Below are 144,179 nucleotides of genomic sequence, written 5' to 3' on the forward strand. Positions count from 1 at the left end.
ATTGGCACCCGAGCCTGCAACCCTTGTGTTGGTGGGCAGGGAATCTACTGCTACACTAAACCCCAGATGAACGCCTTATATATAGCAGTGTATTGAGTGTGCACTTGGCCTATACTGTATGTCCATGTGAGCCTTTTTACGAAATAATTCTGGTGGCATTAATTATTATTTAACGTGCATTTCTGCTTTGTGTGTGTGTGTGTGTGTGTGTGTGTGTGTGTGTGTGTGTGTGTGTGTGTGTGTGTGTGTCTCTTTGAACTGGATCATAACCGTAGAATCAGATCAGACTATCGCAGTTTAAACGCGTTTTGTTTTGAAGTGACAATCATAATAATAAGTTCAGTGTTTCTGCCTGTTTTGCTGTCTGTTGTAGTGTAAAACGACCTAAAGGGAGAGCAGGTGGTGACATGAAAGTGAGTGAGAAAAGGAGAAAATACTGAATAATGACAATACAACAGTATAATCCTAATGTTAATTTAAAATGAGATATTCCTTTATTATATGACAAAAAAACATGCAAACGTCCAAAAAACGTCCAATTCCTGCTTCTACCCCCCATTTCAAAACTCCTTCCGGTGCCACTGGTGTGGGCGGCTCCTCTCATCTGATCTTTCCCAGCATGCACCTGGGCAACTGCGTCGTCAGGCTGATGATCAAAGCAAATAGACCAGACCAGCACATCGGGGTAATTTGCAAAACATGAAGGCCGGGCCCATTTTAGGCAACAACACAAGCCACTCGCGTTGACTTCAATGTAAAATAGCAGTACCAAAAAAATCTATAGAAAAATAACAGAATTAATTTCATTTATAAATGACCCAAAAGACACCATGACACGGCATTGGCGCTGGACGTTTGAAGACGCAGCGCAGTTCTGGTCTAAATGCTGTTTGTGAGTTTGCTCGTTTAATTCATTGAAATGTGTGAACGATTAAATAATATTATGTGAACGTTAATACCAGGCACTTATCACCCAATAATAGCCCTAATGCGCATCCTTGTTAAATTTTCAAACCGGCAGATGGATGAAAAGAAATGATTAAACTTTTAGGCTACTTGTTTACTCACCAATTTGGCTCTCTTCCAAATAATCCAGCCACGTACCTACATCCGTTAATGAAATTATTAAATAGCACGGGGACATTTACTGGTTTGTATGTGCTCACTTAGCACGTCATCAACGCCCCCTCCCGCCTGCCCCCTCCACGGTGCTGCCGGACTAAACTGCGACCTGCTAAACAAGAGCCGCAGGTACAGCGATGCAGAGCTTAGACTATATAGGGCCTATCGGTGCTATATGGTCCACAGTGCACACAAGATGGAGACTTGGTTCTAAACATGCAGCCAATTTGACGAAGGTGCGGTTATGAGTAGGAGTTCACTGCATGTTTAGAAACAGCTCATGTAACAAGTGTGTTACGACAACTGGGGTGAAATCCTGATTACACGCTCCCCTGTCAGCCATTCTAAGCTCTCCTCTGAACTCCACAGTGGGTTAGGGTTAGAGGGGGGCAGACGCAGAACGGAGCTGCAACACGTGGATAGAATGAATCCAGGGCAGGGTGAGCAGGGGAGGGGAGGATCTGTATTGATCGTGGCGGGGTGTGTTAAAGGGCTCTCGTCGTGCCCTTACCAAAGGAGACTAATTTGCTGGCTGCAGTCTGTGGGGGTGTTGTTGGGAGGAGGCTGCCTTTGTGTCGTGTTGAGCAGGGAGCTGGTCTGTGAAACAGGATTACCAGGGGTCAGGCTCTCCATCACTCTCTGTGGGCTCATACAAAGGGGCGGGGCCAGAGACGTGATGGAGATGTTGAAGACTGGAGGCGGGGACCTGCAACCCCCCACCCTCACCCCGCACGCACATGCAGATTTCCAGCCTCTTCATCTACATACATACAGACACCTTATTTTTCTATGTGTGTTTCATGAGTACAGACACCGCATTTTATGTGTGTCATGGGTACAGACACTGCATCTTAATCTGTGTGTTTCATGAGTACAGACACTGCATCTTAATCTGTGTGTTTCATGAGTACAGACACTGCATTTTATGTGTTTCATGAGTACAGACACTGCATCTTAATCTGTGTGTTTCATGAGTACAGACACTGCATCTTAATCTGTGTGTTTCATGAGTACAGACACTGCATCTTAATCTGTGTGTTTCAGACACTGCATCTTAATCTGTGTTTCATGAGTACAGACACTGCATCTTAATCTGTGTTTCATGAGTACAGACACTGCATCTTAATCTGTGTGTTTCATGAGTACAGACACTGCATCTTAATCTGTGTTTCATGAGTACAGACACTGCATCTAGCTGTGTATGTTTTTATTTTGTTTTTTTTGTTTTACCCTGAGTTAAAAACAGCGTGAACGCAATGATGTCGGAGTTGGAGAATTCCAAGTTGAAACTTCTGAGTTGCGAGATGTCTTGAACACTGTATCATATAGTTGACCTTCCACCTACGCCCTTCAGGTGGTTCCATGTGGTCCCAACATGGCAGCAGCCTGTCTGTCTGTCTGTCTCCTGCTTGTCAAACCACTGTACAAACATCCCCTTTGTGAGGCAGCTTTGGGGCTGTGAGAGCCTCCATAACCACATGAAACCCAAGCCTGGCATCTGAACCAACCACAGCCCATCATGGACATGAGCCTCTGTCCAAACAAGCCTTTCTCTCCATTCAGCAAACAGCCAATTATCTCTTCTGGCGAGCAGAGCATGCGTATCTGTATACTCTGGTTTTATCTGTAGACTCTGTTTTTGTGAGGAGGTTGCGGCCTCTTACCTCTATAGGTGGGACATCTGCTGAAGGTTTAGAAGGCCGTGCACGAGCCGCGGGCCTTTTCAATCTGATCACAGACACATAGGTATTTAGCTGTGCTCCTCTGGGCTCTCTGTTTGTTTGATTTGCAGAGCAGGTGTTTTATAATCATTAGCGACTCCATTACGACCCCGGGCCTATAAGTAGAAGGCAAACAGCGGCCTCCCCCCTGTCCTCAATGGAACCATCTGGTGACAAGGAGGCAAGAGTGGCCATGTTTGGCGCCGCTGTTTGCCAACGCTCACATAATTGTGTTTGAGGGGAGACGGACTGGGCTGAAGTGCTGCGCCTTTTACAGAATCTATGTTTCCAATGTCTTTGTCCGCTCAGCCAACAGCTCGCTGTTTGTATTCGTCAGTTTACAGTAGGTCTTCCTTCAATACATGGACTTTTATTTTCCAATGTTTTTTTCTGGACTCAGTCAAAGGCAGTGGTGTAGTCTACCTTCTTTCAGAGGGTATACTGTGACTCTGACCCCCCCCCCCCCCCCCCCCCCCCCCCCCGACCGGGAAGGGGGGGGGGGGGGGGGCGTGGCTTCGGCCAGAAGTGGGCGGAGATTCGACCCATTTTTTGTTGTTGTTCCTCCCCAAATTTACAGAATAGCTTCAGCTATCAGCTTCATCTTGCTTCTTCGGTCGCTATTCTGTCTCCTGAAGATTTGTTTGCCGACGGGGAGAAAGCCCCACGTGATAGCCACCCGTCAATCTCTCTCTCTCTCTCTCTCTCTCTCTCTGCTCAACGCCATTTTATTTTGAAATTCAGTTGACTTTGCCATTTCCCACGGATATTGTCGCGTTTTTCTTTCCTGGCTTGACAGAAAAAGTCTGCCTTCACGCGCCTAGTCGGCTTGAAAATAGAACTCACGTAAAAATCAGCGCAGCTCAGGCGAGGCGTGGGTACACGGAAGGTTCACGTTGAGGCGCCCTGTGTACACAGCCTCATTGACTAAAAAGGACGCCTATTTAAAAGCGTGGGTAAAGGCAAGGCTTGGGTGCTGTGTGTGAACGTAGGGTAACACACAGAGCGCACAGGGTGAATTTTATGAATGGAAATTGAAAACGATACGTATCATAGCGCATTTCCCAGTGCGCATACGCAAATATGAGTCATTTCGCAGTGTGTATACTGCGTATACCTGCGTAGCACGTAGACAACACCACTGGTCAAAGGGGTGTCACTCCTCTTCTGAGTCAAAGGGGTGTCACTCCTCTTCTGAGTCAAAGGGGTGTCACTCCTCTTCTGAGTCAAAGGGGTGTCACTCCTCTTCTGTTGTAAACAATGCTATCATATCCGTGGTTCTTGGCTTACACACCTTACAGGATTAAACTAATCATTTTGGCATGTTCCTGCGTCTCACATACTGTATACTTCACCTATAATTCAAATTTACCTAATAATGTTATATGCCTGCTTAGATGTATGCTAATGTGATAATGGCTGGCCATTTCTGCATTTCTTTTACTCTGATTAGTTTACTTTATGTCCATTTGAAAATATATAACTGGCAAATAATGAAAAGCATTTTGTTGTAGCTATTGCATTTTAGGTGCAGCCTGTGCTCCTTTAACATCAACATTGATCAACCATACAGAATGTTTGTTTCTTTATTTTGATATTGTCTAATTAACAGGAAGCTTAAATCCTTGTTGAGTCAAGTATATTATTTCTGTTACCACCAGCATTTTATGTATACCCTCCCTCTCAGGGTTTTGCTTGTTTGTGGAAAAGGCTTGTCAATGGCGGTAATTATTCCAAACAAAATGCTTCAGCCACTACACATAATTATGCCACTGATGCTAATTACTGTGTTAGTTATTAACGACTCATTAAACCATTATGGTCACCGTCAACGATATGCTAATGAATTTCACATGGAACATGTGTAAAAGTAACTCTCCAGCAAGGTGACGGCTGGAGGACACACACACACACACACACACACACACACACACACACACACACACACACACACACACACACACACACATACACACACACACACACACACACACACACACACACACACACACACACACACACACACACACACAGAGAGAGAGAGAGGACCAGACACAGAGTTCAGTACTATTAGTCTTACCAGGCACTCCCACTATCTAACAGCATTAGCAGCTGCTTTCATTACAGTTATTCATAAACTAGCATTTTGTATCATTGCAAATATTATATATATATATATATATATATATATATATATATATATATATATATATATATATATATATATATACACATACACACACACAGAGTTAGATCCATATATATTTGGACATTATATATCTTCATCATTTTGGCTCTGTACACCACCACAATGGACTTGAAACAATCAAGATGTGCTTTAACTGCAGACTTCCATGACACGTGCTCCACACCGCCCTCTCCCACCTGGAGGGGAGGGACACCTATGTGAGAATGCTGTTTGTGGACTACAGCTCAGCGTTCAACAGCATAGTGCCCTCCAGGTTGGTCAGCAACCTCAAGGATCTGGGCCTGTACACAGCACTGTGACTGGATCCAGGACTTTCTGACAGACCGCCACCAGATGGTGAAAGTGGACAACCACACCTCCTCCCCACTGACCATCAGCTATAGGAGAGGCCGCAGGGCTGTGTCTCCAGCCCCTTCTGGTATGACCTTTACACCCACGACTGCGTGGCGACACAGACCTCAAAAGTTTGCAGACGACACAGCAGTTGTGGGTCTGATCACGAATGGCGATGGGACGGCCTACAGGAAGGAGGTGGAGGCCCTGGAACAGTGGTGCCAGGACAACTACAGTACCTCTCTCTGAACATCTCTAAGACCAAGGAGGTTATTATGGGAGACTCACCCCCAAGTCACCATCAATGGCACAGTGGTGGAAAGGGTGGACAGCTTCAAGTACCTGGGAGTCAACATCCACCAGGACCTGACGTGGGCCAGCCACACCACCACTGTGGTCAAAAAGGCCCAAGAGCGACTGCTCGGACTAAAGAAGATTAAAGAAATTTGGCCTGAGGCCTGAGGTCCTCAGGGACTTCTACAGAGGCATCATTGAGAGCCTGCTGACCGGCTGCTTCACTACCTGGTACAGGAACTGTACCACCATGGACCGCAAGGCGCTGAGAAGGGTGAGGTGCGCGGCCCAGCATGTGACAGCATGTGATCTGCCAAAAACTGCAGGATCTGTACACTCAGCGGTGCCTCAGGAAGTCCCGGAAGATCATCAAGGACATGACCCACCCGCACAACAGCATGTTCTCCCTGCTGCCCTCAGGGAGGAGATACAGGGTCCAGAAGGCACGTACAAACCGTCGGCGGAATAGTTTCTTCCCGCAGGCCACGAGACTCCTCAACAGATAACACGCACACACACACACACCACACACACACGCACGCACGCACGCACGCACACACACACACACACACACACACACACACACACACACACACACCAGTGCAATAAACCTGTGTTATTGTCATTTGCACACTCTTGGATACTCTTGGACACTCATGGACACTGATCTTATTCTATTTAATACCTTATCACTTCTACTTTATTACCTCTCCTATTTAACTGTTGCCTTAATTGCCCTTCACATACAACATTATACATTGTTGCCCTATTTAACTATTGCCTTATTGTCTATTTGTTGCTTGCTGTGTTTTTGTGCCCTATTTGTCGTTTGCTGTGATTTTGCACAATTTTTTCTTTAATTTCAGATTTAGAATGTAAATTGTCTATCGATTGTAATACATTTTAATCTAATGTAATTTCACGCAACAACATTTATTTTTGGCCCACGGCCCTCCATCCAGATTAATTTTTGGCCCTTCATACGAAAGAAGTTGGGCACCTCTGATTTACCTCTGATTTAATAAAATAATAAAGAGGATATTAACGTGATGTGTGTTCTTCATAGATCTAGCCTCTTCATTTTGTTCTCAAAGTGCACCAGATTGATGCCTTTTACTTTAAAATGTACAACATTTTCTGTGGACCTCCGGCCAAATGTCCCCACCACTTTCCAAATCAAACCTGCACCCTTGACTAGAGGAACAGCATGCTCCACGCCACACTCCAGGCCTGATCCCATCAAATCTGCCTCTGCTTCTTAAGCAAGCTGGAGGTAGATTTGTGTGTGTGTGTGTGTGTGTGTGTGTGTGTGTGTGTGTGTGGGTGTGAGAGAGAGGGGGGGGGGGGACTTGGTTTATATGCTCCGGAGACGCAATGAAGTATTTCCTCTCTAATGGCAAATTACCCCCCTATTTCAAGTTCCTGGAGTGAGGACCTTGGGCAAATTGATGTATCTCTGCTCCTGCAGTCAGGCAGGCAGCATTACGGGCACTGGTTTTAAAATATTAATATGAGAGTGCATTTAGCTCGACTGGGTATTCTCCTGTGACTCCCCATTCAGCTCACCAGGGACCTGTCTCTCTCTGCCTCTCTGCAGCTCATTTACTCTCAATGCAACAAAAACATTCACCTCTTTTCTGGAGGCTGCATGGAATGATGCCATTTTCTTCATCCCCCCTCTCCGATTGTCCTTTTTTACCACACACACACACACACACACACACACACACACACACACACACACACACACACACACACACACACACATTCACATGGAGCAAATATACTGGCCGTGTTGTTGCAGTCATCTGCTCAGACCTCAGTGATTGGAATAGACTGGGTGTCATATCAAGTTATAACATGAGACAGACAGCACTGCCCTCAGAGACACACACACACACAATCACCAGAATAAAATGTCGGCAATGTAAATTTCTGCAATTTTTACAAAACATTGCAAACCTACAATAGCCCTAACCCAATGTAAATTTGAAATAAAACAGCGGTTAATTTGAAAACCTTGCTGCCTTTCCAACATTAAACAGAAACATATGCATCGTTTTGGTATGACAATTGATGGCACTCTCCATACCTTGGCTTGTAGCAGGGGTGGACTGGCCATCGGGAGCACCGGGAGTTTTCCCGGTGGGCCGCTGGACAATTGGGCCGGCTGGCCGCCCAGTGTCTCTGACTCTTTAAAGCGTTTGGTTGGTTGTGTGCAAACATGGAAAACGGCGGGCCAGGCAGGAGGCCGCCCAGTCTGTCTGGCTCTTTAAAGCGTTTGTGTGCTTGTGTTGGGCTTATGGAGCTATGTGATTTTACAGTATTTAGAAAGTCGAAAAAACAAAAATGAAACGGTTTGCGGCAGCCACTTCGGCCAACGAGAGATGTTCGCGAGAGCAGAAAGTAGCGGGGGCAGCAGGAGGGGAAAGCCGTCCCTCTTGTTTTGGGTCTGTTGCTAGGCAGAGCAAAACGGTTTACGGCAGCTGTAAACAGTTGCTAGACAGAGCGAAACGGTTTACGGCCGTAGCAACAGACCCAAAACAGCTGCCCTTGCTGCTTTCTGCTCTCACGAACATCTCTCGTTATATTCTAACAGTTTGTTTGAAAGTAATTTAGTAATTTTGTGGTTATGGCCGAAGTGGCTGCCGCAAACCGTTTCCACTTCCTGATGACACCGGCCCGCAGACAGACCTTTACAGTCTATGAGACAGACTAATCATCAAGACCACACTCGCCGATTCACTCTGCTTTCAAGCGAGACTACGCGTTGGTCTCGGCTAATATTAGAGGTAAGATGTGAGGCATCGATATTAAATTTAGACAACACCTACAAAATAAAAAATAATAAAAGATGCACTATTTAGCATTGGTTGTTAATAATTACATGATTGTTGGGATTTAAGCCATGATTTTAGTTGTTTTTTAAAGTAGTAAAGTTAGGGCTTTGTCTGATGCTACTGGGAGTAGAGTTCCAGATGTTTGTAGCTCTGATGGAAAAGGCTGATCGGCCAAATTCAGTGCGTCTCAGTTGAACTGCACAGTGGCCTCTGGTGGCGTCTCAGTTGAACTGCACAGTGCCCTCTGGTGGCGTCTCAGTTGAACTGCACAGTGGCCTCTGGTGGCGTCTCAGTTGAACTGCACAGTGGCCTCTGGTGGCGGCTCTTGTTTGTTTGATGTTGTCTGAGCACAGTGGAACAAACTCTTTTAGAGGAGGAGGAGCAAGATCATCGATAATTCTGTACATCAAACACATATTTGTTATCAAAGGACAATAGATTGTACTTGGAAATGATATGACAGTGGTGATACCTAGCTGGCTTTTTGTCCAGGACTTTCGGGGTGTATTTGTATAGACTGTGCATTGGCTTGATGGTGGTTTTTCCCACCTGAGATGAAGTGGTAATACAGTATGACAAGTGTGAAAAAATCATATAGAGTGCATGTACAACTTGGCAGCATCTGTTGATATTTGGTTCCTGATGAATTTAAAATTTCTGATGTTCAATTTTGCTGTACGGATTGCCTTTTTCACTTGTTTTTCAAAGGTCAGGTGTGAGTCAATGATAATCCCAAGATATTTCATGTCTGGGACAAGTTGGAGCTTTTGCCCCCCTAACAAGGATATCAGGATTATGGACCTCCTTCTTGCAGATTGAAAAATACATACATGCAGTCTTACCAATGTTTAAAGTGAGACAGGAGTGAGCCAGTCAGAGATCTGAGACATGGCTGGTTGCCTGGTTTTGGCATGTACAAAAATAACAGTATCGTCCATACATCTGGGTCATTACCTCAGGACAGACATTAGGTAGGTCATTAATATATAGGCCAAAAAACACAGGACCCAGGACAGATCCCTGTGGAACCCCAGTAAAGCAGTCAAGAAATGTTGACCGCCATCAATTTGGGTTTTGAATGAGGTTGTTAACCTGGTAGGGCCATTTATTAATTGGGTCATATCAAATTGATTTGCAAGACCAAGCACAATACACTCTTTACTAGTATCCAATTCCTTAACTCATTGAGTGCCATGGACGAGTATGTTCGTCAATTGGTTTAGTAACGTAGAGTGCCAAGGACGAGTATGTTCGTCAATTGCGTTTTTTGACGGTGGGACGTGCATCAAAGCCAGATCCATCTCCTGTGAAAGTATGGTGGCTGTTGAATGTGTAAAAGCTATTTTAGGGACCCATTAGGTGGCGACAGTGCTCTCCAGATTACAGAAAGGCTAGGAAAAAACAGAGAAGAAGTCATTGGGGAAACGGAAATCGCATCGCATCCGTATGCATCGATATGCATGAAGCATAACGTTAGCTGTGCCTGCAGCAGCCAATCTGCTGCCACAATTGAGCCCCTCCGTGTCCGTTGCGACAGCCCATCCGCATGATTTTGTTATTAGTTGTTATTATTCTCAACTGGAAGCATGGGAGCCGGTGACAAATACACGCGGAACGCTGTAAAAAAGCTCGATGTAGCGGACTTTTCAGTGCAGAGCAAACGCAGCAGAAAGCCCCAGAGACACTCCCACACGGAGGAGGAGTGTGCAGTTGAGGGGGGGGGGGGGGGGGCACGCAGAGCAGCATACAACACTGACCCAGACAGCAGGACAGGATTGGCAAACGCAAGCTAGAATATCTGATGCCCACCAGCAGTAAATCAAGACCAGCAAGAAGCTGCAACCAGCAGCGCACGCAGGGGCCAGCGCTGCTGGTTGCAGCTAAAAAATATTGTTTTGCCAAACAAAATTCCTTGGTTTTCGCTGTTCTATTGAAGGAAATTATTTTTGAGGTGTGACTACATCAGAAAATATTAGCTTCAGTCAGTGATGTGCATGAAATGTTTAATTTCACAAAAGGCTCATTATCTCAGCTTCTAGAAAAAAACGGCTGTTTTTGGTTAAATCAAGCTATCTTCTCCGGCTGATAACTAAAGAACGGAAAATGATATCAATAAACCTGTTTTTGCTGATGATAGAAGAGAGTCTCATCGTTCTTTTTGCATGTTCGGTGTTTACATAGTAATATCACACAATATTCTGTGGGCCTCGAGAAATCACTGAAAACGCTCTGAAACTCTGGCACTGGGAGCGTCCGTTCTCCAAAAGTGGCTGGCACTCAATGAGTTAAGCATGTTTCTAAAATTATCATAAAATGTGGCTTCAGTGCAGGTTGCGTATCGGAAAAACCCGTATCGATAAAAGCTGCTGGACCAGCATTTGAGCCGTGCCATGGAGCTGTGCTATGGACCTTTTCTGATGGGAGATTGAAGCTTTTTCTGCTTCCTGGTTTTGTTAGACAATTGTGGTCGTTCCTGTACAGCTTTAGATGTGCTGTACTATTTCACAAGGTGAGTAAGAGAGCCATCTATCACGTGACGGTGAAAACACTTAGGGCCCTATCGTTGTACGGCGATATCGTTTGCGCTGCCTTTGCGCTGCGTTTGCGCGCCTCTTATTGCTATCTTCCCAGTGTCTAAGCTATCGTCTGCCTCCACCGTCCAGTTTTGCGCTGTGATGACACAGGTGTAGGCGTGGCCCAGGCGTGTCGGTGGGCCTCTAGCCTATCATGTGTCTCGCGCAAGTGTCATTTAGCGCTGTGGGGAAGATACCGTCGGTATGTGCCAAGCGCAAAGAGAGGTTTGGGAGTTGCCTGTTCCGAAATAGGCGTTACAGCGCAATGTGTTAGAAAAAAATCGCCTTGGGTGCTCTCAATTTTAACGCCAGGAAATAGCTGGTCTTAGGGCAAACGCAGACTTACGCCTGAGCGCAGACAGTCTCCACATCTCCGTGCAGTGCAGGAAATCCTTGCTTGGATCCATTTAGGCACGGCATGGATGTCACTCTCCTCACGCCTGCACACACTCTTCTCTCCTCGGAATGCCACGTTGATTTTCAACTATAGCCTGCATTCCAGAAAAAACACACCTTGATTTAAAAATGAGAATTTGTTTCTCATGGTTTTATTAGGCTACATAATTCCCGACCATACAGGTCTGTGGTGTAACATTAGATTACTTTAGGTAGGAGAGGGTAGGAGAAAATAAAAAGCAAATGAACTTTTCCAACCATTATACATTTAATAGCACCGCAATAGCCCTCTCCACATCCCTCGTTGGGGGGAGAGAGAGAGACATGGGGCATACTGCCTCACCTCGTAATAGCCAGTAACCTATAGGCCTAGCTGCAAAAGTTAACGGTTAAAAATTCGATGTCTGGTTTTGTCACGAGTAGCCTACAGTGAAGTCCCTCTCGCCAGACAGTGACGGAAGCATGTGTCTTTATGTGCGCCAAGGGGAAAATGACGGGCTAAATTGGTGGGATTCGATGTATATATATTAATAGAAACGAATAGAAAATAGCTGATTAATAAAAGTGCTGGTGGAACGAAATTCAACTTCAAATAGAGCAGCATCACTCATCGCGGCGCAATTACGCATGCATAGGCCCGCAGCGGAGATGCAGGAGGAGAGAGCCCGAAAAGGAATATAGTCCATACAGTCAGACGTTTGGGCAGCAGCCTCTCCCTCTTTCTCTCTCTCACTCTAGTCTCTCTCAGTGAGGAGGAAGCTGCTGACGTGACGCTGTGGTTTTATGGGCATGACCACACCTCCACAATGCTTTTGGGCATAAACACGCCTATACGGAGATGTGCGCCGAGATGACGTGAAGCGCAGCGGGCCGACGCCAGAGTCCTGCGCGGGTCTGATTTTCAAGACCCGGTTCCGCCCAGCCCCGTGACGTGCAGTACCGACCCCGCTCCACGAACCCGCACATATGATCAATCAGTACCGCAACCCACCCCGCCCCGCAGACATGAGACCCGCGCTCCGATCCGGAACCGCATATATATAATAACCGTTAATCTGCAGTGCAAACATTTTGTAGTGAACCTAACGAAACTGCCACCGTTTCACACGGGAGGCGAACAGCAGTCTTTCTGGCCAAGACTCGTCAGCTTTTAGCAGCTGCTGCTAGCTCACTAACCAGCTGGATAGCTCTGCTATCAGACACAGACAGTTACAGCAAGCAAAGTGACTTACCAGCTATTTCCAATATGTCCGGTATAATCCATACTGGCCTTTATGATTGCTGTTGGAGGAACGTAAATCCACGTTGGGATGAGACCTCTCCACTTTCACGCTATCCATCCATGACATGTTGTTGTTGCCTGTTGCTATGAAAACAGCTAGTGTGTATGTTTGACTGTAGTGGAAGCTAACGTTAGCCTACTATATTATCTGTCCGACTCGTATTGTCTCCAATCAATCACCTTGACCGCAGCTGAGTTTTGAATGTTTTGTGCAGTCCATATAGCGTCACACAAAACAAAGCGAAAACGTGCATCAGAAACTTTTCTCCTCTTCGAGCCAGACCAGCTGCCAGACACCCCCCCTGCCAGACACCCCCCCTGCCACCATCTGAGTGCAACAGAAAAACATACATGGCTCATACGTTGTCGTTGTTCCACCCGCCGCCCGTCCGCATTTAGTTAATTTTTACCCGCCGCCCGACCCACCAATTTACAGAAGTGTATTTTTTACCCGCCCCCCGCGTTTTTTTGCGGGTACCCGGCGGGGCCCCGCGGAACCCCGACCCGGTGCAGGACTCTGGCCGACGCCCACAATTAGGGCTTTGCACGGTGCTATTCCAGCGCAAAACGGGCGCTAACGCAAAATTACCGCCGTCGGGAAGATAGAGCCCTTATTGCCGTCCTATGACGTCAATGGCGGGGAAGCATTCTTTTTTTTAAATAACGTTTAGAGACGCCAATGGCGGAGAATGAGTTAATATCTTACCTGAATAAGCTCAAATGATGTTACAGGATTATTAGTTTGAAGCACTTTCTCGCGGGCGAGCAGCCGCATGTGGCCACCTTGCATGAGCAGCGGAGCTCTCGCTCTCCCAGGCCGAGAGGGGCTCTGTCATGGGGATGAGCAGCCTCGCAGTAACATAATTATTCTCGTTAGAAACCACCTTGATTTGCATACTTTAAATGAGTTTGCAGCCCAGGGACAACCCGAAAACACCTTATTGATCTATTTACGTCAGATGATGCCAGAAACACACAAAACCAAGCCAGAAACACAGCGGCGTTCAATTCAGCAGCGTGCCTCTGCTTTTTCTGGGTAAGTCCTCATGAGGTAGGCGGGGAGCATGGAGGTTCAGCTGTCACATAGGTGGTGTGATGGGCAGGTCTAGCATCCAATGGTGATACATGTTGAATAGATGACCCAATAAAACATGTTTTCATTGGTCATTTAGACGTCAAAACCTACCAGTAGATAGAAGAGAATGGATGTATTCCATTTATAGTCAAAAGTAAAAATCATAAATAATTGAGTTAAGTGGTTTTCATCAGACAGTGTGATGTTATGATGCTATGATGTTAAAATGTGTTGGGAGATGGTGTTGGGATGAGCATGTGCTATGTTAAAATGTGTTGGGAGATGGTGTTGGGATGAACATGTGCTATGTTAAAATGTGTTGAGAGATGTTGGGATGAACATGTGCTATGTTAAAATGTGTTGAGAGATGGTGTTGGGATGAGCATGTGCTATGTTAAAATGTGTTGAGAGATGGTGTTGGGATGAGCATGTGCTATGTTAAAATGTGTTGGGAGATGGTGTTCGGATGAACATGTGCTATGTTAAAATGTGTTGGGAGATGGTGTTGGGATGAGCATGTGCTATGTTAAAATGTGTTGAGAGATGGTGTTGGGATGAACATGTGCTATGTTAAAATGTGTTGAGAGATGGTGTTGGGATGAACATGTGCTATGTTAAAATGTGTTGAGAGATGGTGTTGGGATGAACATGTGCTATGTTAAAATGTGTTGGGAGATGGTGTTGGGATGAGCATGTGCTATGTTAAAATGTGTTGAGAGATGGTGTTGGGATGAACATGTGCTATGTTAAAATGTGTTGAGAGATGGTGTTGGGATGAGCATGTGCTATGTTAAAATGTGTTGGGAGATGGTGTTGGGATGAACATGTGCTATGTTAAAATGTGTTGGGAGATGGTGTTGGGATGAACATGTGCTATGTTAAAATGTGTTGAGAGATGTTGGGATGAGCGTGTGTGTGTGTGTGTGTGTGTGTGTGTGTGTGTGTGTGTGTGTGTGTGTGTGTGTGTGTGTGTGTGTGTGTGTGTGTGTGTGTGTGTGTGTGTGTGCTATTGGAAGACGCCGGCAGGCCCGAGAGCTGAGGCTGGTCTCAGATGCTGAATAATTGAGTGTGTGCTGCTCAGAGTGCTGCTCAGAGTGCGGTGTGGTTGGCCGGGGAAGTCGGGCAGAAGCAGGAACAGGGTGTGAGGGAGGGGGGCTATTGAAGACACCAGTCTTGTCATCTGGCCTAGTTGTTGCGACATCTGAAAATTAGTCCCCAGCGCTCATTACCAATGTCCCTTTTCACCTGTTCCTACATCCCGATCAGGGATCGGGGGAAACCACGGGAAAATGTATACAATGAATGTGGTACAGTTTTGAAAACCTGGGATCTTCAGCTTTCAGAATCTGTAAACCAGTTGTATGTTGTCCAAACTGTCTTATTTACAAAGCAGTTTAACAAGAAATTAAAAAATACAAACTTCGTAAATATACAAACCTGCAAGCAGCCTCGGTAGGTATTCACACTGCAGTGATGTCTATGATAAGATAACTGCCAGCAAAAAGCACATGACAAATCATTACATTTAAAAACACTAAAAACTATACAAGTACACTCTAGCAGCCTATACAACACAATAAAGGAAAAAAATACGTAAAAAAAAATCAAATTGGGTAGAGCCCGGCACAACACATCTCCTCAGCAGCATATAATTGTTTTTACTCTGATCTGTTTCTACACCATTTTTAACAGCTATTTTAAAACTCCATTAATGGTGGGATAGTGATATCACAATTGCCTAAAATGGCCTGTGAAGGCCTAAAAAGTAAAAACAATAGGTTTCCCAGCATTTGCTGTGAATACCTAATAAAAACTAGTACAGCGATCGATTTTGAAAATCACTCAGGACCACGGTCTACATGTATAACCAGCAAACATCATAGAGTCCCCATTGTGATTATGTCACAATGTCTATGACATCACTGAGGATGTCACAATGTTTATGATGTGATAGGATAGTGGATGTTGAATCTGTTCATTTCGGTCGGAATCGATCCTATTAAAGATTTATGAAATCACTGATTATGTCGCAATGTATGACATCACTGATGATGTCATTGATGATGCCACGATGTTAGTGGGAGGCAGGGAAGGGATGTTGATGATGTCACAATGGCCTAAAATGGCCTGCGAAGGCCTAAAAATGTATAATGTCGCTGTGATTTTTCTCCCATTTTCTCCTTAATTGTACTTGGGCCAATTCCCCCTGCTGTCCCGGGTGCTGCTCCACCCCCTCTGCCGATCTGGGGAGAGTTGGAGATTAACACACGGTTTCACCAGCAGGACATAGCATGTGGGAGGATCGCGCTATTGCCCCCAGTTCCCCTCCCCCCGAACAGGCACCCCGACTGTCCAGAGGAGGCGCTAGTGCAGTGACCAGGCCTCATACCACCGGCTTCCCACCTGCAGACATGGCCAATTGTGTCTGTTGGAACGTCTGACCAAGCCGGAAGTACCGCTGCCTGGTGTTGAACCCGGGTCTCCTCGGTGTCTGTCTGTCTGCCTGCCTGTCTGTCTGTCTGTCTGTCTGTCTGTCTGTCTGTCTGTCTGTCTGCCTGTCTGTCTGTCTGTCTGTCTGCCTGCCTGCCTGCCTGTCTGTCTGTCTGTCTGTCTGTCTTGCCTGCCTGCCTGCCTGTCTCTCTGCCTGTCTGTCTGTCTGTCTGTCTCTACACTACCCAGATGGCCCCTGCTTTGAGAACCACTGGCTTAGGGAAGAGTGAGTTGGGTGGTGGGATGATGGGACTCCCTCCCTGCTCGTGGTTGTCATGGCTCCGAGTCTTGCTGATTGCTATCACTGATGTTACGTGAGCTATTCCCTCAGCACATCTGGGGGAGGGGGGAAGGGGGCGTGTGGCCATTAAAGTTTCAGGCGGCCTGGGCCTGTTTGACATGACTGCTTCTCCCCGAGCTGGAAGGCAGCCATGGGCAACAGCATGTCAGACGTGGCAAACAAGTGTCGCATTAGAGCCACAGGGACCTGGAGCTAACATACGCTAACATCGCTAACATCGCTAAAATCACCCCACTGCTGTTCAAATGACTGTTGCACACCATACAGCAGGCAGCGCCACTGGGTGAATGAATGAATTAATTAATGCATTTATTTGATCAATCAAAAAAGACAGTACACCACAAGCATACAGTACAAAATAATTAATCAGGATGACACCAAAAAGTCGCCAAACTTATTTCTATTGTGGTCCCTCCCGACACAACAAACATCAAGATAGCTAAGAATAAAGAGAAGGGATACAAACCAACGCGCTATATTACTGAATCTTACTCGGCAGGAATTTTTTCAGGATGTTTTTTAAACTAGCTAATTTAGCAGCTTCAATTTCATTAGGGGATTTTGTTCCACTCCTCCGCCCTCGTGTAGAAGAATGTACTTCTCCCAACTTTGCTTTTTAGTTTGGGTAGTTTCAAGTTTGCTACACTAGGCCTTGTGTTCAGGCTATGAGTGTCCCGAACAAACTGAAAGTACTTAGTAAAGTACTTTGGACAAAGGTCATGCAATATAGACCATGATAAGATTTAACTGTTGAACTCTACCTTCAACGGGGAGCCAATTCATCTCTATAAAATGGATTGGGCTAATGTGCGTTCTTGGACTGAGGTTAAGGATGACCGTCATTAGTTTGTTTTGAGCTATTAGTTAAACCACTGCACCATCGAATTCAAGAGATAGCTAATGTCCTCATGGTCTTCTAATCCAGGAACTTGGATATTCTTGCCAAATATTTTGTTTTTGAGTGGATCTTCCCAATGGCAGAGAGGGCTATAGTTTCACTCGTCGTACACTGATACAATTGACTTCCCAGATACGTTACACAACACTTTTCCTGGAACTTAACACATTGAGTGCCAGCCATGTTTTCAATCCTGTGGGTAAGTTGTGCCAGGGGTGTTTTTGACGATTCTGGCTCATTTTAAAACAGCCGAGGATTCTTTTCTGTTACGACTTCGTGAACATCAATCATCTAAAAAGAACTAATAGAATGTGTGCTTTCTCTGTCTAAAAGAGTTAGTTTGTAGAGTTAGTAGTTATGTAGATATTAGCCGTTGAATACAGCATGGTTTTGGCCTCTGGGAAGGAAAGCTGAGATAATCGCAGTTTTGTGAAATTCAATCAAATAGCCAGAACAGTCACTTTAACCATTTATTTTTGGCATCAGTGAGACATCAGACATCTGAACAATAGTTGTTTTCAATAATGGAGGAATAATACCATAATAAAATAAATAAATGTCAAAATAAATACAAAACAACAGCAGACCACAGGTCACTCAGCTTCTTTTTTTTTTTTACATGTTTTTTTTTTTTATAGGTTTTTTCAGTTCGTGATCAAACCGGTTTGGGCTCGTACACCGAATCCAGAACTGCTCCAAAATGTAATGGGTACTTCCTTGGCCCATGTTACACCCATCCACAAAGTTACATGAAAATCAGCAGGTACTTTTTATGTATTCCTGCTAGCTAGCAAACAATCAAACAAAGAGCAAAAACAATCCCTGGCAGGTTTTGTTTTTTTACGACCCATGCCTACTCAGCGCCTGCGCCGCTGAGCAAGGTTCTTGTTTGAGTGGTACTCCTCATAGCAGCTACCCCTGTGTAATGAGACCCCACATTTGACACACATGTAGCGTGACTCTCTTCTAACATTTTTCTTTGCACACATGCTACACCTCCTCGTTGGGGTATCTTTTTTGGGTGTGGGTGGTATGAGGACCATTACATGGCCTGCTAGATTGACCTCCAGCCTGCATTGAGGGTCCAGGTATGGTCGCCGGGGTGGTTGGTCACTGCCCCCCGCCCCCACCTCCTCCCCGCCACCCCCCACCTCCTCCCCGCCAGCCCCCACCTCCTCCCCGCCAGCCCCCACCTCCTCCCCGCCAGCCCCCACCTCCTCCCCGCCAGCCCCCACCTCCTCCCCGCCACCCCCCACCACAGGTCTGGTCCATGCACCGACAACACTCAGAATGAAATCCAGCAATGTTTCACACTTTCTCTGGCGTTTAGCTGGGTGTTTAGCTTTGTACAGAACAAAGGCGTTATAAAAAGAGATCTGAAACATGTACATGACAAATTTGAAGGGCCACCTGGCTGTCTTCCTGGCAAACGGATAGTATGCAATGTTCTGATCCAATCTGTCGACCCCATTCATGTACTTGTTGTAGTCTGCCACACACTTGGGTTTTGTGTGTGCGACCCTCTCTCTGCTGCCTTTCTGCCTGACCTGCACCGTCTCCATCGTGTCGTCGTGCAGCGTGGAAACCATTTTCACGATTCTTTTATCTCGCCAGGCCAGAACCATGGTGCCACCATTGTGGCGCATGACCGTTTCCCCCAGCTTCACGGTGTGGTTGGTGACCTTGGTAGCAGGTGGCTCGCCTCTGTTCTTCCTCAGAGTGCCACAGACATGTGTCTGACACTCCAGCAGCTGTGCACACATTCCAACAGAGTTGTAATAGTTGTCCATGTACAAATGGTACCCCTGCCCTGCCAAGTCCCCGAGGAGGAACTCCACCGTCTCGCGGACCGCTCACCACAGTACGGCTTCATGTTGTAACAGTAACCTGTCTGGGAGTCACAGAGGATGTAGGACTTTATCCCATACTTTGTGGGTTTTTGTGGGTTGTAGACTTTGAAGGCCAACCGCCCACGCCACAGGAGCATCCCCTCATCAATACTAATGTTTTGACTCGGTGTGAACATGTCTCTGAACTTTTCTAACAGGTCGTTCAAAACTGGCCGGACCTTGAACAACTTGTCTGCACCATCAACATCAAAATTGTCACTGAAATGGAGGAATCGTGTCAGGAGCTGAAAGCGGTTGCGAGACATGGTTCTGGGGAAGTGGGGGGTAGCAGTCAGTTCATTTGTGGTCCAGTACATGGCCAGTCTAGGCTTCTGGACGATCCCAGTGAGGAAGTACAGTCCCAAGAAGCTCTTGAGTTCTGCCACTGTAGTGTCCTTCCACCTCCCAAGCCTCGAATGTGGCAGAGCCTCGCTCACCTGACTGATGCACTGGTGTGCATACAAGTTAGTTTGGACAACAATAGCCTGGAGCAGCTCATCGTCCAGGAAGAGCTGGAAAAAGTCAACTGGTTCAGCAGCACCACCACTATGATGACCCGGTTCAGCTGTGAAGGGGATGTGGGTTGGCTCCCAGTCAACTCCACTCCAGCCTGGACCTGCAGGCCGTTTCCCTCTTCCAGCTCCACTGCCACAATCTGCAAATTATAGAAATACATAATTACCATAAAATAGTGTTTTTTATATGTGTGGTACTGAATGCTGGCTGGAACCTGTGATGTGAAAATAAACCTGATTCTGAGGTGTGCTCTTACCCATTTTCCTGGCACCAGAGGCTGCAGCACCAGTACCGCTACAGCTGGCTGCCTCAGGCTCATCTTCAGACTGTTCAGAGTCTGAAATAAAAGTAAAATGAATTGACTGACTGCTGGCTTTTGTATAGTCATAGTAATTACATTTCCACAAGTTACACAAGTCATCTCAAACATCGTCTTACCACTGCTCTCTGGAGCTTCGCTCCTCGACGGGGCCCACTCCTCCTCAGAATCCTCCGCGTCTGGAGAAGACTGGAGGTCACTCGACTCGGACTCAGTCAGCCCTGCAGCCGCAGCCGCGACATGCAGAGGCTCACCCCGTTCATCATCCGAGACCTCGGAATCGGTCTCCGGCACAAGCTCGTTTCGGACGGAAAAGAAATCAAGCAGTGATCTCTGATCGGCCGATCGCTTGCGTGCAGCCGCCGAAGACCGCTTGCGTTTGGCCGGCATGGCACAAACACGCCACCCGCTCCCAACTAAACTGAAATAAAACTACTGCTACGACTAGCTGAAACTGAACTGAAATAAAACTACTGCTACGACTAGCTGAAACTGAACTGAAATAAGGCTAATCTACCGGCTACCAACTCGATCAAACTGAACTAGAATAAACTGAACTAGAATAAAGGCTAAATACTAAAATGAACTGACGCTAACGCTAAATGTGCTAAGCTAACTACAATGAACACTAACTGTAACTACCGCTAACTATCTATCTAAACAAAGTCTTTATAAAGACTATACTAAACACTACTACTGTACTAACAACTAAATCAACTACGCTAACCAACTCGCTCTAAATCTGACTCTAAATTGCTAAATTGCTGAAATTCTCTATATATAAATCGCTATGTAATTCTGTCTCTGTCTTAACTCGCTCAAACTTACCTACACAACCCGCTGATCAAAGAGCCCGCCTTCCCTATATAGAAATCTTTGTTAGAGTACTTCCGGGGCAGCGGGAGAGGTCGGATCCACATTCACATATTGCCCAAGGGCGCCAGCTAGTGGAAACCACTGAAAAAGATGTAAGACGAGTAAACTCGGCTCTGGCACTTAAGCGTTGGATTATGTAAGACGAATTATTTCGGCTATGGCACTTAAGGTGTTAATACCAGTACATTCAACAGAAAAACTGGGTTGGTCCCTTAATCTATGCTTTGTTCCAACCACCGATGGCACAGTGGTGGAAAGGGTGGACATGCAGCTTTAAGTACCTGGGAGTCAACATCCGCCAGGACCTGACATGGGCCAGCCACACCACCACTGTCGTCAAAAAGGCCCAACAGTGACTACACGGACTCAGACGACTAAAGTAATTTGGCCTGAGGCACAAAATCCTCAGGGACTTCTACAGAGGCACCATTGAAAGCCTGCTCACCGGCTGCTTCACTACCTGGTACGGGAACTGTACCACCATGGACCGCAAGGCGCTGAGAAAGGTGAGGTGCGTGGCCCAGCATGTGACAGCATGTGACAGGATGTGAGGTGCCAAAACTGCAGGATCTGTACACTCAGCGGTGCCTCAGGAAGTCCCGGAAGATCATCAAGGACATGACCCACCCGCACAACAGCATGTTCTCCCTGCTGCCCTCAGGGAGGAGATACAGGGTCCAGAAGGCACGTACAAACCGTCTGCGGAATAGTTTCTTCCCGCAGGCCACAAGACTCCTTAACAGATAACACACACGTGCACGCACGCACACACACACACACACACACACACACACAGACACGCACGCACGCACACACACACACACACACAAAAGAGTGCAATAAACCTGTGTTATTGTATATAATCAAAGCAGTCTAAAACCAGGCCAGCTCCGTGCTGAAAGGGCGCACTGCGCTGTATGCGGTGATATTCCCATTAAAGAAATTATGAATTAAGTAGCCTACTATGACTTTAGATCAGAACATAACAGGCGCTTTACAGGAAGAATCCTTGCCCCTAATCAACATTATCCGCAGAGCGCCATGATGCTGAAAGAGCACACAGGCTACTTCCCAAGCATAATGAAAAAATAAAAAAAACAGACTTTGTTATATCGAGATAACGAAATAATAAGTCGTTATCATGACAAAACGGTAATAAAAATAATAAATAATCACCGTTCTCGGCTTCCATAACCAGCACCTGGCTGGCTGAATCCAAATGTCTTTTATTCCAAACCCATTAGCAACCTCCCGACATGACACACGCTAGCATAAAAATACACGTGGAAACAGCACTTCAAAGCTCTCGGACATTGAAGTAGCAATTTGGAGGTTTCATTTTCCCCCTCTTTCATTGCAATGTTGTAGTTTTGGTCATGAGGAGACCTGTTCACATGCACAGCTGACTATTGTCCACTCACAACCACAACTCTTTCATGAACAGATAGGACTTTTTTCCTCATAATGCACAGAGGTGTTCTTGTGTGTGTGTGTGTGTGTGTGTGTGTGTGTGTGTGTGTGTGTGTGTGTGTGTGTGTGTGTGTGTGTGTGTGTGTGTGTGTGTGTGTGTGTGTGTGTGTGCGTGCGTGCGTGCGTGCGCGTGCGTGCGTGCGTGTGTGTGTGTGCGTGTGTGCGCCAAAGGAGCATGTGAAAATAGACTAATGGAAGGTTATCTCATTATGAAAGTATAAATTATATATATACATACATATGTAAGGGGGGTTAATGCACGACGAGGTGTCCATTATCACTTTTTAAGGGACGACGCGAGAGGTGTGAACCGGTCCGAGGCGCCAGCTAGCCGAGGACCGGTTGCTTCCACGAAGTCCCTTAAAAAGTGATAATGGACACCTCGAAGTGCATTAACCCACTTATACCATCGTCACTTGGCAACAAAACAGACCATTCATTTATATTTTCATGTGTTTTGCAATCAAAATTTAGTTTTTATAACCTTGGAGATGATTTTAAGAACCGCAGAGAAAATAGGCCCCTCGCTCAGACATGGGACATGATGCTACACGTGTTCAGAGGGCAGTTTTGTTACAGTCGGGATTCTGCCTTGCCTGATTCTGCGCAGCTCGCCCCCGCTCAGCTTGCAGAGGCGCGCGCGTCACTTAATGGCTCAGAGCCGGCTTCTGTCAGAGGAGGGAAATCTCCGAAACGAAAATCAAAATTGTAAATAAGAGTTATTTTTGATAAACTGAGCACACGGGTGATTTAAATACTTACTTTGACCGACTAATTTTTTTTCTCAACTTCCAAAAGTGCCATATTAACCCTTAACGGGGTATAGAGCTCAAACTGCTCTCTTGATACCACTGTTGAAACTATGGCGCATTGATATGAATGGTGAACAGACCATTTGGCTGAACGACTTTACCAACTGTACATTATCACTTTTTAATGGACACTCTGCAGCCAATCAGAATCGAGTATTCACCCAGACCATGGTATAAATATACACACACACACACACACACACACACACACACACACACACACACACACACACACACACACACACACACACACACACACAAATTGATGAGTTGTTAAACTTTGTTAAACATTATTTCAATTACCAGAAGTGAACACAAATACAGAATGATGTGAACAATTTAACTATCAGACCTTTACATTTCTCACATCAGAGAATCCGGGTAGTGCAGGAGTAGATTCCCTGCCTACCAACACGAGGGTTGCAGGTTTGAGCCCCCGTGTTACCTCGGGCTTGGTGGAGCATCCATACAGGCACAATTGGCTGTGTTTGCGAGTGGGAAGTTGGTCAGGTATGAGTCCTGGTCGCTGCACTACTAGCGCCTCCTCCGGTCGGTCGGGGAGGGTAACTGGGGGGACTAGGGTGATCCTCCCACGTGCTACGTCCTGCCGATGAACTCCTCGCTGTCAGGTGAAAAGAGGGGGCTGGGACATGTATCGGAGGAGGAAGCATGTGCTAGTCTACAACTACAATTGGGGAGAAAACAGGGGTGGGAGTGGGGGGTAAGAATGTAGAAGAATGATTATTTTAATCATAGCTTCACTTTATCAACTCACAATATTGTCAGATGGTCCCAGAGACATCTGACATATTCAAAGGGAGCAAGTGGGCAAACAGCTATGAAACTTTCAGGAGGTGTAAAGAGCACACCCGTGTGTGTGACCTGACCAGCTGGATTTTTTTATTTGGTGATTGCCCTAATTACCTAATGATGCAATGTCATCAGTGTTGTCATCCTTCCTGGCTGAGGCTTATATTATAAGTTCAGTGATGATGTCATCAGTGGTGATGTGTCATCCCCCCCCCCCCCCCCCCAGTGTTTAGTTTTTGTGTACTGTAAAGCGTCTTTGAGCTATGGAAAAGCGCTATATAAGCCCCATCTATTATTATTATTATTATTTATTAGTGATGAGGTTGTCAGTGGCGTCATCCGTGATGATGTCATCAGTGATGTCATAGAGCATGCGAGCTGCCCTATGTGCAAGCAGCAGGGGGCAGCGAGCCTAGGAATTTAGCGAAATTCCTATCTCAAATGGGCATTTGTGGTCCTGGAGACTCAGCTAGAGGTCCTTGATATGAAAAAAGTTGAGAATCACTGCTCTACCTCATAACGCTGTATTCTTGATATGTGATAATATATCACGTTTTCTTAATACCGCTATATTCTCCGCAGTGTTGCCAACTTGGCGACTTTGTTGCTATATTTAGCTACTTTTCAGACGCCCTGGCGACTTTATTTCTCAAAAGCGACTAGCGACAAATCTGGTGACTTTTTCTGACCATGCGAAGCAACGTTAATGTGTTGAATCCCAACAGATTCTGCCTATAAATTGGTGCAGCTGCTGCTGGGTTTTCTCTCTCTTTCTCCTCTCCGCCTGTCTGACACACAGAAATTACAAGCAAACCCTATCCTGGAAATATAATGTTCCCATGTCTCCCATTAGCAGTTTAACAGTGCTTAATCCACAATGATATATCGGCACGTCTTCAGTATCGGCCGATAAAGGTTTTTAAATGAAATATCAGCATCGACCTCAAACAAACATCTGCATCTGCCAGTGGGCATAATAATGTGTTCATTCCACTACAGGAGAGACTTAAAATGGCCCATAATCATATTGGTAATCGGTCAAAAGAGTTGGAGATATAGCAAAAAAAATCTCATATCGTACATCATTATTACCCAGGATGTATTTTTTTTTTTTTTTTTTTTTTTTTTAGTTGCTATGTCCGTCCAAATCCTATTGTTTACACTGTGTCTGGTTGAAGGCAAAGAAATAAGGAAATTATTTCTGGCTTTTGATAAACAGTCTGCTGAGGGGCCAATATCTCACTAGTACTACAATCACTAGTAATATCTCACTACAATCACTAGTAATATCCCACTAGTACTACAATCAGGTGGACGCACACAATTGCTCCCAACACAGTTGAGCGGGTGACACAGTGTGCAAGGCGGGGCGAGCACATGTAGCATGCGAGCTGCGTCTGCAAGTGGGTGAGACCTTGAGGCCAAACCAACAAGGCACGGTAGAAAAAATTAGCGCTGCCAGTTGAGCGGGCGACCTCAGGCAGGATGTGAGACAGTGAGCGGGCGACCTCAGGCAGGGTGAGACAGTGAGCGGGTGACCTCAGGCAGGGTGTGAGACAGTGTGCGGGTGACCTCAGGCAGGGTGAGAGACAGTGTGCGGGTGACCTCAGGCAGGGTGTGAGACAGTGTGCGGGTGACCTCAGGCAGGGTGAGAGACAGTGTGCGGGTGACCTCAGGCAGGGTGTGAGACAGTGTGCGGGTGACCTCAGGCAGGGTGTGAGACAGTGTGCGGGTGACCTCAGGCAGGGTGTGAGACAGTGAGGGACGAAGCGCACGATATGTCTAGTTGGATATAATGGGAGGTAAATGGTAAATGGCCTGCATTTATATAGCGCTTTTATCCAAAGCGCTTTACAATCAGTAGGTAGTCTACATTCACCCATTCATACACCGATGGCGGCAGGCTGCCACGCAGGGTGCCTACACACCATCGGGCAGGGTGCCTACACACCATCGGGAGCAAGGAGGGTTAAGTGTCTTGCCCAAGGACACAACGACAGCAGCTGGGAGGGAGCGGGGATCGAACCGCCAACCCTTGCGTCATTGGCCGACCCGCTCTACCTCCTTAGCTAAAGCCGCTCCTGAGCTAAAGCCGAGGTTTTGGGCTTATGAGAGTTTTCCCTCCCAGACTATCTGTTGACATTGTAGAAAAGCACGTGATGCAGATGGATGATGAACACTCTGGACTTGTGTAAACAATGTTCACTTCTTCCACACTAAACAATACTTGGCCTTTCTGCAGGCAGGGACCCTCTGATAGTGAGAAGTATTTACACTGTGCTCAAAACTTCCTATTTTATCTGAAGAGCTCTTGAGCTCTCGCAGTGTTTTGTTGAGATGAGAAATGGGCGAGGAGTGCCATGCCAGTGCCGTGCCAGGTTTTAGGCCTTCCCCAAGGTCTCTCTCTCGCTAGCTGTTGTCTCAATTAGTCACTCTTGGCATCTTTAAACACCATCCAAGGCCAAAATGACAAAAGTTGCCTGAAAAGTTACTTCCCTTGTTGGAACATCATTCATTGAGTAGCTTTTAGAGGGGAAACAGGGCGATCAGAAAGGGCACCGTCTGTTACCCCGTAGCTACTTGTCCCAGGGATTTAATAGAGCCAAATGTCACGCCCTCTTCCGGGTTAGGCATAGGAACCAAGGGATTTCATCGGCCATTCTCTTTTCCATAGACATAATTATCTAAAAATAGTTTTACTTGGTCCAAACAAGTTATTTAGCTATATTTAGAATCAGGAGAGACCATAGAACATTTAACTCTGACCAACCCAAATGAAATGTTCTATGGTCTCTCCTGATTCTAAATAGAGCTGAATCGCTTGGTTTGACTTTGGCAATTAAAACTATTTGTATAAGCATTTTACAAAATGTCTGGGAAAAAGAATGGCGGATGAAATCCCTCGGTTCGTATGCCTAAACCGGAAGTGGGCGTGACTTTGGCTCTCTATGCTGGTTACCATGGTAACTATCTCCTTGGCTGCTGAAACAGTCACCTGACAGTGGTCCATTAATAACTGTATGTTGTGCTTGTTAAGGGAATGTGTGCGTATCTGTGCAGACAAGGCTGATAGTCTAAACACAGCATCTGTCAGCTTGAAGTGATGGCTTCAATAGCTTAGTGCTATTGAAAGAAATGGCTTCTCTTTAGCCCGGGGGAAATGAGTGATGAGTGAGTCTGTTTAGTGTAAGAATTAGCATTAGCCTGAAAGCTAATGTAACATCCCATGACTAAGTCTGCGCTCAGCCAGACAATCATACAAAACAGATGAATGGGATCACTTGTAACAAAATGGAGCTTTCAGCAGACACTTTTGAACTGGAACAGCTGTGTTGGCAGTGATGCTGTTTCCATCTCAGATTCTTCTGAAATTGTTCTCAAAACACCCAAATCAAATGTCTATAAAATACAATACATTTTAATAATGTAATTTCACATAACATTAACATTTATCCATCCAGATAATTGTTTTGCCCCTCCACAGGAAAGAATTTGGGCACCTGTGATCTAGGCCACGATTCTCAATCTTTTTCATATCAAGGGCCCCTATTTACATATTAGGGCCCCTATTTACACATTAGGGCCACCGACTCTCCACTTAATATCTTTAGGAGACAAATCTGAGAGCATTTGTATTGTTTGTGTTGTATTGTTTGTGTTTATTGTTTGACATGATTTTGTCCAGAAATCCATGACTATCTGTAATAGATATATAACAGTGGAACTATGATCAATACAATCATTCTTCTACATTCTCTAATTGTGTTAACTTCTTGTAAATTAAGGCTAATGCCTAAAGTTGAACAATTCATTAATTTGCCACCTGGAACCCTCTCAAGGACTTTGTTTAGCTTCCAGCACTTTAGCATCACTCCACTGGATATGTAGAAGATGATGATGTTAAAGAAGACTGATGTGTGGCAGTATCAGAACTTCTCGTCACAGGGACAGCTTCTTCCCAACTGCTTCAACGAGACCCGAAAGCTCCCACCAATAAGGACTTTATCACTCTCCCCCACCCCACCCCCACCCTGTCCCCCATCATATGTCACTTTAAAATAATTCATATTTCACATGTTATAATTTGTGATCGTTTTTCTATATTGCTGTCTTCTGCTGTTGATGTGACCGCTGCGTTGCATACTTGCATTAAGTCAAAACTGCTTGTTTGTAATCTGATTACTTACTGTGGCTATTAAAGTGAATCTTGATATTGATGTTGACATAATTGAGCAGATCCTCTTTGTCATAAATGGACCGCACTGTCCTTTAACACCGTCATGCTGCAAGTCACACAAAGAGGAACAAGCACTCGTGTGCCCACTGCTGCAAACAAACAGCCATACAACATCAATTAGTGCACTCTGAAGATGAGTTAACGAGCTGCTATGAGTGAGAGAGCACAGCCACACTCCAGAGTAATGGCTGCTGCAACAAACACCATACAGCCCTGTGGTTACCTTGTTGCTATTAGCAAAGCAAAAGCAACTGGAGCGATAGCAACATCACATCATGGAAAATAGCACAATTTATGAGGGTAGAATCACATTTAGGAATGACATAGATATAGGTAATATATAGACTTTAGTTAACCTTTCCCCCCTTCAAAATGTGTAAGTATAGAATGAAGAAAAAGAGTAGAGTCCGCATACTGCTGAACAAGATGTCTCCCAGACGGATAGATTTATCTCTTGACGTTTCGGTCTCACACGACGGTCTTCTGAAGGTTCTGAAGAAGGTCGTGTGAGACCGAAACGTCAAGAAATAAATCTATCCGTCTGGGAGACATCTTGTTCAGCAGTGTGCGGACTCTACTCTTTTTCTACATTGTTTGACCCCTTGTCCTGCACCTGCAATTTTGACTGGATGTGCGCGCTCTACTCTCTTTTGTACTAAGTATAGAATGAAGCCCTGGTAATGTGTGGTGTCCTTATGTGTGCCACTCTGTTTGCTGGAGTGGTTCTCAATGTCGGGTCCCGGGGACCACCAGGAGTCCTTGAGTGGGTTCCACATGGTCCAGAGCAAATTGATGAATTGTTAAAGGAACACTCGGCGGAGTGTTCCTTTAAACTTCACTGTTATTTCATTTATAAGTGAACACAATTAGCCCTATATGATGTCGATTTTGATCTTAGCTTCACTGTTATCTGTCGATGGGATTCTAGACAAAATCACATCTAACAATAACAATAATCTGCAGGTCTGTGGCTCTAATGTGGCTCTAATGTGGCTCTAATGTGGACTCAATGAGTCATTCATAACCACAAGCCGGCTTGCCAGAATAAAACGTAGGGTATTATGTTTCTGCAATCCACAATATACATAGAATATCACATTTCTGAACCAAAAATACCATACATATCAGGTTTCTAGATACGTGTGTATCAACATTAAACTCTCTACTATTGAAATAGCATGGCGGTCAGTAAGGGTGTTGTGGATGGTGCTTTCACACCGGAGAGTCGTGTTCGATCTCCAGGTTTCCAAAGTCAACTGTGAGTCACATTTAACGTTTTTGTTATTTAAGCCTATTTAATAACCAAGTTGTTTTACTTGCCAAAACATAACCAAAGTAGTTAAAGTTGTTTTATTTGGGTTTCCGGTTTTTCTCAGGGGCATGTGTATCTGGTTTTTCTCAGGGTCATGTGTATCTGTTTTTTTTCAGGGTCATGTGTATCTGGTTTTTCTCAGGGTCATGTGTATCTGGTTTTTCTCAGGGTCATGTGTATCTGGTTTTTCTCAGGGGCATGTGTATCTGGTTTTTCTCAGGGGCATGTGTATCTGGTTTTTCTCAGGGGCATGTGTATCTGGTTTTTCTCAGGGTCATGTGTATCTGGTTTTTCTCAGGGTCATGTGTATCTGGTTTTTCTCAGGGTCATGTGTATCTGGTTTTTCTCAGGGTCATGTGTATCTGGTTTTTCTCAGGGGCATGTGTATCTGGTTTTTCTCAGGGGCATGTGTATCTGGTTTTTCTCAGGGGCATGTGTATCTGGTTTTTCTCAGGGTCATGTGTATCTGGGGGGGAGTGACAATGTCCTGATTTGTGGGGACTAATTTTTAGCTCTTACAAACTGATCTTCCGGTGCAGGGCCGGCGCCAGGATGAAATGACTTAGGGGGCGGTTATAACTGGGGAGGGGGCTGATTTTTTTTTTTTTTTTTAATGATATTTTTATATCGTAAAACATAGGTTATATACCCGCTATGCCTATTTCTGGACTGTTTAACCATAATAACCTCTGAAAAGCGCAATAACAACACAAGAAAGACTACTATTCAAAAGCAAATAAAACATTTATTTCACAACAGGAACGGAGGTTCGGTCCTTCACGTGGCCGACATGGGTTTGAATCCGACCCGAGGTCCTTTGCCGCATGTCATCCTCTCTCTACCCACCTTTCCTAGGGGTGGGCAACTATTTTTCATGGGGGGCCACATGAGAAACCCAGATTGTTGCCGGGGGCCGAACAAATATTGTCATGCCGTAACCCATGGATGGGCAACTTTGATGATAGAGAGGGCCACAAAAAATGTCCTCGCTAACAGGTTTTGCTGAGGGCCCAACGGCGCCAGCGCGAAAGATTTGGGGCATTTGAAGCGGGGTTTAGAGGAATAACTCATTTTAAATTAACAGTTGTGATGTCATTATTCAGTCTTAACCACCAATATTTGATCATTTTCTCACTCACTCCTATGTCACCACCTGGTCTTAAGCTGCGTTCATACCGACCTATTAAAGTTTTTCGCTGGCATCGAGTTTACATACAAAGTCAATGCAAACGAGTGATTGGGCGTATATTCGCCCGGGAGAAAAATCGCTGGGTGTCCGAGCGACAGAGACCGAGCGATAGGGAGAAAATACGCTCGTCGCCCCAGATTAAATATCCCAACTCGAGCGAAAATACGCTGGCATCAGTTGCTCGCTGTTCAACGCTGATTGGCTGCCGTGTGAGAGCGAGTCAAGGATCACACTGGCTTGGAACAAACCGCTGGTTTATTGTGTGGCAACAAACCGCATTGACAGGCTGACAGCTGGCATGAAGTGAAGTCTGTACTACCGGTATGGAGCTCGCGTTAGAAGCACGCTGATAGGCTTAGCTTGTAAACAACGACGGTGGCTCGTAGTGGACAAACATCATGACATTGTGTAACGTTATAGCCCCCACAAGTCCGTCAATTCGTGTGCCTGTTGATGAGCGATTTAAACAGAGCGACAGAGCGATTCCAAAGGGTTGAAGCAAGCGACAGAGCGAAAAATAAATATCTCGGTGTGAACAGAGCTTTAGGGCTTGAAATTAACTTTTTTGACCACCTGCCAATATAGCTGCTAGATTTTAAGTTACCAGCCAATTAGAATTTCCACTAGCCGAAATGTTTTTCTTGAAATAAACCAGAATATGAGTGGGTTAATTTAAGCATAAGTATCAGTAAGTGGCCTGGGATTCTCAAAGCCTGTGTTGAGGGTCACACAAGAACAAAAATGCACTCTTGAAGCTAAATAAATCTAAAACCAATGAGTTAATTATTTAAATTTCTACTTCAATGTAGCCTTTTAGTCATAAAGATTAATGAAAGATATTCCATATTCCAGACTGAAATGCTATAACAGAAGTGGAGTATTGGCCAGAATGACATGAACATTTGGACACTTATTCAGCGGGTATCTTGCATGTTGCGTTCAGGTGCACTGTAATTTTATTTTTTTAATTTTTTACAATTCCATCGCGGGCCACACAGGTGGCGCCCGAGGGCCGCATGCGGCCCGCAGGCGTATTTTGCCCATGTACTGTCCTATCTAAATAAAGGCCAAACAAAAGCCCCTCCGCCCCCAAAAAGACAAACTAATATTCCTTGTATCAAGAGCTCTGTCAGAGATCAAATATAGTAAAAAAAATAAAAGTTTACGTTTGAAGGGCCCTAAATCCCCTAATACCTTGAAATTTGCTCTGAAAATGCCATGGCTTCAGAAGAGCCTCCATCAAACAGAATGGGCAAACAACCAGTCAGACTGAAGCCATGTTAGGCAGATTTTGTTTTTAGAATTAGGAACAAGAAACAAAGCTAACAAAATCTAAAATAAATAAATAAATAACATTGGAGTTTCCTCTAAGCTATGTGTCTAATAAATTATCACATTGAAGAAATAATATCTTGCCTACAGAAATTTAATAATAACTATTGGTTGGTTTGGAGGTAAATGATATAGAGGCAACTTTTCCATAGATTGGGTTTTGGGAATTTAATCAAATTATATATATATATATATATATATATATATATATATATATATATATATATATATATATAAATAAAAAATATCGAAAACATCTTTAAACCTGCCAAACTTGGGCTGTTGAAAGATGTAGTTTCCTTGAATGGGCTTGAGTTGCATGAGGTCGCCTGGTTGCTACATGCTTGAGTTGCATGAGGTCGCCTGGTTGCTACATGCTTGAGTTGCATGAGGTCGCCTGGTTGCTACATGCTTGAGTTGCATGAGGTCGTCTGGTTGCTACATGCTTGAGTTGCATGAGGTCGTCTGGTTGCTACATGCTTGAGTTGCATGAGGTCGCCTAGTTGCTACATGCTTGAGTTGCATGAGGTCGCCTGGTTGCTACATGCTTGAGTTGCATGAGGTCGTCTGGTTGCTACATGCTTGAGTTGCATGAGGTCGCCTGGTTGCTACATGCTTGAGTTGCATGAGGTCGTCTGGTTGCTACATGCTTGAGTTGCATGAGGTCGCCTGGTTGCTACATGCTTGAGTTGCATGAGGTCGCCTGGTTGCTACATGCTTGAGTTGCATGAGGTCGCCTAGTTGCTACATGCTTGAGTTGCATGAGGTCGCCTGGTTGCTACATGCTTGAGTTGCATGAGGTCGTCTGGTTGCTACATGCTTGAGTTGCATGAGGTCGCCTGGTTGCTACATGCTTGAGTTGCATGAGGTCGCCTGGTTGCTACATGCTTGAGTTGCATGAGGTCGCCTGGTTGCTACATGCTTGAGTTGCATGAGGTCGCCTGGTTGCTACATGCTTGAGTTGCATGAGGTCGCCTGGTTGCTACATGCTTGAGTTGCATGAGGTCGTCTGGTTGCTACATGCTTGAGTTGCATGAGGTCGCCTGGTTGCTACATGCTTGAGTTGCATGAGGTCGCCTGGTTGCTACATGCTTGAGTTGCATGAGGTCGCCTGGTTGCTACATGCTTGAGTTGCATGAGGTCGCCTGGTTGCTACATGATGCACGAGGTCCTGGGCTGAAGTTGCCCTTGTTTCTTTTCCCATGACGTGTCATGATGCTGCTGTGATGTTTTAAATTGACATCTACTGGGAAAATGTCGTTTAGGCCTCGAGATCACTTTTATAATGCATAATCATCTTATAGGCTAAATGCATTTCTATTCATTTATTCTTATCAAATGGTGGTAGGCTATACTTTATCCCAGTCTTTAAAACAACATTGCTATACAAATACAATAGAAATGTCAATGAGTAGGCTCAACTATGAGCATAATCCAATTTTTTATTTGAAAAAAAAAAGGCAAAAAAAAAGAGGCCAAAGTCAATTAAAGTTCAGCATTTATTTTCTATAAATATATTATTACAAATTATTATGCAATGCATGCCATGAAAGAAAATACATTAGGCCCAGATGTAGGATTTGTTGGTTATTTTTTATGATTAAAATGTCATTGAGTCTGATTTTTATTTTATTATACTAAACATTATCATCAAATGCATCTAAAGCAAATAAAGACCATGACGGCTTTTATAATAAAGACAAGGTAAACAGCATGACAGGAGAGGAGAGGAGGGGAGATGAGAAGATGGGTGAGGGGAGGAGAGGGGTGAGGAGGGGAGAGGATAGGAGGAGAGGAGAGACAAGGAGAGGAGAGGTGGAGAGGAGAGGTAAGAGGAGAGGAGAGGAGAGGAGAGAGGAGAGGTGAGAGGGGGAGAGACAAGGAGAGCTGAGGAGATGAGGAGAGGTGAGGATGGGAGAGGAGAGGAGAGGAGGGGGAGGAGAGGAGAGGAGAGGAGGAGAGGCACCTCTGAGGCAAGTCTCTCCTTCAGTTTAGCTTAAATTAGATGTCAGCCTGTCCTCTGTCAGGTCCGCAGGATACATGCTGTGATCCACACCAGCCCACATCACACACTCTGTGTGTGTGTGTGTGTGTGTGTGTGTGTGTGTGTGTGTGTGTGTGTGTGTGTGTGTGTGTGTGTGTGTGTGTGTGTGTGTGTGTGTGTGTGTGTGTGTGTGTGTCTATTTGTCTGTCTGTCTGTCTGTCTGTCTGTCTGATTGGACTGTTCATGAGTCCATATGGTCACATGGACTGCAGCGTCACCCAGTGGAAGAAAGTAAGTAGGCTAGTACATTTACTCAAGCACTGTATATAGACTACAATTCTGAGGTAATGTACTGTACTTGGCTTTACTTGAGTATTTCCATTCAATTTGTATGCTACTTTGTAGGCTACTTATAGCCTACTCCACTATATTTTAGAGGAAAATATTGCCCATTTATTTCACAGCTAGGCTCGATAGTGTAGATACTTTTCAGATCATAAAAAAATATAAGCCTACCTAAAGAAAATGCATTAGACTACCGAGAATATATCTAAATTGTTAAGATTAACTTCACGTTGATAACTTTCAAATGCTGCCTACATGCTATAGCCTATATGCATGTCATTTATTCAATAGGCCTATTCCAATGTATGAAACTCTAAATTACACTTTGCATAATGAGTAGCCTACATTTACTTTGATACTCTTAACTGCATTTTGCTGCCAATAGTAGCCTACTTTTACTTAAGTAGCCTAATATTTACATTGTTGCATTGCTACTTTTACTGTAGTAAAAACGGTTTTTACTACAGTAAAAGTAGCAATGCAACAATGTAATGTAATATGTAGTAAATAGTAAAAGATCACCTACTATCAGTGTTGGGGGTAACTCATTACAAAAGTAACATATTACATATAATATATTACTTTTAGCAGTAACTCAGTAATATAACTTATTACTTATAGGATGTCAGTAATATTATACCAGTTACTTTGTCAAGTAACTCAAGTTACAAATTTAGTATTTTTTTTTAATCAAAGCACATATTTGAATAAAGATACAATCATTTCCTAATCAAACTAATCAAAAAAACAAAAGACGGCATGGTGCCTCAGTGGTTAACACTGTTGCCTCACAGCAAGAAGGTCCCGGGTTCGAACCCGGTCCGTCCCAGGTCCTTTCTGTGTGGAGTTTGCATGTTCTCCCCGTGTCCGTGTGGGTTTTCTCCGGGTGCTCCGGTTTCCTCCCACCATCAAGAAAGACATGTATGTTAGGGTTAATACTCCTGTCAGTGCCCCTGACCAAGGTACTGGCAAAAGAACTGGAGTTGGTCCCCGGGCGCTACACAGTGGCTGCCCACTGCTCCTAGTTCTAGGAAGGTTCCTAGTAGAGGATGGGTCAAATGCAGAGGATGAATTTCTCCAAGGGGATAAATAAAGGATAACTTAACTTAACTTAACTTAACAAACTGTGTTAACCACTATAGATGACAATAACAAAGGAAAGAATAACATTTATAATTTTGCATTGGCATATTTACATTGTTGTATTGCTACTTTTACTGTAGTAAATAGTAAAAGATCAGCTACTATTCCACCATTGGCGTCACCCCCCAGACAATCAGTGAGCGTTGCTCCACTGACCTCTGGTGGCCGGAGGCGGGTACTGCTGGCGCATGGAGCACTGATGCCTTCAGGTGCTCCTCGTAAATCCCCCCGAGTGGAATAAGCCATGAATGCAATTTGCGGGCGAGATGGGCAAGGATGTAGGCTAAACTCTACGAACCAGTAATCCCTTAAATTAAATAACCTTAAATGTTCATGAACCCACTGTTAGGCTGTGAGATTGGTGAGTTTACGACACGTGAGGAGGACCTATACTCAAACGATCACAGTGGAACTTTCCTTTAATCAGGGCTGCCGTTAAAAAGAAAATTCCGACAGCGCATGAAGGCAGCAGCCGCAGTATAGACAAGTTGAAAGTAACCTCCGAAAGTGAAACTGTGCTCTGTTGTTAGCCTCGTGTTAGCTTAGCTTGCCAGCAGCAGCTCCGCACTGCTCTCTAACCATTGAAGCAGACATTATCTGAGACACCGGAGCGTCGGTCTGTCACTATGGAGGTAAGTTAGGCCGAGTTATTCGTAAGGTTATTCTGGAGTTACTTCCGGTCTAATGTCAAGCAATGAGTCAGACAGTGAAAGGCATGATACAGGCCAGCAGCAGTAATCAGCCTAGAACAATGACACCTGCTGCTCTAAAGAGCAGGGAGGAACCAGCAAAGAGCCACAAGGTGGCGCTCACACATACACGAGAACGTATGGAAAAGTCAGAGAGAAACCACAAGCAGAACCTGATGGAATGTGGCCATTTGGTGAGAAGGAAAACGAGTTAACTCTTAGGCTAAAACTAAGTTAATTGGGGGTGGGTATACGAGGGATCAGCCGAGCAGCATTTTGGTAAACAAACCGCTTCACTGAGTGGCAACGGCAATGGAACCCTATGGAGCCCAAGTGGTGCGTGCGAGGCGTGAGTGTCTGCTCTAGCCGGCTTGACTCTGTTTACATTTTTAAAACTGCGACAGTTCACACAACTTTAACACGACATGCATATATTATACATCAAACTCTTGTGCTAATCCTACTCAGAATGTCAAAATATAAGCGATGTGATGTATAGTTTTTGAGATATTAACGTTTGTTTGACACAACTATTAACTACCGCGGGGTTCCGCATTTCTGGGTGGCAAGTGACGTCACGGTCACGCTGATTCGTCATATATATATGTAAGGGATAATGTATATTGAGGCGGTGATTACGGGGGAAATAATGACCGACAGGTGAATGATTGAGCCCGCAGTGGAGGGCTTAATCATTAACCTGAAGGTCATTATTTCCCAGTAATCACCGCCTCAATATACATTATCCCGCTTAGAACACGGCCTACAACTAAATCATTCAATAATCTGACAAAAATAATTATTCAAATAGATTTTTTAATAGCGTTTTCAACGACAAAGCGGTTTCATTCGTAATTGGCACACAAGACACCACAGCTGCAACTGGTTGGCCTAATTAGTAGTGTCTGCTGACAAAAAGCTCTTATCAACTGATTAATCCAGGTGTGGCAGAGCAGCGGTTGGTTGTTGAGAAATAATGACCGGTGAATCTTGTTGATTGACCAATCAGAATCGAGTATTCAAGAGAGCCGTGTTCTAAATATATATATATATATATATATATATATATATATATATATATATATATATATATATATATATGTGTGTGTGTGTGTGTGTGTGTGTGTATATATATAATATATACATACATGAATCATATCGAATTGTGAGTTGAGTGTATTGTTACTACTTGAAACACTCTGCACTAGGGATGCACCGATTGCCATTTTCTTGGCCGATTCCGATTTCCGATTTTTGAATAGTCTGACTTGCCGATACCGATTTTTGCCGATTCCGATTTTTTTTCTAAAAACAACAATTGACAGCCTACACAAACGTTTTTGTAACTTTGTTTGAAAATTAAGATTCATAGAACAATTCTTACATCTAATGGGGATCCAAATAATCTTATCTTATCTTATCATTTGCATGAAGTAGGACCATCTCACTCAAACACATCTCAAAATAAAAGTGTTCCAGGTTAGGCTACTGGACAGAGCTTTTTTGTGCAAATACAATGAATACAAAAATTAAATTAAATCCAATAGCCTATATCCCACAGCTATCATGCATTTACTTTTCCAAAAGAAAACAGGTGCAACAGAACAAAATGATCCATGGACAAGGAGTTTATAGACTGGCTCCAGACCAGTCCTCTTGAGTAGAGGGGAAATGAGTTTATGAGTTACAGTAACGATCTTCAGTATGAATATCAGGCGGAGTTTACACACAGTCCGAAGTTTGGTATGCATATTTTTATCTGCCATCTGAAAAAATATCGTTACGCACAGAAATCCTTGCACACTTGTGAGTCCGATGCATTTTTATTATTATGTCCGTCATTCTATTTGCAATACGAAACAAATAGTCTCTCCTGTATCAACGTTACAACATGACTGACAGGCTGAGGCACCAGCGCTGATGTGGAATGGAGAAGGCAGGTCGGACTGGACACAATGCTCGCGTTCACCTCGCCAAGTCGGCTGTGCACTGTGGCCGGGTGCAGCAGCACTGCTTCCCGGGTAGAGAGAGCAGAGAGAGGGGGGCCAGTGAGGTGAAGCGAGCCGCTCAGATTGGACTCCAGCCGAGCGGGACTCGGCCGCATCTCTGTCTCCACGGCTTATTTTCGATTTGCATGTGTGACAAACTGCGAGATTTGTCTACTTCACTGACGGTGAAAAAAATCCACAACGAGGAAGGTATGCTGGCGTGTGTGGTGTGGTGGCTGGGTGCCTGTCTCGATGCTTTGAGTTGCGCGCACGTCATGTGAAAATCGGCTCACAGAATCGGCTATTTAGAGTGACCGGAACAGATCACCGATCGAGGCCGATCACGTGAAAATCGGCCATTTCCGGTCACGTGCCGATCGATCGGTGCATCCCTACTCTGCACACTTTTCTTTGTATCCATCCTATGCACTTTGAATTTCCTCTGTGTATGAAATGTGCTATACGTAACTTGGTTCAAACTTGCCTTGCCTTGGAATGGTAAAAGGTATATGCAACATACTCTATAGAATACATCACGCAGCTAACTCAAACCTTTTGTTGTTGTCTTGTTGTAGTTCATCACAGAGGTCAGCGTCACTGTCGATGGAGCAGATTACAAAGATACAAGACAGCTCAGGGAGATTCTCAAAGATTACAACACCAAGAAGAAAGGATCCTGTTACCAAGTCACAGGCTCCTATGAGGAAATGGATGGCGTCTTCACCAAGCTGTCTACTCTAAGGCGAGCTTCCACTAGTGACAAGAATGGCAAAACAAATCACCAGGATGACCACATCTCCACTCCTGGAAAACCAGTTGAGGTAGCTGCAGTTGTTCTGGCCTACATTGAGCAAAAACACTCAAAGGAACTTAACAGAATTCAGGGAAACCGTTTCTCAATTGAGACACAGCATAGCCTTAGGTCACCACACAATAACCCTACTGGCAAAACAACTGTCACCTTCAAACCACGTTGCCATAGCAACATGCACTCAGTTCACGCTGATCTTGTCAGAGAGAGATTTATTACATTCTACCAAAGAATTGCCTCAGACCTGCAGGTGAAATCTGTCACTGTAGATCCGCATGACCTCAAAGACTTGCAGAGAAGATTTCCCAAGCTCCTTATCCAACCAAAACATGGTCAATCTGAAGCAACAGCGATGGGAGCTTTTGTGCAAATTGTTGCCTTGGAGGAGTTCCTTAGTCCAACACATCCTCTAAGCAGCAGACTCTCTTCCAGCAAACAGCCGGAGCAAGAGGCATGCGCAATTTGTATGGATGCCATGAAAAGAACAGAGAAGGAGACGTTGCGATGCAGCCACTCGTTTTGCAGGGACTGCTTGAAACAGGCGTTTGAGTACAAGCCGGTTTGTCCGACATGCGGCGCGCTCTACGGCACTTTGACAGGAAGTCAACCCGAAGGAGGGATCATGGACGTCACCAAAGACAAGTCGTCTTTGCCTGGATATGAGAAATGTGGCACAATAATCATTCATTACTACATTCCAAGTGGTATCCAAAAGGTAAGTAGCAGTACACAATCACAATGTTATCTTTGTCACAGAACACGTCCTCATACTGGAACCAGAGAATAAGTCGATTTCCATTGACTCCCAAAATGACGCCTTGCGTCGGTTAATTTGAAAATGTTGCGGTTATGTTTAAACATTGGTTATGTTTTGGCTCAACATCAAGCAAAACAACTTGGTTAAAAGAACACTGGCGCTTTTCAACCAGCTTTGTATCATTACAGCATTAGTAGTTTATCAAAACTACTAACTTCTCGTCCTTCGGATGAGACGTTAAACCGAGGTCTTGACTCTCTGTGGTCATCCCTGGTCATCCCATCGGCACTCTTCACAAGAGTAGGGGTGTAGCCCCAGTGCCCTGAGGGGTGTAGCCCCGGTGCCCTGAGGGGTGTAACCCCGGTGCCCTGAGGGGTGTAACCCCGGTGCCCTGGCTGAATTCCCAAACAGGCCTTCCTTCAATCTTGGCCACCTAATCATCCCTCATTACTTAATTGACACATTCAGTCCTCAACTCTCCACCATGATAGCTGATGTGTGGTGAGCGTTCTGGAGAAAACTGGCTGCCGTGCATCACCCAAGTGGGTGCTACACATCAGTGGTGGATGAGTTGAGTTCCCTCCCCCTCCCTCCCCTGATATGTGAAGCGCTTTGAGTGTCTAGAAAGGCGCTATATAAATCCAATCAATTATTATTATTATTATAAAAAACTGTAAATAGCTTTGCAGTCATTCATTTAGTTTGACAGTTATTGAGAGTTGATTTGACTTGTTCTACCTCAGTAGACTCAACACACCCTGTTGTGTACTTGTGGTGTATGGTTTTGCTCTGCTTGTTCTGTCTTGTCCTCAGGGTTGGGGAGTAAGGGAATACATGTATTTCAAATACAAAATATGACTAACTTATTACAGTTTTTAGATTGGTGGTATTCTGAATAGGGTTACTGTCAGCGCCCGAAATTAACTTTTTGACCCACCGGCCAGTGGCGGGTAGATGGAAAAAATCTACCCGCCAAGCATATTTCTTACCGGCCCCCGAAAAAAAACGCATTTCGGTGTCACATACAGTATATCCATATATACATTTTTTTCAGTACATTTCGAGTAGATAAGGTATTACGTTGACGAATAGACCTTATTCGCTAACCCCGGACAGCGCCATATTGTTGACATACCGTCCTGCAGCTGACAACTATAGTAACGGCCTTATTGTTGTTTCTGTTGTATGCTGCCGTTAATGCCTGTAATAATAAACAAAAGAAAAAACGAGGTGAACAGACTTTGCTGTGAGGAGCTGTCAGAAAATTTCACCTGTCTCTCCTAACTATCCACACATCTCATGTGCTGCTGACGTATCCTCCGTCTCCCTCCCTTCACGTCTGTGGACGGTAGAGATAGAAACAAACCACGGGGACTTTATTGCTGTCATTACTACAGCCATGCCTAACGCAGGTCACCATCCGAACACAACAGGAACGATACAGGTAACGCTAACGGCGGCTAGCTTCCTATAAACGCTGCTCTCACATAGGCTGTCACTTAAAACTGCTGCGCTATGTCAACAACATGGCGGCAGTGGGTGTGCCCCGTACGTGAGTGACGTCAATCGAATAAGGTCTATACACACTTAAATAAGAGGCCAGAGTCAAATTTGAAGCAAATTATTTTAATATATTGATTGATGATTGATTAATCTATACATGTCAAGTCAATCTTATCAATACATGTCAAGTCAATCTTGAGCTTAAATTGTTGTAAAAAAAAAAAAAAAAACGCAGCTAAAAGTAATAACTGTGTCAGTGTGCAGACAGCGCACAACTTGGGCTACGCACCTTTCTCTCCCACTCACACCTGGCACCTGCGTTAGCTCTCCTGCACTCGTTCTCGGCTCCCCTTCGGCTTTATTGGTGGTAAGCATTTTGATTCATCTCCTCATCATACGAGCTCGGCAACAAGCGCGAGCGATTGATTCATTGATTGATTCGCCCGATGTAGGCTGTCAATTTAGCAGAGGTTAAAAGACGCTTTTTACCTCCGCTAAATTGACGACTGCTTTCCATTCCAGAGTCATGTTTGGTAGCCTATACGGGAGAGCCAGAATGAAACAGTCTCACAAAGCACTCGTGTTAGCCAGCTGCGCACCAAAACACACATGATAACTATTATCTCCTCATATATACTGTATCATACGAGTGTTGGCAACAAGTGCGAGCGACTGATTCATTGATTGATTCGCCCGACGTAGGCTGTCAATTTACCTCCGCTAAATTGACGACTGCATTTCATTCCAGAGTCACGTTTGGTAGCCTACACGGGAGAGCCAGAATGAAACAGCCTCAGGAAGCACTCATGTTAGCCGGCTACACACAGTTTTAATATTACATGACGACTATTTTGGGACGCGCCACGTGGCGGACAGACCTCTGATGTCACTCGCCAAACCTAAAATCTGCTGAAGAAGCTCACAACATCAGTGTGCGTCGCGACCACATTCAGAGTGACCCAGACAAATGGGCTCACCGAGACGATTTGGAAGTATTCCAAAAGTAATCCAGAGTATTTAGAATACATTACTTAACTTGAGTATTCTAGCCGTGGTTCTCAAACGTTTTCACGTTAAGGACCCCTATACTGACAAAAATTAGACCACGGACCCCCATTTCACAAGATTTTGTACTAGGGTCCCCCATCTGATCAGATTTACCGGTAAGCTTTTATTACAGAAAGTGCAGTCATGCATTCTGTCATTGTGTTACTTATGGATGGAATTATAGTGAAAATAAATTATTCCGCTCTTTCCTGGGACACCCCCAAGGATGAACCGCCATTAATTGTGTCATGAGGTACACATACCTCATGTGTCATGAGGTATACATCCCTTTGTCATGAGGTACACATACCTCATGTATACCTCATGTGTCATGAGGTATACATCCCTTTGTCATGAGGTACACATACCTCATGTATACCTCATGTGTCATGAGGTATACATCCCTTTGTCATGAGGTACACATACCTCATGTATACCTCATGTGTCATGAGGTATACATACCGCTATGTTTGTCAATTTAAAAGATAACTTTGCAAGTCAAGAAAGTGGCAGTTTGTGGTAAAACTGTTATAAATCAGAGAGACTACACACAACCAGTCGCATAAGTGATGTCTCTCCCACCAAGCCGTGTTGGTGTTTTGGTGTATATTGTGTGAGACGAGAGATGTAGTTGATTGAGCGGTTACAAAACTAAATGTTGAACTGAAACGTATGTTTCAGTAACTGTAATTGAGTTACTACATTTGAAAAAGTAATTAGATTACTAGTTACTGCAAAAAGTAGTTAAGTTACTTAGTAACGAGTTACTCCCAACACTGACTTAATGGCACAATTCAAACAGGATAAAAAAAAATGGTCTCGGCCATGCTCCACCACTCATATCTTTTAGATGCTGAAGCAGGAAGTAGGCGGTCACTTTGGCTTTCTATAACTCCCAGTTCAGGACATGACATCACCAAGACAGGACATGACATCACCAAGCAGACTAGTGTATTGATTGAGACCTTGTGCACCACCTTTAACTGTAGGAGGAGCATCCTAATCCAGGCCAGCGGTATGAAGGAGCATCACGTACAGCTTATCTCCCAGACTGCTCAGAGGGTAAGAAGGTTCTGCAGCTGCTGAGGAAAGCCTTCAACCAGCGCCTGGTCTTCACCGTGGGCCAATCTTCTACCACTGGACGGAGCAACCTGGTCACATGGAACGATATTCACCACAAAACCTCCACACATGGAGGCCCAACATGGTAAGATATTTTTTTCTGCATTGGTCCCATTACATTGTATAGATGTTGACTACAAATTATGTACAATATGATTAAATATAATATTTATATATGTTGACTACACATTACTTACATGTACAATATGATTAAATATCATATTTATATTGATTTCCATCATTATCATGACATTGTAGTAGCCCCATGCATTTTCTGTTTGTTTGCAGCTATGGGTACCCAGATCCAGATTACCTGCAACGTGTTGGAGATGAACTGAAAGTCAAAGGAATAGAGTAACTCATCTGAAAGATCAGAAGGTATGGAAGACATTTTTCAGAAGTGGTGCAGCTGGAGCGTCTGGGTAGTGCACAAGGTCCACAGGTTCGAGCCCCCGTCTTACCTCCGGCCTGGTCAGCCGTCCATACAGGCACAATTGGCCATGTCTGCGGGTGGCAAGCTGGATTAAGGGTATGAGTCCTGTTCGCTGCACTAGTGCCTCCTCTGGTCATTCGGGGCGCCTGTTCGGGGGGAGGGGAACTGGGTGGAATAGCATATCCTGCTGGAGAAACTCCTCACTGTCAGGTGAAAAGAAATGGCTGGTGACTGCACGTGTCAGAGGAAGCATGTAGTCTTACTAGTCTACAACTCTCCCCGGATCAGCAGGGGGGGGTGGAGCAATGACCGGGACAGCAGGGGGGGTGGAGCAATGACCGGGACAGCAGGGGGGGTGGAGCAATGACTGGGACAGCAGGGGGGGTGCGCTCAGAAACGACTCACTCCTCTCTCTTTCCTACCAGCAGCAGGTGAACAGGTGTATCACTCCTCTCTCTTTCCTACCAGCAGCAGGTGAACAGGTGTATCAATTAACTTAATGTGTGTCACCACCCCATTCATGTGACCTGGCTAATTCTATCAATCACTGCAAAACTGAATTAACAAACGAAACTTATAACCAAAAAAGTATCACAATATAAACCAGCATACAACAATCGATTTTAACAATTCATTATAATTCACAGTAAATTAATTCATGGCTCTTACGTGCCTGTTAAATTACAGGATTTTCAATATCAGAGTGCCTGGGATGCTCATTTTGACTGCGCCACTGTGCCACTGACTTCCTTTGGTAATTGAGCTGGACAGTTACTTTATTCTTATGTTTGACCCATTCATTCTTTTTTTACTCACTGCTTTTTTGACCCAATGCAGCACTCCCCATAGCTACAATAGACCCTTTTCACAGCAGACATCTGTGTCTCAAAGGCAGGGTAAACACAGGTGTAACCAAAACATTAATGATGATTTCCAACTTGCAGTCCATTTAGGTGTTCCTCTGCCGGGGCCCTGATTAATGTTGTAGTTGCACCTGTGTTTACCCTGCCTTTGAGACACAAAATGGCTGCTGTGAAAAGGGTCTCTACGGCGAGGCTATTATTCACTGTGACTGGTATGAATGGGAATCAGCTATACTGTATAGCACTCGCACTGATCAGCATTACAGAAGTACCCATCGTCTCCATAAAGAATACTTTCTACTGTACTGCAGTTTTCATCATAAAAGTGCATCTACATAGGAATAAAATACACAAGACATTAGCAAGTATCATAATCACATTAAATAATATATTTATACAACACATATGTTTGCAAAGTATTGTTCATACACAAAACAGAGGAGAAAACTAGACATGTCACCATCTAGCGCCCTGATTATCACAAGAGTAAGCATATCAGTTTTGTAATGGTCTGATCAATCTTTGATACACGCATGTAGGCTATGCCTGGTTTGGCTGTAATTAACTCACTGCTACTTGTTTGCTTAGCAGACTAATACAATTCTTCATCAAACATGGTTGAAATGTGGTGGATGAAGTACCTGAAAGTCACACTTGAGTAAAAGTACAGCTGTCCAGAAAATGATTTTGGTAGAAGTTAGTCACATATTAGGAAATTACTTGAGTAAAAGTTTTAAAGTATCTTATCTGATATTTACTGTTCATAAGTAATTTTCTGATATTAAATGTAGGCTACTTGAGTATTGAAAGTAAAAGTACAAGTACATGTTAATAAAAAAGCAAGCAAAAGAAATGGCTTGAGTGGAAATTGAGTTTTATAGTGGTTGGCAAATGACGTTGCGTGTGTGACACTCACCAACTGGAATGGAGTGTGGATCGTGATTAACGCAACCTGCAAACTGGGAGCGCTGATTCAAACAAACCTGTTTGCTTGTAGGCTACCAACATTCTCCTGATTTTATTTTGCGACTACGACGCTTATGGGAAATGTAATGGAGTAGGAAGTGTATTGGAGTACAAGTGAAAGTTGACAGAAATATAATTACTCAAGTAAAGCACAGACAATCCCCCCAAAAAATACTTGAGTAGTGTAACAAAGTATTGACTGTTACATTAGACCACTGCAGTTGGCCCAAACACCTTGGCACAGGTCTAAGAAACAGGTCTTTGCACTAAGAAACAACAATAAAGAAGCAGTGATTTCTCAGGAAGTTTGAATTTAATGAACATAAACAAGTACATAAGCTACTATTTTCATAACTTGTAAAAAGCCAAAAACCCAATTCATTTGCAAAATAAGGAAATCGCTGTAAAAACTTAATACGGAAAATATTTGGCCTCCTTGTGGCAATATTTACATTATGTACAATATTGTCATATATTTACCATTTTGCAATTTATATAAGGCACCAAAATGCTAAATAGCATACTTCTCACTAGATTTGTGCAGAATACAAAGTAAAACATCCAGATTAAAACAACACTTAATCACAACTGAATGAAATAAACTATACTGCTGACCACACCCTATGGTGGGGGCGGTTGGGGACGGTGGTCATGGGGGCGGTAGGGGACGGTGGTCATGGGGGCGGTAGGGGACGGTGGTAGCGCATTTGAACAGGGCTAATTCTCCACTTTGTGCTGCCTTGTGCCGAGTGCACGGCACTAATGCCCTGGGTTAAGTCGCTGAATTATTCAGAGGTGTGGTCTGGGCATAACATCAATTCAACCAATCAGTGTCCTCTCACATCCCCTTTAAAAGCCAGATATGCCTGTATGTTGGTAGTGTTATTCAAATGGCGGAGGCTGCACGTTTGCGCCAGCAAAGATTCAGGAAAGATCAGCTGAGGAGCCTGATCTGCTTGATATCCTTTCATCTTTTTAAATTGTCAGATATACAGTACCGCAGGGATGAGGTCTTGTAGGCCAACTGAGCTAATCATGCACTTCCTGGTTTCCTCGTCTCTGAGAGGCCACACTACCATGTGCGTCAGGTGCGTAGGAGGAAAAGCACAAGTCATAGAAGTAGTAGACTCCCGCACACTGAATTCACTTAAGCAAGACTTTTAATCAATGACAGAAATACAACATTTCAGTCAAGAGACCTTTTCAATGGGATTTGAGTGGGGATTTGGGTTAAAAGCCTGAAAATAAGGTCTGTGGTTAATACAAGTTTATGAAACAGCGAACTTCATGTTCAGCAAGATAATCGACACAAACCACTTTTATGACTTTTAAAGCGTTTCTTGAAAATCGCCATTTTAAAAAGTCCCATTTAGTTTGAAAATCATAAAAATAGGCCTCATTTGTAAAGATGATCTTGCTGAACACAACGTTCACCGTTTAATAGACTTTTGTTAACCACATACCTTATTTCAGGCATTTAATCAAAATCCCCATACAAAAATCCCATTGACTTTGAGACGAGGGGACTCATTCCTTTTTAAGCGTTTTCTGAAAAGCGCCTTTAAAAAACACATTTACGCTTCAAAAGTCATAAAAGTGCTGCTTGTTTGTGAAGATGATCTTGCTGAACACTTTGCTGTTTCATAAGCTTTTGTTATTTCATGCATTTCAACGAAATCCCCCGACACAAATCCCATTGCTTTTTACACGTATGAACCGGAAGTGCTTTTTACACGTATGAACCGGAAGTGCTTTTTACACGTATGAACCGTAAGTGCTTTTTACACGTATGAACCGTAAGTGCCACTTCCAGACTCATTCCTGTGGTACTCTATAAGGCGCTATGTTATTCCTGTGGTACTCTATAAGGCGCTATGTTGACAAATGGTGTTGGGTTAAGTTGCCTAAAGCTTTTGATGTAGGCTGTAGCCTACAGATCGGCATGTCCACAGGCACCGCTGTCACAGCAGCACTCTGAGAGGTTGCTGCCTTGGACAGTTCAAATGTCAACATGTATTGGAAGAACAGAGTTTGAAACATTTCCTAAATTCCTAAAGATCTTTTTAGCAACATGATTTGCCGATGGACCTGTACTGTAAGTTAGACCTCTCCTCTGTCCATTTCTCATTTTCAGGACAGCACCTGCTGCAAAATCAATAAATGAGTTGTATTTTTCATGGTGTGTGTGTGTGAGTGAGAGGTTTCTAATACAGGGTTCCCACGTGTCCTTGAAAGTTTGTGAAGTTGAAAAATAAAAATCAAGTCATTAGAAGTTTTAACTTTGGGGTTTTCCTGCATCGATAATTACGAGGGGGCCGCCTCCATCAAATGTCGCTCTGCCTCCACTCAGCTCTCCACAAGTGATATTTTCTAACAAGCGTTGCAGTCGGTGGATTTCTGTCATTTGCAATTGCAACTAACAGCAGAGTCGAGAAGTGTTCACACATTCAACCCTCTCTTTTTAATTGCATGTGAGCTTCTGCTAGTGCTCATACAAATTCTCAGTGTTGTAACAGTAATTCGCCTTGATTCATGTCTCAAAACTAGGCCGTGTTGGGTCCTTGAATTTGGGGAATTGGGCCTTGAAAGTCCTTGGAATTTGATGGTGAAGAAGATGTGGGAACCCTGATATTTTGTGACGTACACATGATTTTTCACATTGTAATGTTTTGAGTTGGACTCTTTGGCACGTTTCTGTGCTGCTGTGCATCCGTCATGTGTAACAGGTCCTTTAAGAAGCAGGGAAATACTGCACAGACAAGACCAGCTTTTACTTCATCTTAAGATGGCACTATGCCAGGACTTTTCCTGACCACACCTCCTTTTCAGACCGGCCCAACCCATGGTGCACAGATGGACCCAATGCAATCGCTATTTCCACGGTGGCGGCGCGCGGCATTGCATTGGCAGTAGGGGTGTCAAAAATAATCGATTATAAGATGCATCGCGATGCGGACCTGCACGATTCTGCATCGATTCACAAATGTCAAAAATCGATTATAAAAAAATAAAAAATTATATAATAAAATAAAATATAATGGAAGTACATGCAGTTGTTTATTTTAATTATGGATCATAATACAATGCAATTCTAAATGCACTTTTATTTTAAAAGTAGCCACACAGTGAGAAAAAAGAAAGTGAGAAAAAAAATCATGTATTCGGGAAAAAGTGATGCATCGATTTAAGATGCATCGAGATGCATCGATAATAGTTATCGAATCGAATCGTAGCCCTCTGAATCGTAATCGAATCGTGAGGCCAGTGAAGATTCACAGCCCTAATTGGCAGCTGTAAGATAGCAATATTAGCAATGACACTTGCATTTCCGCTTGCGCCGTGTTGAGTGTAAGATAGAGGCCTCAGTCTTAAACTCCACTCAGTTGGTTTCTTCTTTCCTCCCCTGTATGTATATATATATATATATATATATATATATATATATATCCTGTTATTTATTGTCCTCATAATCCACAGCAGCATAGATGTTTCACTCTCTTTAAGATGACTCAATGAAGACATTACATACTGTATGTTGCAATGAAATACTGACATTTGTTTGCTTGAATACTCTCTGGTCTCAAATAAAAATAAATGTATATACTGTATAATACAATGAGTACAAGGGGCATACTCACTTTTCTGACTGGTCTTAAAAGCACAGCAAGATATAAACAACAAGCAGAAAACACACATGAATATAGAAAAACCATACCCAGAATCAAAAGAGCCATTTAAAAAAGCCTGTTGTGTTAATAAGAGAGCGAACCTTACAGCCGCCCAATATTCAAAGTTCAATGTGAAATGTAAGGCTGCCTTTTGATTGATTTGAGATCTTTATTGGAATGCTGACCTGGCCAACTGTCCTGTATACATCACACCTGTAGGGGGCAGTGCTGGGGCCGTGCTGACCTGGCAGACTGTAGAAGGAATCTTAAATCCAGATGCAGATGCCTCCCATTTCCAATCTGCCATAATATATTTCACAATATGACTTACACCTTGTAATATGTTCTGCTACCTTTTCTCTTTTGTTTTATATAGTCAGTTACAGTAGATATCCGGTTACTGATATCGAACTGGGTACTTAAATCAAAATTGCAGTCCAACTCAAATTTCTGTGTCCCTCAATATTATTTACTCCTGTTGAAAATACATAAAATTGTTTTGTATTTTGTTTTTTATCAGTGGAAAAAGCTTTTTTCCCCAGATTATGACCAGTTGACCACAAATATATTACATTCAAAAAATAAAGTGCATATCAACACTTCCATTATACAGAAAGTACATTGTACTTTAAAAAGGTACAACTCTTAGGTAAACAAGATCAAGTGGTACCTTTTCGAAATGCAAACATCTTATAGTTCCTGAAAAGGCCTCATACTACCAGCAAAAGTCTCAAAATATTCACCAGAGTTCTACCATTTTAAATGTTCTCTAAAAAAGTAAAGTCAGCCAGCAGTTACACTGAGGCATGTCATCTTCAGAGAATTTTTCATTTGACATATAAACCTAGAAAAATGTTTTCTTTCTACAGAGCTTCCCACTTTATTTCCAGATCTGGTTTCAACATTGTAGCTATTGAAGATTTGGACCCTTGACTGAAACGAGAGTCTAAGTGACTGAAACGTTTGAGTGTCGAGACTATCTCTCCCCACTACATTTTCAATGTAGATATCGGTTTATTCCTGATGAGCGGCAGCTGACATGGATTATACTCTCTAAAACGTGATTAGCCTGAGGCTATATCAGTAGCTGAGGCTATATCAGTAGCTGAGGCTATATCAGTAGCTGAGGCTATATCAGTAGCACGCAGGCGTGGCCTCTTCGGTTAACCTTGATTGGCACCATTTCGGAGCGGCTCTTACTGTAGCTGCAGAACCTGGGTTACAGTGTAACCAACTGTTCTCTTTCGTGTCGAGACTATCTCTCCCCATGGGACTCTATAAGACACACGCGAGAAAACCAAGCAGACCCAGCTGCTCGTGAATTGGCAGTTGAGTTTGAATGAGACGTACCACCACCAGAGTTACCCCTGTGCTCAATAAATGAAGCAGATATGAAATGCAGTATGTACACACCCAGGCTTAGCAGGCCCCCACCAGACACTAAGACCAGCTGTAAATGGGTGGAGAGCCACCTGACCTCCAGGAGTTCGGGAAATAGTCTCAATGAGAGAACCCCTTGCAGACTGGTTGCCCAAGGCAGCTACGTCTGACACCTGACGGGACTACCAACTCAGTCCTGAGTGGCAGGGCGCAGTTCAGTAGACTGACTGACATGGGCTTTGGACCAGACCTTAGGGTGGAGCATAGGCAATGAGCAGCAACAGTCCCCATGCACAGAAGGGCATGGGTGGATGTTCAGAAGACCCTGTTCCCCAACAGAGCAGGCAGGACTAAGCCAGAAGTTAGGGGACACAGAAAAGAGTGTGCTGTGCTTCGTCTGGCCGTGCTCCGCCTGAGTAGTAATAATAATAATGATACATGGCATTTATATAGCGCTTTTTAGAACTCAAAAGTCACTTAAAGGATTTTTTTTTTACAACCTGGACCTTATTTCCAGCCTTATTTATGCTTTAGCCTCACCCTGAAAATGAATTTTTGAAATCAATCCACTACAAATATAAGGCGCCGACCATCGGCCTGGGACAGGAAACAGTGGCATGTGTAATGCGTGCATTATACGTCCTGTAAATCACTTATTTTCTGACACGCAGCGGCAGGTCTCTGTCCTCTGCCCTGTAGCTGCAGGGGAGGGTCTTGCCAACCCTCACTTGACAGCTACTTTCAGGAATATGCCACTGGTGACCGAAACATTAATTTGTTGGCAAGTAGGAGGAGCTTAATGTAGCCTACGTGGGGGGAGGGGGGGGGCACTGCGTGTTTTACTTCCGGCGAGGTCAAAGAAAAGGTAGGAAAAGGAGTTGGGAGGAGGAGTGCCTATTCAGATGGAGCCCAAGTCGGATCAAGTCGCCAAAGAAGAGTCCGAGTTGAGTCCCCATTACCTGAGTCAGAGCCTGGAGTGAGCCTACTGAACATGAGCCTACTGAACATGAGTGAGTCAGAGCCTGGAGTGAGCCTACTGAACATGAGCCTACTGAACATGAGTGAGTCAGAGCCTGGAGTGAGCCTACTGAACATGAGTGTGAATCTGCATGTAGGTGGAACACTCGTGCCAGCCCTTGCGCAAAATTGATTGTCACTGTATTAATATACGGTAGCTATTAATATATTATGCCGAATTATTAGGGCCTATTGCAAAACAGTCTATCAAAATAAGTCCTCGTTTCCAACTTCCGAGTCTGAATGCATGAATGCTCGAGTCCAAGTCGAGTCACGAGTCCTGAAAATGTGTCCAGGACTCGGACTCGGACTGGACTACAACACGAGAGATAGTCTTGACATGAAAGAGAACTCTTGTTATCCCAGGTGGGTTGGAGGGCTCCCTCTGGTGGTGGGCATGAGGTGGAGGAGGCTGTGGATCTGCTCATCCTGTGGCCGTCTGGTTGCCGATAACTCGCAGGATTTCCCCATGGATGCTGTGCTCTTGTGTATTGATGCTTGCATCTCCTACCTGCCCGTCTTCATAACTAACCAAGGAAAAGCAAAAAGCAAATTCAGATCTGACACACTGGTACTGTTATACATGATACACTATGTTATACATGATACACTGGTACATGTTATACACTCACACTGGTACTGTTACACATTACTAAGGCAGAGATACTGGACTCAATACTATTGACAAATAATCTATAAATAAGAGACACACATTTGTTCTACTATCCACAAACAAATACCTCTCAACTTGTGTTTTGTAAATTGCCATTTTAAATGTGCAATGATGTGAACTTACGGAAGCCGAGAACGGCCACGTGTTTATTATTTTATTACCATTTCATTGTGATAATGACTTATTTCGTTATCTCGATATAACAATGTTTGTTTTCTCGTGTTTTCCCCCCATGCTTGGGAAGTAGCCTGTGTGCTCTTTCAGCACCATGGAGCTGTCCGGATAGTGTTGATTCGTGGCAATCACCAACTAACTAGTGTTAATATGAGTGTTCTTCCTGTAAACAGCCTAATATATGTTATGTTTTGATTTAAACCCTAATAGGCTACTTAATACATAATTAATTTAATTTCAAACACACGGGAATATCACAGCATACAGTGCAGTGCGCCCTTTCAGCACTGCTTTGATTATGCAGCATTATCAGATGCTGTTACACTCATCCCACTGTCATATATAGGTTATGTTCAATCATCGTTAATTTACTGCATGGAATTCTTGGAATGCACTTTTACGCACACATTCATTCATCATTTATAGCCTCTTGTATTCACCTTATTCACCACGCCCACTTTTTCTCTCTTCCGTGTTCGACGCAACGTATTTGTTCTTCCGGTTCAGCGCAAGTTGGCGGCCATTTTCAAAATAAAACGTCTGTATGAATGAAGTTTGGCAACATTCAGAATTAAGCTACACTGCGGCCAACCTCAGTTACATGTTCATAACGTTACTGCTGCGAGGAGCCGATGGCTGTACCCGGTCGACATTTAACGTTAGTTACAAAAGCACGTCAACAGTGTTTTCTCACTGCCAGTAGCCTAACTACAGTAGGGTCTGACAGATACTGTAGCTAGTCCGACCGGTGTCAGCACAGTCAGCGCTCCCAGTACTCGCTGCTCGTTAAAGATTTCCAATAGGTGTTATTCTGATAAACTGGTCACATATATGTTACGTTCTCACCCGACAAATATTAAAACTTTAACACTGTTTGGGTTTTTTTTTTTAGCTTGAAAACAGCTTTTTGGCAAGTCTAAATGACTGCGGTAGGCGTACTCTACTTCCGTGTTTAAAACCGGAAAGACGATTACGAAATGACGTCATGCAGAAGCGTCCCTGTATGGGCAAAGAATAAGGTGAATAGATGATGTGTTTATATGTCCATTTTGCACTCATTTGCATAATGAACAACATGCATCAGCATGGGCCAGAAAAGCAGTCACTTTACGCACATATAGCAGCACCGATATCTTATGAACCTTATAGCTTATTGATTGATCACACATGATTAGGTCTAATTTTATGAAATGATATTAGGCTACTGTTCGTCGCAGGCTCGCAGCCATATGTATAGTCTATCTCTATTACAATTACAAAATGGCACGCACAATCCAGGCTCTAACCTATTGGGAAACCTGTTGGAAGAAAGGAGACAACGCATGCACGTTCTTATCTAAAGCCATAATAGCCTAACTAATTCATAATTTCTTTCATCTCAAGCACGCACACAGAGAGAGAGATCAAGCGATTTCTTCATGTGAATTCAGCCATTTGGTGCCAATTACATTAAAATAGAAAGGCAAATAGCATAGGGGTGTTGATGCTCATCAGTCCATGACACAAAACGTGACGCAAATCATGACTCACACTGTCCGTGTGGATGGACCACCCGCCCTCCGTGTAGACGGACCACCCGCCCGCCCGCCTAGGCACTTTTATTATAGGATTGAGAAATACTTACACAAAGAAAAATCTTGTGCAGACATGGTCTGTGTTGGGAACAACCCAGATATCTCCATGTTTGTGCAGGTCAGGGGAAGTGATCACTGGAAGAGAATGGAAAATTCAGACATTTTCAAACTAACCACCAGTGTCACCAACTAGGGGTGATGCAGAAAGCCTTGTAAATTAATTGTAAATGATTTACACATAATTTACGACAGGTGAGGAATACTTCACTAAACGTTTATAGGTGACTTACAACACATTTGTGATGTAAACATAGCACTTATTCATAATATACAAATGTATATTAATGTTTGGTAAATGATTAGTTCATCATTAACTAAAGGCTTATAAATGACTTACGACTAAATGCTATTATAAAGTGTTACCGACGTATCTCTCTGCCCCTAAAATAAAGATCTTTTTGGTTTCTTCTTCTTCATTATGTGTTCTGTTCAGCAAATCATTCCACTGACGTTTTGGCTCGCAAAGAAAGATTGTAATGGCTTAGGGATGTCAGTTTTCGGTTCATTTTACTTTCATTTAACTGACACCCCTAACCCCCTCGAGTGCCCACCGCCCCGGTGGGGTCGTCAAAAGGGCCTTTCTGTGTGGAGTTTGCATGTTCTCCCCGTGCCCCCTGGGGGTTTCCTTCATATAGGAACCCCACACCAAAACATGCAATATCCTGGTCGCTGAAGGGGTGCCTCCTCTGGTCGTTAGGGGCACCTGTTCGGAGGGAGGGGAACTGGTTGGAATAGCGTGATCCTCCCACGTGCTATGTCCTACTGGTGACGCTTCCCCTGTCAGGTGAAAAGAAGTGGCTGGCTACTGCCCATGTCTCGGAGGAAGCATGGAACCAGTTTTGGCTCTCCCCAGATCGTCAGAGGGTGGAGCAGCAACCAGGATAAATAAATTAAATTAGCACTAATGGGGGATACAAATGGGATAAAATTTTATTTTATTATTATATTATTTATTATTTATTTTATTTTTTGGATTACAAAATAACGGTATTCCAGATGTGGGGCTAATAACACCAGTGTCAACTCAAAGACCGTGTGCCTCTGGGAAACCGCCCAGCGCCACAACCCTACATTACAGCTGAAGCATGCCATTTACCTTTACTATTGGTGATGAAGTCAAGTAAAGGGGCTCTTGCAACTAAGGTGCAAAAAAATGCTCAAATTGTCCTTGTAATGCAGTGAATCTGGACCACAGTGCCTGGCTCAAGGGCACTGCTGCGGTTGAAGGCAGGTGGGCCTTCTCTTTAGGCTGGAGTGGTGATGTCATCTCTTACCTTCACATAAGGCTATGCACTTCAGATTTCGACTCTGCAAGAACTGAGGATGTTGGCCTTTCTTTTGCGACTGTAAAGAGAAAACAGAGAAAACATGAGAAACACTTTCTTTTATTCTTTTTTGCTCCTTAGTAAAGTGACCATTAGTATTATACTGCTCACCTGTAAATGTAGATTTGTCTTGCTGCTTGCTGCCGTTTCATCTTTTGAAGTAACTTTCTGTTGCTTTTTGTTCATCCCTGATCCGCAAATAAATCAGTAAACCAATAAATAAATAGACAAAACAATAACAATTGGTTGATCCCTATATATATATTATATATATATATATATATACATATATATACACACACACACACACACATACACAATTACCTACACAATTGCTGTCCCCTCAGAACAAAGTTTGCAAATTTGTGTTTGACTGACTGTTCAATAACTAAAGTGTAAAATTGCTGATATGTCTTGTTTGTTCCTTACTGATAGAGTTCAATCATCCAATCCCCCAAACAACTCAAAGCAACAGTCAATACCAACAAGAGGATAGTACTGTTTGACATTGGCAGGAACATTTCCCACATTTCACTTGGGCCCCACCCATATAATCAGCTGTGCTGCTCATCCCACAAATGCATGATCCATACAAATGGGGCGTCTTTGCAAAGGCAAATGAACAGGCAATGCTGAGGATACAGTATCAACAGAGATATGCTTGACCAAACACATTTCCAAACTTTTTTTCAGGCGTTTATTTGGTGCCTTGGTTGCACATGAAATCTTGTGCTGTGTCAGTATTTACCTGAGTAGCCAAAGGATATGCTCGACATTGGGCTGAGATAGATCCCATTCCCGTAGATGGCACCATGGAGCTTTACAACATAAAGCAGACAGAATAATAATATAACAATAAGACAGAATTACAGATGAAATCATGATTTTCTTGGGCCGTTTTGGCCGTTTTACTATACTCATCATTTTGCCTATATCAGTGCTGACCAATTTGGGCAATGTGACCAGTTTGGCCCGCGCTCGGTTTGTTTTGGCCCGTCATGGATTTGGGATCCCCCCCCCCCCCCCCGGTTTTTATCCAGAATACAACTCAGGCAAGTTATCAGATATCTGCACTGATTGCAAAGGGTGGACGAGCTTTTTCATGTGGTGACTTTGTGAAAGTGTCTGAATGTGGCTGCGGATACTGTGTTCACTCCTGAGATTGCATCCCTGCAAATTGTCATGGCGAATTGTTTACAAAAGATGGACAATAACGCTGATTTTCAAAGTACCTTGAGGATTTTTCAAGTTGTGAATTACCGGTAAGTCAAATTTCTCTCTTGATTGAAAATACAACTGTTTTTAACTGGGTGTTTACTGATTAAATGTTTAAAGGAACACTCCGCCCATTTTCAACCAGCATTGTATCATTAGAACATCAGTAGTATATCAGAAAACTGTAAACGGTTTTGAAGTCTGTCATTTAATTTGACAGTTATTGAGTGTTAAAGTGTGGACCAGTGACATCACTGGTCCACACTAACTCAAATGAATAACTCATTAACTCAAATCAACTCTCAATAACTGTCAAACTAGATGAATGATGAATAGTTTGACAGTTATTGAGAGTTGATTTGAGTTAGTGTGGACCAGTGATGTGTTAGTGTGTTCCTTTAAGCTCCCCACAAATGCAGATGTTTTTTTAAATATATATAACCAATTGCAAATTATTACAATTACCAAACAGATAAAAAGTAGAGTATTATATTGAAATGTTATTTTAGATTTAGAATGTTAATTTTCCATAAAACACAATACATTATAATGTAATTCCACAACGTTTATTTTTGGCCCTCGGCCCTCCACCCAAATTGAGTTTTGGCCCTTCATGGGAAAGAATTTGGGCACCAATGGCCTATATACTGTAAGATTTTAAAAAGTGTTGCCTGGCAAAAAAAAAAATTCAAGCACAATCACCTCTATGAGACCAGCCCATTTACGTAGGTCACATGGAGATCGCTATGAACCCACAGAACTGTAAATCCATACACGCAATAGAAAATCAATTTTTAGAAAATGGTGGTTTCTTTATCATGAGGAACCCAAAAATGCTGAATAAAGTGTTTTTTTATTTTAGTTTTTTTCTGACCCCCTTCTCCACAATTGTACTTGGCCAATTTCCCCCCCTGCTACCCCTGTCACTGCCCCACCCTCTGCCGATCTGGGGAGAGCTAAGACTAGCACCATGCTTCATCCGACACATGCGCTTCTTTACACCTGACAGGGGGAGCTTCACCGGCAGGATGTCGCACGTGGGAGGATCACGCTATTCCCACCAGTTCCATTCCACCCTGACCAGGCGCCCTGACCGTCCAGAGGAGGCGCTAGCGCAGTGACCATGGCACATACCCCCAACCCGGCTTCCCTCCCCCAGACAGAGGCAATCATGCCTGTGTGGACGCCCAACCAAGCCAGAGGTAACACGTGGGTACGAAACTGCGACCCTCGTGTTGGTAGGCAGGGAATGGACCTGAATCAAGTGGTTTTCAAAGCAGAAAAACTCATTTTGAAGGTGTAGCAATGCATGTGTCATGTTTTACTATGGATTGAATCACTATGTTGAAAGCGAAAGTAACTAGAAGAGCAGCAGCAGAGAGCAGAGTCAGATTTCTTCTATCTGTGGATACTGTATTTCTATTGGTTGTCCAAAACCAAATGACCCAAACAAATGCATGTTATTGGCTGCCCTGGCTCCTGCACACTCTATATGCAAGGAAAATAGGTCAAATGATTGAGAGGCAGGAGAACAGGGGGACGTAACGTTAAAAAATTAATAAAAACTATTTTTAGAATGTGCTCTCCACCTTACAGCCCACCTGCAGTACCTCCACGGCCCACCAGTGGGCCGCGGCCCACACTTTGGGAATCACTGAAGGTTATTACCTGGAGTCTTGTGTTGGAGGCCACAACCAGTCCATTCCTCAAAATGGAGTGCCAGTTCTCTATGTGGGAACCACTGAGGAGATATACTCATACTTAATCATTGTTAACCAACATTTTCCCACAAATTCACACTTCTAAACAAAGTTGGCTCAAAGATCGACTTCATGTGGGTTCACAATGTGATCAACATAGCCTGTAGCATCCTGTAAAGATACACAATGTGATCAACATAGCCTGTAGCATCCTGTAAAGCAGTGGTGGGGAACGTCCGGCCTCCGGGCCGTATACGGCCCCCGAGGCCATTTGAACCGGCCCGCAACACAATAAAATTGTTACATTTTAGACTAGTAGGAATAAAAAAAAAACAGGGAAACGAAACAATGACCGACAGCCATTAGTTTTCTGAAATAAAACAGACTGTTGTAAATGTCCGAGTCAACGTCAGGGTCAGTGAACGCAGCATGTGACCGGTACGTGACTTTGTGTGTTGACACCTGGTTGACACTAGACGAGCACACAGTGTTAACAAGTGATGAAATGGCGACTGTCAAGAAAAGTTAGGTAGATGCAGAATGCCGTGCATTCCAGGAAAAATGGACAAACGAATTTTTCTTTGTTGAAGTGAAAGGCAAGCCAGTGTGCCTAGTTTGTGGCGAGGCGCTGGCAGTGATGAAAAAGGCAAATCTCGAGCGCCACTACAGCTCGAAACATGCTAAACTCGTCGAGTTGAAAGGACAAATGCGTGTGGATAAAATCAACTCTCTTCGTCGGAGTTTGGGTGCCCAGCAAGCAACTTTCACAAGACCACAGGCTGACGGAGAGAATGTTACGCGTGCAAGTTTTGTCGTGAGTGAATTAATAGCCAAGAAGCTGAAACCTCATGCTGAAGGAGAGTTTGTGAAAGAGTGTCTCGTCGCTGCGGCGGAGCTGCTCGCGCCCGACAAAGTGAAATTATTTCAAAGCGTCAGTTTGTCTCGAAGAACGGTTTCAGACAGGATTACAGATATGGCACAAGACATTGAAAAAACACTGAAGGCCACTGCAAGAGACTTTGAGTATTTTTCTCTGGCCTGTGATGAGACAACAGACATCACAAACACAGCGCAGCTTGCCATTTTTGTGCGTGGGATTACGGCCGAGTTTGAGACGAAGGAGGAGCTGCTGTCTTTGCAAGCCATGCACGGCACTACCAAAGGTGAGGATTTGTTCAGTCAAGTTGTTGTGGCCATGAACAATTTTGAACTGCCATTTGAGAAGTTGAGCGGCATCGCTACTGATGGCGCACCCGCGATGGTTGGTGCGCAAAAAGGATTAACTGCATTAGTCAAAAAAGAAATGAGCCGTCTGAGTCTGGATCCAAGTGATTTAGTTGCATGTCACTGTATCATACATCAGGAGAATCTGTGTGCACAATCCCTGAAGCTTAACAACGTGATGAAAACCGTCGTGTCCACCATAAACTTCATCAAAAGCAGAGGGCTGAACAGCCGCCAGTTCAAGGAGCTACTCAGCGAGCTCGAGTCAGAGTACGGTGATCTGGTTTATCATTGTGAAGTGCGATGGCTGAGTCGTGCAAATATGCTCGCACGGTTTTATACACTGCGGGAAGAAGTCAAACAGTTCATGGAGATGAAGGGGAAACCTGTCTTGGAGCTCAGTGATGGCAAGTGGCTCAGTGATTTGGCCTTCATGGTGGACATCACCCAGCACCTGTCAGAGTTAAACGTCAAACTGCAAGGTCCCAACCAGCTCATCAGCTCCCTGCTTTCAAATGTGAAATCATTTGAAGCGAAGTTAAGGCTGTGGCAAGGACAACTGGAAAGGGGAAACACTGTGCACTTTCCCACTCTGCAAGAACAAAAGCCTGATGTTACAACAGAATATGCTGGTGAGTGTGGCATGCACAACTCATTCAGGCATTTGATGAGAGGTTTCATGATGTGAAAAATATACAAAAAGAACTGGACATGTTTGCTACGCCGTTTAATGTGCAACCAGCAGATGTGCCAGACAACGTCCAAATGGAAATAATTGAGCTGCAAAGCAACAACGAGCTCAAAGCTAAGTACAACAACCTGTCTCTGCTGGACTTCTACAAACTGTACGTTCGTGCTGAGGATTTTCTCATCCTGAGGAGACACGCCCTGAAGTTTGCATCTCTGTTTGGGACAACGTACCGCTGTGAACAGTTCTTTTCAAAACTGACTCTTGCAAAGACTCGCTACCGCTCAAGACTGACTGACCCAAACTTGGAGAACCAGCTTCGAGTAGCATCATCATCACTGCCAGCTGACATCAGACGCCTCGCCAAAGAGAAACAGTTCCAGCCATCGCATTAGGTGAGTCTGACATGTAGAAATACAGCAATCTTGAGGCTCAGTAACACAGTGGTTATATAGACATTTTTTTCTGTCTTTTTTTTGCATCTCTGGTCACGTGTTCATAATAGTATGGCCCTTGGAGGACTTTATAAAATTTATATGGCCCTTGATATGAAAAAGGTTCCCCACCCCTGCTGTAAAGAGACACAATGTGATCAACATAGCCTGTAGCATCCTGTAAAGAGACACAATGTGATCAACATAGCCTGTAGCATCCTGTAAAGAGACACAATGTGATCAACATAGCCTGTAGCATCCTGCAAATAGACACAATGTGATCAACATAGCCTGTAGCATCCTGCAAATAGACACAATGTGATCAACATAGCCTGTAGCATCCTGTAAAGAGACACAATGTGATCAACATAGCCTGTAGCATCCTGTAAAGAGACACAATGTGATCAACATAGCCTGTAGCATCCTGCAAATAGACACAATGTGATCAACATAGCCTGTAGCATCCTGCAAATAGACACAATGTGATCAACATAACCTGTAGCATCCTGTAAAGAGACACAATGTGATCAACATAGCCTGTAGCATCCTGTAAAGAGACACAATGTGATCAACATAGCCTGTAGCATCCTGTAAAGAGACACAATGTGATCAACATAGCCTGTAGCATCCTGCAAATAGACACAATGTGATCAACATAGCCTGTAGCATCCTGCAAATAGACACAATGGCCCCTATCGTTGCATCGGCGCAGTTTCTAGGCCGAGCGGCAGGCGCAGATCAAAGCAGTGGGCGTGGAAAGGCGCACTTGATATCGTCGTGCTGGCGCTAGATGCAGCCCAAAGCATTACAACCACGCCTTTTAGGCGTAAAATTATGCACCGTCATGCTCATTGGATAAGTGCAATAAACGAATCGCACGCTTGCCTTTTTAGCTCCAATTCCAGTGATCCCGCAAAACCAGACGAAAGCCAAACGCTCTGCCCCCCCCCCCCTCCCTTCATCCAGCCTGTCTGTCTGCATTATAGGCTATTATTCCATATTATTATGCTTCTCAAACCAATCTAACTGCAGTTTCAATACTGCAAGCATGTAAATACGCTACACTATAGCAAGATCAAAGTGAAAATAATGTACTAAACGCATCAGCTAGAAAAATATAGCCTATTAGATTGGTGAAAGTTTGTCCAGAAATATATCGTTTTCTCTCCCCTGCTGCAGGTAGAATGATGCACATAAATATACCCTACATTATGTAAAGTCATTGCATAAATGTGTTTTTATTGTAAAACTAAATGTGGAGTAGGGCGAAGTTATTGGAGCGCACATCACAGTATAGCAGATGACAGTAGAAGCTTCCGAAGCGCGTTCCGCTGTCACTTACCTAAATCACGTTAAATCCACACAGGGTATATATAGGCTCAAGAGGACATATATGTTTCACATAGGGTGGTGTTTCATTTCATGTTTTATTTGGTCCAATATTGAAATGTTCGACAATTGCAGGTTGTCTTACCATTACACATTATTTTAGATCTACCTTTTATATCTATTTCGGCTCATTTAGTTGCTATTTAGTAGCGAAATGGAGGACCCAATTGCATGCTGGGAGTGGACATTCACAGGCAGTAAACTTACAACTGCTATTTCCTATGGGAAGCTGGGTGCTGCTATGTGTTGTGTCTGTTTGAGCGAGGGAGTCAGAGAGAGAGAGAGAAGGGTGACTCAGAGGCAGAAGAGCACTGGCGCACTGAATAGGCCTGGTTTCAGAGAGAGACAGAGAAGGGTGACAGGGGAGAGGCACAAGTGCACTGGCGCAGTGAATAGGCCTGGTTTTCAAAGGCGCAAAGCGCTAAATTTAAGGCAGGTGCCAAGATATCAGTACGCCGAGATTTAAGGCCGACACGCCCACTTTGGCCCATTCTGGGACTGCGCCACGCCCATTCGGCCTAAAGCGCATTTGGCAGCGTAAAGCCATATTGATATCGTCCCAAAACAGGCGCAAGGCACGTTTTTTTGCGGTTAAGGCCCGTTTTAGTGCCGAAGGCCTGTGGGAGAATAGGGCCCATAGTGATCAACATAGCCTGTAGCATCCTGCAAATAGACACAATAGCCCCTTCTAAACATGCAGTGAAATCTGGATTATAACCAGCTGCTAGCCGGTCGGCCTGCATGTTTAGAAACAATTATCCGCCTTATGCGCACTCCTGTGAGTGCGGATCATGACCATCTGAGCCCCTAGTACAGGATCCACATTGTTGGCAAACGGCTGTTGTTTAACACCGGCAGCTCATGTTCCGGATCATGTATGTCTGAGTGGGTGGGTGGTTTAAATGGCACTTTACAAACCATTAATGTCCCGGTGCTATTGAATAATTTCATGAATGGACGTAGTTACGTGGCTGGATTATTTGGAAGAGAGCCAAATTAGGTGAGTAAACAAGTAAAAGTTGAATTGTTTCTTCCTCCCTCTGCCAGTTTAAAAATGCAACAAGGAGATGATAGCCTACTACTTGGCCTACTGCATAGGCTAAAGTACCCGCTAACGTTCACCTAGCCTATTAATTAATTAATCGTTCGGGCAATCGCTTATATCAAGAATTAAATGAGCAAACTCACGGTTTCCTCAAGTGCTGCAAACGGCTTGAATGGTTTATTTTCCTCCCGACCTGTTTGTCTTGTAGGCTATGTAAAAATGCAAGAGTTGCATCAGCCTATATCAAGACATATAGCCTAACTTTTGTGGAGAGAAATACATTGAAAACTAGTCCGATATGACTTGAATGCCACTTGTAAAATCATCCACAGTGTAATGTTAGTGCGACCACTATTTTGACTGGCAGCTTTTGGGCAGAGGCAAGCGCTCACTCTCTCTCTGATTTAAGATTCAGATTCAGATGAACTTTAATAGCCACAGTAAGTAATCAGATTACAAACAAGGAATTGTACTTAGTGCATTATGCAGCATAGCAGTCACATCAATAGTAGAAGACAAACTTACTGGAAAGCAAAGGTGCTCCCAAAGAGGTTTTTGGCAGCACGGAAGTTGGACTCTTTGGCAGGTGGACTGCTCAGCAGGAGGAACTGGTGCGGTGTGTGCATAAACTTCAACTGCTGTTAATGTGGGAAAGAGGACACAGAGCTGGGTTTATTTCCTTTCATTAACCACTGAGAGAGAGCCATATTTAAGGACATTCTCCAAGGATGAAGCAAGGTAGAGTAGAATACCCTAAGAGAAAAACACAACCCTAGAGGAGATTAATTAAAGACCCTAATCCACAAAAACCTTCTCAGGGGCCATGTCCACTAGGGATGACGGCGACTAGTCGGTTAAACATTTAAACGCCCACTCCCTCACTAGTCGGCACGAGAAATACTAGTCTGTTAGTAATTATTCAATTAAGAATGCTGGTTAACTGTTACATCAATGTTACACGGCTTACACAGTCTGTGTCTATGCAGCCTAACCTCGCGTCTGCGTTTACAAGGGATTTTGTCACTCGCCCTGTTTCCGGCCTAGACCCCGCCCTAGACAGGAAACAAGCAGCGGAAACAGAATAAGAAAATCAAAGACCAAAACAAAAGATGGACGTACCGAACAAAGTTTTTGAACAAGTTCTTGTAGAAACATCGCAGATTCACAATATCACATATTTTAAGCCAATATAGAAGCTTTTTTTATCAGGCTCTAGCTAACGTAATCTCACCACGTCAAGCTAACGGCAACACACTGTGGTGTGACAAACTCAAAACACATTTTATGCTTGGTTGCCAGCCAGGGACATCTATCATTACAATAGTTGTCGACCAATCACCCCATCAGGAACAACAAAAGCAGTTGCTGCCTGAAACTGTGAAAGAATAGACTCTAGCCTCATTCACACACGTTCTGAAAGCAGAATATGTAATCCACGTCTTTGGTGTGAAAGTGGTGAAAGAGGAGTCGTGGATAATTGTGTTACGCTTTCATTCCTCCAGTGATCATAGTCATAGCGCCGTATCAGCCTCCACCTGAAAGGGTAGGAGCGGCAACATGGAACAGAGGTGCGATTGGGTGTGACGTCCTGATCTCCTGATGAGTAAGTAGGTTAGGCTATTTATGCTCAAACGATGTTGACATTAATTAACGGATATAATAATAAGCTTCAGAGGACGTCTGCGTGCATCTGTCTGTGGCGAGTCGGTCTGAGAATATTCCCTCTATTCTTCAGTCTCTCCTCAAAACAATTCCAATGTTTGGGGAAACCAGCTCCAGAACTGCAATCTGTCTAGCCTGTTGTGTGTTCCCTTATGAAAAACAACTAACGTTATAGTGTTCATGTGCATTTATAGCCTACTATTCCCCCGACGAGGAGTAACGTTAAGCAGACTGACTTGACTTGTTTATATATCCAAATATGGATATATAATATAATAATATTATTATAATATAATACTAATAATAATAATATAATATAATTATAATATAATATAATATAATATAATATAATATATAGCCTAAATATATTTTCACCGGACTTGGTGACCAGCATCATTTTAATTTGTCGGACTTTGATTAATTATAATCAAACTCCATGGTCCACCCTCATTTCAATCCAGGAAGGGTGGATGCTATCTGAAAACGCACTCTGGGGCGTAAATATGGCGGGCTATATATATATATATGCTTGGTCTCGTGAAAGCAATTTCTGTGGCAAGGCTGCCAGCGTTGCGGGCCTTCTGAATGTCAATATTGTGCAATTTCTGTGTGAAAGTGGCTTATGAAACCAACATGCTAATCACCCCCTATCCACCTTATTTAGAGAATCCATGATGCCTTATGGGTGCTTCTTCCGGTGTAATCCTCCCCCTCCCCCCTCGTTACGTTGCTGACACAACATACTGTAGCCCGTAGATCTTCGTGAAGTGAGCAACAATCTCCCACAGTTTGACTTCCGGTTTAGCGATTTTAACCCTAAATCCCCGTAGCGTATCCAGCTTGGCAAAAATCTCGTCAATAAATATCCAGAGTTGTTCAAAGAGCAACAGAAATAGTGGATGTGATAGATACAATTATTACCTTCCCTCAAATAAGTCGTCAAACGAGCGTATTTATTGTGACAAGCAACTTTTCCCCCCCAGTTTTAACGAGGAAATGCGCAAGCTGCAACAATCAGTCACATTCTGAACCGGACCTTGCACCCATATCTATTGTTTTTTACAAGTTCTCACCGACACCTACCTCTTTGTGTGTTTTTGATTTAAGTTATGTTGTTGTTGCTGTCATTGATGTTACTGCTGCTGTAATGCCAGAATTTCCCTCCGGGGATAAATAAAGTACCGTACTCTGTCCATCCATCATCATCCATCTATCTACCGTATATATCTATCTAATTCCACTTATCTCCACCCATCTCAGTTTTGAAAACATATTCACAAAGTATTATAGTGTGCACAAATGCACAACTTATATGCCTTAATTTTGCTACTGTTTTGCCATAAATTCTAAACTGTTCAGAAAACCACCAATAGAGTACCACAGGGATGACATATTTTTGTAGGCCAACTTCCTGGTTCTCTTTTTGGGAAGTCAATGGGATTTTTGCATGGGGATTTTGGTTAGATGTCTGAAGTAAGGTCTGTGGTTAACAAAAGTTTATGAAATGGCAAACCTTTGGGTTTTTAAAATTTGCATTTATGCTTCAAAAATCATAATTAAGTGGTCATTTGTGAAGATTATCTTGCTGGCACAAAGGCCACAGTTTCATAAACTTTGTTTTCACCACAAACTTTATTTCATACATTTAACCGAAATCCAGATACAAAAATCCCATTGACTTTTAGACAAGGGAACCGGAAGTGCTAACATCCGGATCTTAGGCAGTTATTCTATACAGCTAGAGAAAGCAATGCGGTTGGATCAGTTTCAAGTCATTGAATCTCTCTTTTCTGATTGTATTTCGTATTGTAACTAGTAAAGAATAGCACTTACTCTCATGACGGGGAGTTTGACAATGTGTGACCTGTTACTGGATATCACCCTAGGAAGACAAGAACAAGTGGTGACTTTCAACCTGTATAATGAAAGGTGCAGTCATATTCCATGTGGTCTGTTGTGGCAGTGTGGTGCCACAAACTCAAAAGATATACTGGCCTTGACCCTGGGCTATGCATAGCAATAATACCAATAAACAGAGTCAACATTTCAGTAACTCACTCATTTGCGGATTAGAATTTTTTCTTTTTTTAAAGGCACTATTTGTAAGATTCAGCACTACTAGATGTCTACAAAACACTATTATATATCTATCTCCATGACAAGCTGCTGCTATCTGCTAACTTGCACCATGTATGATCTATGTTCTCTATGTTTTATGGTGTGCTGATTGTGCACAATACGTAACATACTGTACTGTATGTGCTGTGAAGAGAAGCCCAAGACACATTTTCACTAAGGTGGACAATAAAGTAAATCAAATCGAATAGAGAGGCATGCGAGATATTGTGTTGAAAGCAGTGAAATAAGCCATGCCCCATCTCTGTGTTGTGGAAACAGGCTTTGTTTATATCAGCCTGCTGCTTCGTCGGGCTGAAGGCTCCTGCTTCTTTTCTGTGGATTTAGCTCTTTTCCGCGTTTATAAATGGACAGAGTGGCCCAGCGAGGATTGACAGCTATACTGGATCAAGCTGTGACTGAGGAAATAAAGCAGCCATGGCTGTGAAAATAAGGTTAATCTCTGGTTGTATCGTGGCTTGGGACCGTGTATTTCCTGGTCAAGCTGCGAATACATACGAATACCTTCCATGTGGTGTGTAAGGCAGAATGGGGCCAGTTCATGAAAAGGATCCAGAATGAGGGGCCGTAGAAATATTGCTTGAAATATGAGTAATCACATTAACAGCTACAGATATATTAAAGTACAAAAACATACATTACTGTAGAGTGCATAATGTATTTTGTAACTGTATAACAACATCAGTGCATTCACGGCATTGTATGGTTTTAAGACACATACAATAGGCCCAAGGCATTTCTACATTCAAATGGCAATAATATACACCAGGGATACTCAATTAAAATTCAAAGAGGTCCAGAAGATTTCCTCAAGCAAAGGTCAGGAACATCGTAATGTAGCTTACTTTATGATTCCGTACCATTGAACTTAGGCTACATCAATGATTGAAGTAGACTAATAGTACAATGTCTGTATGTAGTCAACGACTGACTGTTAAATCAAAATAAACATCTACAAAATGGTTGATGTAGGTGGAACACTCTTTGTTTTTCTTACTTTATGTGAATTAGCTTAAATCTGCTTGTGCCATAAATTTATTTTTGTATGCCGATGCCTCAGCACTCCTTGTGTCCCATAAAGATAAGGTAGTTGAGAGAAAGAGATTTTGAGCAAGGAGGTGGGCAGAGTGAGCATCTGGTTATCAGATAATAAATTATCCCTCCACCTAGGGAAAACCGAATCAATCCTCTTCGGCTCCAAGATCAAGCTAAGTAGACTTTCAGCTCTGGAAGTGAAGGTAGGAGATTCTGCCATTACTTCTAATGAGTCTGTGAATTACCTGGGCTGTATCATGGACAAGTGCTTGTCAGGGGAGAACATGGCATTAAAGGTCCTGACCAAAGTAAACAAAAAAATGCAAGAAAATCACAGTTTCTTAATTCAAACACACTGAAAACATTAGCAGAGGCCTTAGAGCAGTGCCACTATGATTATGCATGCACTTCCTGGTACAGTGGCTCTCCTAAACATATAAAGTACAGACTACAGATATCACAAAATAAGTTGGTCAGGACTGTGCTCAAACTTCCCCCACGTACTCATCTCAACTCGTCACATGTTGAGGGGCTGAACTGGCTCCTGTGCGTAAGAGAGTGGCTGACCTTTAAAATAAGGAAAGCTACAGTCCCTTCTTATCTGGTCAATTACTTTAGCTTGGGTGTGTGAGACTGATAATTACTCCACTAGAGGGAGCCAGACAGATGTAATTCCACACAGGTTTAGAAGCTCTATGGGGCAAAATTAATTTTTGTATGCGGCAGGAGCTCTATGGAACCAGTTACCTACCGCTTGCAAGGAACTGCCCACGGAAAGAAGTTTTAATGCCGCATTGAAAAAGGTGTCTGCCTCTATTTGATCTACATAGACGTTAGGATTGAGTTGATTACAGTAGTGTATTCAGATTGTTTTCAGATTCATCTTTATTTTTATAGTGCTTTTTAGTGTTAATTTAATCGACTGAAGGGATTTTGCAACATTAATTGAATTTGAGTGTGGATGCGCTGACATGTTTGTTGTACTGTTAATTGTGTGATTTGTCTTGTTTTTGTGCTTCAAAGTAGCTCACTGTCCATTATGTTGCTTACTGTTCCCCTGCCCACTCCCTTCTCCCGACCCCACTACCTATTCCCAGAGGTCCACAATGGAAATAAGCCTTTTGGCTTTATTGTGTTTTTAACCTCAATGATTTGTAATTGTGTGTATTCCTGCTGGGCAGATATATACATATCTTTTTATAATTGTCAAATAAATCCAATCCAATGTTTATTTTTGGATTTCATATTTAACTGGATTAATTATAAATAACTATAACTACGTTATTTTCTCATTTCAAGTAAAATAATGGCTGTGTTTAAAGATAACATACATACAACAAAGTGTTTTGGAAAAATGTGCATCTTAAAATAAAGTGCACTTTATTTTAAAAATCCAACGGTTCACTGCCAATGACGTATTAACACATTCACTGCCAGACGTTTTTTTTTTTACTGTAGGTAGGTTTTGCCAGAGGGTTTTTTTGAGGATTCTGGCTCATCTTTCAAGACCCGAGGATTCTTTTCTGCTAAGATTTTGTGAACACACAATATCTCAAAAGAACTAATAGAATGTGTGCTTTCTCTGTCTAAAAGAGTTAGTTTGTAGAGTTAGTAGTTATGTAAGCATTAGCAGTTGAATACAGCATGGTTTCAGCGTCAGAAAAATTATTCAGAGATAAACGGCTTTTTGTGAAATTCGATAGAACAGTCACTTTAACCATTCATTTTTGGCATCAGTAAGACGTCAGACATCTAAACAATAGTTTTGAACAGTAATTTCCTCCATAACAGCAGGAAACCCCCCTCTGCTTCCAACTCCTCCCTCCGTGTGTGTTCTCCTCCTGCCTCCCTGGCTCTGCAGCGGGCGTGTCACAACGAAGTTGCTGCTGCTGCTGTGCCTGTTTGCGCGGCCGCTCTTTGAGGAAGTCTGGGTGGACTCGCTCGTTTCGTGGAGTTTTGGTTGAGAGCTTTGATGAAGCTTTTGCGATTCTGGTCATATTTATGCTGCGTGTTTCAAAGTGTGCATCCAATCTATTCTTGGAACCCCCCACCGTTGCCACCGCTGTGCATCAGCGCGAAAGTGAAAGCGTTTTCGCCATCAATTTTACAGTATGAGGACGGCTTCCTCGCGCTTTTCCCTCCAGTTTTGGGTCGCCTCTTTCTACTGTGGAGAGACATGTCGCCACTCAGTGGGTCGGTAAAATAGATTATACACATTCAATACCTCCAATTCTGGTGTAGGAGACGTAAAAGGGTTAGATCAACGTCCCACCGTCAAAAAAAAAAAAAAAAAAAAATTTAAGCCGAGATAACTCGTCTTTGGCAGTGAACGGTTGGATTCTGTAAGCCGAGATAACTCGTCAATGGCAGTGAACGTGTTAATACGTCAAAAAAATTGATTTTTTTTTTGACGGTGGGACGTTGATCTAACCCTTTTACGTCTCCTACACCAGAATTGGAGGTATTGAATGTGTATAATCTATTTTACCGACCCACTGAGTGGCGACATGTCTCTCCACAGTAGAAAGAGGCGACCCAAAACTGGAGGGAAAAGCGCGAGGAAGCCGTTCTCATACTGTAAAATTGATGGCGAAAACGCTTTCACTTTCGCGCTGATGCACAGCGGTGGCAACGGTGGGGGGTTCCAAGAATAGATTGGATGCACACTTTGAAACACGCAGCATAAATATGACCAGAATCGCAAAAGCTTCATCAAAGCTCTCAACCAAAACTCCACGAAACGAGCGAGTCCACCCAGACTTCCTCAAAGAGCGGCCGCGCAAAACAGGCACAGCAGCAGCAGCAACTTCGTTGTGACACGCCCGCTGCAGAGCCAGGGAGGCAGGAGGAGAACACACACGGAGGGAGGAGTTGGAAGCAGAGGGGGGTTTCCTGCTGTTATGGAGGAAATTACTGTTCAAAACTATTGTTTAGATGTCTGACGTCTTACTGATGCCAAAAATGAATGGTTAAAGTGACTGTTCTATCGAATTTCACAAAAAGCCGTTTATCTCAGAATAATTTTTCTGACGCTGAAACCATGCTGTATTCAACTGCTAATGCTTACATAACTACTAACTCTACAAACTAACTCTTTTAGACAGAGAAAGCACACATTCTATTAGTTCTTTTGAGATATTGTGTGTTCACAAAATCTTAGCAGAAAAGAATCCTCGGGTCTTGAAAGATGAGCCAGAATCCTCAAAAAAACCCTCTGGCAGAACCTACCTACAGTAAAAAAAAAAAACGTCTGGCAGTGAATGTGTTAAGATACACATTTTTCCAGAACACTGTTGTAGAAAATAAGGTTCCCTGTTTTCTCCTTTTGTTAACTCCATTTCACATTTTATCAGTCTCTCAGCCAATAAACAACCTCCTTTTCTCTTGAGAGAAGTGAGCTCTCTATCTATCTGTCTGTCTATCATTCGCATGTCATTGGGCAGTGAATGTGTGAGTGTGCCCTTAGTCTAGATTTGAGTGTGTTTGCTCATGTGTGTTGCTTCCATAGACAATTCAGGATCGCATCGCACTTCACATCGTGGTGGCGGGTGGCGCAGCAGGCGGCACACTGCACCATCACACCAGTTATTTCACTATTTCTCTATAAAACTAGTCCATTGACAAGAACAGGAGGACCACACAGCGGAAGCTCGTCAACGTATCTGAACTACGGCAACTCTTGAGGGACACACTTGCATTCAGTGAGACAGACACCACACACCACTGACTGGCTAATTCTAGATTCGCCGGTCACCCAACCGACTAGGAAGGACAAGTGCTGCCGAGGAAGGATCCTTGACATTGAGGGTGTTTTCTCACTGGGAACGATTGCTTTCGTTCCGTTCCGTGTCCGAGTACGATTGCCCCCCTCCCCTGTCCCCCGCTGGTCAGCTTTGACATTACAAAATGTATTCCGTGCTCGGGAACGGAACACTTGCAGAGTACAGTTGCGTCATCAACTACGCCTGGAGTGTATCCTCGCCCGTGTGTTGTCTGTTGTCGTGTGTTGTAGCATTCCCCCAGACCACCTTTTCAAGTGGACCCTGTCACGGTTCGCTGTTCTGCGCCCGGGCACGGAACGCAACGTTCACACTCATGAAACGAACCGCACCTGGGGTCAATTTGGGGACAAGTGTGCTCGGGAACGGTACTGGGGCGCCAGTGTGAAACCACCCTGAGAAACGGCTACAGATTGCACTCACAAAGCCATTTCAGTGACCTTTGACCTGAAGCTTCTTACCATTGCAGTAAGGGATGAGCTAATGGGTCATGTCTGTCCATCTGCTTCTTTATCTCCAAGTAAGGTGCCTGTCAAATGAAAAGAGGGTTAAGGTTAGGGTGTAGAAGCCACTTCAGGACCAATGCATTCATTTGAAGATAGGAATAAAAAAAAAGTGAGGCCTGAAGCTGTTTGCTGCTTTTTAATTCACACGTGTACCTGAGTACTCTATTACGGTAGTTTAATTAGATTCAAGATTCAAGATTTTTATTGTCCCTCTGTAGTACAAGTACGCACTTGTGAAATTCTTATGCTGTGTGGGCTCCATTACAGACAAGGTGTAGTAGGTAAATAGGTGCAAAATCACAGCAAACAACAAATAATAATAAATAAGACATTTGCATTTAATTAAAAGAATATGCATATATCAAAGCATACACACTCATTTACTGAGGTTTCCATCCAGGTTGTGAATGGTGATTTAAGTGCACTAGATGCGCTTCAAAGTTCAATCCAGTCACAAAGTACACTCCAGTCTCAAGAGTTCACAGCAAAGTTTCAGCAATATAACAGAAATACAGCTCAAAAGTCCACTCCAGATGTATTGATGACACTGCAAAATCCAGGTTCAGGAATACCACTACTGATGAGAATCTTAAAACTCATCAGCTCCAGGTCCCAAAGGAATTCCATACAGACTCTACAAGAATGCACCAGGTGTCCTCCGATTCCTCTGGAAGCTCATGAAGGTGGTATGGCGCAAGCAGGAGATACCACCATCCTGGCAGAGAGCAAGAGGAATCCTGATACCCAAAGGAAAAGGACTCCTCAGAAATCAGCCAATTCCGCCAGATCAGCCTCTTAAACGTCGCAATATGCTTTAACAATCCACCAGATCAGCCTCTTAAACGTCGCAGTATGCTTTAACAATCCACCCTCATAAGCTAGCAGAGGTATAGGCTAAGAGGCGTTGGAGGAGCCAGAATCAGCTCTTTTTTGTCTCGTTCTTCATCACGAGGCTTACCAGCTAATCGTCAAAGGGCGATTACCGACAAACTGACACGGGTTATCTGTAAATACATGAGGCCGATTAACATCATGCAGGGGCCTGGGTTTAAAGGGGTGGAGCCTAGATACGACAGAGTTGTGAAACTATGATAGCTGTAAAGACAACATCAGAAAAATGATCGCCCCTGACCACAGATGGATGGACATCACTAGCGGAGTGACAGTCACCGCACATTTTATGAAAAAGTTTAATAGTAAGTTTAATATCCTGTTTATTGTTCAATGGTTGTGTAACAACAGAACATTTGAGTAGTTGGACTGCCCTCTAGTGGACAGAATAGTACATAACAACATGCTGATACTGAAAATCAAATTGGATTGTAGAGGAAGATTGACAGCCCTAATGCCCATGAAGTGGCCAATATTGTGGAGCAGCGTGTTCCCTTGTCTCCATTAGGAAAGCTACTGAATAGCAAACTGAATACCTGGGTCATCTCTCGGATGGATGTAAGGCTGTCGAGGGCTCTCATCACTCGGTCGTAGTCCTTTTTCTAAAGTGAATCAGAAAAAAGGACTTTTAAAGGAATTTCAATCAGATAATAATAGAGTACTCCACAAATAGTGTGCAAAGAAGACTGTGTAATGACAGAATTTTCATTTTTGTGTGAACTATTCCTTCCTAGGTAAGGTTTTTGTTAACAACCGCTGTCCCCAATAACTGCCAATACCACAACACTGAGGCTTTGTAGATAGACTGAAATGACTCCCAGTTGATGGTAAACCAAGTCAGCATTTTCAAACCCTAAAAGATCCCTTAGCTCAGGAGGTAGACCTGTCACCTGGGAATCGGAAAGTTCCCGGTTCGAGGCTGGCTCCTCCCGGTAGTGTGCTGAAGTGTCCTTGAGCAAGACACTGAAGCCCTAACTGCTCCTGATGAGCAGTTGGCGCCTTGCATGGCTGCAGACACCGTCAGTGTGTGAATGGGTGAATGTGAGGTATTCATATAAAAGCACTTTGGGTAGTCGTTGATAGACTATATAAAATGCGCTCTATAAATACAGTCCATTTACCATTTCCTGAGACACAATTCTGGTAATCTTGGTTGAATCAAGTCAGATACTGTATTTGGTACATACCCTTGGGTTGAAGGCCAGGGTCTGAGGGTCATTCGGGTCCACCACAGAGGGATATGGCTCAAAAATGATGACTTTCCTGGGTGACTCCAGTGCAGAGCGACACATAGACACTAACAAATCGACCACCTAAACACAGAAGAGATTTGAAGGAATTGTCAGATATGTTGATAATGATGTACCCTTAGCCCTGTATTATAACATGGGGAAATGTGCTGTGTATAGGGCAGCTGTTTTGGAGGTGGCTGTACAGTAAGTGGACAGATGTTTTGGAGGTGGCTGTACAGTAAGTGAGCAGATGTTTTGGAGGTGGCTGTACAGTAAGTGAGCAGATGTTTTGGAGGTGGCTGTACAGTAAGTGGACAGATGTTTTGGAGGTGGCTGTACAGTAAGTGGACAGATGTTTTGGAGGTGGCTGTACAGTAAGTGAGCAGATGTTTTGGAGGTGGCTGTACAGTAAGTGAGCAGATGTTTTGGAGGTGGCTGTACAGTAAGTGAGCAGATGTTTTGGAGGTGGCTGTACAGTAAGTGAGCAGATGTTTTGGAGGTGGCTGTACAGTAAGTGGACAGATGTTTTGGAGGTGGCTGTACAGTAAGTGGACAGATGTTTTGGAGGTGGCTGTACAGTAAGTGGACAGATGTTTTGGAGGTGGCTGTACAGTAAGTGAGCAGATGTTTTGGAGGTGGCTGTACAGTAAGTGAGCAGATGTTTTGGAGGTGGCTGTACAGTAAGTGGGCAGATGTTTTGGAGGTGGCTGTACAGTAAGTGGACAGATGTTTTGGAGGTGGCTGTACAGTAAGTGGGCAGATGTTTTGGAGGTGGCTGTACAGTAAGTGGGCAGATGTTTTGGAGGTGGCTGTACAGTAAGTGGGCAGATGTTTTGGAGGTGGCTGTACAGTAAGTGGGCAGATGTTTTGGAGGTGGCTGTACAGTAAGTGGACAGATGTTTTGGAGGTGGCTGTACAGTAAGTGGACAGATGTTTTGGAGGTGGCTGTACAGTAAGTGAGCAGATGTTTTGGAGGTGGCTGTACAGTAAGTGGGCAGATGTTTACTTGACTCAAAATTGACTTTCCTAATGGGGATTATGGAGCCTCAAAGCTAATGCTATTTTCTGCCGGTTGTCAGCTGTCCTTTTGCTCAAATACACTACTTTCCTCCTAGTAACCAACTAACATAGCAACCATTAACCAATCATAGCCTCAGAACTGACTGTGCACAGAGCTTGGTGCAGATTAGGGGTGTGACCGTGTACACTGTCATGAAACCATAGACATCCTTATATAATAAATTGCCTAGGCAGATGGGCGGACGGTGTCAGTCACGATTTGTTTCCCGATGTCACTTTCGTGACATTGGCGACCAATACCACACCCCCCTCCCCACACACAGACATCCCTCCCCCCCCCCCCCCCCACACACACACAGACAGACTCAGCATAGCCATGGCGGTATGCAGGGTTTGAGAAATACCGAGGTCATTTTGGCGCAGTGGCGTGGGAGGTCCGGGGGGGGGCTGTGATTCCCCTCTAGAAAATTGTGTACATTTTAAAGTAAAATGCTTCAATCTGGTGCACTTTGAGAGCACTGCCCAGAATTCCATGATATTTCAGAAATTGCATGACATAGGATCTTATAGCAAAGCTAACTCTATAGCGTCAGGGTTCATGTGTTGTTGGCTGATGTACCTGAGGTCCTGTGGCGATCTCGTCAGCAGCTTCGTTCATCACTCCAAGCGTCTGGAAGGCAAACACACACAGCTCCCGTTCACACACTGTGGGCTGTGGAGAGAGAGAGAAAAAGGTAGGAAGAAAGTAAGATACAGTAAGATGAGTTGTGTTCAGACCAGTGTAACTATATCTCAAGTCCAAGGTGAGTCTCGAGTACCTTTTTGAGGCACTCAAAAAGTTCCCACCAGTTCCCTTCTGCCCTGAACAGGCGCCCCGACTGACCAGAGGAGGCGCTAGTGCAGTGACAAGGATACATAACCTCATTCTGGCTTCCCACCCGCAGACACAGCCAATCGTGCCTGTATGGATGCCCGACCAAGCTGGAGGTAACACAGGGCGCGAACCTGCGACCCTCGTGTTGGTAGGCAGGGAATCTCCTGCTACACTACCTGCAGGTGACCTGACGGAGCCAGATTTTTTAATTAGGTAATTAGGGCCGATTAACTGGTGACATCATCAATTCGATACATAAGTGATATCGGTGATTTATGATGAATTTGCGTGTTTCCCGGAGGCTTTGAAGACCACTGTGTTCCAGACCGGGGGTATCTAACTCCCAGGAGGGGGTCTAACTCCCAGGAGGGGGTCTAACTCCCAGGGGTCCACTAGTGCAACAAAAACATTTAGTTTGGACCTTGGTCCGGACTTTTAGGTGTGAAAACGCCCTAAAATTGAAATCGAGATCATGTCACCTAACTCATCGCAGGCCACCAGAAACGTTCCCGCGGCCTGCACTTTGAGGAACCCCTGATCTAAATCATTACAGAGCAAAGGCACTGACAGCAGACTGATCCTGGGTCAGTTCAGTTGTTACTCACCCTGAGCATGGGCCCATTCTGGAACACATGAGGCTCGTCACACACAACACAAAACTCGTTGAGAACAGGAATCCTTTGCTCTGCATACTCCATGATCTGCAATGAAATGCCATCAAGAGTCTCATAGCATATCATCACATCACTTCGAGGATGTTCAGACCTGAAACTAACCTGGCCCAGCTCCCATCTCAGCAATGTACAGGTCTGAATGCACCGCAATGCGCATTGAAATCCGACCAAGCCAGGCCACCTTCAGAGGTGGTCTGGCTCACGTGAGCTCCGATTCATGTCTGTGTCTGAAGAGCTATGTGACCTCTAGTCTCGCTGGCCAGCCTCCCCTCCCTTCCGTGAGAGGAGTCTGGCGCTGCAGGTCTCCATAGTGGGATTGCGATGGGCGGCGCTTAGCGGCAGTGCCCTTGGAAAATAGTTTTCAACAATCTAACTTGCCGTTTTCAGCGTGTAGCAACGAGCTAGCGTGTAGGTTTCTGCCGTTAGCTTGCTAGCTAGTTAGCGTTGTTGTTTTCACTGAGGCGGCAGGGCACTATTTACAGCGACACACAGGGAGGAGGGAGCGGAAGCCGCTCTGACATGGTCGGAGCCAATGACAGAGTTTGTAATAAGCCGGAAGTGGACATCCGGCTGCCACCGAAACAGTCGCTCCAATAGAGAGCCCCAGGGATGACGTATTTTTGTAGTCAGAAGTCTTCACTGTTTCTGCCTATGGGATTTTTGAATGGGTTTTTGGTGCGATGCTTCAAATAAGGTCTGTGGGCAACGCAAGCTTAATCAAACGCGAACCAGTGTTCAGCGGGATAATCTTCACACATGAGGACCACTTTCATGAGTTTTGAAGCGTAAATGCGAGCCCTAGAAGTAAAAAGCTTGTGCTAAGCTAATCCAGAACTACACACAGTGTCGCATAGGCTTCCCCGTCACGTCACCACTCAACCTGGAGTGTTGTTGATGTGTGCGTTGCTGTGCACTGATTACCCCGGGCTGAACCAGGTGAGGGAAAGAGAATTTCCGTGTTCGTCCTTTGAAGTGGTGACGTTATTGAGGTATATATCCCCGTCGACTCAACAGTGTAGTCTTATTTAGCCGTTTGCTAGCTAGCCGCCCTTTTTAACGGCACGTAAAAGCTTAACAACTCATGAAAGTGGTCCTCATGTGTGAAGATTATCCTGCTGAACACTGGTTCACGTTGATTAAGCTTGCATTGCCCAGAGACCTTATTTGAAGCATCGCGCCAAAAAACCCATTCAAAAATCCCATAGGCGAAAACAGTGAAGAACCCGGAAGTGTTAGCATCGATGTTTTCCGGACTCATTCCTGGGGCTCTCTATGGCAGAGCAGCTGTAGAGCAGGGGAGGGTTTATCCCTGTTGCCTGTTTCCATGGTGCCAGACTCCTCGGACGGGAGGGAGAGGAGGCTGGCCATTATGACCCGCCTTCTCTACTGACGCCCTTAGAGTTCCAATATCAGACAATCAGTTATCCTCGATTTTGGGTGAGATGCAGAGACGGACAGTGACAACTGGGACCCCTGCTGGCCACAGTAAAAAAAAAAAAGAACCTCAATTACTTTCCATGCAAGGCAACAACTTATTTGAGTATCGTTTTAGCACCGGTATCTGAAAAATACAAAACGATACCCATCCCTGATCAGCAGCATTTTTAAATTGATCCTGAATATAATAGGTAACCAGGGCTCCAACAGGCTCTCATAAGACATAATATAGGCAGTAAAGTCAAGAGAAGACTTGTTAAAGCGTGTAAAAGGCCATTACAATAACCCAGATGAGAATAAATGCATACTCTGTGAATAATAATTTCAAGTTGGGACCAAGGCACAACAAGCCTTAATTTAGCAGTTCCTAACACTTCTTTAATTGCAACATGTCTTACAAAGCATATTGTAGTTGTTATTACAGACATTAGAAAGAAATGTAAGAGGAAGTTAAATATTTACCTGGACAAGAAAGCCTTTATCTCTGATTGGAACGGATTTGGCACCATTGTTTGGCTACAGGAAGAAAGGAAGATCAAATGACGTTAGCCAATCTCTCATGGAGATAAGGTTAAAACAAGTGTGAGGGAGAGGGAGGGAAAAAAGGGGGGTGGCAGGTTGGAGGAGGTAGTTAACACATTAAGTGCCATAGACGACCTAACTCGTCTTACATAATCCAGCGCTTAAGTGCCAAGGACGGACTAACTCGTCTTACATAAAGATTTTTTTTTTTTGACGGTGGGACATCAATCAACCCCTTTTACATCTTTGAGATAACTATTTGGAGCAAGAGCATGTGTGTAATCTATTTTACCGACCACTAAGTGGCGACAGAGACCGAGAGAAGCCACAGCCATGGGACCCAAAAGCCACAGGACCAAAAGCAGCCGCCTCTTCGATGGCGATTTTACAGTCAGAAGCCCGAGACACACACACAGAACGGACAGAGATCCCTTCCCCCCAGAGCCGCGCAGCAACGCGCGAACACACACACACACACACACACACACACACACACACACACACACCGCGGTAGCAAGCCATTCAAGGAAATGGCGACGCGATTTTACAGTAATCCATTCAAGACTTGTCTTGCCTGAGAGCGGCCGCGCACCGGCAGCAGCACACAGAGAGCGGAGAGCGATTTGCAAAATAGATCATAGGTGAAACACACTTTGAAACACCTCAGAAAGGCCAGAATCAACATCTGCCCATCGCCCACGCATTCCCCGGCCCATCTTGACTCGCACAAGGAGCGTCCGCACGCAGGCAAGCAGGCAGGCAGGCACACAGGCAGGCAGCAGCAAAAGCGCTTCTGACACGCCCGCTGTACAGCCAGGAGGAAGGAGGAGAAGACACACGGAGGGAGGAGTTTGAATGAGAGGGGTGTTTCCTGTTGTTATGGAGGAAATTACTGTTCAAAACTATTGTTTAGAATGTCTGACGGTCTTACTGATGCCAAAAATGAATGGTTAAAGTGACTGTTTCACAAAAAGCCATTTATCTCTGAATAAATTTCCAGACGCTGAAACCATGCTGTACTCAACGGCTAATATCTACATAACTACTAACTCTGCAAACTAACTCTTTTAGACAGAGAAAGCACACATTCTATTAGTTATTTTTAGATAATTGCTGTTCATGAATTCTTAACAGAAAAGAATCCTCGGCTGTTCTAAAATGAGCCAGAATCGTCAAAAACACCCCTGGCACAACTTACCTACAGGAATGAAAACATGGCTGGCATTCAATGTGTTAAGGGTAGGGGAGGTTGGAGGAGGTAGTTAAGGGTAGGGGAGGTTGGAGGAGGTAGTTAAGGGTAGGGGAGGTTGGAAGAGGTAGTTAAGGGTAGGGGAGGTTGGAAGAGGTAGTTAAGGGTAGGGGAGGTTGGAAGAGGTAGTTAAGGGTAGGGGAGGTTGGAGGAGGTGGTTAAGGATAGGGGAGGTTGTAAGCTTGGGAGAACAGGTACGTTTTGAGTCAGGAGTTAAAAGTGGGGAGTGAAGGTGAGTCTCTGACAGTCTGGGGGGGGGGTTCCAAAGTCGGCGTGCAGCTCTTGAGAATGCTCGATCTCCAAAGCTCGAGAAGAGAGATAGATAGATAAAGAGATAGATAGATAGATAGATAGATAGATGGATAGATAGATAGATAGATAGATAGATAGATAGATAGATAGATAGATAGGTAAAGAGATAGATAGATAGCAAAATAAATGACGTGAACAGGACTCATGACTACAAGAGTCCCCTTTTGTATATTCCAGGGCTCAACAATAAGAACTGCCACAAAATACCACCTCGGGCTAGCAAACCTAGCAACTCACCTGGCAAATAAAAAATAATTAAAAACAATCCTCTTATACAGTGCCTTGATTACATTACTGTTCCTTGTCTCTAGGCTATATGAGAGCTAATTGTACTAAATTGTTCATTTCTTTACCAGTAGGAGATGCTGCACACCACATCTACTGCGGATCAAAGAGTAAATTCTCCAAAGTAGAGTCCAAAAACCAATAGGTGACGTCATGCTGACTCTGTCCGTATTTTTTAACGGCCTATGCTTTTGACCAATACAAAAGTCATTCTACCAACCAGCATTAGAACAGGAATATAAATTGGTCTTTTTTATTGTGTGCCTGTCAATCAAACCTAACAAACTTGAAATAAGTGGTCCATCAATTAGTTGGGCAATCGACAACCAAAGAGGGGACACACACACCTGAATGTTAATGTCCCTAATGTAGCCGTTACTTACCACTGGTGGCGTGGCGAGTGATGGGGCCAAGATGCCGATAAGCCCTGAGGTAAGAGAGAGCCGCCTGACTTCAGGCATGGAGTCCTTAAAGATGTCTGCTTTGCCGAGCCTGGTGCTGCTGGAGTAAGACCTGCTAAGCAGCCGGTGATGGTGCTTCAGTCCATCCATCTCCTCAGGTCTAATAGAACCAGAGCACGACCTGCTCAGCAGCCGATGGGTCTTCAACCCACCTCCTCCGACCCCCAGACCGGTGCTAATGCCCCCACTGATCCCACCCACACTCACACCCCCACTAGTGTGGTCACAGTGGTGGTCACTGGAGCAGGAGCGGGGCAGCAGTTTGTGGGGCTGGCTGAGTGTGGCAGGGCTGGAGCAGGGTCGACCCAGGAGGCGGTGGGCTTTGAGAGGCATGGGACCGGCTGTCTCCATGCGAGGGTCTTCAGACAGCTTGTGGGCAGACTTGCTGGAGCCAGCACTGCAGCCATCCGTCTCCGTCTGTTTGAGGGTGTTGGAGCAGGTTCTACGAAGTAGGCGATGGGACTTGGACACACCGTCCTGCTCATGCTTAAGCTTCTTTTTATTCTTAATAGAGCCAGGAGGAGGATAGCTGGGAGATCTGCAGTAGAGCCCAAGAATAAAACATTAGTGTAACAACATGCGTATTTGTATTGAACGTTTAGGTACGAGGCTTTAGGTTTAATAAGCATTGCAAGTCATCTACAAGAATAGACTAAAACAGAGACGAAAAAGACAAGAGGTGTTAAAAAACATTGTCGTAAATTGAAATAAAAATTTAAACCCTGAAAATAATCAAATAGATAGCCGGTGTGTATCGGTCTCCCCTGTTAACACTTTGAGTGCCACGGCCCTTGGGCAAAAGGTGCTATACTGTGCCACATAGGCCGCAATGCATTTTAATATAGCCATATCATTTTTTGTGTTCCTCTTATATGGACAACCAATAGCCTCAATGAAACTTTGAACCCTTCTGTTTCATTTAAAAAAAAAACTGTGTTTATAAACCGTTCCATTTTGGAAATACACCCCTCTGAAAAAGAGTGTTTTCGACCGAAAAGAGCATGCTGAAATTAGTTTCTGAGATAATCACATCTTTATGTTAGAAAGGTGACAGAATGAATTCTGCTTTGAGTTGAACAAACATCGAGCCTGCTGCTGCATGGGTGTGTGTGTACTGTCAATGGTTGTATGCTGTTAGTGCCCTGCGTGCCCCACCCACCTCCTCCTCCTCCTCCGTGGTGGGAGGAGTCGAGTGTCTCTGCTCTGCTGCGGTTTGCTCTGTTTGATCTGCACTGAAAAGTCCGCTGCCTGCACCCCCCGCTTTTTTACAGCGTGTCCTCGGCTCCCAGCTGAGAATAATGTCACTTTTCATAAAGACGCTGGTGTCGCCGTGTCGACAACTAAATCATATGGATGGACTATCGCAGCGGACACGGATGGGGCTCAATTGTGGCAGCAGATGACTGCTGTTCACAGGCACAGCTAACGACGTTATGCTTCAAGCATATCAATGGCGATTTCCGTTTCCTCATGACTTCTTCTGTCTTTTCTCCTGGCCTTTGTCTAATCGGGAGGGCACTGTCGCCACCTGAGGGTTCTGTAAAATAGGTTAGACACATTCAATAGCTCCCATATTGTAAGAGGCGATGTAAGAGGCTTAGATCGACATTCCCCCGTCAAAATATGAATTTGGAGTTATTGACGCCATTTGGCGTCGCTGGCAGCCTACGGTAAATTTCTCTTGACGCCATATGGCGTCGCTGGCACTCAATGTGTTAACAAGGATGCCGAAATGAAATGGCCTCCGCGATGCTTCTGCTGTGTCCCCGCCATTAGCCTGAGTATAAGTGAACATTTAATTGAAGGAGAATATATGTATTATATAGACGGTTTTAACTTGACAACAAAAACATTCTAAACTGAACCCCAGCTCACTTCCTGTCGCAGTGTTTGCTATGGACAGAAAAGGGGAAAAAACATTAAAGTGGAGGAGTGACCATTCCATGAAAACCGTCTATATATGTGTATTTAGTGTTCTTCGGTAGCAGTGAAGCTGTTAGTCTCTAACCTGCGGAGAGTTGAAAAAATGTGCAGTGGAGATTTGACTTTCTTGTCATTCTGCTTTTTGCTGTGCAGAAAGCTGAGTTTGTCTTGACTCTGCTGCTTCCACTGCTGGAGGACAAACGTCTGCATGATCCTGAAGGAACAGAAAGGAGAAGGCAGATTCACTCAGTCAAGGTTTGTGCAGAGATATCACCACACTGATGACCAGGGATATCACCACACTGATGACCAGGTATATCACCACACTGATGAGCAGGGATATCACCACACTGATGACCAGGTATATCACCACACTGATGACCAGGTATATCACCACACTGATGACCACAGCAAAAGGTCATCCTGAGAACGCAAAGAGTGTCCAGCACTTTTCTGCATGATAAAGACACATATGTAGGCTGGGAGCAGACCAAGAATTGCCTTATAAATAAAAATGTACAAATGACAGAGGCGGGTGGCCAGAGCAGGCCCTCCTACCCGAGAATATAACTCACAGTGATGAGTCAGAGCTTTTCTTTGTAATGAATCTCAAGGAAGCATGGTAAGCTGTCAACCATAGAGACACTGCGTAACGCGTCATCATTCAGAAGCCACGCCCAAGATGGGGGAAAACAGAAAGCCCCCCTCCAATCCTGGCGTTCTCCTATGTCACGTGCATGGTTGCGTGTTGCACAAAAATATCGTATATACGTAAGATGAACACTCCAACTTACTTCTTGATAGCTAGATCCACATTTTTCTTCTCGCCAATTCTCAATGACTGGCGATTTTTTACATTTGTTGTCTGCGCAGCCCAACACACAACAGCTTTTAGCTATGTTTAATTTAAGGAAAATGACGCTGGTGTGTGGAAATGAATGGAGCTTTTCCCCCGTGATGGGCGTGGCCTATTTCATGCAGTGTCTCTATTCACCTTATGTTGCCACGCCCATTTGACCCGGTTGTGTGGCCGTATCAAAACTTCTGGCTAAAAATAATAATAAAATAAAATAAAAAATGGCTGCGCTGCTCCAATATCATCTAACTCTGAATTAACTAATAATTTAGCCAATTGTATGTAACATACCAAATAAAAGCAAACGGCAATGTCTAAGAATGCAACGCCATGTAACTGGTTCGTTAAGTCTCGCATTCCAGGGAATTACGTTAACGTCTGCGGGTCTTATTGACGTTAGTGGCTCGCGCTGCCTCGGAGGAGAGACAACTATCTGAAGCTTTCTTTGTTGGAGTCCAGGTATGTTTTACAAGAAAGTGCTCGTCATTGTCGACGATAACGTTATCTGACCTGGCTAACAGGTTGCTTGCTTGCTGTGTACCGAGCTCAAAGTAGTAGGCTACGTTCTTTATTTTACCCCTTCACTGTACGCTCCAAAAACAACTCTCTTATTGTTGAAGTGTTAAAAGGACCCGGAAGAATTTGGCCCACTGTAAGGTCTGAACATAAGGTGAATATGAAGACATTGAGCAGAGGTGTGCATATATAAAAGATCACCATAGTCCAACAAAGGTAAAAAGTGGCGGCACCTAGTTGCTTTTTTAAATTAACTCATTGAGTGCCAGCCACTTTTGGAGAACGGACGCTCCCAGTGGCAGAGTTTCAGAGCGTTTTCAGTGATTTCTCGAGGCCCACAGAATATTGTGTGATATTACTATGTAAACACCGAACACGCACAAAGAACGATGAGACTCTCTTCTATCATCTGCAAAAAAAAGTTTATTGATACCATTTTCCGTTCTTTAGTTATGAGCCGGAGAAGATAGGTTGTTTTGAGCAAAAAGACACGTTTCAATTTAGAATCTGAGATATTCAGCCTTTTATGAAAGGAAGCATTTCAAGCACATCATTGACTCTGAAGCTAATATTTTCTGATATAATGACACCTCAAAAATAATTTCCTTCAATAAAAGAGTGAAAACAAAGGAATTTTGTTTGGCCAAATAATATTTTTTAGCTGCAACCAGCAGCGCTGGCCCCTGCGTGCGCAGACCCTACACCTTCTTGCTGGTCTTGATTTACTGCTGGTGGGCATCAGATAGCCTATTCTAGCTTGTTTGCTCTCTATGCATCGAGCCTGCTGCTGCCTGGGTCTGTGTGTACTGTCAATGGTTGTATGCTGTAGTGCCCTGCGTGCCCCACCCCCCTCCTCCTCCTCCGTGGTGGGAGGAGTGTCTCTGCTGCGGTTTGCTCTGCGTTTGCTCTGCACTGAAAAGTGCGCTGCATCCCCCCACTTTTTTACAGCGTGTCGCCGGCTCCCAGCTGAGAATAATGTAACTTTTCAGAAAGACGCTGGTGTCGGCAACTAAATCATATGGATGGGCTATCGCAGCGGACACGGATGGGGCTCAATTGTGGCAGCAGATGACTGCTGTTCACAGGCACAGCTAACGTTATGCTTCATGCATATCGATGCGATTTCCGTTTCCCCATGACTTCTTCTCTCTTTTTTTCTCGCCTTTCTCTAATCTGGAGAGCACTGTCGCCACCTAATGGGTCCCTAAAATAGGTTTTACACATTCAACAGCCACCATACTTTCACAGGAGATGGATCTGGCTTTGATGCACGTCCCACCGTCAAAAAACGCAATTGACGAACATACTCGTCCTTGGCACTCTACGTTACTAAACCAATTGACGAACATACTCGTCCATGGCACTCAATGAGTTAAAAGAAAAACACTTATTTTGAAAATAAAAAGCCAGTTTTAGCCTCAGCTTTTTCACCAGGTACTGCACATGTGGCTTATAAGTGAGAGACTTGTCAATCAAAAATACCCAGGTATTTATAAGAGTTTACCAATTCTATTTCACTTCCCTCAAGAGTGACCACCAAACGGATATTTTGTGGCCTATTTCTCAAGTTAGTGAACAGCATAAGTTTGGTCTTACCAAATCTTTGAGGTTATAACTTTAAGTCATCCAAACTTAGTAACTCATCCAAATGATTTAAGTCGCCCGAATAACATAGTAACTTGTCCAAATTACTGAATGAGATAAATGTTTGCCTACAAAACTTTTTTTTCCCACCTTGCCAACCTTCCACAGAAAAGCAATGAAGATGCAGATTTATGATTCAAACTTAAAACTCACTTTTTCAGCTGATGTCCCAGCCCAAACCTGTCTTTTGTTGATGCCTGGAAGACATCAACTGTTGGGACTGAATAACACACCCCCCCCCCCCCCCCCCCCCACACACACACACACACACACACACACACACACACACACACACACACACACACACACACACACACACACAGTTATGATTGTTGAAGGTTGTACATGATGACATGCCCACCCAATGCAAACATACAGAGGAAAAAACACATTAATTGATTTGGTACTATGTGTAAGAATCAGAATTTCTGATTCTTACTGACACCGGTGACTGATAGGGTAACTGCAGTCATGTGTGTGTGTGTGTGTGTGTGTGTGTGTGTGTGTGTGTGTGTGTGTGTGTGTGTGTGTGTGTGTGTGTGTGTGTGTGTGTGTGTGTGTGTGTGTGTGTGTGTGTGTGTGTGTGTGTGTGTGTGTGTGTGTGCTGATAGGGTAGCTGCAGTCATGTGCGTGCTGTCCAATAGATAGTTGGTCTGTGTGGGAATGCCCACAAAATGTTACTACAGCTGGCGCGCGAGACTAGACGGTGGGGAAAAACCCCCCATATCTCAATGGGCTGACTCACCAAAGGAAGGTGCTGCGGCTCTACACTGGAGGATTGGGCATTCAAGAGCAGGTACATAGACGTCTGTTCAGATGTGCGTTTACTGCGCTGGTTGAATCCCCAATCCTGTCAGCCTGGGCTGGGCTACCAGCTAAATGAGATTTCAAAGAGCAGCTAAACATTCAAAAACAGATTAGATAAACACTGGTTAACAAAGGATTTCTTGTATAACTATAGGACAGGCTGTTGATTTATTATTAGACCAGGTATTTGGCTCTGGTACTTTGTTTTAATGTATGTTATGTTGTTGTTTTGTTTTGTTTTTAACTGTATATTACAACGTGACTTCTTTTTATTATTGTACTGAGTGTGAGTCTGGTGTAGAGGACTATAGTCCTGTACCAGAAACTTTCAATAAACTTCAATAAACTAAATGAGATTTCAAAATCAAAATCTTTTCAAGATTTTTTTCAAGAATTTCAACCAATTTTTTTTTATTTCAAAGAAAATATATATATTCTTTTCCAATTTGAAATATATATACTATACTATATATAATATATAGTAATAATAATAATAATAATAATATACTATATTCCAATAAACATATATAATATATATATGTATGTATATATACATATATACATGTATATAAAGAGTTCATTTGCAAAAACAGGTGAAAAAAAACAGGTAACACCATTTTAGATTTTTTTTTGTGCTGACTTGTAAATAATGCTTAAGTTAGAGCTGTTTTCAAATCTAAAATCCATTTTGTTGCAAAAGCCGATATATCAAAGCGACAAGCAAGCTCTTTGTTTGCAGAAGCCGGTAAATCCATTGAGCAAATCAGCGCAGCATATTTAGACCATGTGAACGCAAGATGGCTGCCTGCTATGTGAAGCCGATTTGTGCGGCCTGAACGGGAGTTTTCATGATAAAACGGCTCAATATCATAAACACGCATGGATATTTTTGACGAAACAGAAGAGGCTGTTGTTTTATCACCATCTGGATGTAAAAAGAAGAGAAAATCTGACACGTACGCTCGTAACATAACAGGTTGTTCCAGTATAAAATGGTGAGCTGACCTGCTGCCACTCTGTCTGTTACTTGACCTCTGCCACTTTGAGATGACCTCTCCTCTGCCTGTATGTGACTGCATATAGTACCTTTAATTTCAAAAGTAGGAGCCAAAATGAAACATGTGGTTGTGTCTTACCTGTTCCATTCAGGTACTGGGTTAGCGAGCAGTGAAGCCGTACGATAACAGGCTCTCGCCTGATCACATCCCAGGCCAGCGCAATTTCTTCCTACGGTCAAGGTTGAGAATAACAAAGATGGACATAAGATAAAGAACATAAGGTTGTAGATGATGAAACTAATTCCAATTCTAGCCTTTTCTTTGGTCAGTTACAAGAATGGTATGCAGGAATGGAAGGTTGCAATGTCGTGGAGTGGAGTCTCCACTGGGGTCTTATACTATGTTTGTAGGAGCCAAAATTGGTCTGGTATTATTTCCTGTGATTATTATGTGTAATGCCGTGTATGTCCTTGGGGTGTCGCTGTACCATATTACCTGGGCTCAGGTCATCTATATAGGTACCAGCTTCACTATGGTTCACCAGGTGTTTGACCCCGCAAGGGCAAAGGGTTTTTGACCGCTTCGCTGTGGCGCTAACATTTGTTTGCTGTGCTCTGCTTTTTGTATTTTGGATAAGGAAATTGACTGTATTCACATTCGTGCACTGCAGCAATAAATGCACTGTTTCTGCAAAGCAAAGGACTGCCTCGATCGTTTCTCTACGCAACACACAACAATATGGTCTCGTATTGAACATCAACAGAGCAAGCGCGTCAGCCAAGCTATCCGGTGGTTAAACAACTCAGTAGCTTACAGTATAGACTGGGCTCCTTTAACCCATTGATACCTGATGCAGCATGTGTGTGTATCCCTTTAAGACCGCGAACCGCATCAGGCGCTTCGCGGTCACCCGCCAGAAACATGAGAGTTGGCAACCCTGCTATAATAAGGCGAGGTTGCGCGGCCCACAATTGAGCTATCGCTAAGCCCCTCCCCCCGTGCTCACTCGGACAAACACAGGGCACGCTGACTAGAAAAAATGGCAGCCGTCACTGTCAAAGTTATATCCCAAGAGGCTCTAAACAACTTTTTGAGGTCTGATATCGTCTAGAAGCCATCAGAAAGTACTTCACTATGCCATGGGAGGGCGATGTACAAGATTGAAAGCTATCGATAAAAAGAAATGCGATATGTGCATGAAAACGGCTTTAGCGAATCTGTAATCAAACATTCAATCATTAAAAAACATGCAGTTTTAACGGAGGAAGACAGAAGATAACCAGTGGGGATAACAGACGACTCACATCCAGAATTGACATTTTATTCACTTAGAGTAACCTCTCTGTGGATTATATATATGCCGAATTGAAGAGTGGCGCCTGGTAATCTATTTCACATCACTGATGATGCGTCCCAGGCAGCGCATGCGGTCGTATGTATTTTTTAACATAGAATTCTGGCTCCCCTGACCAGTGACACTTAGGAATAGACTAGCTGACAACCAGGTATAGATTGGTGACAAGCTGGAGAGACAGTTAACGGTCGGAGAGACGGCATCCGGTACGGGATGGGTTTAGCACCCCAGCCTGCCTCTCTCGTGAGGGAGAAATCCACATACGCTACGGATTAGCCTCCTGAAAATCTGTGTATAGATCGGCGCGGCCTGGGGTCCTTCAGGCTAGAGCGAGGTGCTCGGCGCAGGCGAATGACGTGCAGCGCACAGGCCTTCTTGAAGGCATCCTCTCTGCCTCTGGATGCCTTTGCCCCGGGAGGGTCTGGTGAGACGGAGGAGGAGCGCGGTCGGGAGTAAACCCACAGGGCCTGAGCCTCCATGCACCGAAGGGTCTTGCAATGCTGCGGTGTAGCACTGGCTCTATTGCAGTGGATTGGGCGTGATCAGCCCTTCCGCGGGCAACGTTGCAGACAGAGTAGGAGGGCTGATCCGTGAGCGGCTGCTTCTGGAATGCGGGTCGGGGTCTTAATCAGCCTCGGCTGGGTCTACTGGGCGAGGGTGTATGATGTTCGACAGACCCAAAACACCTTACGACCCCAGTTAACATAACTGATGACGCATGCGGTAGTATGTATTTTTTAACATGTACCTCTGTATAATCAAGAAACTTTAAATGAATAGTGTAGATGTTTTTCATAGCGAGAGAACGGCACGCACGTTGGTGTAGCAGCAGATCAGCAGAGCCTACAGCTTCTAACATCATGTTTTCCTCCTGGATGTTTTCTCTTTAGACTACCTCACATTTATTTGGAGAACGGGATTAATTCCCTCGTTTTAGGGTTTGACTGGTGTCTGGGGATGTTATAATCACATCAATCAATGCGCCTCCTCTTCACTAGTCTCGCTGGCCAGCCTCCCCTCCCTACCTCTTCACCAACTCCATTACGCGCATAACATAATGACTAGGGGTGTCACGATACACTCAGTTCACGATACGATATGATACACGATATTGGGTTCACGATAATGATACGATATTTTAACAATAATTTTTTGCGATTGATTTGTAAGTTGAGGGTGCATCCTCCACACTAACTTGAGTAATTTCACAATTTTCATCCTCCGTGTCTGTAACGTCCCTCGTCTGTTCAAACAAAGCAATGAAAAGGAGAGCGAGCATGCAATCAGATGTAGATCAGTGCCACCATGTTCAGCTTCTTTTTCTCACGATATGAGATTTCATCTCAACGATACATATTGTCACGTTTTGATATCGCTTCTTTTGCCGACTTTCTGAATACCATGATGATTTCATGATACCTTTGGATCATGGAAGGCAAATGAGGGAAAAGACTAATCTCGCTATCACCACGATTGGAGATTTAACGTCCAAAACAGCAGCATTGTGGATGTGAGTGGATCTACGTTTACTAGTTTAATATTATCCATTGCCTGGCCTTAATGTTGGATTTACCCCCATGCTCATCGTTTGACCATTTTTTTCTACTTTATGAAACACCATAAAACCAGTGGAGAATCCCGATTTCTTCTGCTTCTCTATGGAGCTCTAGGCTCAGGTTGTCTGAGTGTATTGTGGAGCTGCACGCGCTGTGATTTGCTCGTCTGCGTTCGGGGCGGGACTTATATTAGCGATAGGTTAATTGCTCATTGCTCAACTGGCATGCGTGCAGCGGCTGAGCTGCAGGGCAGAGCACACAACTTTTACATTTTGTGGTTGGTGCATCTGAGCAACTGAGGGAAGGGAGAGGGGGGCTAAGTGCATCTGTCTTCCTGTTTCCCTTCTGACTTACCTGCTGTGGCCTAATATCACTTGAAGCAATTGTTTAGGGAGGTGTGTCCATTAAAGATGAAAAGCAATTGTGTCAGAGGTGTCTGTAAGTGAGTGAGTCAGTGAGTGAGAGAGTCAGAGTGAGTGAGAGAGTCAGTGAGTGAGTGAGTGAGAGAGTCAGTGAGTGAGTGAGTGAGTGAGTGAGAGAGTCAGTGAGTGAGTGAGAGTCAGTGAGTCAGTCAGTCAGTGATTGAGTGAGTGAGTGAGTGAGTGAGTCAGGCTGTGATTGAGTGAGTGAGAGTCAGTGAGTGAGAGAGTCAGAGTGAGTGAGAGAGTCAGTGAGTGAGTGAGTGAGAGAGTCAGTGAGTGAGTGAGAGGTCAGTGAGTGAGTGAGAGTCAGTGAGTGAGTCAGTGAGTGAGTGAGTCAGTGAGAGAGTATGTGAGTGAGTGAGAGAGTCAGTGAGTGAGTCAGTGAGTGAGTGAGTGAGTCAGTGAGAGTCCGTGAGTGAGTGAGAGAGTGAGTGAGTCAATCAGTGATTGAGTGAGTGAGTCAGTGAGTGAGTGAGTGAGAGAGTGAGTGAGTCAGTGAGTGAGTGAATGAGTGAGTCAGTGAGTGGGTGGGTGAGTGAGTGAGTGAGTCAGGCTGTGATTGAGTGAGTGAGTCAGTGAGTGAGTGAGTGAGTGAGTGAGTGAGTACTCACATCCAGGAAGCTGACATCAATGTGCAGGTCAATGTCCACATCATCGATGGCACCATATTCCCTGTTCAATGACAGAAATATGATCAATATTAAACTTCCCACTCTAAAATCACATTCCTGGAAGTACTGATGGGTGATCATGACTCACAGAATATGCAAAACAAGCTTCACAATAACCACCATTCACTGTAACTTTTGCAAAATAAATAAATGAAATAAAAATAATGTCGTGATCAGGACACCTTATCAAAGATGCCAGCTATGAAAAAGCATTCATAGCATTTTTTTCATAGTTTCATGACACATTTCTACATCCACAGTTTTCACAAGCAGAGGCCTGTGAAAATGCCTCATCTTCCCATCTTTCTCCACATTCCAATGAGGAGTGGGGCTAACCTGCCCAGAATCTAAGTGCTCCAGATCCCTCAGGTCACCAGCAGGGGTGCTCTTTACACTTTTCACAAGTTTCAGCCCGATCACACGTACAGTAACACGGCATAGCTGCTCACTCACTCACACGCACACACGGACACTTGTCATTCTTATTATAGGATACTAGTGGACCCGTGGGAGTTGGTCACTCACTCACAGACACTTCTCATTCTTATAGTTCTTATAGTAGGATTATTAGTGGCCGGGCCAGCGAAGCGGCAGGGCCACTTATTGTATTTGCCATTATTATTAGTGGCCGGGCCAGCAAAGCGGCAGGGCCACTTATTGTATTTGCCTGTATTCTTCTTCTCCCGGGAAGTTCGACTTCCCATGCATGAAAACTAACCAAACTTTGCACAAAGGTCCAGTCCCATGCCACACGTCTTTGACGCAAATTTGGGGCCAATAGTCCTAACGGTGGCACTACAGCGACCATCTAAAGTTTCAAACTTTGAAAATTCATAAAAGATCAGGCATACGTGCTACGGCTTTGCAACTTTCACCGAAATGTGCGCCCAAATGAGGAGAAACTTTTGTACAATGAACCTATGGCCAATTATGAAGTCTAAAGACCGCAAAACTGCAAAAACTGTAAAACTAATTAAACCCTACTCCTCCCACATTTTTTCTTCAAACGACACCAAACTTCAGCATCTGCATCGTTAGACTGTCCTACACAAAAGTATCAAAACAGATTTTCGATCGGTCAAAAATTGAGCCCACAGTGCATCAAAATGCTGAATTCTGGCCCTGTGTATAGCCTAATTGCCTTTGGCAATTAGGTTGTATTTGTGATGTCATCAGTCAGTCAAGCAATTGTGATGCCATCACTGATGTCACTCGAGCAATTGTGATGTCATAATAGCTCAAAGCCTTGAGACTTGCCCGGCCACGACCCATTGCTGCGCAGCAGCTATAATTATTAATATTATTATTATTATTACCCAGGGGTGAAAGTGGTTTGAATTTCTTACAAGAACTATAGGCCTACTACCCCAACCTTCATCGTTTCATATTGTTCTCCTCCCGCCCCCAGCTTCATGCATCCCTGAACACACACATCCATTTTTTTAATGCCTGTATGGTGTAGAAATTAGAAACACTTGACAATATGTATAGTGAATTATTTAAACATTACAACAACAGACTCTCCTATGTGGACTATCATGTGTGATTTCAACTCTCCTTTTTGACCAAAACATTTACCACACACTGAACAATTAAATTGTTTCTCTCCTGTGTGAACTATCGTGTCTCTTCAAGTCTCCTTTATGGCAAAACATTTACCACTCACTGAACAATTAACTTGTTTCTTTCCTGTGTGAACTACTGTGTCTCTTCATTACTTTGCCAACCGCCATTAAACAACAGAAGAAGACAAGTTCAAGTTCAAGTTTATTAGTGTCCCAAAGGGCAAATTGAGTTGCAGCATATAGACATACAAATAAGAACATTGACAAGAAACAACACAAGTAGCATGTTATGTTACATGCCTATAGTTAAAAATAAATAAAAGGCTAAATAAACATCAAACATCAAAGACCTTGTTTGTGGCACACAATGACCGATAATGTGCAAGGTAGCATTAAAGTGCACAGCAATTGGTAAAGTGCACAGCGATCGATCGATAAAGTGCACAGCGATCGGTAAGTGCACAGCGATCCGTAAAGTGCACAGCGAAAGTGCACAGCGATCCGTAAAGTGCACAGCGATCCGTAAAGTGCACAGCGATCGGTAAAGTGCACAGCGATCAGTAAAGTGCACAGCGATCCGTAAAGTGCACAGCGATCAGTAAAGTGCAGACACGCAGCGACCGGTAAAGTGAGGTAGTAGAATAAAGTGCACGAATGGCCAGTAAAGTGCACAAAGTAAGGAAAGATAAATCAATAGTTAAAAACAATAAAATAATAGAAACCATAAAATCAATAGAAACAATAAAACAATACAAACAGCGGCGGAGGCTGAAGGTAAAAAATGATAACAAAACACTAAACCATCACTGCCTTCCCTCAGCAGCGTTCAATGCTCGAATGGAGACAGGGACAAAGGAGAACTTGTGCCTATTTTTTGTGGCCCGTGGGGCACACAGTCGACGACCTGAAGGAAGGAGCCTGTACTCCGAGCTTAGAGGGTGGGCTGCGTCTGAACGGATGGACAAAGCCTTCTTAAGTACTTGTCTGTTAAAGACATGGTCGAGGCTGTCCAGATGGATACCGGCTACTTTAGATGCCACCTTCACAATTTTTCCGAGGGAATTCTTATCCTTAATGCACAGGTTACCATACCAACAGGCAATGGAAAAGGAAATGACTGACTCGATATAGGCACTATAAAACAGTTTCATCAGAGTCTTATCAATTTGGAACTTTGCAAGCTTCCTCAGGCAATGTAGACGTTGCTGACCTTTTTTACACAACATGTCAGTGTTCAGGTCTAAGGAAGACATTTCACGAGCACTGACACTTCACTCACTGTATTATCACTCCGCTTCACAGCTGCTCTATCATTGCCTATTACATCCAGCCTGTTAGCTGCTAGACTCAGCTCTCAGTCTTAATCCATTTCACTACCTTTGGTGGTTAGGTGGCGCTGTTGGCGCCGCTCACCAAACGTCTGGAAACCGAGACTAGTTAGCTGCTGATTTACTCCACAATGTAAAACCGTTTTCAAAATATGCGTTATTTTGATAAACAGACCTCACAACGGGGCTATATAGAGTTACGTGTGTGTAGTACCATTATTAATACACCATAAAGATAATGCTGTTTCTGGTAGTTTGCTAAAATACTAGTGCTAATCTGTTAGCGAGCTATCGGGCAAGCTTCTTCTTCTTCTGCTGCTTCTAATAGTTCTGCAGCAGACTAGATGCCTTGAGGCACATCGCTGCCTCTCACTGGTTGGAAATATTACTGTTTCTGCTTGCTTGGGAACACTAGTGCAATCCTGGGTGGAACTGTTTTTGTTGGCGGAGGCAAGCAAGACTAGACAGACAGATAGCCGAGTTGCAGCAGCAGCAGCCGCATTCAGAAGCTGCGTGCTTATAGCCTGACTGCACGGATTAAAACCACAGGTCTAAAACACTGCATTTGAACAATTTAGAAGCAATTTATGAGAGAGACTACATGTTGTTTATGTTAACCTAATGACATAACGTCAGCCATGTGTTTCCTGGTTGGAAATTATGCGATCGATCGTATAGTATTCTGCACTCTGCAGCAATCGGATTTTGATTGACAGGCAGCTGCATGTCTTCCCCCAACGGCGTTCAGGCACGGAAAGTCTTACAGGAACTGCGCACCGGACGGTTTCGGCCCACTTTCACCAGTGTTATTACCCCCCGACAACAGTTGAATCGAGTTGAGCCTGAATTAGAGCTCCCAGGTATGTCAGTCTATAATGTGCAGTGCAACAATGCCTGCATGCTCAGCAAGCCTCTCCTGAGTCAATCAAGTTGAAGAGAAGTCCAGACCTTACCTGAGAGAGACTGCATGAGGTCCGTACAGATCCCTCACGGCCTGAAGATCTGCCTCCAGCTGGTGATGCTTGTGGAGCTCACCATCAAAGTTCACCTATGACAGAGAGCAGACAATGAAAAACAGCAGTACTAGAAGTCATGGTCATTATGTGCTGCTACTCATGATAGTTAATCATTAATATAAGCGACCACATACTAATGCTGCATTCAAGAGTGCTCATGTTTACAGTGAATACGAGACCGGAAGTTGTGTACACGACGTGCTTGGCATTCAAATGGTCACGTCGTGAACATGCGCAGTTGACTAGAAGCCACCGAGGCTAATCGTGCGTTCCTTTATCGCAAAATAACTGGGATGTGGAGGCTAAATGACGTCACATCCGTTTTGTTAGCGTTCCATTTGCAGAAAACTTGAGCTGGGAAGTTCACTGTTCATTGGTCAGATCCAGTCGCTAGCCAGGCTAGCCATTGTTAGCAATAACAGTTGATAACATGGCATTTCGCGGCATTTTGCGCATACAAACACTGCAGCCTCATGTCCACAGAGATAGATGTTATGCAGTGCTGTGTGTACAGCTGATTTAATGAGACACAAACAAAACAGAAGTGCTAAACAACATTACTACGATTATAACTACTGTTGTTGCGCGGCGCCGGCATCTTGGATTTTTGAGGTCGTGGCTGCTGAGGCTCCTACGAATTTGGAATGGGAAATACCAGCTCTGGTGACGTCACCGTCCCAGCTCATGACCTTTGAAGTCGTAAGATTACCAGTTCCCAGTTATAAAGGAATGCACGATAACAATGTACCTACCACTAGCTAGCAAGTGGCGAACTACGCTAATGCAGGAAATGCAAAGGCATAATAAGGCACAACTTATAGGGGTGTTGTTAGTGTGATGCGACCACATACTAACTTAAAGGAAGGCTTTGCCGTTTTTCAACTAGATTTGTATCCCTACGATGTCAGTAGTATGAGCAGATAGAGACAGTCCGCATGTCTGGGAACACCCATACAGGCTCTAGGAACGCCCACAATAGACGCTGGGTTAGCTGGCTCAGCCTTGCTGGGGGCGGGGTCAGGGTGGGGTAAATTCCCCCGTTCTATCCATTCAGCAAAGTTAGAATTTAGCTGATAGCCCAGCCCAGGCAGACACGATCGGGGATTTAACCACCGCAGTAAACGCACATCTGAGCAGACGTCTTGTGTTCTGCTCTAGAACCTCCAAACCTGTAGTTTAGAGCCGCAGCACCGTCTTTTGGTGAGTCAGCCCATGAGATATATCGGCAGTTTTACCCCACTCGCGCGCCAGCCGTTTAACATTTTGTGGGCGTTCCCAGACATGCGGACTGTCTCTATAGGCAGCCTTTACCTTCCCTCAGTCGACCCTACAGGAAGAGCTCCCAGTTCATTCTGTTAAAACGCTCCATCACAACGGTGATGCAGAAGCTCTGATCGAGATGTGGAATCTGCTCAAAGCGGCTTCCAGGGCAGCTGTTATTGTTTATTTTTATGCCTACCCCACACTACAGGATAATTTGCAAGATTATGGCCAAGATTCCCCCCTCCCGATTTTCTCGGGGGTGCTCCCGATTTGAAGCGCCTCGGGCAGATAATCTTCCCAAATGATCCTGTAGTGTGTGGGGTTCAAAGATTTACAATCGGGAAGACTGCCTCTTCCCGATTGTGAATCGGGCATATCTAACATGTTAGATATTTACAACCCGACAGGCGATTGCATCTTGAGCAGAGAGCCAGTAGTAGCTGCGTTTCCATTACAGTTTTTCGCAAAATAATCTGGTCCGCGTCCGCTCGCAGCCCCGCACAGAAACAAAGAACGAGGAAATTGTCATCGAGGTGAAATAACCGTGCGTCTTTGAACGGGACGGAAAACTAAATGCTATACTGCAAAGCATGTAGCCTACAACAAGCGCTTAGGTCTCAGCTTCCCGCATCGGCGAGTGTCCGCACGGAAAAGTGAGTCAAATCAGCAGACGCGCCCCTCCACAAGACACCTGTGCAGACGGTTTTCACCTGGCCGTGCACAGTAGGCCTACACCTACTACACTACTACTACCGTGGTTAAACTCCAGCTGATCCAAAATGCTGCTGCCAGACTCCTCACCAGGTCAAAAAAGTCATGCCATATCACCCCCATCCTAGCCTCACTGCACTGGCTCCCGGTACAGCACAGGATCCATTACAAAATCCTTGTATTTGCATTCAGATCCCTCCATGGCCAAGCCCCCGCCTATATCTCTGACCTCATCCATCCCTATGCAGCCAGCCGGTCTCTGAGGTCATCCAACCAAGAGCTCCTGGTCGTGCCCAGGACCAGGCTAAAAACAAAAGGCGACAGAGCCTTCGAAGTGACAGCCCCGAAGCTCTGGAATGCCCTCCCCCCTGATCTGAGAGCCGCTCGCTCTGAGCTCTCGTTTAAAAAACTATTAAAGACCCACCTGTTTAGACAGGCCTTTTAGTCATTCCTAGCCATTGTTTTTACCTGTTCATGCTCTGTGTATGTTCTTATGTTTTTGCCTTTTTCTTGTATTATTCCTGCACTTATATTTCTGTGTTGCTATTTTAATGTGTAAAGCACTCTGTGCATTCGTGCTGGGAAGGGTGCTATATAAATAAAATTTTACTTACTTACTTACACCCCGAATGGACGCGGCTGTCCGCGCAAATATTAGTTAAACAAATCCTTTCAGTGCAAATGCATTATAAAAACAAAAAATAAAATTTGTTTAGAAAACGAAATGACACTACTACACCCGGTGCGCACACTGAATAGGCATTTTAAAAGTTAACGTCGAGCCCTGCTTCCAAGGTGAATCTTCGGCATAATCTTCTAGTGTGTGGGGTTGCGTTTGAACAGACGTGATTGTGTGTGTGTCCCAAGATTGAAATGTTAAAAAATCGGCTCTCTCTGTCCTGTAGTGTGTGGGCTCTCAAGATTTTTATAATCTTCAAGGATTTGAAAATCCTGTAGTGTGGGGTAGGCATTATTTGAGTCTGCCAAATCCGTGGAGAATTGCATGGAGAGCCTTAACGAGCCTTAATGACTTGCAGCTGGCGGGGGCAGAGTTTCTGCAGGCAGACAAAGGAGGATATTTCTCTGTGTGGAAAACAGATAGAGAAGGTAAACACTGCCCATCTGCTTATATTACCCAGATTTTAGAGAGCCAAAGTGAACCGTCACTTCCTGTTTTTCTCCCTTTACCAGTGTGTGAAAAATATGAATGGTTGTGAACGGAGAGATAACGTTACTTTTTTATACCGTTTGAATTGTGCCACGGGGTACACATGTTAAATTTTGTCAATTTAAAAGATAACTATGCATGCATGTCAAGAAAGTCACTGTTTGTGGTAAAACTGTGGCACTATAAGTTATAAGTCAGAAAGACTACGCACAACCAGTTGCGTAAGTGACGTCTCTCTCGCCAGTCCATTGTTGGTGTGACGTATAATGTGCGACACACGAGATGTATCTCTATCTTTATTGTTTATTTGAGCAGGGACAGTACACAATAAATATATTGCACCAGAAATAGCTAAGAGCTCATTTGCATCTGTAGTTCCTGTGCGCACGTAGTTGATTGACAAAACTACGTTTCAGTTTCAGGACAAACTGACTTTCTTGACGTGCATAGTTATCTTTTAAATTGACAAAGTTTAACATGTGTACCCCGTGGCACAATTCAAACAGGATAAAAAAGTAACATTATCTCTCTGTTCACAACCATTCATATTTGTCACACGCTGGTACACGGAGAAAACCAGGAAGTGACAGTTCACTTTGGCTCTCTATAATGATACAAAGTGGGTTGATAATCTTTAAAGGGGTGTTATTAGAGTGATGTGTAGTCAAACACAGACTGCGCCGTGCCATTAACGAGGTACGGACCTCGGTGACCTACTGGCTATGGCCATGCTCGCTGGGCCACTCAGAGGTTACTTCTGGGCCGGATGTGGCCCACGGGCCACCAGCTGAATGGGCCTGGTATCAACTATGGGAGCATCAAATACATGTCAATGTTCTAGTAACTAGAACATTGTTGTATTCGATTTTGCACCGTTGCCAGCAGCTGACTGAGACTCTCCACGGTGTGAATTTTCTTCACCTTGCAAATAGTAACTGTTTCTTACCTGACCTCCATAGTAGAACTCCTCAGAGTCATTGTCTCCCTCAGAATCTTCCTCTATGGCATAATGGCACTGAATCAAGAGTCAAGAGTTAATACAGATGCAACTGAACCAAGATGAGTTTCAACTGTTAATACCTTTATAGCAGAAGTACATTCACAACATATTTATCAACTGTTAATACCTTTATAGCAGAAGTACATTCACAACATATTTATCAACTGTTAATACCAATACCAGAAGTACCTTCACAACATATGTATCATTAGATACTGAGACTAGCCACGATGCATTCTTTCAACAGAATCACTTTCCCCTATACATTCAGCAGCGGGGTCTACTGCATTACACTGTAAAAAAATAAAAAATCTTAAGAAACTACTATTATTGTTTATGAATACCCTTTGTCGCCAAAACGAGAATGGAATGATTTAATTGTGTAGGACAAATAAATTACATAAAGCAGAGTGATGCCTCTTCACTTGATCTGATCAAAAAACAGCAGTCAGCCAAGTGCAAAAGGTCCGTTAAACTGTCAATTAGCAATTCATGGTAATCAATGAAGATTTATTTTTTTTAAGAAAAATATTAAAGGAATATTCTTCTTCAAAGCAAAACACCGTAAAACTTCAAAAATAAACAGCGAGTCCCAAATAGATGCCGGTCCCAAATTAGACGCCAGGTCTGGCTACATGTTTTGGTAAATAGACGCCGGGTATTTTTTTTATTGCGGTATGTTTTTGTGCTGCTCAGACTGAATTCACAGTCAGTTACAGTAATGACGTGGGCAGTGTGTGTGATGTTGGCAGAAGTCAGTCTGGTTTGGCAAGAGGAGAGATTTGAGTAGGCGATTTGAGTAGGCTACTTTCTTAGCTAGTTTTACGCTTAGTTTCTACATAACCGACATGTTTCAAGTATGCATACTGCATTGTTTGATGCTATGGACTGCACAACATAAACATTCAAAACTCAGCCGCGGAGTCGACATGTTAGACTGGAGACGCTGTCTGATTTCCATAAGGACAACATCGGCAATGGTCAGGAAAATGTTAGTTGGGCGTTGTAAAAGTGCATATTTCTGTCAGCGGAACAGCGATCATGAATGCAGTATGGATTATACCGGACATGTATTGGAAATATTTAAATAAACAATTTGATACTTTCCAATCTTTGCTTCTGTGCAAAAGGAATTAAACGCCAGTCCCAAATAGACGGCGGTCACATATAGACAGCGACGCCGGGTCTGGAAATAAGTTTTGGTAAATAAACGCCCAGGCTACAATTTGAAGTTTTGAAATTTGACATTTGAAGTACTTTAGGTTTTTCGATAGGCCATAGTATGTTTAAAGGGTAACTAACAGCTTTAAAGCCATGTATTCAAGTGGGCGGGGCTACATAGGTGGATAGGCTTTTGAGAAGTGCTGGGGAAGGATTCTGGGCAAAATCCTACGCACTGTATAATTTTCATGCAGCGAGAGGGCCCTCTAGGGGTTGAAACCGATTTTTGCAATTGGGTCTGCCAAGTGGATGATCTTGGGTTCCACTTCCATCACCAAGAACCCCTTTCCCACCCAGAGTCAGTCTAAAGCTCACAGCACACCAATCAAACATTCTCCAACCAACACAGATGACCGCAGATGTTGGTTTGGTGCCATAGCAGTCTGTCCGTGTTTGGAGATGTTTGGTCAGATTCCACATGTTCAATCTTTGTTTGTCCGTGTTCGACGAAGTCTATTCAGTTTGCCATGTTTTCAGACACGTATCCATAGTAGCAGAGCTCGCACACGCTCAGTAGCAGTAAACTCACTGACATTTCCGTAGTGTTGTTACTGTAAGGTGATTAACCCATTGATACCTGATGCAGCATTTGCGTGTATATCCCTCATTTGTGTGTGTATCCCTTTAAGACCGCGAACCGCGTTCACGCGGTTCGCGGTCTTAAAGGGATACACACACAAATGCTGCATCAGGTATCAATGGATTAAATGGCTTCATTTTGGACCCTAGAAAGAGAGGAACTCTTGGTAGAGCTGTGGGAATCAAAACGTGAGCTGTATGATGTGTCTTCTCAGCGGTGCGAAAGCCAATCAGCCAATCAGCATGTTGGTAAACAAACGGCTGGGGGTCACTTTATAATGGGATGCTATGGAGCCAGCCTTGAGTGTCTCGCGCTAGCAGGCTGTGCTGTTTACTAAATTCACTTAATTTTTAAAACTGTGACAGTTCACGCAACTTTAACACGACATACATAGATTATACATCAGACAATTGAGCTACTTCTGCTCTCACTCAGAATGTAAAAATATAAGCGATGTGATTTATAGTTTTTGAGATATTAACGTTTGTTTCGCCGCACAACTCATACTATTAACTCATTGAGTGCCAAGGACGAGTATGTTCGTCAATTCGTTTAGTAACGTAGAGTGCCAAGGACGAGTATGTTCGTCAATTGCGTTTTTTGACGGTGGGACGTGGATCAAAGCCTCAGGCATCTCCTGTACAAATATTGTAGCTATTGAAGGTGTATAACCTATTTTACGGACTCATTAGGTGGCGACAGTGCTCTCCAGATTAGAGAAAGGTCCGGAAAACAGCAGGAAAAAGCCCCGTGATCAAAGAGAAACCGCTCATGCTGCAGCCAGAGCCATATAGATTGCTCTGTCTGCAGCTGACGTTGGCTGCGAACAGCAGTCAATCCGCGCCCACAACTGAGCCCCTCTGCCTCTGTCTGTATAGTTTCTCCACACGATTAGCCGCCAGAAAGGCAGCACCCGACGCCGAAGGGCCAAACCTTTCCCTGCAGTCCGGTTTGGCATTTCCGTGTCGCGCTGGGAGCCGGCGCACAAAAACGGAGCGCTCCGAAAAATAGACTGGGTGCGTGTTAGGCTGTGTGTTAGTGTGGGGAGGAGTTTGCAGCTGAGGGGGGGAGAGGGGGGTGGGGCACGCAGGGCACCACACAACTACACCACGTCACTACATCAGAAAATATTATCTTCAGAGTCAGTGAATGTGCTTGAAATGCTTCATTTCACAAAAGGCGGAATAACTCAGCTTCTAATTTGAAACGTGTCTTTTTGCTCAAAACAACCTATCTTCTCCGGCTCATAACTAAAGAACGGAAAATGGTATCAATAAACTTTTTTTTGCAGATGATAGAAGAGAGTCTCATCGTTCTTTGTGCGTGTTCGGTGTTTACATAGTAATATCACACAATATTCTGTGGGCCTCGAGAAATCACTGAAAACGCTCTGAAACTCTGGCACTGGGAGCGTCCGTTCTCCAAAAGTGGCTGGCACTCAATGAGTTAATAGACAGGACAGGACTAGGTAGGGCGGGCTTTGCAAGCGAAATAAAGAATTTCTGAGTTTTTTTTTATATTTATACATGTACTGTATATAAAATGTCACCATCGCAGCTATAACTCCATGAGCCTTTGGGGAGACACTGATAATGTCATAATCCATCCTACCTGACTTTTGTCTATGTGAAGTTTGGATCTGATGGACTGGCAGCTAGTGGCATCATTATTTAGCTTGATCTCTGTTGAAAAAAACAGAATGAGGAGGCAGGTCAATTCAAAACAGCCAGACTCACACTTTCACATGACATTATTCCCATCACATTATTATTTCACATGACATTATTCCCATGACATTATTATTTCACATGACATTATTCCCATGACATTATTATTTCACATGACATTATTCCCATGACATTATTATTTCACATGACATTATTCCCTTGCTGGTTAATTTTGAGTAAGTGAGACAAAAGAACATTCGCTGACAGGAGACACACATTGAAATGACCGGCATTGTTCACGGAAAAATCACCAAGCCTTAGCCTATCCATCTCGAGGACCATTGGTTTAATCAACTTCAACACACTGACACTGCTTAGGGATGAAACGGTTACAAAGCTAAAAAAAATAGATCCTGATCAAAGCATAAAAACACCATACAGAGGTCCCTGCAATACTTTTGCTTTAAACTACTTCATACAATTTTGAAGTGTTCTTTGTCTGGGGTATTAACCAACATGCACATTCTGTGATGAGGACATGGAAATAAATATGTCAGCATTTATTTTCGTTTTGCCCAAGGGTGGCTCTGTTTTGGAAATATGTGCAAAAGTGGATTGGAAAATATGAGAAATAATTCCATTTAAGCGTATTACAGATACAGATACTGAGATTTTGAGATACAGTGACTGTGACATTCATTTCTGATGGAAAGAAGAAAAGGTCAATCCCAATGCATATGTTAGCATAGCTGCTATCAGTAGCATATACAGAAAAACCATGAACTTATTCAGCCACAAAATATTGATAAACCTAACCCCTCCACAATACAGCATCCCAAAGATGAGCAACATTTGAGTGCACAGGCTTACCTGTTGCAATCTGATGAAAAATGACCGGAATGGGATCTGTTGTAATTAAAACTTCATCATCATCTTCAGAGTTTGAAACGTAGGTGTTGTCTGCATTGAAGACAGGCAAAAGGAAATCGTTTTAAACAAGTATGATACACTGTAACTAAGTAAGGCATTGTTTTAAACAAGTATGATACACTGTAACTACATAAGTAAGCATTGTCTAACAACAATTTGACTTAATTTTACACTTACATACATGCTATCGTGTCCATTTCATATATAGGGTCTGTAACCTCAATTCCATGACCATTTTCTTGCTAATGGTAAACCAGATGCCGCCGACTAGCGGCGACAGCGAGACTGTGCATACTCGAACGTAACTCGGCGCGTTGGTTGCAGTACACCTCTAAAACACTAGGTGGCTTGTGGTACACTCATGTCCATTACATATGATGCTATCGTGTTGTTTACCAAGAACTTGCAATCATGTCGGTGGGGGGACATTTTATTGTCCCTCCATTTCAAAACTCATTCTGGTGAGCCTGCAGAAGGCTTTGCTAGATGAGGGACAAGCACTGTTAAATGATTTCCTCATTCGTCACAACAACTACGTCAGCGGATATGTGCACGGCCCAAGGCAACGGCCAATCACAGCTCTCGTGCTGGTCACGTCACGTCTGCGTTGACGCCGCGGAGTCACATTTTCGAGGAGCTGCACGCCCCCTCCACCGAGCTGTGCCGATAGGACGGCCAGCTGCGGCGACCCCTCGGCGCAGTCGGCGCTGCCGATTTCGTGTAAGCATAAAAGCAGTTTTAGGGCCTCTGTCGTAGCCTGGTTAAAATCATCCAGATCTGTGAATTCACATTGTGTTTCATTTGGTGGATGTGTCTGGACTCTGTACTGTGTGTGTCTGGACTCTGTACTGTGATGTGTCTGGACTCTGTACTGTGTGTGTCTGGACTCTGTACTGTGATGTGTCTGGACTCTGTACTGTGATGTGTCTGGACTCTGTACTGTGATGTGTCTGGACTCTGTACTGTGATGTGTCTGGACTCTGCACTGTGATGTGTCTGGACTCTGTACTGTGATGTGTCTGGACTCTGTACTGTGTGTGTCTGGACTCTGTACTGTGATGTGTCTGGACTCTGCACTGTGATGTGTCTGGACTCTGTACTGTGATGTGTCTGGACTCTGTACTGTGATGTGTCTGGACTCTGTACTGTGATGTGTCTGGACTCTGTACTGTGTGTGTCTGGACTCTGTACTGTGATGTGTCTGGACTCTGCACTGTGATGTGTCTGGACTCTGTACTGTGATGTGTCTGGACTCTGTACTGTGTGTGTCTGGACTCTGTACTGTGTGTGTCTGGACTCTGTACTGTGATGTGTCTGGACTCTGCACTGTGATGTGTCTGGACTCTGCACTGTGATGTGTCTGGACTCTGCACTGTGTGTGTCTGGACTCTGCACTGTGTGTGTCTGGACTCTGTACTGTGATGTGTCTGGACTCTGTACTGTGTGTGTCTGGACTCTGTACTGTGATGTGTCTGGACTCTGTACTGTGTGTGTCTGGACTCTGTACTGTGATGTGTCTGGACTCTGTACTGTGTGTGTCTGGACTCTGCACTGTGTGTGTCTGGACTCTGTACTGTGATGTGTCTGGACTCTGCACTGTGTGTGTCTGGACTCTGTACTGTGTGTGTCTGGACTCTGTACTGTGATGTGTCTGGACTCTGCACTGTGTGTGTCTGGACTCTGCACTGTGATGTGTCTGGACTCTGTACTGTGTGTGTCTGGACTCTGCACTGTGTGTGTCTGGACTCTGTACTGTGATGTGTCTGGACTCTGCACTGTGTGTGTCTGGACTCTGTACTGTGATGTGTCTGGACTCTGTACTGTGATGTGTCTGGACTCTGTATTGTGATGTGTCTGGACTCTGTACTGTGTGTGTCTGGACTCTGCACTGTGATGTGTCTGGACTCTGTACTGTGTGTGTCTGGACTCTGTACTGTGATGTGTCTGGACTCTGTATTGTGATGTGTCTGGACTCTGTACTGTGTGTGTCTGGACTCTGTACTGTGATGTGTCTGGACTCTGCACTGTGTGTGTCTGGACTCTGTACTGTGATGTGTCTGGACTCTGTACTGTGATGTGTCTGGACTCTGTATTGTGATGTGTCTGGACTCTGTACTGTGTGTGTCTGGACTCTGCACTGTGATGTGTCTGGACTCTGTACTGTGTGTGTCTGGACTCTGTACTGTGATGTGTCTGGACTCTGTATTGTGATGTGTCTGGACTCTGTACTGTGATGTGTCTGGACTCTGTACTGTGATGTGTCTGGACTCTGTATTGTGATGTGTCTGGACTCTGTACTGTGTGTGTCTGGACTCTGCACTGTGATGTGTCTGGACTCTGCACTGTGTGTGTCTGGACTCTGTACTGTGATGTGTCTGGACTCTGTACTGTGATGTGTCTGGACTCTGCACTGTGATGTGTCTGGACTCTGTATTGTGATGTGTCTGGACTCTGCACTGTGATGTGTCTGGACTCTGTACTGTGATGTGTCTGGACTCTGTACTGTGTGTGTCTGGACTCTGTACTGTGATGTGTCTGGACTCTGCACTGTGATGTGTCTGGACTCTGTACTGTGATGTGTCTGGACTCTGTACTGTGTGTGTCTGGACTCTGCACTGTGTGTGTCTGGACTCTGCACTGTGATGTGTCTGGACTCTGTACTGTGTGTGTCTGGACTCTGTACTGTGTGTGTCTGGACTCTGTACTGTGATGTGTCTGGACTCTGCACTGTGATGTGTCTGGACTCTGTACTGTGATGTGTCTGGACTCTGTACTGTGTGTGTCTGGACTCTGTACTGTGTGTGTCTGGACTCTGTACTGTGTGTGTCTGGACTCTGCACTGTGATGTGTCTGGACTCTGCACTGTGCACTGTCATTTCAGTGGGCGGAAGTAGCCGATCCTTCAGCCAATCACTGTTGGATCCAGTCAAATCCAAATCCACTTGGAGGAACGGCAAAATAACTCCTGTTCTTGTTTAATTTTTGTTATTGAGTCTATTTCTGCAATAACTGCAGTTATGCCTATTTAAACCCGATGAACGTTGACAATTGGGTAACAAATATAATAGCATGGCGACTAATTTTGGCGTGGCGTAATGACTCCATGGTAAGATGATGCTCCTCTTGTGGTGAGAGAGGAGGGCATCTGCTCAGTCTAGGATGGAGAACCCCCCCCCCATAGGGAATTCTTCACGAGTCAAGACGTTGGTGGTGGACTCGGGAGGTGGGTGGGGTGAAACACAGCAGAAGGCGATCAGCCCAAGGTACAGCCAGCCACTGAGGTGAACGATCAGTAAGAAGATGATGACGTGCTGACCCTGGCTATATATACTGCACACGTCATAGGCTTAGCAGCGACTTCATAGCAGACGTCATATTGATAGATGACCGGGGTTGATTGGCTATTGAGGATGGGGTGATGAAACAGGAGACACACATCATAACAGACTTCACATTTGACATTATGTTGAGAGCTGATTGGCTATTGAGGATGGGTTGATATGAGGTGACGTGACAGGGTCTCCATTCCTTGAAACTCGGTCCGAGAGACCCCATTACTTCTGTTTTGCCAGCGGCGTTCCTGATTGGTCGGTTATGATGTCAACTACGAGGCAGCTCCCTGATTGGCTAGTGATCTTTGTCATTTCTGAAAGAGCCCGCCCAGGTCTGGAGGCCAGACAGAAAGGCAGAACGAAACAGGATGTGAGTTCACGTGACCGGATGGTTTAGCAGGCTAACTGTGTTTTATTTATGAATATGTTCATAAGCCCTGAAAGTGCAGTGAGGCTATTCTGTGTGCACAAAGTCGTGAGATGTTTGGTTACATTTCTTTTTGGAGAGATTCTTTATTGATTTGTTTTGGAAGAGGGTTTACTGTGAACAGATTTGAGAACTGAATTGAAGTGAACAAACTAAATTTCTGTACCTCCAATACACTGCTTTATATTGAACGTCCCTGTGTTTGCATTGTCGCTCTGATTATTACTTTGATTATTTGTAATATTGCTAAAGATATCAATACATATTATACAAAATGTAATATTGATAAACAGAAATGTTGCAGTGTCTGGAGTTGGCAGTAAACAGCCAAATGGGCTTTTCCCATAGACATAAATAATATGGACATAATATCCCATTAAATTTTGTTTTCCTGGCGGAGTTCAAACGGTGTCACCATCTTGATTTTTCGTCAGCAGAGTGGGGGGGAATGGGTTGAGTCCTTCTGCAGCTCACGTGAGATGGGAGTTTCCCAGAGCCGCAGCTCCGCCTGCTATTGGTCCGTGATCGGCAAGCTGCGTGATCACTGGACAGGTGACCTGTCAATCACCCCCTTTTCTATCATCTATTTTATTCCAAATGGGTGAGTTATATAAAAATGTACCCCCCTACAGTTGTTATGAAAAGGTGAAATTAGCTATATAGACCAAAACCGTGTTTCGCCCCCGACTGGAAAGATGTTTAATCCTGTTACAAAGTCGGGCATTTTAACATGGAGGGAATGCCTACTGCCCCCGACGCCTAGTGGCCAGTCGAGGAACTACAGCTTTTCAATTCACTTCCACATCCTCAAGAGGGAAGGGGGTGGGCTTGCTCAGAACGGGCCTTTGGGGGGTGACTAGTATGCACGACAGTAAGCGTGATTGGTTGCTGTCGTGCGTATTTGACTTTTGGGTTGGTGTGCAGTCAGGGTGATCCTGAACTCAAACATATCAGTCATTGTCAGAAATTATGGAGCAATATGTTTTTATAGCACCCAAAAGTTTCAGAAATAACGTCAATTCAACGCATAAATGTGTCACTTTGAGATCCTCTAATTTGATACAGTAAAAATGCTTGATTTTGAGTTAGTATGCAATCAGACTTGTACTGAACTCAAATATATCAGGCCTTTGAGGCATTTGGGGTGGCTTGGGCCTTTGTGGGAACTAAAATCTCAAGTGTGAGGGGTGCCAAAAATGTCTTTCTCTCTGCAAAAACAAAACCTTGAAATTGTAGAGGGGCATTACCTTGTTACCACAGTAAGAACATGTAAATACCATCACAGCCCTAATTTCAACATATTGAGTAGAATGAATGATAGGTGAGGGGAAAATTTATTGCAGCATACATACTAAGAAGTGAATATTAATGAAAAAATGCAAGTTAGACTAAAAAGCTAGCCTGTTTATCTTAGTTGTGTGCTTGTCTTATTGTGAAACTTCAAATTAATCATTTTGTATCCCTGACTGCAAACCCGTCTCATAAAAACTAGATTTTCCATGCACAAAAATGTATGTTGCTGAATGTTCCATGACGTGTAACAGAATGGACACACATGAAGGTAGCAGTGAGTTCCTCCTTACCTGGATAGTCATCGGAGACATGCACAGAGTAAGAAACCCTGGAGACAAAAATAAAAGATCAATATTATTACAACATATCACAGAAGGCATGTCAAGGCCAGGGTTATTCGATCGCCTGCAAAAAAATTGGTCGTTTGATGCTAGGGCTTGTTGTATCAGCTGCTGTGATATTGTGGTTTTGGCTGGCTATATATAACGTTAGCTGCTTGCTAACGCGGCTATAGCTAATGGATTTACTACAGAGAAGCTCTGCTAATAACGTTACTGTCTTGTGTGAATAATGCAATTGTCGCAACACATGTGAACATTTGGAATAAAAAAGTTTAGATTTCGTACATTTTCTGATTATTTATAACATAATGGTGATGAACGCTGGTTGGAGGGGTCCCCGGGGAATGTTTGCCTCGGCCCCAGCAGACTGTAGAATCACCACCGTCTGTTGATTTTGACTTGCCACAGGCCAAAATGTCAAGACCGCAGCTCTTCAGGAAATGTGCAACTTCCCCTTTAGACACAATCAACACAGACGTTGGTGGCTGTGAAACTGCCTTGAATCTGCCTTCCAGACCTGCACTCCATGTTACTGTGCTCCAAGCTGTCATCTACTGGAATATTAAACTACAACTTTATTATTAGTGTGAGAGAGAAGGATTACCGTACCTACCCCGAGCCTTTACCAAAACTCAACCTTATTAAAGACTTTTGAATCTATGCAGTAGCCTGTACTACGAAGCTAGTTTAATGCCTTATCCGAGTAAGTTTGAGTTTAAACCTGGTTTAGCCGTACTACAAAGCAAGTTAACTTTCAATCACCATGGCAACTGACGCTGCAAAGCTAACCTGGTCGCGACCAGGTTAGCTTCAGAGGATAAGATCAAAATCCATGACAGACCCATATAATCGGCTCTCTGGAGTCACTCACCGTTCATATAAGATCGCCATATGAAAAATAGATTGCAGTCAACTGAGAATATAACAAGAAAAACATTTGTGGCTCTGTAGGCTACATAATTAAATTAAGCCTACTTACCACTTTATGTCTTAACAGCTCAACGATGCGTGGAGAAATATGATCACTATTAATCACGCAGCGCATATCATACACGGAGCCTCAAATGGAGTGAGGGTGATATTCTCCTACATGCCAGAAAAGCCTATAGCCTACATATAATATAGATATGGGATAAATATGGGATAGCCCCAATAGGCTACTAAATATGCAGGCAATTCTTGCATGTTTCAGCTGGAACTGTGTCCTGTAGGCTGTATGCCAATATATGAGCAAAAATAGGCTAGTTTTTATCAATGAAAACTATGCCCGCATCGTCTCAATTCAGTTCAGCAGTTTTCTCTTTTATATTAGGCATCAGCATTATCATTATTTTATATATTAATTATTCGATCAGTGCAACTACACACATAATGAGTGATAGAGATCATTATTCATTGAGCATGCGTTTCTAAATCTATGGTCTAAATAGGTTTACAGATTGTGGAAATTTATAGGCTGAGATTACACATTTAGGGGACAGAAATCGCTGATCAAAGTAAATCAAATGACTGATGTGAATACAAGCGGCAGCTTTAGCAGTCCTTCAGCAGATTATGTCCAACGCGGATTTTCATTCTGACATAGGTTACATTAAATATCCGCTAAAACTCTGATCACGCACTGCGCTTTCATTGAATGAGGAAATGGGTGTAGAAATGGGTGTGGGCGTGGATCAACTCAGCTGTTCATAATGTGATTGGCTAGCGCACCTCTTTCGCGTGGACACGCGCCTGTGCACGAGCGAAAAACGTGCGCGTGCACAGGCAGATCCCAGATAAAGCCAGCTTCAGTTATCGAGTAGAAAACCAGCGTCGTAGTATCGGTTAACTAGATAGCTTTGATCCTGTTCAGTCAAACCAGATCAAAGGGACTTATCGCGGATCTGTTAAGATAGCTTCGTAGTACAGGCTACAGGTCTGACTGCTTGTTAGCTTACATGCTATCTGTATTGTCAGTACTGACTTTACAATTGGAGCTCAGGGTACAAACTAAGATGATTCATTTGTAGGGTTAGGGTGTTGTCAGTTGTTGTGGTTTTAGAAAAGACTTTGACAAAACACCGGCTCTTTAGGTATTGTAAGAGAGGCCTGCCTAACACAACATGCTGCATGCACCACAACACAAGACAAAGCTGCAGTCGTCAGCATAGTTAAATGTTGCTTTCAGTCTTAAATATGTAAGAAGTTTCAGAGGTCTTGACAACACAGCCGTTTCTCGTTCTTTCATGAGATATTTCCTGGTTGCAAGTATACTTCACTCTTTCCTTTTTTTGTTGTACATTTTAATGCCAGTTCAAATTGTATTTGAACTTACAGAAACCCTATAGTAACCATGGTTATGTTTGCCAATAAGAATATCAAGCCGTGAATTCTTAGAGACACACACGTCACGCCCACATGGAAGCCACGCCCACATGGAAGCCAGTAACCAATCATTGTGGTTGTTAACATCAAGCTGCAAACATGTGCTTTGATGCTCTTTTTAACTATTGTTTTTGTGCTGGTTTATTATTCTCGTTCTTGTTGTTGTTTATCTGCCTCAAAGCAAATTTGCATGTTTTTTCCACATGTTCAGGCCAACCTGCTCTACAACTTTCTCACTGGGACCCTCAAGGTCCGCCTGGAAGATTTTGGAGATAAGTTTAGAAAACACATTTTTGAAATCTCTTCCTAGACCGTTATACCGATTTCCACCAAAATTGCTAGGTAGCATCTATCGAGCAAGCTGAACAATACACAAAACAATACACAATACAATACACAAAACAATACACAGTCACTGCAATCGCCTAACTCGCAAAACCTATGAATACATTCCAAATCACGTCACTCTTAAAGTGATAAGAAGATTTCAGTTTTCTTGTCTCTGACAACACCAATGGCCATGAGCAGTAATTGCAAATGAGATCCACACAGTGACGCTGTGACGTGAAGGGTTTTACTTTTACTTAGGTTTAGAACTTTGGATTCTCACACTATGCCAAGCTGCTCATCTTATTTTTACTTAGGTTTAGAACTGTGGATTCTCACACTATGCCAAGCTGCTCATCGCAGCGAACCTACTGGACAATTGTCCATTTTCTCCAAAAATTGACCACTATAAAACCACCCATTATGCCTGAAGGGTCTTGGCTACACTGGCTAGGGCCCTAGACTACTAACCTTCTACTCCAGGCCTCTAGGCAGACAGTCCAGGTGTAGGTCTGTCCACTGTCCACTAATTAACCTTATACTCCAGGCCTCTAGGCAGACAGTCCAGGTGTAGGTCTACTAACCTTATACTCCAGGTCTCTAGGCAGACAGTCCAGGTGTAGGTCTACTAACCTTCTTCTCCAGGCCTCTAGGCAGACAGTCCAGGTGTAGGTCTACTAACCTTATACTCCAGGCCTCTAGGCAGACAGTCCAGGTGTAGGTCTACTAACCTTATACTCCAGGCCTCTAGGCAGACAGTCCAGGTGTAGGTCTACTAACCTTATACTCCAGGCCTCTAGGCAGACAGTCCAGGTGTAGGTCTGTCCACTGTCCACTTATTGACATCATAATTAGGGCTGGGCAATATATCGACATTATATCGATATTGTGATATGAGACTAAATATTGTCTTAGCTTTTTTGATATGGTGATTGATATGGCATAAGTGTTGTCTTTTCCTGGTTTTAAAGGCTGCATTACAGTAAAGTGATGTAATTTTCTGAACTCACCAGACTGTTCGAGCTGTTCTATTATTTGCCTTTACCCACTTAGTCATTATATCCACATTACTGAGGATTATTTATCAAAAATCTCATTCTGTAAATATTTTGACAACACCAATATTCATCCCTACAATACTGTTGCAATATCGATATTGAGGTATTTGGTCAAAAATATTATATTTGATTTTGTCCATATGGCCCAGCCCTAGTAATAAAATGTAATACAGCCTTACCTTTTCAATCCTTTAGAGTATGTGAAAGTGAAAGTGGCATCAGAGTATCTGAAATCTGAAAGAGAAACACAAGTGATGGTCAGACCCGAATGTATATCTATCTAGAAGGGCTTTTCACACTACACTTAGCCGGGGCTAAGTGATCCTCTTAGCCTGGGCCTAAGCTACAGGCTAAGTTATCCTCTTAGCCTGGGCCTAAGATACAGGCTAAGAAAGCTTTCACACTTGCACAATCCTGGAACATTCCAAAGTGGGCTAACAGGGTAACAGGGTTAGACGGGGCTAAAAGTTGCCAGTGTGAAACGGGGCCAGAGCTGTATCTGGCAGCACTGGTTCCAACTGCTCTGGGCTCAAGTCAAGTCAAGTTTATTTGTATAGCCATAATTCACAAGCATGTCTCAGAGGACTTCACAGAGAATATGTCTAGCAAAATCTAGCTGACACAACAGTAACAATTACAGTAGTAATACTAACAACATGATTGAAAAATCATATGATAGAGAGAGACAGAGAGAAAGGAGAAAGGGGGATGGAATGTGGGGGAGGAGAGAGCAGGGAAAGGGAGGAGGTGGGGAGGGAACAGGGGAATGTGGAGGAGGAGAGAGCAGGTAAAGTGAGGAGGTGGGGAGGGAACAGGGGAATGTGGGGGAGGAGAGAGCAGGGAAAGGGAGGAGGTATAATGCAGCACCAATGTTGGCATTAGTTATTCCTTGTGTGTCCCCCATAGCCAGAGTCCAATAAGCTTCAAACATTGACGTCACGTGGAAGATGTATGCGAATACTAATATCAAATTAAAATCACCACATTTTTCTATCCAGGTTCAGTCTCTCCAGGCATATCTGCTACATTTTTACATTAATTTACATTTACTGAATGTTTGTTATGGGTATGGTAGATGTCTACATGATTTCAAATTCTACATTGACATTTTTGCTTTTTCGATTCTATAAATGGTCTGGATGTACTGTTGTAGTCAGTACATTTTTACAGCAACTGTAACCCATGATTTCAAAGTGCTGTATTAAATGAAATTCAGAATGAATGTTTACAAACATGTTTTAGCCTACATGTTGCTGCTTTGATTCTTTCATAATGAATGGATAAATAAGTAAATAGTTAGAATAGTATGCATATTTATCATATTTCTTTATTGTTCAACTGGCAGAGGTACTTTTGTATGCGGGATGTTTTACTGGATGCTGTTTTTACCATAGACAGACAGGTTTAACTAGTCTCTTAGGGGCCAAGATGGCGGAGGCGTAGCGCTGCTGCTGTGCGCTGATGTTGCGATCTATTGTGTGTCACTTCTTATCAATGTACATTCTTTGATGATAGCTTATGCTGCATTCGTTTATGGTAGGAGCTGACCAGTGGCAAGTGGCAAACGCGTCATCTCCGACCTACCGTGCCTTCGAGCTTCAGGCTTCAAGTCGCAAAACCATGGATGCTAATAGCCGTCAGCTGTCTAAGCTAACAGCTAATAACAATATTAACATTTAGTTGTATGGGTTTAACCAACTATTGTATTGGTAAGCTGATTGGTCTGAAGGCTTGCTATTGTTGAAAAAATATGTTTTAAATTCTTACAATCGTGGGCGCCATGTTGAAATGACGTCAAATGACACGCTGGGAGCAACTGGGGGTTGAGAAATCATTCAATAATACCCTAGCCCCGTTACTCCTCTTTCTGGGTATGACATACCCTACAAGAGTCCCGTCTCCGTACATAGACTTGCCTGCGACTCTGCGATACGGACGTATAAGTGCCACAGAAACATTTCAAAGCCACCTACTTGAGAAGAAGGGTTCATAGCTTCTCGACGTCGTGGTTAGAAAGCTCGACGCTGCTCATAAATGCCTCTTTTCATCTGAAGTCTGTGCTGGTGATATGATTTTTCCGGGTTAGAGCTCAGCCATCACAGCGCTCAACAGCTTGGTAAAAAATCATATCACCAGCACAGACTTGTGCTTATCAATACCCAAGTTTGTGAGTAGGAACTCCCAGTTAATGTGGTTTTATTAGATTTTTGCTAGTAGCAACTGGCAATTTGCCACATCCCAGTTATAAACTAATGCAGCATTAGTATCCATCATATAGCCTACCATACAGGAAATGATAGCTTATTATCATCATATAGCCTACCATACAGGAAATGATAGCTTATTATCATCATATAGCCTACCATACAGGAAATGATAGCTTATTATCATCATATAGCCTACCATACAGGAAATGATAGCTTATTATCATCATATAGCCTACCATACAGGAAATGATAGCTTATTATCATCATATAGCCTACCATACAGGAAATGATTGACAGCTTATTATCATCATATAGCCTACCATACAGGAAATGATTGACAGCTTAATATCATCATATAGCCTACCATACAGGAAATGATTGACAGCTTATAATATAGCCTACCATACAGGAAATGATTGACAGCTTATAATATAGCCTACCATACAGGAAATGATTGACAGCTTATAATATAGCCTACCATACAGGAAATGATTGACAGCTTATTATTACTTATATATATATATAGGATGCAGGAAACGAGTGTTTCAGAAGCACGAATAAGGAGCATTCAGGATGACCCAGCTGCTGTACAGATAACAAAATTCAAAATTCGACTGAATAGTCGATTGTGAGGCTGTTACTGTACAGGCGTATAATGTGGCTGATTGCGTTAGCAAAAGCTTTCTTTTAAAGGTCAGACTCAGCAGCATTCATCTAAGTTATGACCCCACGAAATATTGTATTGTAAGCGAGGCAGGCCTGTAGCCTACTAGGTGTAGGCTAGCTATAGCCTATGTGGGATGTTGTGTAGATTTGGAGGTGTGGAGCTTCGTACGGCCTGATGGGTAAACTCACCAGAGAACAGACAGTCTGTCTCTGCCTGGCACCTCTCAATAACGATGTCGACGTCTTGTTGTATCCTCTCCTGCCTTGAACACATCCCCATCAAATACAGCCGCTCCAACAGCTGCTACAGTCCGCTTCTCCTCTGCCTCTGAACAGCCTCCTCTAAACACAACACAGGCACGTTATGAGCCGGTGGACATGCACGCTGTAGGCAGGCTGCTCGTGGAGGTGGAGGCTGCTGTGATCAGCTGTGTGTCCGCTTCACGACGCTCTCATGTCGGATGAAGGCTCTGCTGCTCGCTAGCTTCCGTCCAGCCCTCTGTCTGCTGGCCAACCACACACACAGCAAGGGGCTGGTCTTAACGTGTCTGTCTGTCTGTCTGTCTGTCTGTCTGTCTGTCTGTCTGTCTGTCTGTCTGTCTGTCTGTCTGACGGCCTCTGTCTGTCTCGCTGCTTGTCTTGGTGTCTGTCTGTCTGTCTGTCTGACAGTCATGTGTCACCTCCAGGCACGGATTAACACAGTGCGGTGCCCCTGGGTGACCACACTTGAAGTCCCCCGACCCCCCCCCCCCCTCCTCCTCCACTTTACATTAAAAAAAAGGGAAATTTACAGATTTACATTAACGTTTTGCTAAAGCATAGTAAAACACAATGTAGGCTACAAACTATTACAAAAAAATGTAATTTTATACAGTCAAGATTCGAAAATGGTCTCGTCTCATGAAATGGCTACTATGGGGACTAAGCATAGACATAATTAATATGGACGTAGCTATCACATTAAATGTCTCCTCCCTGGCTGAGTTTTTAAAAAATGGCCGTCACCATCTTGATTTTTTTGTCAGGACAGTGGGAGGAAATGGGTTGAGTCCTTTCGCAGCTCACGTGAGATGGGAGTTTCCCAGAGCCGCAGCTCCACCTGCTATGGCTGGAATGTATTACCCAACGGGCCTACCGGGCCCAGGCCCAGGCCCAGGGGCCCAAGGGCCCAAGGGCTCAGGGGACCCATAACCCACAGCCTCTTCACAGGCCCACCGCGTCTCTTGAAATAGATGAAAACATGCACATCCAAGGACCGAGACTTCGGGTAGGTGCTGAGTCGAAAAAATATAACAGTGAAACAGATGAAAAATCGCTCGCACACTACAAGGACTCCTTTTGGATAGTTTGGACGTTTCAAGCTAACTAGCTCTTCGTCAGACGAAGCTAGTTAGCTCGAAACGTTACCACTGCACTTGGTGCAATAAAGCTATCCAAAAGGAGTCCTTGTAGTGTGCGAGCGATTTTTCATCTGTTCCACCGCGTCTCTTGCCCATGCCTGGGACAAACTGATCACTCACACCACTGATATATGCTATTCAAAATAGTTGTCCGTCTAGATGAGGATAAAAGCCCACCTACGGTATCTTGTCTCCATACTTTGTATCTCTCTTCCACTGTATTCTGTGTAATCTCTCTCTTAATTAAAGTCCTAATTTCCCACATCGCCCTGCTGTAAAGTATCCATGTTTAATACTTTTTTTAAATCTCTGGTGCAAAAGAAAAGGTGAGAGGAGGAAGGAAGGAGGGTTGTAGCAAAGGCAAGTATGAATGGACGGGGGGGAGAGTTATAAGCAGAAGAGTTGTATTTAAAAAGAGGAAGGGTGGATGAGAAGAAGTAACAAAGAAAGGAGATCGTTTGTGACACTTCTCCTTCCTCTATCTGCTTCTCATCATCCTCAGGATATTATGACACACACTGCCTGCCTGTGCACACAGATAGCACATGGACACACACACATACACACACACACACACACACTGTCTCAAGAATCTTCATATCGTCGTTTCATTTGGCTAGGCCTCACCCTGGCACACAACCAGGCAGTAAGACAAATCAACCCAGAAACTGTCTGACTGTCTTAATGGTCACCTTGTATACATACTGTATATAGTGACAAGACATTACACAGGAAGTCGAATGGTTAAATAAGATTGCTTTATGTACAGTAGGGGAGAGCAGGGCATGTCGTCAGACTTTTCACTCATTGGTGTATTTCTCACTAGTCCCTTACTACTGAGAAACAATATTTTTCAGGAACACTTTATAATAATGTACGCTACGAAATACTAAATAGGCTACTTAGTTATTCAATACTGATGAATTCCTTTCTTTACTTTGAATCTCTTTTAGTCCAGCACCAGTTTTTTTGTTTTGTTACAGTATTTAGGGCCCCGTTCCTATATTTTTGACAAAATGTTCCATAAGATGATAGATAGATAGATTGATTTAGATAGATTGATTTAGATAGATTGATTTATTGTCACTCCATGGTACAAGTATCACGTGTGAAATTCTGTTTGGTTCGCTCTCAGAGTCGGAGAGCAAAACCGTGTCGCCATAGAACGGCGCCAGCATTGGACAATGCATTTAAATGAAATACACTCAGATTATTCACATTATTACTAGTTTGAGAAGTAATAAAGGCACAGGGGGGGGGGGGGGGTTGTGAAAGCGGGGGGATGTTGCTGAAGGCGGGGGGGGGGGGGGGTTATTGTGCTTTTGGCTTTGATTGAGTGTACCTGCACTGTAAATCCTGGGTTAGATACAGGTGAGTTTATTTCTTGTTATTGTGCTGTTGGCTTTGAGTTTTCAGGTGGCTGTGTTGTAAATCCTGTTGAGATGCAGGTGAGTGTACATCTTAGTTATTATTCTGGCCTTAATTGTGCGCATGTGCACTGTGAGGGGGGCCCTTTGCATCCAGGCCTAGGGCCCATCATGTCATAATCCGCCTATGGCTATTGGTCCGTGATCGGCAAGCTGTGCGATCACTGGACAGGCCATCTGTCAATCACCCCCTTTTCTATCATCTATTTTATTCCAAACGGGTGAGTTATATAAAAAACTGACCCCCCTACAGTTGTTATGAAAAGGTGAAATTAGCTATATAGACCAAAACCGTGTTTTGCCCCTCACTGGAAAGATGTGTCCTGGTCATTACACTAGTGCCTCCTCTGGTCAGTCAGGGGACTGGTGGGCATAGCGCGATCCTCCCACGTGCTACGTCCTGCCGGTGAAGCTCCCCGCTGTCAGGTGAAAAGAAGTGGCTGGCAACTGCACATGTATCAGAGCAAGCATGTGTGTGTCTACGCGGCTCTCCCCAGATCGGCAGAGGGGGTGGGGCAGCGACTGGGGGAGCAAGGGGCGAATTGGCCAAGTACAATTGGGGGGGAAATCATAAAAAAAACTTGAAAAAACATAAATAAATAACCAATGTCGACATTGCATTAACAATGATTATAATATCCTAGAACATCCTATAAAAGCCTATAATATCATAGAAGATCCTAGAATATCCTATTTCGGGCGAAATCGTAAAACGCTTATATCTCGCGAACAGAAGGATGTACAGACTCGGGGGTGGCGCCATTGGAAAGCTCGTCGAATTTCCCAACTCCTATTATATACTATAATATCCTATAGTTTCCTAACTTTGATATACCCTATCGATAAGCTATCGATACTGTATGGATACTGTATGGATACCGTATTGATACCATATCGATACAGTATCGATACCGTATCAATACCGTATCGATACCATATCAATACAGTATCGATATGGTCAAGTGTTTTTAATTTCTACACTATACAGGCATTAAAACATGTGATGTGTGTGTTCAGGGATGCATGAAGCTGGGGGCAGGAGGAGAACTATATGAAGCGATGAAGGTTGGGGTCTGCAAAAACTTCAATCCACTTTCACCCCTGATTAGAGACCAATCTTATTTGTCCAGCTCGGAGGACGTTTAAGTGACAATTAGGTTGTAGGTCGTTATCTACCTTACTAAGATGGGAAAGAGGCATTGTTTGTGCATTACAAACGCCTCTTTTTACAAATCAGGTGTGTATCATGTATCTTGAATCATAGTATATTAAGACAATGTTGTTTACTTTAGAACTTTATTTACCGTAGGGCTGTCCCGAATACAGCTTTTATTTATTTTTAAGATTCATACCTGGGGGAGGTTGTTTCGAGGACTGCCTCAGACTTTCCAAGTGTTTCCAGGACTGTTACAACCTCAAGGGAACATTGGACCCTGGGAACATTGGACCCTGGGAACATTGGTACGCTCCCCCCATGTGTTCCCCACATCGCACGTGGGGAAAAAAGAGAGGTTAACATCCAACATGTTACTGTGCAGGCTATGGCATCACCATGTCTAACCTGTAGTGATCATAGTTGTTGAAAGGAAGATATAAAACACAAGTTACAGTAATATAAAATGTGTTACAGCAGCAGTACCAAAGGCCAAGAAATGACCACCAGATGGCACTAGCAGCATAGAAAAGGGCGAAGATTGCTCTTAAGACTTACAGATATATGTTAATGACTTCAGTCATTGTGTCGTACAGTAGCTCTCAACCCCACTTTCCCTGATTTTTGAATCGAAGTACCACTTCACCACCCACTACAACATTTTTGCTTTAAACTGCAAGAGAAAATTATACAATACAAACCCACTGACACAATACAAACCCACTGACACAATACAAACCCACTGACACAATACAACACAAACCCACTGACACAATACAACTCCACTGACACAATACAAACCCACTGACACAATACAACACAAACCCACTCACACAATACAAACCCACTGACACAATACAACACAAACCCACTCACACAATACAACCCCACTGACACAATACAAACCCACTGACACAATACAGCACAAACACACTGACACAATACAAACCCACTGACACAATACAACACAAACCCACTGACACAATACAAACCCACTGACACAATACAGCACAAACACACTGACAATACAAACCCACTGACACAATACAAACCCACTGACACAATACAGCACAAACACACTGACAATACAAACCCACTGACACAATACAAACCCACTGACACACAGCCACTGACACAATACAAACCCACTGACACAATACAAACCCACTGACCCAATACAAACCCACTGACTCAATACAAACCCACTGACACAATACAGCACAAACACACTGACAATGATTATCTTACCATTAGTTACCATCACCCTACCCTATAACAAATAGATAGCTCATTGGTAGAGACTAATAATCTTGCGTTCTTGGGGCCAAGGGTTCAAACCTCACCTGGAACAACTCTTGTATTTATTTGTTATAGGTAGGGTGATGGTAACTAATGGTAAGATAATCATGAGGTAATGATGCATTCCCTAGTAACAACTAAGTATGAAGCCCTGCTTTACTTGAGGGGGCACAAACATGGTAACTAATCATGAACTAATGATGAATTCAGTAGTAACAACTAAGTATGATCACCTGCTTTACTTGAGGGGGCACAAACATGGTAACTAATCGTGAAGTAATCATTAACTAATGATTAATTCCCTAGTAACAACTATGGTAACTAATAGTCTGTTCTTAAGTAACTACCCATTAACTACTTATGAACTAGCGGGGAAAAAATAAGGAAGTAATCATTACTTACTGGTTCATTAACATGGTAACTAATGGTAAGTTCTTAAGTAACTACCATTAAGGATCTTTAAGGAACTACCGTCAAGGGTCATTAAGGAACTACCCATTAACGACTCATGAACTAGCGAAAGAAAAAAAAAGAAAAAAATTTAAGGAAGTAATCATTACTTACTGGTTTGTTAACATGGTAACTAATGGTCAGTTCTTAAGTAACTACACTATATTAACTATTCATGAACTAATCATGAACTAATGGTTCGTTCCTGACTTGTTCCTCAGTAACTACCCAATATTTGTGTTACAGTATTGTAAAGTGTTACCGCCTATTGGTTAGAAAACTGTGAGAACCTTTGAATTAAACAATTGTTTATGTGTGATGTGTTGTTATAAATATGCTGTGACACTATATCTCTCATACCAGATTGCTGGGAGAAGAAGCATGTTGAGTGTAGTCGATTCACACCATGACAACACAAGACAGCTCCTTCCTTGATCAGTGGTCTGAATTGACAGGAAAACACTGCTTCCAGCTTGGATCCATTTGCAGCTATAAAACAGCTTTGGGTTCATATCTGACACAACAAGTGATTAGGGCAAAGCACACTCCTCAATGTGCCATCATGATGTGGGCACTCTATTAGATTAGTCATAAAGCCAGCATAAACCTGGCCTTATCAGATTAACAACAACAGCAACAGTAGTCAAGTATTCTTCAATAGACTAGACCCAACTAGACCCATGCAGGTCGTGTACGTGATGTCAATGACAGAAGTGTCTCTAGAAGTGAGCACGCATCTGTGGATAAATAGCTTCCCACTGGGACTAAGCTGCACCCATGGCTAAAAGAGATGTTGTTAAATTAGACAACAAGGTTAAGAGTTAGAAGTTAAGTTAAATTACCTTAATTTGTGAAATATCTCAAAATTGGACTCATTGGTGTAATTTTGCACAGCCTAAACACTTACAGTAGGATAAAAAAAAGCACAGAACTGTGCCCAACATAACATGATATAAAAGGCACTGTAATGACTATTGGTTTTTAAGTGCAATGAGAGCTGTGGAGAACGCTGGCTTGTATGTCAACCAATTCCCCTCCAGTTGCCAGCAAAGTAAAAAGTTCTCGTATGGCTGATGGGAGATGAGCCATGATAAATGCAGGGCAGTTATTTTAGCATTCAAACTGTCATTAATTGTGGAGTAGATGATGTGAGTTGTTTATATTATTTCACAATATGAATCTGACACTACACGTAGTCACTTGGTTAGATGTAACTTCTAAAATAGTAGGGATGCTCTACTTCAGTCCTCAACCTTTTTAGGCTTCAGTACCGCCTTTCCCTGCTTTCTGAATCCAAGTACCCCCTTTACCCAACTACAGCATTTGGCTTAGAAAACTGCCAGAGAAAACTATAGCAATGAATGAATGATAACCCCCCTTTTGAAGAATATAACATGACAAGAGAAGAAATGGAATGAAAGCGTTTTAATTAGTGCCTCGTGAGCAGATTTATTTTAAGTTAACGTTTCATTTATTGTCACGATTTATTTATTTTTATTTTTGCATTTTCCTATCAAGTACCCCCTGTATTACCTCCACTTACCCCTAGGGGTACACATACCCCAGTTTGGGAACTACTGTTCTACAGAAACATTTGACTAGAGCTGTGTTTTTGTGCACTCAGTAAAAAAATAAAAAATAAAACATAAATCCTCTGGATTGTCGCATCCTCCAAACTCCAAGGGAAAAAAGACAATACAGTTTTTTCCACTGCCAATCAAAATGGGAGCTGCTAGAGATATCCATAATATATTGTAGCGATGTGGGGTTGTCAGTAAACATGGGATTGTCTGGTTGTCAGGGTTAGTTAGCTGGGGGTGTTGTAGTGTGGTTTCCTACCGCACGTGAACGCGCTGTGAATGGAGGTAATGCACGTGAAGGGAACATGGAGTCACGGGGGGTTGCTAGCTCGCTGGGGATTGGTTGAGCGGGAGGTGGCCATTTTGTCGGCGGGGAAATGTGCGTGTTTTGGTCAGTCTGAAGATACGAGGGCCGACTGGACGGGTGTGTTAGCTAGGAGCTGTGTGTGTAGCTAGTAGCTGTGTGTGCTAGCTGGGAGCGTAGCCAAGTGTGGCTAGGCGCGAGAAGCTGTGGGTGTGAGGGTGAATAAAGACTGCACCAAGTATTCGCCTCTTCGGCTCCTTCATTAATGATCCCGGGAGCGGATTACTACATTGGTGTCCAGAAGTGACTACGAACTTTGGCCGCTCACCTCGCGCGGTAGCAGCGGGAAGGTGGAGCGGAGAGGAAGCAAGAATTAACGCCTTGGAGGATCGGCCAGGCGTGGGCGGCTAGCTGTGTCTGCTAGCTGCTAAAAGGTTGGCTGTGTCTGCTAACTGATAAGAGGTTAGCTGTGTCTGCTAGCTGATACGAGGTTAGCTGTGTCTGCTAACACTACAAACACCACGTGGCAAGGTGCGCGTTGGTGGACCCTCGTCGTTGGACGGGGGGGAAAAGGAGCTACCGACTCCGGAGTTCAGCTCGGTACTGGCCGGCATGGAGGCCCGCCTGGAGCAGAAGTTCAGCGCGGTGCTTGCCGGCGTGGAGGCCCGCCTGATGCAGGGGATCAGACGGCTGTTGGAGGCGACGCCTGCCTGGGCAGAGGTGCTTATGAAGCTACTGAGGGGGGCCACGCAGCGCGGAGAACAGCAGACGGAGGAGCCGCAGAGACTGTGTTGGACTTGTGGAGCACAGGGTCATCTGGCGAGGTGGTGTCACAGCATTCCTTCGGGGCAAACCAGGTACGCGGAGCAACGGTACTGGGGGCGCCCGGGTGTCTGCTGGTCATGCGGTGCGTTTGGACATCTAGCCAGGGAGTGTCAAGAGGCTGTCGGAGACCGGAGGACAGCAGGAGAAGAGAGACGTGCCGGCGGCGGGCAGGTGAGACTCTGTTGGAGTTGCCGTTCACCTGAGCACTTAGCCAGAGAGTGCACTGAGACTGTGGGGAATGGAGGAGACACACAGCCGGGGGAGCAGCCGGAGCAACAGGCAGCGGAGCAGCGGAGCAGTGCAGAGCCGGTTATTCAGGTCAAGAGAGTGTGGGCTGTGTGTCCAGATGGACGGGTGTTGCTAACGCCGGAGGAGCCTAGCTGCTCTGCAACCCCCACGGTAGAGGACATCATCTGCAACGCTGTTACAGTCGGGAGAGCAACGCTCGTGTCTCCGGGTGAGCGAGAGGGGTCAACGCCGGAGGAGCCAGCCCAACCTGACTGCTCCACACCCCCCACGGTTGCTGTGAAGGAGGCCGAGGTGGAGATCGCGGCCGGTTGTGGTACCCCCGCTGACCTGAACACACCGCCCCCTGGTGGAGGGGGACGGGAGGACGAGCGCGTGCAAGAGGCGGAGGAAGAGGAGTACTGTTCAGATGTGGACCTGGAGGATGACGACATGGACATCACGGATGTCGACGTGGGTGAGTGGAGACGCAGGCAGGTGGAGGACGCGGACATCAGTCAGATGCTCGCGTGGGTGGCGATCGGACACCGGCCCCCTGTGGAGGAGATGCACATGTTTTCCGGTACCACGAAGGGACTGTGGAACATGTTCACCGACCTGCGTCTGGGTAAAGAGGGGCTGTTAGAGAGGACAGGGCACGGGATAAAGGGGGTCCAGACGGTTGTACCCAGCCACCTGCGGGTATTAGTGTTACGGTGGGCTCACAGGGGACTGGGACCGGGTCATCAGGGGGTTCAGGAGACGCTCCACAGTGTTCGGAAAAATTTCTATTGGAACCAACACAAGGAGGATGTGCGGAGCTATTGCCGTGCATGTGGTGACTGTAGAGCACAAGGGGGGGCTGAGGAGAGTTACCCTGCGGAGGACTGACCCCGCTGGGGGGTGAGTGGGACTAGTGGGCTTCTGGTGGTGGTTGCATTGTCTGTATAAAAAAAAAATGTATGTGACGGGTTTGGACGAATTGGGATGTGGGGTGTTATTGTGTTGTTGTTGTGTTGCATGTTTACTGTGCCACTTGGGACAAGTGTTTGTGTAAAAGGGGGGGCTGTGTAGCGATGTGGGGTTGTCAGTAAACATGGGATTGTCTGGTTGTCAGGGTTAGTTAGCTGGGGGTGTTGTAGTGTGGTTTCCTACCGCACGTGAACGCGCTGTGAATGGAGGTAATGCACGTGAAGGGAACATGGAGTCACGGGGGGTTGCTAGCTCGCTGGGGATTGGTTGAGCGGGAGGTGGCCATTTTGTCGGCGGGGAAATGTGCGTGTTTTGGTCAGTCTGAAGATACGAGGGCCGACTGGACGGGTGTGTTAGCTAGGAGCTGTGTGTGTAGCTAGTAGCTGTGTGTGCTAGCTGGGAGCGTAGCCAAGTGTGGCTAGGCGCGAGAAGCTGTGGGTGTGAGGGTGAATAAAGACTGCACCAAGTATTCGCCTCTTCGGCTCCTTCATTAATGATCCCGGGAGCGGATTACTACAATATTAACAAGATATTCACAACAAAGTTTCACCATACATAGGTAGGCTACTCACACACATGGTGCCAGGACAAAGGCACTTTATTAAATAGTAGTTCTGATATCCGTTGGAGCATGCAATCACTGTGTGTGTGTGTGTGTTGGGCGCTCTAACAGTAGGCCTATATGTCTGTCCATCGTGTATCTCGAGACCCGTTTGTTGGATCAACTTCAAACTTGGGGAGTGCACTTAGGGGGGACCTGACAGACAGTGTGTGTGTGTGTGTGTGTGTGTGTGTGTGTGTGTGTGTGTGTGTGTGTGTGTGTGTGTGTGTTATAAAGTTATAAGTCAGAAAGACTACACACACACAACAATAATTGATGTCTCTCCCATTGGTGTGACGTATAGTGTGCGAGACAAGAGATGTAGTGAGCGGCTTCATATGAAACTAAACATTACGTTTCAGTTTTACAACAAACTGTGACTTTCTTGAGATGCAATGTTATCTTCTAAATTAACAAAAGTTACATGTGGACGTCATGGCACAATTCAAACGGGACCAAAAAGTGCCGTCTCTCGCTGTTCACCACATTTATATTTTTTTCGCGGCTAGTTTGTAGATGAAGCAGGAAGTAGGCGGTCACTTTGGCTCTCGATAGACCTTCAAAATAAAAGCCAAAAACACACACATACGAGCCTTCAAAATAAAAGCCCAAAACACACAGCCCTTCAAAATAAAAGCCAAAAACACACAAAGATCGTACACACACAACACAACAATGTACCCGGCCGGAGTACCACCCAACTAGTTTATCAGGCCGCTATGTTCTTTAGACTTGCGCAAAATTGCATTCACTTTATACATCCAAGTCTGGTGAGCCTGCAGGTGCGTGTCTCTTTAAGGAGGAGGTGGTTTGGCACTGGCAGCGCTGAGATGACGTCACGCAGGAATCGTGATGAAAAGATGCTTCAAAACTCCAGAGCAGAGCCAGCGCGAGCCAGGCAGGCAGCGTGTGTGTGAGCAGATCCAGCGCGAGCCAGCCAGGCAGCGTGTGTGTGAGCAGAGCCAGCGCGAGGCGAGCCCGGCAGCGTGTGCATGTGTGTGTGAGGCTGCTCAGACTGCACAAGGACAGGAGACATCACCACAGGAGGCTTCAGGAGACATCTCAGCCAGACGTCTCAGGAGGAACTCTCAATGCAGAACCAAACACAGCCTACATCTCAACAACTTATTCAAAGACAATTACAATCATTTAACAATCGGAAGGCTTAACTGTGACTGTTTGTGACTGGCTACATGTGCACTACCAAGTGGCGCCAACTTGGAAAAACAAGCCTTTGAAGAGCATCTCTCTAGGCTATTGCACACGCTTATTGACAGCTTTGTTTCTTTTGCTCTTTTTTATTTATTTATTTAGATTTTTAATTTACTTATCACTATTATTATTATTATTATTATTATTGACAGCTTACGGAGTTGAAGCTTTCAGGTGGCATCATGCCATACGTCACTCCACTGTGTTTGTACTTGTTGCTGCTCTTGAAGCCCTGGAGGACAAACAGCCTACAGCAGGAGGACGTGGAGGTGTTGGTGCTTCTGCCCCAGAACACCTCCTACCTGTTCTCCTCTGCGCGCGTCGCGCCCGCCATTCGCTACGCGCAGCAGCGGCTGGCGGCGGACGCGCGCTACTCCGCCTTCACCTTCCACATCACCTATGAGAGCTCGGACTGCGCCAACGCCGCACTGTTCGCGCTGGTGGAGCGCTCGTGCGCCCGGCGGCCGGAGCTGATACTGGGGCCGGTGTGCGAGTACGCGGCGGCGGCCGTGGTGCGGCTGGCCGGGCACTGGGACGTGCCCGTGCTGACGGCAGGCGCGCTGGCCACAGGGTTCAGCAACAAGCTCACAGAGTACTCCCACCTGACGCGCCTGGCGCCCTCCTATCTGAAGATGGCAGATACCTTCAGCGCCATGTTCGCGCACTTCGCCTGGAAGAGCGCGCTGCTGGTGTACGAAGACGACAAGGAGGAGAGGAACTGCTTCTTCACTCTGGAGGGGGTGTACCACGTGCTGTCGGCGGAGCAGTACACCATCAAGACCTATCCCATTCACCCCACCGAGGACAGACTGGACACTGACGACATCCTCCAAAACACCTATGACACTGAAGGTAAGAGCCAGGCAGGCTACTGAAAAGCTGTCGGCTACTCAAGTAAAAGTAGCCCACAAATTACTCCCATAAAGAATGACTCCTCTGCCCCAGAGTGACACATGTAGGGAAGTAAAAACAATAGATTACTGGCTCAAAAATATAGGCTACATGAGCAAGTACAGTTTAAAAAAGGAACATGAGAAAATATTTGTTCGTTTAGAGATTATTTTTTATTTTATTTTATTTTCTCCTGTGTATAGTTTGTAACTTGTTACTGCTCACCCCTGGTAATAATAGTCAACACTTTTTAATTGACCACCTGCCTAAACACTTGTCTGACATCTGGAACGTGCTGTTATCTGCATAGCTTACATGACTGAATATCCATCAGGGCAGATTTGAAACTATGTGAGGAATCCATCCACGTGAGTGAGTTTGCTTTAGGCCAGTGCTTCTCAACGTGGGGTCTGGGGGACGACCAGGGGTCCTTGAGCGGGACCACAATGTCTGTAGGAGTTCTGTCTGTCTGTAGGAGTTCTGTCTGTAGACACAATGTCTGTAGGAGTTCTGTCTGTAGACACAATGTCTGTAGGAGTTCTGGACAAAAGCATCAGAAGAAATATTCTCAGATTTGGATCTGAGGGATAAAACCTCATCAAATGGGGGCTCTGTTGCTCTGTGTGCAAATGCAGTATAAGGTTGAGAATCACTGACATGTCCCACAGCCTCAGATTAGTGAGGATGACAGTAACTTTGTATAGTCACAGTAGGTAATCAGATTATAACTTTGTATAGTCACAGTAGGTAATCAGATTATAATTTTGTATAGTCACAGTAGGTAATCAGATTATAACTTTGTATAGTCACAGTAGGTAATCAGATTATAATTTTGTATAGTCACAGTAGGTAATCAGATTATAATTTTGTATCGTCACAGTAGGTAATCAGATTATAATTTTGTATCGTCACAGTAGGTAATCAGATTATAACTTTGTATAGTCACAGTAGGTAATCAGATTATAATTTTGTATCGTCACAGTAGGTAATCAGATTATAATTTTGTATCGTCACAGTAGGTAATCAGATTATAACTTTGTATAGTCACAGTAGGTAATCAGATTATAATTTTGTATCGTCACAGTAGGTAATCAGATTATAATTTTGTATCGTCACAGTAGGTAATCAGATTATAACTTTGTATAGTCACAGTAGGTAATCAGATTATAACTTTGTATAGTCACAGTAGGTAATCAGATTATAACTTTGTATAGTCACAGTAGGTAATCAGATTATAATTTTGTATCGTCACAGTAGGTAATCAGATTATAATTTTGTATCGTCACAGTAGGTAATCAGATTATAATTTTGTATCGTCACAGTAGGTAATCAGATTATAATTTTGTATCGTCACAGTAGGTAATCAGATTATAATTTTGTATAGTCACAGTAGGTAATCAGATTATAATTTTGTATAGTCACAGTAGGTAATCAGATTATAATTTTGTATCGTCACAGTAGGTAATCAGATTATAATTTTGTATCGTCACAGTAGGTAATCAGATTATAAATTTGTATAGTCACAGTAGGTAATCAGATTATAATTTTGTATAGTCACAGTAGGTAATCAGATTATAATTTTGTATCGTCACAGTAGGTAATCAGATTATAATTTTGTATCGTCACAGTAGGTAATCAGATTATAATTTTGTATCGTCACAGTAGGTAATCAGATTATAATTTTGTATCGTCACAGTAGGTAATCAGATTATAACTTTGTATAGTCACAGTAGGTAATCAGATTATAATTTTGTATCGTCACAGTAGGTAATCAGATTATAATTTTGTATAGTCACAGTAGGTAATCAGATTATAACTTTGTATCGTCACAGTAGGTAATCAGATTATAACTTTGTATCGTCACAGTAGGTAATCAGATTATAACTTTGTATCGGCATAGTGGGTAATCAGATTATAACTTTGTATCGTCACAGTAGGTAATCAGATTATAATTTTGTATAGTCACAGTAGGTAATCAGATTACAATTACTTTGTATCGTCACCATACAGTAGGTAATCAGATTACAAACCAGGAATTTGACTTTGTGTAAGCATGCAGCGCATCGGTCAACATCAATAATCAGAAGACCCATCAAGAGATAAAATGACTTAAAATCAAAAGTGCAGTGCAATACAATATTATAGACACAAATGAGAAGGTCCTGAGTTATTGTAAGAGAAGAATATCAAGTAAGGCTGGCTTTACACGGTGAAACTTTCACGCAACTAGTTGCAGGTTGCAAGTTGCATGCAACCCAATTTCCGTGCAACTTCACAGTTACACAAAGCAATTCAAAAATAATCAAGTCTCGTGCAACTTTGCAGTTTCTTCCAGCAAAACTAGCTAGCTAGATTGGTCATTTTTCATCTATTGTATCGTTTTCTTCTTTTTTCAAGTGAGAATTGTCATTCTGCATTTTTGTATCGTATTTCATATCGTTTTCTCGCTGGAAAATATGAATTCGGACTCGGAGGTGTTGTATCGGTTTTTCAAGAGACCGTCTTCGGTTTTATTTGGTGCATTTTCGCTGCCTGTCCCGTCCTGCCATGACATGTATGTTTGTTGAGACTGCGAACAGCCAGAGCCTACGTGATCAGCTGACTGGTTCTCATCATTTTGATTGGCTGTTGCATGAAACTAGTTCCACAAAGTTGAGAGCTTTGCAACTGTTGCGGCTGAGTTTCACAGAAGTTTCAAGTGAGTTGCAGAAGGATTTATACCATGCAATTCATTTGCAACTTGGTTTCACCTAAGTTTCATGCAACTAAAGTTGCGTGCAAGTTTCACCGTGTAAAGCCAGCCTAAGAGAATCAAATAAAAACATTCAGGTGAAGGAAGCAGAGGTAACGTATGCACTGCAGTCCAGCAGTAGCTACTTTCATGTGGTGGTGGTGGTGGTGGGGGGGGGGGGGGGGTTGGTGGTGGGGTCTCTATGTCAGTGTGGGGTTTCAGTGCTTTAATAGTCTGAGTAACGTGCAGTTGCATGCCTGTCGTAAATGCAATAAGTGAGACATTCCACTATTTACAATCTCATCTATTGTTGGTCAACCAGTAGCCTACAGCCCGCCGTTTAATTAGCCTACACATGACTCCACCCACTGCATGCTTTGTGAAGAACAGGGCCTCTATCTGTGGCCATAGTTACTTCACAGCATACAGCTCTTGTTTCCAGTCTGACAGGTTAAATAGCCTACTGATGTTAAATAGCCTACTGATGTTAAATGGTCAACCGGTAAATAGCCTACTGGTTAAATAGCCTACTGATGTTAAATAGCCTACTGGTGTTAAATAGCCTACTGGTGTTAAATAGTCAACCGGTAAATAGCCTACTGATGTTAAATAGCCTACTGATGCTAAATAGCCTACTGGTGTTAAATAGTCAACCGGTAAATAGCCTACTGATGTTAAATAGTCAACCGGTAAATAGCCTACTTGTGAAAATAGTTGAACGCTGGTTTCTGCTTCTGTCTGTGGCAAGCAGCCTAATATCTTTCCCCTCTAAGTTTTTTTTCATTCTAATCCACTTAAATCCCTCCTCCCTTTACTAAGGGCCCGTCTCTCAACTCTTACAGAAAATCCCTCCTCCCTTTACTAAGGGCCCGTCTCTCAACTCTTACAGTAAATCCCTCCTCCCTTTACTAAGGGCCCGTCTCTCAACTCTTACAGTAAATCCCTCCTCCCTTTACTAAGGGCCCGTCTCTCAACTCTTACAGTAAATCCCTCCTCCCTTTACTAAGGGCCCGTCTCTCAACTCTTACAGTAAATCCCTCCTCCCTTTACTAAGGGCCCGTCTCTCAACTCTTACAGTAAATCCCTCCTCCCTTTACTAAGGGCCCGTCTCTCAACTCTTACAGTAAATCCCTCCTCCCTTTACTAAGGGCCCGTCTCTCAACGCTTACAGGCCCGTAGCTACCATTGAGGATACCGATCATCGGTCATGACCTCGGTATTTTCCACACAAAAAAAAGTTTTTTTTTTTTTTTTTTTTTGAAAAATAGCTCCGGTCCCCAGATCTATTCATCTGTCATTGATGTTTTAATGCGACAGTTGATCGGAAATGCAACAATTTGCTTCCTCTCTGTGTGCTATAGAAGGAAGAGAGATAACTCACAACATTCAGATTTTGCATTGAGGCTAGATTGGGGCTAGACTTTGGGGACAGTTCTATTGAAGTGAATGGGTAAGTAACTCCCCTGTAAGTGATGTTGATGATGCACAGCCCCCCCTGGGCCCCCCACGTGCGCCTGAATGACCTCGGTATTTCTCAAACCCTGGCTACGGGCCTGAACGCTTACAGTAAATCCCTCCTCCCTTTACTAAGGGCCCGTCTCTCAACTCTTACAGTAAATCCCTCCTCCCTTTACTAAGGGCCCGTCTCTCAAAGCCAGCTCAACATAGGCTCTTTTTGTCTTGGCTCTTGGCTGGCATCATTGGTGATCATTTGGTGACGATTCTTACGTAGCTGGTTATCAGCTCAGTGTTTCCCCTAGAAAGAAATTCAGACCTGGAGGGATTTCTAAACGTAACGGTGGGGGCCCTCGCTGGCGACGCTAAACCTTTAGCTAACCTGTTCACATCTATGTTCGCAATGGCATCTCAAGTATCATCATACTATTATGGGATGTGATGCGAACAGTTGTATTATGGGATGTGCGTTTCCCAGGCAACGACACACGTTGACACGTTTTGGAACAGCGCTGCACGCTGGCACAATGCTCCTAAAAGCAAAATGTTTATTGTTTTGAATGATTTGGCACCTTCTATTACTGTCAACACCAGTATTGTTGTATTATAATAATATGCCATAAAAGTTTATTGAATTTTGGGGAGAGCAGAAAAAAAAAATCCTGGCCTGGCGGGGGCGCTGTTAGAATGGTAGGGGAAACACTGCATCTGGCTCTGTTTAACCCAGAATACACCTACATGTTATCACCTTGGCACTGTTTAACCCAGAATACACCTATCCAACATGTTATCAACTGGCTCTATTCACCTTATGTAGCCACGCCCATTTGACCCGGTTGTGTGGCCGTATCAAAACTTCCGGCTAAAAATAATAATAAAATAAAATAAAAAATGGCTGCGCTGCTCCAATATCATCTAACTCTGAATTAACTAATAATTTAGCCAATTGTATGTAACATACCAAATAAAAGCAAACGGCAATGTCTAAGAATGCAACGCCATGTAACTGGCTCGTTAAGTTTCGCATTCTAGGGAATTACGTTAACGTCTGTGGGTCTTATTGACGTTAGTGGCTCACGCTGCCTCGGAGGAGAGACAACTATCTGAAGCTTTCTTTGTTGGAGTCCAGGTATGTTTTACAAGAAAGTGCTTGTCATTGTTGATGATAACCGGCTCAAAGTAGTAGGCTACGTTCTTTATTTTACCCCTTCACTGTCCGCTCCAAAAACAACTCTTATTTTGCGCAGTGACCGCCGGAAGTGTTAAAAGGACCCGGAAGAATTTGGCCCACTGTAAGGTCTGAACATAAGGTGAATAGAGCAGGGAAAGGGAGGAGGTGGGGAGGGAGAGGGGGGATGTGGGGGAGGAGCGAACAGGGAAAGGGAGGAGGTGGGAACGGGGGAAGAGGAGAGCAGAACAGATAGAATATACTGTGGCTGGGCGATATGGTCATGAATAGTCACAGGGGACAGTAAAATTCAGCAATCAGGTTATGTATTTTACTTATCAGGCGAAAAGAGCCAATAAATAAGCAAGAACTGAATTGACATGTATCGCCCAGCCCCAGATAGCAGCGGCACACTGGAACCAGCAGCAGAGCGGCCAGGCCAGATGAGCAGCAGCTCAGTTTATTAGGGGTTCAAGCTCCGAAGGGGGGAACCCCTATTGTTTTTACCCTGGTTTATTAGGGTTTAAACCCTATTGTTATTGCTGTTTATTCTTCTCCTTCTGTAAAACAGTTTGCACGTCAGAAACCATAAGGCCCACAGCAGCCAAACGTTGCACATAGGTTGGAAATCTTTTTTTACACCAATCTACCTAATTTTGCCGATATAACTGCCCATTTCACGTTTTTAGGCCTTCACAGGCCACATTAGGTGCAATCCTACCCATCGAACGAGCCAGCATCTGAATTGGTCGTGAAAATGTCACGACTTGACCATTGATACACCACCGGTGGACACCTACTCTACAGTATGACCAGGTCGAACGCATCATTGAGGCATTTTACATATAGAGAATACTTAAGGTGCTCGTCAGCCTTGCTACTGTATGTATGACTGCTACAACACAGGAACACAACACAACCACAACACAACAACAACACAGGAGCAACAACTCACTAAAGCACAACATTAAATGACCCCACAGGGTTTATGATTCATTATTAACAGCTTTGACAATCAATATAAATAGAACTGAACGAGGGCTCCAGACTCACTTTTCCCCCCACAGTCATGGAACCATCCAAAGATATAATTTTAGCTGTCCCAAAGGTAATCTAAACAATCCCATTAATGTCCTCCCTTGGTTTTGGCGTCTACCAGAAGCCTGTACTACGTAGCTAGATTAATGCCTTATCCGAGTAAGTTTGAGTTTGAACCTGGTTTAGCCGTACTACAAAGCAAGTTAACTTCTAATCACCATGGCAACTCATGCTGCAAAGCTAACCTGGTCCCGACCAGGTTAGCTTCAGAGGATAAGATCAAAATCCATGACAGACCCATATAATCGGCTCTCTGGAGTCACTCACCATTCATATAAGATCGCCATATGAAAAATAGATTGCAGTCAACTGAGAATAGAACAAGAAAAACATTCGTGGCTCTGTAGGCTACATAATTAAATTAAGCCTACTTACCACTTTATGTCTTAACAGCTGAACGATGCGTGGAGAAATATTATCATTAATCACGCAGCGCATATCATACACGGAGCCTCAAATGGAGTGAGGGTGATATTCTCCTACATGCCAGAAAAGCCTATACATACTGTATAATATAGATATGGGATAAATATGGGATAGCCCCAATACTAAATATGCAGGCTGCTCTTGCATGTTTCAGCTGGAACTGTGTCCTGTAGGCTGTATGCCAATATATGAGCAAAAATAGGCTAGTTTTTATCAATGAAAACTATGCCTGCATCGTCTCAATTCAGTTCAGCAGTTTTCTCTTTTATAGCCTAGGCATCAGCATTATCATTATTTTATATATGAATTATTCGATCAGTGCAACCACACACATGAGTGATAGAGATCATTATTCATTGAGCATGCGTTTCTAAATCTATGGTCTAAATAGGCTTACAGATTGTGGAAATTTATAGACTGAGATTACACATTTACATTAAACTCGCACAAAGCAGCTGTAGGAGACAGAAATCGCTGATCAAAGTAAATCGAAATGACTGATGTGAATACAAGCGGCAGCTTTAGACAGTCCTTCAGCAGACTATATCCAACGCGGATTTTCATTCTGACATAGGTTACATTAAATATCCGCTAAAACTCTGATCACACTGGCTTTCATTGAACGAGGAAATGGGTGTGGAAATGGGTGTGGGCGTGGATCAACTCAGCTGTTCATAATGTGATTGGCTAGCGCACCTCTTTCGCGTTCGCACGAGCGAAAAACGTGCGCGTGCACAGGCAGATCCCAGATAAAGCCAGCTTCAGTTATCGAGTAGAAAACCAGCGTCGTAGTATCGTTAAACTAGATAGCTTTGATCCTGTTCAGTCAAACCAGATCAAAGTGACAGATCGCGGGTCTGTTAAGATAGCTTCGTAGTACAGGGTACAGGTCCGTTTGTCTGTATGGCACCACTGCACCAGTACAGAACTCTGGAAGGTCACAGGAGTAATGGACTCTAAACACGGGGTACCAAACGGTTTGAGCTGTAAAGGCACATAAACACAGGCAAAACATGTTGTCTACAACAGGCCCCGGCTTATGTAAAACATTGTACAATATTGATATCTCACACCATAATATTGATATCTCACACCATAATATTGATATCTCACACCATAATATTGATATCTCACACCATAATATTGATATCTCACACCATAATATTGATATCTCACACCATAATATTGATATCTCACACCATAATATTGATATCTCACACCATAATATTGATATCTCACACCATGGGGTCCAACTTGCTTATTGTGAGAAAGGCAAGAAAGGCATAATTTTCCTTCAAATCAAAGTGGAAAACATTGTTGAGAATGCGATGAACGGCTTCAAAGCATTTAATCATCTTTAGCAAATATTCCTTTTCCAAGCTGCTTTAGAAGCATGTCCATGTCATTAGAGAAATCACTATTCACAAATGATGTTATGTTTGCTTTGAACTGACTGACTGTTCATGAGTTCAAAAGGTTCCTTCATCTTCTTTAGAGATGGGGTGCATTTGAGGAGACCCTTCTGTATGCTGGTGAGGTCGCGTCACCTCCAGAGCTGGGCTAGGGTTAACTAGAGGCTGGAGGTTAGGCTAACCCTAACTAGAGGCTGGAGGTTAGGCTAACCCTAACTAGAGGCTGGAGGTTAGGCTAACCCTAACTAGAGGCTGGAGGTTAGGCTAACCCTAACTAGAGGCTGGAGGTTAGGCTAACCCTAACTAGAGGCTGGAGGTTATAGGCTAACCCTAACTAGAGGCTAGAGGTTAGGCTAACCCTAACTAGAGGCTGGAGGTTAGGCTAACCCTAACTAGAGGCTAGAGGTTAGGCTAACCCTAACTAGAGGCTAGAGGTTAGGCTAACCCTAACTAGAGGCTAGAGGTTAGGCTAACCCTAACTAGAGGCTAGAGGTTAGGCTAACCCTAACCCTGTGAAGAGTTCAGAGAAGGAAACCAATCACTACACTAATCAGAGAAACACAGAAAGGGATGGAGGCATAAGTGCAGGAGGGATAAAGAGAGGGGAGGAGAGAGAGAGGCGACAGAGAAAAGTCAGGCTGAAGTTCAGATACAACAGGACAAGAGGAGGAACACCACAGCTCCCAGTGCTTATACCTGTATGCCTGGACCAGCAGCTTCTCAACCAACAGTGAAACTAGGAGAAATCCCCTACATCTCTCACTGCCAGGGAGGGACAGCAAAATAGTTATTTTCCATGTCAACCATAGAAATTTAGAAATGCAGTTTTATTGTAATGTTAGAATCTTATACAATGAAGGTCTGTGGGCTATGGATATTTAGGTAGGATAAGGTCATTCAAAAAGACATTACTCACCCAGTGGGATCCTTCAGTTTCCAGTTGGCCCAGAACTGAGTCTGCATAGGTCAGGATGGGAAGGCCGAGCCGACGAGTCACCAGCCAATAGGAAGGGCTGTTGGAAGAGTCTGTCGATCACACAATCAAAAATTACACCAGGGTTAGGGTTAACCCATAACGGTAAAAGTCACTGGAAAAATGGTTATAAAGGCTAGTAGGCTACTATGGAATAGTAAATTCAAATTTACGTTGATATTGTACATTGTCGGAGGTACGGTGGTGCAGTGGTAAGCACTATCGCCTCACAGCTCGAAGGTCGCGGGTTCGATTCCCACCTGGACCGATGTGAACACTGAAGGAATGCGTGCCCGTCCGCATGTCCTCGAGTGCCCACCGCCCGGGTGGGGTCGGCAAAATGGCCTTTCTGTGTGGAGTTTGCATGTTCTCCCCGTGCCTCCCGGGGGTCTCCTTCATATAGGAACCCCCTTCACAAAAACATGCAACATCCTGGTTGCTTATATGGTTCCTCCTCTGATCGTTAAGGGCGCCTGTTCAGAGGGAGGGGAACTGGTTGGAATAGCGTGAACCTCCCACGTGCTATGTCCTACCAGTGAAGCTCCCTCGGGCAGGTGAAAAGAAGCGGCTGACTTGACTGCCCATGTCTCGGAGGATGCATGGAATCAGTCTCGGCTCTCCCCAGATCGGCAGAGGATGGAGTAGCAACCAGGATTGAGTAATCAAATGAGCACTAAAACGGGGGATAAAATGGGATAAAAAATCGGGGGAAAAAAAAAAAAAAAAAAAAAAGATATTGTACATTGTCCTGGTTTTCAGACGTGCAAAATGCCAACATTGTATTCCTTCAATTGGGTTAGTTGATTGGGAGATGATGGAACCATACAGGGTTTTTGCTGGGTCCAGTCTCCAAACATTATTTATTTATTTATTTGAGTGGAGAAATGTGAAGCTCCATGGTGGTCACGTTTCATTACAATGTCAAATGCATTGCACACCTTCTCCTTCTCCTTCTTCTTCTCCTTCTCCTTCTCCAATGGAGAGCCAGCCAGTGAAATGTCAAAATGTCAGAAAATATATTAATATCTTGCTTTGATATAGATGCAAAGGATATAGATATATATATATATAGATATGATATAGATGCAAAGGATATAGATAGATATATAGATAGGATATAGATGCAAAGGACTGCTGGCTCGGATTGTTGAAACATATTTTAAAATTCACAATTTGTAAATATCGCTATGTGTCTCTCTAGCTCTGTCTCCCTTCCTCTGCTGTCTGCACAGTGTACAGCGTCAGAGAAGGAGGCGGGGGGATACTCTCTGTATGACACCATGCATGCAGAGAGCTCTGCACTATCAAAATGTGGAGTGGGCGGATTCTAAAGTCTGAATCCAGGATCATCAAAATAGGCATTTTTCTAAAAATGTCAGAACTGAGATCTATGATTGTGAGGGGTTTGGTGTCACTTTAAGTACAGTAACTGAGTATGTGTACTTAATTACCTCCCGTCTCTGGTTCTTTGGGTGAGAACCCTCCCCCGCCCACCCCCCAGGGGAAGCCCCCCATTGTAGGCTATATGCCCCCGTCCTCCCCAGCTCATGACTATTTGTCAGAGGCTGAACAGTGTTGAACACATGCCATGCCATGTTCTCCCCATGCCACCAACAGAAAGCCATTGAGCTGCCAGTCCTCTGGTACTGTGGCAAGATCCTGGCCCCTGTTCTGTTGTTGTCCTCACCAAACGTCTCCTGTGGGGGCCGACAGCTCTGCTGTTCTTGGCTTGGCCCGGGGGCCTGTCTCACAAGGCCAGTTCAACATCTCTTTGTGACAGCTGGCTTCACAAAACCTAACAATGGCAATCCCGGATAACTGGGGGGTATACCAGGAACTAAGGAAGCTTAACATACAGGTTTCTTTGCCTTAGCTGTCCTGACAAAACCTAACCATGGCATTCCTGGACAACCACCAAGCTGTTAATCAGCCCAGGAATTACATATCCAGCTATGAGCACATTCCCATGAAAAAGGCAGCGTTTGCTAGGATGGAATATTTACCATGGCAAGTTTAGCTCAGGCATTTTAGAGATTTTGACATCTTTTTTTGCATGTTCCCAACATTCAAAGTTCGAAACTTTCCAAGTGAATCAATATGGGAATGAATGTGAATTAACAGAAATAAAGCTCACATGCATTATTATTATTATTATTATTATTATTATTATTATTATTATTATTATTATTATTATTATTATTATTATTAAGCAAAAAATTACGTTTTTGACTTTATTTGTGAGCAGAACTTTAATGGATTGTTTATTGAACAACAAAAACCATGAATGTTGAATAAAATAAATTTATTCCCTGGAACCCCCCAAGACTTCATCAATGTCTTCCTCAAACAATAAAAGACACACACACACACACACACACACACACACACACACACACACACACACACACACACACACACACACACACACACACACACACACACACACACACACACACACACACACACACACACACACACACACACACACACACACACACAGGTCCAGTCCAGACCTCAGATCAGGCATGGAACAGATCAGGCATGGAACAGGCATTGGAGGGACATTGTTGATGGGCACCCCCACTTCTCATCATTCAGACAGGCTTAAGTTACATAACAGCTTGTCTCCTGTTTGCATGGAGGCTCCTCTCATGTCTATGGACTGAAGAGAGGAGCCTCATGGGTTGACTGGCTTTGAAATGGTGCCAACAAGCCGACAGACAGATAGAGAGCAAGTGAATCAGATGGGACTGCCTCTCTCCATCTGTGGCCAAGCCTAGAGCTGTGTCACAGCCTGCTACATGAGCAGAGCCATGCACCACCTTAGTCTGGATATTTTGCCAGGCTATGGATGGCAGGATTATAAATCCTTCAATTGGACTATTTACTCAATCAATCAAGCAACCAAACAACCAATACATTTTATTTATCAAGCAACCAAAACCTTTTATTTTTATAGGATCACTGAATCTATATTCGGCGTTGATGAATTTGTATTTTTTTCGATAGTTTTTTATTGTATGTTTGACTGAAGTCGTGAATTTGCCTTTCATGTCTACTTTTCCTATGTCTTCTGCTCTTTCCTACATCTCTTAAACACCAAAGGACCACAATGGAAATAAGCCCGAGGCTTTCTTCTGTTATGATTGATGTGTTTTTAATGCATGTTTACATGTATGTGTAGCTTGTTTTAGCCTCCCTAAGCTGATCAATGTTTAAAACACGTCAAATAAATTCATTCATTCATTCATTCATTCATTCATTCATCAATTTGTCTAAAAATGACAAAGTTAAAGTCGAGCTGAACCCAAAAATGACTTTGCTTTTCTTTTAGTTCAAATACCTGGGTATGCACTGCACCTATTTAATAATGTATGCAAAAATCTAATTCCTTTAGTTTTTCACACTTTTTCACATCAAAAGTTCATTTTTCAAGATTTCATTGATAACACTAATCTACAGTTTGCTGACGTCACCTAGTACTATCGAATTTCTACCCCATTTCAACCAATCATATCACGACATGCAGCTGTCAATCAAATCTTCATTTCAGGATAATTTTCTCTTCCAAATGAAGTAGAAAATGGCGCCTATTGCCTGTCATCTGGCAGAATTCCTATCCCATAAACTAACTACTAACTTGGCCAATTGCATGAAACATGAACAAAAAACAAAAACTATAATCTCTAAGAATGCAAAGAAATGTAACTGGCATTCCAGGGCTATGTATTTACAGAAATAGCGTAAAAGGCGCGCGCTTGAGAGCGTGGTTGTCAGGGGTTGCCCCTCGGAGATTTCAGGCGGCGGGCAGCACCCATGCATCGGATTGTCCGCTCGCTCCGCATGAAGCAAGTGGCTGCCTGGTACTCCGCGGATCCCACTCGCGTAGCACGACAACACGCTGAATCCCACTCGATTTGGGGGTGGAACACGCCATGATTGACCAATGCCAAAGCCAGTCGACAGAATTGTCAAATCAAATCATCGACACGTATATGGTCCGCCTCTCAATTTGTTTTCAGTCTCCGACGCTTGTGCTATTGCATTCGCCTCCGGTTCACTTCAACTTTAAGACAATACGCTTATCAGAAGCTTGGCCAACCTTGGTCAATGACCAACCTTTTTACACATTTTCATACAAAACCGTTTTTGAGATATTGATATGTTCATTGTTCATTATATGAACTTTTTGAGACATCCCACTGACCAACAAACAAGCAGGCAAACTCTGTTAGTGGAGGTAATAATGTCAACTTCAGATCGTCTGAAGACGATGTGGAAGCTGCAGAATCAAGTTTTTGATGCTGTAATAATATAATTAATTATAATTGAATGAAAACGCTTAAAATGGTACTTTGTACTGAATGCTGCACGACGACAGGTTTGAATTCCATATCTGGGGAGGAAATCCTATGCATGCCTCCAGCTATACAGCCCCAAACCTGTTCTGGCATTTCTTACAAAGTTTCTGTACACTGTTTACATACTGATCTTTCAAGGTCTTTAGTCATATGTTTACACTGTTTACATGTTTACACTGTTTACATACTGATCTTTCAAGGTCTTAAGTCATATCTCAGCAAATTATGCAAAATTCTTCTGGGCAACTTGTGCATACTGTATATGTATATACAGTACTTTTGTGTGTGTGAAGGCAATATGAGCAAGACAGTCCTGTTGACTTGACAGCACCATACTTTGTTGACATGTGGCTGAGAAAATACACTTAAATGTATGTACGTATAAATGTATGTACGTATAAATGTATGTACGTATAAATGTATGTCGTCAAGGCTGTACTAGTGTTTGCGATGGTTCTTCAACACCGATAACCACCTTGTTGGCTGCAATCCTGTGGTCATAACAGTTCCCGATTACATTTCCATATATTACAGAAATGGTTGTTGTATAAATTAGCATATATTAGACATGCTAAATGGTGCAGAGCCACAAAGTGCAGCGGGTGGCACGGGGATTAGTATTCCAGGCATGCCAGGTGCTTCATTGTGAGGTTGGAAGGGTTTCAGCAAAGGTTGTAAGGCCTTTTCACTTAAGCACAATTGAGCAACTTTAGGGTGGAGAGGCACAAAAGTATTTGCTTGCTTCAGCACATATTTGATTGGGGCTTGCAACAAAAATGTCATTCACGGAATCAAAACTCAAAATCACACTTTTGTGTGTTTGTGTGTATTTGACTAAATAGCCAATACAAATAATCGATACTTTCTCTTGCATTTATTCCCTAACTCTACATTTGGGAAAGATAAATTAAGGACTTCATATTTCATGATAGTGTTGCATTTCTAAGCGTTGCCAAAAGTGATAATCCAACAATCTGACTCCTCATCATCAATCATTGTGTCACTTCCACATCTGTAGCACAAAAGCCACAAACACCTTAAAGGTACATTCAGCGATGTTTTTGTGTTAAAATAAGTGTTAAATGGCTCTATATTCTGATAGCAATCACTGAAATAGAGTGTTTGGTCAGTGACTTGAAACCCCCCACCCTCCGCTGTCCTCGATCTCTCTCCTGTAGTCCTGCAGGCAGGGCGGACGTATCTCCGCAACCGTAACTCGTAGAGACTCACGGATAGGGTCATTGGATTCGGGGTGAAAAAAGACATATAGTCCTTTATGGGCATCGCGATCCGTTTCCCAGAAAATGTCAACTTTTCTCTGATTGGATAAAAGTTGTCGCCGACCTCAAACTATCCAATCAGAGAAAAGTTTACATTTTCTGGGAAATGGAAGGTCAGATCGCGATGCTTAGAAAGGACT

General features: G+C 43.9%; 3 protein-coding genes across 3 annotated transcripts in view; 2 read left to right on the forward strand and 1 right to left on the reverse strand.

The window, feature by feature from the left end:
• Nucleotides 1-36,309: 36,309 nt before the first annotated feature.
• Nucleotides 36,310-44,251, forward strand: LOC310783251 (uncharacterized protein). Its single transcript, XM_083644074.1, has 4 exons — nucleotides 36,310-36,397; nucleotides 39,018-39,968; nucleotides 43,550-43,767; nucleotides 43,971-44,251. The coding sequence occupies exons 1-4, from the start codon at nucleotides 36,392-36,394 to the stop codon at nucleotides 44,038-44,040; spliced, it is 1,245 nt and encodes a 414-aa protein (XP_083500200.1). The 5' UTR covers nucleotides 36,310-36,391; the 3' UTR covers nucleotides 44,041-44,251.
• Nucleotides 44,252-46,256: 2,005 nt separating this feature from the next.
• On the reverse strand, nucleotides 46,257-117,117 carry parp8 (poly (ADP-ribose) polymerase family, member 8). The gene is made up of 26 exons (XM_083645094.1): nucleotides 116,986-117,117; nucleotides 114,103-114,157; nucleotides 110,124-110,161; nucleotides 104,722-104,811; nucleotides 103,796-103,866; nucleotides 100,330-100,398; nucleotides 96,179-96,273; nucleotides 92,273-92,333; nucleotides 88,468-88,558; nucleotides 86,678-86,744; nucleotides 83,594-83,722; nucleotides 81,508-82,123; nucleotides 79,219-79,272; nucleotides 77,251-77,346; nucleotides 76,391-76,483; nucleotides 74,707-74,832; nucleotides 74,056-74,121; nucleotides 72,584-72,651; nucleotides 67,006-67,054; nucleotides 64,036-64,148; nucleotides 58,699-58,771; nucleotides 56,564-56,633; nucleotides 55,927-56,003; nucleotides 55,765-55,834; nucleotides 54,481-54,565; nucleotides 46,257-52,536 (listed from the first exon to the last, which is right to left on the reverse strand). Exons 1-26 carry the CDS (start codon nucleotides 117,074-117,076, stop codon nucleotides 52,434-52,436), a joined length of 2,616 nt encoding a protein of 871 aa, XP_083501220.1. The 5' UTR covers nucleotides 117,077-117,117; the 3' UTR covers nucleotides 46,257-52,433.
• Nucleotides 117,118-125,021: 7,904 nt separating this feature from the next.
• The window catches only part of npr3 (natriuretic peptide receptor 3), a gene marked incomplete at its 5' end in the record, with an annotated part of 48,173 nt that continues 29,015 nt past the window's right edge, over nucleotides 125,022-144,179 (forward strand). Inside the window, 3 exons of the mRNA XM_083645506.1 lie at nucleotides 125,022-125,129; nucleotides 126,054-126,161; nucleotides 128,475-129,096. Of these exons, the coding sequence (XP_083501632.1) occupies nucleotides 125,022-125,129; nucleotides 126,054-126,161; nucleotides 128,475-129,096 (838 nt within the window). The remainder of the gene's footprint in view (nucleotides 125,130-126,053; nucleotides 126,162-128,474; nucleotides 129,097-144,179) is intronic.

This window comes from Poromitra crassiceps (genome assembly GCF_964638095.1).
Source record: "Poromitra crassiceps genome assembly, chromosome: 10".
Lineage (NCBI taxonomy): Eukaryota > Metazoa > Chordata > Actinopteri > Beryciformes > Melamphaidae > Poromitra > Poromitra crassiceps.

Coding starts and splice junctions, on each gene's coding strand:
- LOC310783251 (XM_083644074.1), top strand. Junction 39,969..43,549: donor TTCCAAGTGGTATCCAAAAG/GTAAGTAGCAGT, acceptor CTTTAACTGTAG/GAGGAGCATCCTAATCCAGG. Junction 43,768..43,970: donor ACACATGGAGGCCCAACATG/GTAAGATATTTT, acceptor GTTTGTTTGCAG/CTATGGGTACCCAGATCCAG.
- parp8 (XM_083645094.1), bottom strand. CDS start 117,076: ATGGGGATGTGTTCAAGGCAGGAGAGGATACAACAAGACGTCGACATC. Junction 74,122..74,706: donor CCCTGGCCTTCAACCCAAGG/GTATGTACCAAA, acceptor GATTCACTTTAG/AAAAAGGACTACGACCGAGT. Junction 56,634..58,698: donor CCTCCAACACAAGACTCCAG/GTAATAACCTTC, acceptor TATGTTGTAAAG/CTCCATGGTGCCATCTACGG.